Genomic DNA, 110,404 nt, shown 5'->3' on the forward strand with positions numbered 1-110,404 from the left:
GGGGAGGAAGGGGTGCTGGCCCTGTGCTCAGTGAACGCGCCCTGGGTCCCTGAACTGCGTCCCCAGAACCTGACCAGGACAGTGGGATCATCCGGCATCTTCAGTGCGCTGCGCAGGCCCAGGCGTGGCCACAGAAGCTGGGGGGCTCCCGCCAGGGCCCCAGACCTGCTCTCGTCAGGCCCTCTTCAGTGTCACCTCCACTGGGTAATGGTCGCTGATGGCTTGGGCCTATGGGGAAACCCGCAGTGAACCCTGGGATGTCCGCGTCCCTAGAGCTCCCAGGGCTGTGGACAAAGGGTTCCTTCAAGTCAACAAAAACAGCAATTGCTCTAAGTCCCGTGGGTCTGGCTGTCACTCCACCCCTGCGTCCTAGGCCCCCCTTAGAGCTACATTCTGTAAAGGGTGGTCACGTACAGTCTGGTTGCTGAGTCCATATGCAGCTTGGAAGTCAAAAGGAGCAGCTGAGGAGGGCACAACGGCACGTTGGAGCAGAGTTCCAGTAACCACAATCCTGCAGCACCAGACACGAGAGAGTCCTCCTTCAGCCCGCTGTCCGGCTCTGCACACGCAAGCCTCCGATCCCAGCCTGCCCCACCAGCTCACCCTCACAAGCTTTCCCCCGAGAAGCTGAGCTGAGGGACCTGAGCACCTCACTGAGCCCAAGTGTCTGGCATTCCCCACCACAGTTCCAAACGAGGGGGCTGCAGGGGCCAGCTCCCATCTGGCCTGCGTGGCCCTCGGGGTGACACTGCTCGGGGAGGGCCCCCTGCTCCACCCCCCCAGCCCGTGCCCCAGGCCAGGTCTAGCCTTGTGCCTGGCCAGACTCAGAGCTGGGTGTGCCCGAACTGAGCACCACCGTCTGACCTGTGCACGTGAGACCGCTCACAGGAGAAAACTAGCGTCATGATAGCCTCACATGTTCCACTTTGTAAGTGGCCAAAAGCTCAAGAGGGGTGAGTGTCTCCTCAAAGTTGGTGGGAACCATTTCTGAAGCTGGGCCTAGATAGAAGTCAGCTGCTCGTGGAGGTGGTGTCCCCATCCCTACCTGGGCCACGCAGACCCTGCTTACCTGTCGTAGGCACAGTGCGTGGGCGTGACTGTGGTGTCAGCAGTGTCAGGAATCAGCCATTGGAAGGTAGGGATTGTGCGCAGGCGGATGGATGCCCAGTGCGAAGGGGTCACGTAGCTGCAGCCCGCGTTGAAATCACCCATCAACATGACATCCTAGCAGGAGACGCCAGCGGGTTGGTCCATGGACAGAAGAGGGCCCTTAGGAGCCCAGTCCAGTATGGGGGTCTCACCTCCATGTCCCACTTCTGGCGGACATCCAGGTAGACATCGTAGAGAGCGTTGATCTCGGCCACTGCATCCAGCGGGGCCGCATGCAGGGGGATGATGGCAAACTCCTTGACCTCTAAGGAGAAGGTAGTTGTGCTAAGCAAGGAGTTGGCGGGGGGGAGTTGGGGCGCAGTCCTGGACCAAGGGTGCATTCTTCTGGCTCAGTCATGTGTCCAGGGCTGGGGTGGAGGGTGCAGGCGTGGGCATTTCTCCAAGTCACTCCCGTGTAAGACCAAAACACAGGTAGGGAGGGCAGCAAGCTCCCCGAAGGGGTGCGTGGCAGGTGTTTACTGTGACGGGGGTCTTCAGGGTGTTCTGGGAAGGGTCAGGCAGGGCCCCCGGCCAGGCTGGGCGGAGGCACCTCTGTGGCAGCAGCACGCACCGGTGAGTGGGGAGGAGAACTTGACAACTGCTGGCTCTCGGCTGAAGGTGTCGTTCCCGCAGGACTCACAGCCATCGTCGTACTGGTAGGAGTCGAGCACCGTCACCTGGTCAGGTCTGAGGAAGGCCGGGCCAGAGGGTGCTTACCCTGGGGCTGGGATCACTGCCTCGTCTCGCTAAACCCGCCTGTTGCAGTGGTCCGGGGCCCGGTCTAAGCTTGGATGTCACACAGACCCACCAGCCCGAAGCTCCTGGCCACCTGTATCCTCTTGTCCCTGCCCAGGTGGTGAGGCTTTGGGGCACGGCAAGCACTTGGGAGGGTGGGCAGCCCAACGTGGACCCTGTTCTGTGGCCTCCAGTTCCTTCCCCCACCCCAGAAAGAGGAATCTCGTGGGCTTTCTAGAACACCGTGCCCACACCCCCCTCCTGTCAGAAACCTCAGAGGTGGCAGCCTGCCTGTCGGTGCCTGTGCTTTACCTGAACAAGAAGAGGTAGCGCTCCTTATAGCTGTTGCGGCCCAGCGGCTCACTGACTACGTAGTGGTAGGTGTTGGGGTTGTCTCTAGATTGAGGAAACAGGTGTACCAGCCAAGGGACATGCAGGGCACACCCTGTTGCCTCCTGTGAGCAGGGCTCCTGCCCACACCAGTGTCCCTGGGGCCTACCCAAAGTGGCACTGTGCCCCAGAGGGATGGTCACTGTCCCCATGTGCTTCCCCAGACCCCGCCACCTTCACTCACTGATTGAGTCTGTCCAGCAGCTTCCCCACGGCCGTCAGGTGTAGGTCTCTGACCTCCTGGACCAGGACGATGTCATAGCGGCTCAGGATCTGGGGACGGGGCCACAGCAGTGCTGAGCAGGGACAGGCTGGGTGGAGACTGGCGTCTGAGCCCTGCCCGCTCCAAGTCCCTGCAAGAGCCCAGCTGCTACTGCCCAGGGCGCTTTCACAACCGTTTGGTCTGCAGCCTGTCAGCCACAGGAGTGACGAGGGCCCTGTCCCCGCAACTGACCGGAGGCTGAGAGCAGAGGCCTGAGAGTTTGGGATCTTCAGGACAGACCACTGGCCCAGTGTTCACAGGGCCTTTTCGAGCACGCTGCGCCTGCCCCAGGTTCCTTGGGCACAGGCTGGCTCGGACGCACCTGCACGATGTAGCTGGACAGGGTGGCATTGGACATCTTGGTCTCCCCGAAAGACTGGATGTTGAAGGCGGCTACTCTGAGGGGCAGGGCTGTGTGCAGCACGCCAGCGAGGGTGAGCAGCACCCCCGTCAGCCTGGCACCCTGCATCCTGGGGGAGAAGGGATTCGAGTATGGGTCTGGGTCAGCAGACAGTGCCCCATCTTCCCTCAGAGTCCGTCCGCATGGAGCTGGCGGGGCCCAAGGTTGAGTAGTGTCCTCACGGGCAGTGCTGCAGAGCCAGGGTGGACCTCAGCCCTCTCACCAGCATCCAGAAAGCCAGACTCCAGCACCAAGGAAAGGACCCCGGGGTCTTCTCACTCCTGCACCCACCAGAAGACAAGCCCCCGTGAGGTTCACCAACCTGAAGGGGTGCTCCAGTGGCCGGCTAGTGGTGAGACGCTGGCTCACTGCTACGCCTGCTCCAGGGACCCACCTGACCAGGAGTGGCCGGGGCTCTTCCCAGCGTGGCCATGGTCACGCAGAGGGACCCTGCTAGGCCTCCAGGCGTGGTGCCCACCCTCCGACCGGCCACAAGTCACACAGCCTTCGGGCACTAGACACTCACCTGCAAGGTGACTTCCACCAAAGATGAGAATTCTCCCAAGAACCAGGAGTTGATATTCTTTGATACCAATTTTCTCCTTTTGGTGCTTTAAGAAATGTAACTTACAAAGGTGAGTCTCCTGAGACGCGACGCTGACAGGCGTGCGAGCTGCTGCACTGCCGAACCGCACGCGGGGAGTGCTCGCTCCTCCTGGGGCTTTAAAGGTCCAGGCAGCTGCGACCTTTCCAGGGGCATCACCTCAAGGACACAGAACAGTGGTGCTGCCTGTGTGGCTTTCCCACTCAGGTAAATGGCTGGCATGTGTTTATTTTAACAGGCACAGTTTCTTGGTGCTATAAAAAGCACCTAGTGATATTTGCTCTTAGTGTTAGAAAGTCTAATAAAAGTCCAAAGGCGTGCGTGTCCTTCACATGTGCTGCTCTCCCAGCGATGGGGAGCAGGTGTGCTCTGGGGGGCGGGACTGCTACACCGGTTGGCAGGACTTGAGATGACCTTGGAGCCAGTCGTCAAGGCCAGATACCCCACGCCGCAGGCTGCAAGTGGAGCCCATGGTGGCTGCTCTGTGGCCCAGGAGCACACCAGGCCTCTTACCAGTAGTCCCTGCTCCTTAATCCCTCAGCCGTGAGGGCTGCAGGCAACGTGGCTAGAAGCTGGGGCTCTATGATGTACATGTGCGATGTAGCATTGGGAGCTGCAGGGCCTGGGTGTCAGGAATGGGTGGGGACTGCAGGGCCCACCTTGGTGGCCAGCAAGGCAGTGAAGAGCCTTCTCTGGGTAGGAAGAGAGCCTGTGCATTTTAGGCGCAGGTGACCTGGGCAGCAACCGAGGGCCCATGACAGGCCTGGGGTCCAGTCACTTCTTTTTGGAATCCTTGGTTTTCCCTTTTATATTCATTTCTTGTGGCTACTATAATACATTACCATAAACTTGGTGTTTAAAACAATAGAGCCCTGATTGGTGTGGCTCAATGGGCTGGGCATTGTCTCTCAAACCGAACGTCTGGGTTGCAGGCCAGGTACCCTGCTGGGGCTGTATGAGAGGCAACCAATTGATGGTTTTTTCCCTTTCTCTCACCCTTCCCCTTTTTCTAAAAATAAATAAAATCTTTAAAAAATAGAAAATTATTCTCTAACAGTTTCAGATGGCAGGGTCCAAAGCTCATTGCACTGAGCTGGGATCGAGGTGTGGAAGGGCTGCACTCCCTCCAGAGGCTCCACGGGGTCTTTCCTGCGTCTCCAGCTTCCGGCAGCTCCTGATGGTCCTGGTCTGTGGCCACTTCGCTCCAGCCCCCGCCCCCACCTTCACTCTGCCTCCTCTGTGTCAGTTCTCCCCGGGCCTCTCCTCTTGGCCCTCTCGGAGGGAGACGGGTGATTGAATTTAAGGTCCTCCCAGATATTCGAGGATCCTCTCCCCATCTCAAGATCCTTAATCACATCTGCAGTCATTTTTGGCCCCATAAAGTTTCAGATTCCAGGGTTCAGGTCACAGGCTCCAGGAATTAGGACATGGATACATTCTGGGGCACCATTATGCAGCCCGCCACCCATCCACATGGGGTGGGCCCGGTTCCTCCCTGGGACGGAAGGGAGGGGTCGCACTGTGTGAGGTGGTGCAGCGCTGCAGTGGGGGGGAGGGTCAGGAGGCACCAAGGTCACAATCACAGAAGTGCCCCAGACCAGGCCAGCTGGCCATGAAGCAGGAGGCCGCTGAGGGGATTAGTAACAGTTTATCAGGTAAATCAGCTTCACAAGACTGGAACCCCCCGAAGTAATGACGACGTGCTGACGGACAGCCCTGGCTGTCAGCATGAGTGCTAATCAGCTCGAGCGTCCTTGGGTAAGGCATCTGTGCGCTGGAGTCAGGTGGCCTGGTCCTCAAGCTTCCAGGAGCCCCACTGCAGCCTTTTGCAAAGGTCTGATCTCTGATTGTCCCATTTTTAACCCCTGAGCATAGCTTTAAGCATGTCAAAATCCAGATGCCAACCACCAAGCAAGACCACTGACCTAGATTCCTTTCTTCCAGGAGTTTCTTTCCTGGACACACCTGCCAGACCTTTTGAGGGCATGTGAGCAAACCTGGGGGGCAGTCCCTGGTCCAGTGTTTGGCTAGACACAGAACACTGACCACAGTCACGGCTCCCAGTACCTGGCCACCTCAGTTCTCAGTGCGTGGGACACGGGCACCTGTCTGTTGGCACCCTGCCCTCCTCGAAACCAGACGCTGCCCTTTCTCTCTGGAGCACTCCCAGCCAGGGTCCCTGCCCTCTCCCCAACACGCCAGAGGGTCCCGACCTTGGCCCCACTGGTAAGAGCCGAGCCCTGTGGCCATGTTGGCCACCCTCGGGACGGGGCCTGCACGAGAGGCAGCACAGCCTGGGGAAGAGCCTGGCCCGGGAGGCAGGGACTCTGGGGCCCAGAACAGGCTCATTCACTGCACCATCAGCCACTTTGCGCTTCAATGTCATCTATAAAAAGGGGATAAAACCATCACTGCTTCCCTCTTCGGTTTATCTTAAGTATTAATGGATATAACATTATTCCACTCATTATTCCAGAAGAATCATTTCACATCTCCTTGAAAATCCACCTATCCCTAAGACCCTATCACATGGTGTCTTTCCATCGCTCCTTTCCCTTTCCCTCATCGACCTCTTTTTTATCAGTCAACTGTTGCTATGTAACAAGCAATCCCAAAATTCAATGTGTACCACAATGTGCATTTTTTTTGTTGTTGTTGCTCATAGGTTCACAGATCACCTGAGAGGGTTCTGTTCCCTGGACCTCGCCTGGGGCCAGGCTGAGGGGCGTCGGCCACCCAGGGCCTGCCCATCTAACGTGGTGGAAGGTGAAACCTTCCCTGGGGGTAAACTAATACATGATGCTTCAGCTTGGAATTTGCACATTGCCGTTTTTTCCCCACTCTCTTGGTCTTAGCCAGCAACGGGGACAAGCCCAACACCAAGGACAGGAGTCAGGGACTCCTGCACTGGGCCCACACTGGAGGTGCAGAGGGGGTGTGAGGGAAGGAAAGGGGCTTCTGGCACTTTTCAAAACCACATCGGCAGGAAAATGGGCACCGACAGCAGACCACTGTCTTTGATCGGGGTGAGCTATTTTTACATTAACCCTGAGAGTCTGCCGGCCTCTTTGGCTAAACATGCTCCAGATACAGGGAGGGAAAACGGCACATCACAACGAAGTCAGAGTCATTCTCGAGCTCTGTGGCTAAAATCAAAGGATAAAGAAAAAATTCTCTGATGAGCACTGAGGCCAGGAGCAAACGGCTCCAAAGGAAACCTGACATGCAAGGCCGTAGGGCTTCAGTGAGGGCCAGAGACCCGTGGCCCATCCCCGGAGCTGTGGGCCGAGGTGACTAGTGGCACGCCGTGTGTGGCCCAGGGCACCGGGGTGTCCACAGACCCAGAGGGAAGGGGGCAGGGCTCAGAGCTCTGGTCCCCAAAGGTGTGAGGAGGCGCACAGCCCCGTGGTTAAGTCTGGCACCACAGGGCACTTTCCACTTGTGAGGGGAAGAGTGATTCTCAGCATTTTTGGACACCTCATCATTTCAGAATATCTTGCAACATCCTTTTCTGTGATTTCAAGTCTCTGCAAAGCTAGGTTTCTGGAAGTTATTAATAAAGCAAATACCGTACGGAATCAGTGCGTAAGATTTAACAAAAACCTGACAGGCACACGTGTTTTATTTGTAAGTAATTGTGGTTACTTATAAATGAAATGAAAAACATTTCTCTTTAAATTTCTATGTAGTACTCTTCCAAATGTCTACTGTAAATTGCTAGGACATAAATACTAATTTGTTTGGACTTATAAATGAAACTGTTAGGTATTTCTTTTGGCCTAATGGTCCCTTTAAAATGCTGAACCTTTAAGTAGAGGTGCTCTGAACCGGGACTGTTTGGGATTTAACGTGCTATGTATGCCTGCATTACTAGGCCATATACCTTACTATACTGATACACTTTCTTTCGTGGCCTTCATCATTTACAACATACTAAATATCTTGTCACAAAAATGTTCAAGCCTACAAACTGCTAAGGAGATGAATAATTTCAAGTCTACAAAGTTCAATAGATTAAACATGTTTAATTGCATGAGAGCTCACACTGATGTGAAAAACTCATCGGTCACCTTTGGGAGCTGAGTTGTTATTCTGCAACAGGCAAACAAAGAGAATTAAGAACCTCCCCTGTCTTTCCCATGTAAACCATACCACTGAGGTGAAACTGCGCTTTATGGAGGAGTCTTCCAGCTGAACAATGAGGAATAAATAACTGCTAGAATCTGAGACAATTTGCATCCCTAACCTGCGCACCGATCATCGATGGCTACAACGGGCCCCCAGGTCAGAGAACACAGTGGCCTTTCAGAAGAAGCTTGCCAAGACCGCCTTGAATCTGATCAAACCTCTATAGACAGAGGCTTGTGGTCACCAACATTACGGGGACGCAACACAATCCAGACCATAGGAAACTATAGGACTAAGAATGGTCTCACCAATAAATTTTAGGGGGAAAAATAACAGTGAGAAGAGAGGAGGAATTAACAGATTGAAAAGAAACTTGAGATACATCACTAAATGCAATATTTGATCCCTGTCAGGATCCTATTAAACATTAAATTCTTTAAACATTTGAAAAACCCACTGCCTCCCTGGTTGGTGTGGCTCAGTGGATTGAGTGCCAGCCTGTGAACCAAAGGACCGCCAGTTCAATTCCCAGTCAGGGCACATGCCTGGGTTGCGGGCCAGGTCCCCAGTAGGGGGTGCAAGAGAGGCAACCACACATTGATGTTCCTCTCCCTCTCTTTCCCTCTCTCTAAAAATAAATAAAATCTTTTAAAAAATAAAAATAAAATAAACCACTGCTTAGTAAATCATTTAAGATGCAATCAGAGAAATTCAAACACTGATCTGGTAAATGGAAGTGTTAGATTCTTAGGTTTCATAATGCCATCATAGTTACACTTTCAACGGTCCATAGATTCCAGGGCCACACTGAAGTACCTCAGGATGAAATAATACGATGTCTGGGATTTACTTCAAAATGGTGGCCCTGGATCTGGGTAGTGGGTACATGAAGTTTCATTATACTAGTCTCTACTTTTGAATGTTAAAATTTTTAATTTAAAAAAATTCTACAAATCAAAAACTTTACAAACCACACAACTGAATATAATGTAGTATCCAAAAATGAGGTAACAAAAAGTATTAAAAATGAAATTATTACTCACCCCGGCTGGGTGGCTTGGTTGGAGTGTTGCCCCATGCACCAAAAAGTTGTGGGTTCAATCCCCAGTCAGGGAAAAAACCCAGGTTGCAGGTTCAATCTCCAGTTGGGGCATGTTTCTCCCCCTCCCTTCCTTTCTCTCTAAAATCAATAAATATATCCTTGAGTGATATTTAAAAAAAGTACTTAAAGATGAACTCAGTCACTGAAAATGCTCTGAATGCCCAGTTTTGCACGTTAGAAAGAACCTCTGGCCACAGTGAGGGCTGGGCTTAGAGCGGGGGAAGGCAAGGAGTTCAGCTTAGGGTGAGGGACGAGGGTGGCCAGAGCAGAAAGGATGGCAAGGTGGGGGGAGAGCTGCAGGCTTGAGACAGGAATTGGCGGCAAGATGTGGAGCATAAGAGAAGATTTCAAATTGTCAGTAATTGTGGGTGGACAGACAGTGACCAGCTGTCCCAGGGCCAGCAGTGTTCTACCTGCTCAGGAAGTATCTCCTCTGAGATGAGGCCTCCTCCCTGAATCCAGCTGCAGGTGGGTCATCTCCACTCAACTCCAGCAGGCTGCATAAACGTGCCACAGCAGAACAGACTTTGGACTGAGTCCCTGGTTGCGCCCCCACCGTGGCCGGCCTCCGCCCAGACCCTCAGGTGCCCAGTGGTGGTCTGGTCCCTGCTTTCCCGCAGCCCTGCTGAGTCTGCCCCCCTCCGGGGTCCGCGGCCATCACACTGGTCCTTCCCTGCAAAGCCTCCCAGCGGTCACCCAGCACGGCATGTGGACATTTAGTCAGATCATGTCTTTCCCCTGCTTGACACCCGTCATCGGTTTCTCATTGTCCTGAAGATGAAGGCCGGTGCCTACCAAGAGGGCTGAGCAGTTCTGGCTCGGGGCCTCCACCCTCCCTGGAAGGCCAGGGCCACCTTGTCATTCCTGTTTCAGCTCAAGTATCATTTCTGCAGGGAGGTTGTCCTCTCCCTATCCACATGCTCCTAGTATCAGTTTTCATCACGACAATCATTTGTTTTCTTTGTTTTAATGTGCTTGCTCTAACTTGTTTATACTCATTTAAGGCCGACCTCCAGACTGCAGCACAAGCCCCACAGGAGTGGGGACCGTGTCCGTCTCGTCTGTGAGACTGCCCCATGCCTGGAAACGGCGCCTGAAACGCAGGAGGTGCTCCTCGGACAAAAGCTGAAGACAGTGGGGTTACGCGCCCACCTTCTGCCCCCCCACCTGCCTGGCAGCACTCCTGGCCACGTTGAGAGGATGTCCCCTCCTCATGGACCCTGGCCCAGCCGCCTGTCCTGAAGCATGAGGGACACTGCAGGGCCTCTGGCTCAGCTGAGGGCCGTGTGGCCCCGCGAGCATGCCTTCCTTCAGCCCGGCTCCCCCCAGGAGTCCTTCTTTCCCATCAGGAGTTGTGTTCGCTAACCCCGTGGACAGCATTTTGGAGGGCAAAGGAGCTTCTGCCCTTTACTTCGGATGAAAGAGTGATGTCTTTGCTGTGACACTGCTTTAATCCACGTCAGTCAACCTGTTCGGGTCAGCAGTCATCTCCCAACTCAGCACACTGGCCTTGGCCCGTGACCCAGCCACAAGTCACCAGCCCTCGTGAATTTATTTCCGTCCATTATAAAGAAACCATTAACCAGGATGGAAAATTTCTCAGAACAGATGTCTGAACTGCTGCAGTCCCAAACAGCTGCACCGTCACACTCCGCAGCAGCACCTGCCTCCTCACCCCCGGCCACACCTGTGCCTGGCACGTCAGCGGGACAGGCAGCGCTCAGTTCCTCAGTAAACGAGGCCTGGACACGGCGTGTGTGCCCCGTTGCAAGCCACAGACAAGCCTCTCTTAGTTCCCCAGTCATTCTGCCCCTCGATGCCCCTGGTTTGCACTTTGCACTCAGGAGAGAAGCAAAGCACGTTCTAGGGTGTATGTCGGAGAGGTTAGCACACCTTTATCTTTCAGCCCGTGAGTACAAACACACTTGTGTTCGTGATAACAAGCCCGAGGCCCTTGAAGTTTCGTCAGTCACAGAAAATGACTCCCAGTGTGCTGGGGACGTTTCTGACAAGGCCACAATGCAAAACATTCTCCAAATTTCCAACACCCCCAGTGTCTCCCAAGCACAGAAAGCCTTCACACCAACACCCACTCTCCACCCGAGATTCTACAGAGGGGTGAGCAGGACCCTGAGGGTCCAGGATGAGGAAGCTCCCTGCACGGAGCCAGCCAGTCACTCTGAGGTTTACAGGGATGTTTACTATCGCTCTGCCTTCCAGTTACGAATCCCCTCTTCCGCCGTCTAACTGCTGTTAAACCTGCCTACTGAATTTTATCTGTCTATTTTTTGATCTATAAACTGATTTTTATTTTGTACGTAAAAGATGTTCTAAAAAGCATGTACAATTAAAAGGACAATGATGTTTTACTTATTTCATGATTACAGTAGTCCCCTTTTGGGGGTGAAGTGAAACATCTTTTCTTCTTTTTATGGGAAACTTACCTGTTTCCCGTAATTGGTCCATATTTTAAACCAAAATCCTATGCAAGCTCTCACCCAAAGATTTCAGCCAAAATCCTGAGAGGTCTGGCCCCCAACTTCTCCGGCCCTTCTGCCCGGCGCTCTGGCAGCACTGCAGCAGCATCTGAGGACACCGCACGTGCCGTCAGCCCGCACCAGAGCTGCTGAGACTGACTCCGTTCACGGTGATTACGGCCTCTTGAGTCAAAAAATTTTCTTCTGGGTCCTGAGGATGTGGTTTATACATCAGTCTCTCATCTACTGAAACCATATTTGTAAATGAAATACTAGTGGATTTAAGTTCCATTGTTTTCACTACAGGATCAACTACAGAATGTTCTTGCCACGCCAATAAGAGACTTCGCACTGGAAGGCAGTCCACACTCTGTGTTGAGAAGTTTATGTCTGTGCAACTTTCCAGAAGGATCTATATGTATGTCCAGCACATCAACACTAACCATGCCTGGGTTCATATAGGGGTTGGGTATGTCTGCATTGCAGCTGTTGTACCAGTTTCCCAGAATTGGTCAAAGACGCGCTCCAAAGTCCAGGTCCGCCAGTGCTGGTGGCCTGTGTGGTGTCTGGGCAGTGCAAAAAGTCAGACAGGCCACACCTTTTATTTTATTACTTTTAAAAGATTTTATTTATTTTTAGAGAGAGAGGGAAGGGAGGGAGAAAGAGAGGAAAAGAAACATTAATGTGTCATTGCCTCTCACGCTCCCCCTCAACTGGGGACCTGGCCCATAACCCAGGCATGTGCCCTGACTGGGAATCAAGCCAGCGACCCTTTGGTTTGCAGGCCAGTGCTCAATCCACTGAGCCACATCAGCCAGGGCAATTTTTTTTTAATGTAAGCATTTTACTCATTCAACCAACACGATGAGCTTTGGTTTCCTTATCAGCAAAATGAAGATACCTACCTTCAGTGACTTACTATGAAGATGTACTAATAGATATTCAATAAATGACAACTTTCTCACAAGTTCCCTGATGGCTGCACACTGGGCCGCACCCTGGAGGAATTACAAACACAAACACGTCCCTGCTCTCAAGAAGCTGGGTCTCGAAGACCACCTACCATCAGATGATTCTTGCTATGGTTCACTGCTGTTTTCTACCCCCGGCTTCAAACAGGACAACGGGAAAGTTCAAGAGAAAACACCAACATCTTTTACAAAAGCTACAAGTTTGCTAACAATATATTCTAACATTTATCAAAGTTTCAAGGATGTCACTTTGAACCTTCCTTCAAGGAAAAATCACTGTATTCGATATTAATTAAAAACCAAAAAAAAAAAAAGGTACAAACACACTTGTGTTCCTGATAACAAGCCCGAGGCCCTTGAAGTTTCGTCGGTCACAGAAAATGACTCCCAGTGTGCTGGGCACGTTTCTGACAAGGCCACAATGCAAAACATTCTCCAAATTTCCAACACCCCCAGTGTCTCCCAAGCACAGAAAGCCTTCACACCAACACCCACTCTCCACCCAAGATTCTACAGAGGGGTGAGCAGGACCCCCAGTGGTGTAGTGGTGATTTATGGGGTTTTAGTCCAAAATGAAAATGCAGAAAACATTTACTTCGGTGGATCTGTGCTGATGCCGTATTTCTCCTTGAGAAGCTTCAACTGTTCTTCCTTCTTCGTTTCATCCGTGTGCTGAAATGCCCTGCTGGCACTGCAGCACAAACCACGAGGTGTCTGTTACAGACACGCGGTCCCGACAGGCGATCACATGCGTTCTTGGTGTCGGAGGCGTCTTCACAGACCACACGAGCTGTCCCTCCAGTTTCAGGAGTGACCCCCACTCTGACTCCATGAGTAAGTCCGTACTTCCCAAGTATTATCATGCATTTCTTCAGCTGTGATTTTATCAGGCACATTTCTTATACACAAAATCCAGTTTACTTCAGGTGGACGTCGTGCACTCGCCCTCTCTGCGGGCCGATCGGGTGACCGCAGCCAATGCCGGAATTCCTCCCACTCCTCCGCAACTCGCTCAGCTGAGCTCAGCACGGCGTCAGACCCAGGAAATCCCTACCTACTAAACTTTAACTTTCAGTTACTGTACTTTTGTTTTAGAATTTAAATTTTTTATGAATTTCAATTCGATGCTTTATTATGTTAATCAGTTATTTGATTAACATAATCCATAACATGAAGTCCATGTCTGATAGCTCCAAGACCTTAACCTCTGCTGGGCCTGTCACCGCCCCCCCCCCCCCGCCCCCCCACGCCCGGTCCTGCTTCTCAGAGCGCCTAGCAACTGTGCTGTCCGGCGCTGCGTGCGGCGGATCGGCGGAGAGCCAGGATGGCACCTCCCTCCAGGCGGGCAGCTGTGGGGCAGACCACCACGGCCAGTCTGGGGCTCAGCTGACACTGAGCTCATCTGCAGTCCTTGCAGATGTCCATTCTACCTGTGGCCCCTACTCCCAGGATGCTGCCCAGCCCCAGGAAATTGTGTAAGCTCCTCTCACTTCCATGCCTCTTAGTGGCCACTTGTGCCTGCCCGAGGGGAAAAGCCAGTGCAGGAAGGAGGTCTTACCTCTGGAGCTCCCCCTGAGTGGTGGCTGCTGCAGTGACTCTGTGGACCTTCAAGCTGGCGCCTTCTGAATTACGGCCAGTTCCTTGAGTCCTCCGGGGGCAGTGGTCCCCCGCAAGCTACCCCATGAGAAGCGGTCTGTTTTCATTACCTGGAATGATTCAGTGAAATGGAGAGTTGGAAAGGATGTGGGTTAATAACTAGGCAAGCTGGTCCAACTAGCAGAGGCCACGTGGGCCTCTCTGAGCCACAAATGTCCTGTGCAGAGGTATGCAGCCAACGAGAAAGCCGGGAGGGACACAGCCCATTCCCTTCTGCCCAACCAAGAGTCTCCAGGACTGAAAACCTCTGCGCACTCACCTGAATCCTGTGGTGTTTGTCCCCACCAGCCCAGTCCTAAAAGTGGAGACGGCACAGTGCCAAGGCCTGGCAACTCCACATGCAGGGAACTCACCCTACAACTCCTCCGAGAACGGGAGCATTTGTCCTCCGCTCAGGTCTGTAACCTCACTCCTGGACACGAAGCCTTGGGGCCTGCGGACTGCCAGCACCGGGGCTGCATCCCTTCTGGGGACTCTGCCCCCTTGGCCGAATGAGCAATACTAGTTTCTAACAAGAAACCCCTTCGGCAGCGCTGGCTGTACCCATTTAAGTGTGAGCATCTCACATGAGGGGAGCTGGCCCCGTCCTCTGTGATGGATGAGTAAGGGACAGGCTTCTGTCATTAGGCATCTCAGCCTCCACGTCCCAAATCCTGGTGGGACAGGGGCATGTAACCCAGGGAGATAAGGGAGCGCCGAAGTTACGGCTCCTAATGGGAGGAGAGGGAGGCTCCCCAGGGACTAAGGAACTGTCAGAGCAACACTCGAGTAGAGCCTGGCCAGAAGCGGAGCTCAGACCACTCTGCCCCGTCAAGGAGGCCCCGCACAGAAGGCTGAGGATCGCCAAAACGCAGACCCCAGAGTGGAGCTGGTGTGGGCTTATCTCCCTGGAGAGAAGGGGACCGCCCATTCCCAAGCACAGTAAGGACACTTATGTGGGCAGATGGCCCCAGGGTCCGACACCTGTGTGCAGGTGCCACCCCACAGCACAGCGGCCATCACAGCTCTCACCACAGAGCCCCGTGCCTGAGTCCCAAAGTGGGCATCCTTTCCAATTCTGCCCACTCCTTTCTGGATGGGCCAGGTGGGGAAGGCTGGTCCCACTGTCCTCCCCGCATACCCTGGTCATCATGTCCATGAGTTCCCACCCTCTGCTCACCTTCCATGCTCTGAGTATCGCTGCCCCGCAGCGTGTAGGACAGAGGCGATGTGGCCTGACCAGTGGGGAGGACACTACAATAGCCAAGCTCCCCTGGTGCTTCTCCCTGCGCCACCGTGGGAAGCCATGGGCTGCAACATTCCTGTAGCTGAACTCTTCACTTGGCGGCGGGAACATGCACAGAGAGAGCCTGTGGGAGGCTCAGCCTGTGTGAGGAGAAAGGTTCCCACTGAACCATCCCCCCAGTGCCTTAGTCTTCCCCCTAACTGTCCTCCAGAACAGTTGCCTTGTCCAGCCTGCCATCAGTGAAGGCTGCTGCACTAGTCCTGCCCCAGCGGAGGGGGCTTTCCAGAGGTCCTGCCTGTGCTGGGCCCGACTGTGACCAGACACAGGGCCCCGCCTCCATTCTCCGCCCAGAGGTCTGGGCGCTACCCCAGGGAGGGTCTGAGACTCACAGAGTCCCGCTGTGGAAACAAGAAGGTGCCCACACAAGACCAGCTGCAGTTGCAGACTTTGGCCTCCTGGGAAAATGCAGGTTCTCAGGTCCGGGGAGCAGCACTGGTTCTCATCCCACCTTCACGCTCCACTCACCCCACGAGGCTGACTTTCCAGACTCTCAACACCCTGCGTGGAGGCACAGCTGCCAGTCGGGGGTCAGTGCACCCCCGAGCGTGGAGATATAGCAGGGCAGCACGGGCTACCACCAGCTCCCTCGAGTCAGGTGCAGCTGCCGACAGAGCCCCGGGCCGAAGCAGCGATAGCCGCAGGCCAGGCCTGAATCCAGCCCAGCGCCCTCCAACTTGGTCCCAAGGCCAAGGCCAGAATGGCTAGAAGTAGGTGGCCTTGTGGGTCTGACTCCCCGTTGTCCAAAGACTGCTGGCGTCGTGGCGAGCCCGAGGGTGAGGGTGGCTCGGCCTTTCCGCCTGTGCCAGTTCCTGCGTGATCAGCTCCTTTCCCCACGTGGGCTTCTGTGAGGAGGCCCCGGCCCTGGTGGAGGCCAGTAAAACTCAAGCTTGCTGGGGGTAAACACCAGGCTGCCGCCACAGTCTGTGCCATTTTGCTGTTCCCATTCACACTGTGACTAGTTCACAGAATAAAAAAGGGAGTGTTAATCATGTCAGTCATCTTAGCCCGAACTCACCTCTTGTTCTGAACCATCATCAAACTCCAGACAGGCTCTTCCATTTTTTTGCCATTTGTTTATGAAATAATTTTAGAGTCAAAGGGGCCCCTGAACAATGAGAAAACTGGTCAAGAAGTGATGTGATGGTTTTCAGTCCCTGGGACACAGTGCAGGACAGCTATTCCCCAAGAGAAGAGAAACTGAGAGGGGAGCCCTGTGACTGTACCAGCTATGGCCGGGATGGTTGCCAGGCTACGGTGCAAGAAAATGAAATTCCGTCAGACCCAGCCATCTCCCTGAAGGAGGAGACGGAGCTAGGAGGTCAGGGAGGCCCCGGCAGCCAGAGCGTGCGGCACAGGGTGTGGGGGATGGGGCTGCACAGGCAGCGGGGCTGCGTGATGTGCGGAGGGTCCCTTGAGTCTATAGCCTAGAACAGGTCTGCACTTGTGTGAGAGAAACTAGGCAAGGAGGCTGGGGCAAGAATCCCTGGAAAGGAGCAGGGAGAATAATCCCCAGAGCTCACACAGGGATAAGAATATTATGTGTTCCCATAGCCATGTGGAAAGACCTTCTAATTCACAGGATACTGGGTAGAATTCTCAGAAGGCCATCGCCCTTCATGATGGGGCTAAATTAGCCATAGACCAATGGCAGCTTTGAACCCACACTAACGAAGCTCAGAAGCAAGCCTGTAAGAGGTCCTGCCTACGCTGGGCCCGACTGCAGGCAGACACAGGGCCCTGCTCCGTCCCCCACCGGGAGGTCTGGGCACTACCCCAGGGAGGGGCCTGAGACTCAGAGTCCTGTAAGGATCCTGAGACTCACAGAAGCCAGTAGGATCAACTGCTGCTGAGAAACTTAACCTAGTTGCCAGGCCAACGGTAACACTATTTGAAGGAAAGTTGCTGGAACAAAGCCCAGGAACCAAAAACAGATTCACATTGCCCAGTATCCCATAAGAAAATGGCCAGGTCTACCAGTCAGGGTCCAGCCAGGCCACAGGAACTACATGGAATTTTAAACAATGTAAGTTTAGTATAAATAATTATTAACTATTTATAGGGAATTAACTAAAAGGGAACAAAAGAAAATCCTACCGAACACCCCAGGGTGAAGAGAGGTACCCAAGGGAAGGATTCTGACCTGGGAGATGGGTGGTCACAGCCCACTGCTTGTGACGTTCAGTGGGCTCTCCATCTCCAGATCAAGCCCGGGAGCTGACAGTCGCCTGTGAGGATGCCAACAAAATTAGCCGGGGAGCTGCTGGCAGAGAGTGCGAGAATGCTGCTGGGTAGAGATGCTGCTGACCTTACTAGAAAGCTGCCAGGAGGCCAGTTGGGGCTCCTGTGGAACTTGCCGGGCAGTTCCTGCCCTCTTCCAAACATATAAAGAGCCAAACTCACTGCTGGCATCTGTGAGTGTTGCTGAACTTGCCAGCTAGGGAGCCGCCAGAAAAGGTGCCACAGGAACTCAATGGGGGTGAGTACCCCTATGGGTCCCACATGTCAACCCGTGTCACTAAACAGAAATAAGCGAAGCACACAGAGCATGGAAAAGGGGCCCTTTCTCTTCCAGCACCCTCCACTGACGAAAATTAGCACCAGGAGAGCTGGCAAGGGAGAAATGTTCCAGTGTCACAAGCAGGCAGTGAAGGGGTGGATTGATAACAACATATCAGACATGCACATGAGAGAAAATATGACCTATGACCATAAGAAAAATCAATGAACAGGAACTGACCTCAAAGTGGCAGAGATAAAGGAAGCAGCAGATAAGGACAATAAGACAGATTATTGCAAACACGCTTATATATTTAGGAAGGGGGAGGGGAGCCTGAGCTTGATGAGGAGATAAACAAAAGATATGAAAAGACCCAAATGGAACTTCTAGAAATGGTAAAACCAATATCTGAAATGAAAAAATATACAGTATTGAATTAATATAAGATGAACACTGAAAAAGATCAGAGTTCAAAGACAGAAAATAAAAGTATTCAAACAAAGCACAGAGAAAAAAACAAGCATCAGACATTATCAAGTAACCCAGTGTGCATAGAACTAGAGACCCAGAAAAAAAAGAGCAAGAAAGAGACAGAAACAACATCTGAAAAAAATAGCAAAAAATCTCCTACATATGATGGGAACTATACATTCACAGACCTAAGAGGATTAATAAAACTCAAGCAGAATAAACCTCAAGAGAACACCACCAAGGCACACCATAATTAAGTTGTTAACAACCAGTGTTATGAAAAAAAAAATCTTGCCCTGGCCAGGTGGCTCAGCTGGTTGGAGCACTGTCTGGTGTACCAGAGGGTTGTGGGTTCAAACCCGGGTCAGGGCACATACCTAGGCTGTGGGTTCCATCCCCAGTCAGGGCACACAGGAGGTAGCCAATCGACGTTTCTCTCTCACTGCAAAGTTTTCTCTCTCTCTTCCTCTCTGAAAATCAATAAAAGCACGTCCCCAGGTAAGAATTTACAAAAAAATCTTAATAGCACATTATGTACAGATAAATTAAGGTAAGACTGACAAGAGACTTCCACTTTAAACCAGAGGACAATGGAATGTCATCCTTTTTACATTTTGTATTAGGGCTGCGCCATACTTTAATTATTTAAAATTACTATTAACAGTATTTAAGTTGCTTTTGCTCTTTCACAGTCACACACAGTGTCCCCAGGAGCCCTGGTGGCAAAGGTCCTGCGCACCTGCGTGAGCTTGCCCCCAGGAGCAAGTCTTACAGAGGAGCCGCCTCGCTTTGTGATTCGGTCAAGTGTGCCCGGACTCCCTCAGAGCTTGTCACACTGACCGTCAGCGGAATGACACCTTTCGAGTACTGAAAGAAAAGGAAAAGGGTGTAAACTAGAATTCCTTTCATTCTATTTTTGGGTATTTACCTGAAGAAAATGAAAGCTCTGATTCAAAAATATATATGCACCCCTATGTTCACTGCAGCATTATTGACAATAGCCAAGATATGGAAGTAACCTAGTGTCCATCAGGAGATGAAATGGTTAAGGATGATGTGAGATTATATGTAAAATATAGAAATAATACATGTATTTATATGTTATATAAATAATTTTTATACAATATATATTTTATATAAAATATGTATATAATATATATATCATGGAATATATATTATATATATGATATATATATATATATCATATATATATATTATTCACCAACTAAAAAATAAAATCTTGCCATGAGCAGCAACATGGACAGACCGAGAGAGTATTACACTGTGTTAAATACATCAGACAAAGAAAGACAAATACCATATGATTTCACTTACCTGTAGAATCTAAAAAAATTAATGAACAAAATGAAGATAGAAACAGACCCACTGATACAGAGAACAAATTGAGGTTACCAGAGCGGGGAGAGCCGGGGAAGGTGAACATGAATAAGAGCTACAAACTTCCAGTTATAAAATTAATAAACCAAAGGGAAGTAATATACAGCACGGGGAATATGTCAACAATACTGAAATAACTTTATGCAGTAAGAGATGGTTAGTAGACTTATCACAGCAATCGCATAAGGTATATAAATGTTGAATCACTATGTTGCACACCTGAAGGTAATACTGTATGCCTTCCAATTGTATTTTAATAGGAAGGAAGGAAGGGAGGGAGGGAGGGAGAAAGGAAGGAAAAAAAAAGACAAGACTTCCATTTTCTAGTTTGGAATATAAAAAACTTGGAAGTTGTCACTACCAAGGCTGAACTAATTGGAAAACAACAAGTCTTTTTAGATCCATCAGAGAATTGAGGTCAAGGACAGAACACTACCCAAACAACTAGAGGAAAAAAAAAAAGACGGGCAGATACAGAGAGTCACAGTTTACTGGAGCAGACGCCCGGGGCAGAAACTGGGGCAGGAAAAATCAGAGTATAAGTGATGAATTGCTGGAGGCTCAGTGTGGACAAGTTTGAGAGTCAATAAAACTTCAGGAGGGCCCATTCTTAGGGAGACCCCCATACTTTTTTGAGTTTTACCTCAAGGAGCCCTACCAGGTTCTCACAGCGGAGGCCAGGGTGGGGGCTAAGGGGGGAGGAAACTTGCACAAGTTTCCTGGCACTGGGACAGGAAGAGTAGCCATTCTGAGATATACCCAGATTACTCTGTTCTTGTTAAGGCCTGTCCTCAAGGTAAACTGTTTAATCAGAGCTTAGCTTATTCGGGTTTTACCAGAACCTAACTGACTTGGGGAAAGGGACATGCCCAATTCTTGACCCCTCTGCCTTTCCATTTCTCTAAGGAGGAAAAACCCCACACAGAAAAGTGCTTGTGAAGGTCCCAGCCTGGAGGCGCAGGCTCACTGAACAACTAGGATCTATTGGGAGAGCTAATGAACACTTCACCACATCCACAGGCTGGTGTACGGTAACAGGCGATGAAACTGCACTTCTCAGGCCTTATTGAAGAAATCTCTAGGAAAACCCAAAGACAATGGAGGAGACGAAAACAAGAACACCAGAGGAAATTTTAGCTCTGACACCTATAGCTATAGCAAATAGCAAACAGCAAACAGAGCCTAACTCCTAGCCAGATAAACGTAAAATCTCACACCAAAGGCTTATTTGTCTCAGTTTCTTTTATCTAGTGCACCATGTCTAGCGTTAAGAAATTTCAAAGCATGCTAAAAGAAAAAACATAGACTTTGAAGAGATACAGCAAGCAACAGATCCAGCCAGACTCAGACATAGCAAATATGTTATAATTATCAAGCCAGGAATTTGAAGTATGATGAGTGTGCTAAGGGCTCTAATGCAAGAAGTTGGCAACATGCAAGATCTGGTGAGTAAATATAAGCAGAGAGATGAAACTTTAAGAATCAAAAGCAAATGCTAGAAACCAAAAAATTTGTAACAGAAACAGCTCTTTTGATGGGTTGGTCAACAGACTAGACACAGCCAAGGAAACAATCAATGAGCTTGAAGAAATGTCTGAAGATATTCTTGAAACAGAGTATCTAAGAACTGTGGGACAATTACAAATGGCTTAATATATGCATAGTGGAAATATCAGAAGGAGAGAGACAGGAACAGAAGTATTTGAGTCAATAATGACTGAGACTTTTCTAAAATTAATGGTAGATGCCAAACCACAGGTACAGGAAGCTCACAGTATACTAAGCAGGATAAATATAAAAAAATCTACATCAAGGTATATCATATTCAAACTTCAGAAAGATCAAAGACAGAGAAAAATCATGAAATAAATCAGAGGGTGGGGAAACTTACCTATAGGGGTACAAGAATAAGAATTACATTAGACTTCTCATCAGAAACCATTCAAGCAAGAAGAGACTGGAGGAAATATTTACAGCATTGAAAGAAAAAAGAACAACAATCTAGAATTGTAAAGAGAAGTAAAAACTTTCTTAGACAACAAAAATTAAGAGAATTTGTCACTGGTAGACTTGCCTTGCAAAAAACACAGGGTGCAAGCATAAGGTGCTTGCCCTAAAGTGGTATAGTATTAGTTAAAAGAGGACTTGAGAGTGGATTTTGGATAAGGATAAGAGAGAAAAAGGAACAAAGAAAAGCGAATGGAGCATAACAGATCTGTGGGACACCATTAAGGAAAGCAATGTGCAGCTTATGAAGTAAATGTATATTGCAAATTCAGGGGCAAATACTTTTTAAGAGATTTTTTAAAGTATAATGATATGTTAAAAGAGTGGAAAAATGTCATCATAGGACATGTTCAAATAAAGCCAGAAAAAGCAGAAAAAGAGTGGAGGACAAAACAAAAACAAAGAAAAAAGGCAATGGATAGAAAACTAGCAAACATGGTAGCTTTTAATCCAACAGTATCAGTAATCATTTTAAATGTCAATGGTCTAAATAAATACACCATTTTAAAGAGTGAATAAAAAAACAAGACCCAGTCCTGGCTGGTGTGGCTCAGTGGATTGAGTGCTGGCCTGCAAACCAGAGGGTCGCTGGTTCAATTCCTGGGCAGGGCACATGCCTGGGTTGTAGGCCAGGCCCCCAGTAGGGGATGCTCAAGGTGCAGCCACACATTGATGTTTCTCTCCCTCTCTTCCTCCCCCCTCCCCCTCTCTAAAATAAATAGAATATTAAAAAATAAAAAGACCCAACTATACAATGTCTCTGCTTTAAACTCTCACCAGTGTAGTTCAGTTGGTTCAAGCATTGTCTCCAAAACCGAAAGGTTGTGGATTTGATTCCCAGTTGGGGTACATGCCTGGGCTGTGAGTTTGATTCCCATGTGGGGCACACACAAGACGAGACCAGTCAAGTTTCTCTTTCACACTGATGTTTCTCTCCCTCCCTTTGCCTGTCTCTGAAATCAATAAACATGCCCTTGGATGAGGATAAAAAAAGAAAGGAAAAAAAGAAGCACACTTTAATATAGAAACACAGATAGATCAAAAGTCAGGGGATGGGTAATACATACCATGTTAATACTAATCAAATGAAAGCTGGAGTAGCTATATTAATTTCAGACAGCAGATTTCAGAGTAATTAAAATTATCAGAGCTAAAGGGGGATAATGATATAGTTGTACTCAATATCACCATCAATCAATAAAATATAACAGACTTCCACAGACTACTTCATCCAACAACAATAGAATATGCATTCTTCTCCAGCTCACATGGAACATTCACCAAATTAGATCACATTCCGGGCCATAAAAAACACCTTTACAAATCACACAATTTATGGCCTCAGTCCACAAAAGTATTAAGCCAGAAATTAATAACAAAAATATCTGGAAAATCCCAAAATACTTGAGGATTAGACAATACATTTCCAAATAATACATAGGTCAAAGAAACCTCAAGAGAAATTAAGAAATATTTTTAACTAATTAAAATGCAAATACAACTTATCAAAATTTGTGAGATGCAGCAAAAACAGTGCTTAGAGGAAAATTTATAGCATTAAATGCATGAAATTATAAGAGTAGAAAAGATCTGCCCTGGCTGTTGCATTCAGTTGCTTGGAGCATCGTCCTATAACCTAAAGGTTTCAGGTTCAATCCCCAAGTCAGGAGTGTACAATTGCTGGTCTGGATGTGTGTAGGAAGAAATCAATCAGTGTTTCTCTCTCATATCAATGTTTCATTTCCTTCCTCTCTCTCTAAAAGCAATGAAAAAAAAATGTCCTTGGGTGAGGATTAAAAAAAAAAGTTTGCCCTGGCTGGTGTGGCTTAGTGGATTGAGTGGCAGCCCATGAACCAAACGGTTGCCATTCAATTCCCAGTCAGGGCACATGCCTGGGTTGCAGGCCAGGTCCCCAGTAGGGGGCATGTGAGAGGCAACCACACATTGGTGTGTTTCTCCCTCTCTTCCCCCTAAAAATAAATAAATAAAATCCGTTTTTAAAAAAGATATAAAATCAATAATCTAAGCTTCCACTTCAGAAAACTAAAAAAAGAGACAACTCTAAAGCAAGCAGAAAAAAATAAAACAAAAATTAGAGGCAAAGTCAATGAAATTGAACACAGAAAATAAACTAAAAGTTAGTTCTTTGAAAAGATCAATAAGATATATAAACCACTAGCCAGCCTAAGACAGAAGGAGAGAGGACACACATTGCTACTATGCAAAATGAAAGAGGGGACATAACTACAAATCCTGTGGACATTAAAAGGGTAATAGAGGAATACTATGAGAAACTCTATGCCCACAAATTAGATAACTCAGAGAAAAGAGGCCAGTTCCTTGAAGGCACAATCTGCCAAAACTCACACAAGTAGAAACAGATAATCTGAGTAGTCCCATACCTATTAAAGTAACTGAATCAACAATAACCTCTCAAAACAGAAAGCGCCAGGCCCAGATGGGTTCACTGGTGTATTCTACTAAAAATTTTGTAGGATGTTGTATCAATTCTCTACACTCCTTTTCAGAAGACAGAAGCAGAGAGAATACTTCCTATCTCACTCTGGTCTGCATTAACTATGTACTCAAATCAAACAAAGTTATTACAAAAAAAGGAAAACAGACTATTATCTTTCATGACTATAAATACAAAAATCCTCAACAAAATATAAACAATTTGAATCCAAACAATGTATAAAAATCATGACCAAGTGGAATTTATTCTGGGCTTGTTCAAAATTCAATAATCAAAGCCATCACATTAATAGGCCAAAGAAGAAAAAATCATATATTAATAGATTGCAGAAAAACCACTTTAGAAAACTCAATACCCACATAATATTTTTTTTTGAAAACTGACTCAATATACTAGGAATAGGGAGGAACTTCCTCAACATGATAACATACCATCTACAGAAAACTTACAACTAAAGAGTGATATCAGCAAACTGGATGATTAGGAAGATCCAAGCCCTTGTTCCCAAGGAGAAAACAACAATAAAAAAAAAACAACCAAAACTGGCTGAACTAACCTTACAGAAGATCTGAAAAATAGTCAAATGTCTCTTGTAGCTAAGTGAATGCCCAATTAATGCCAACCCTACCTGGCATGGCAACATTTTGTTCTACAGGATGCAGTAGCCCAGTTCCCTCCCTCAAAACAGAGGGAGTAGAGCAGATCTTATCTGCAATGTTCTAACTCATCTTGGGCTGTCAGAAATACTGACCTCTGTCTCATCTAACTTGGATCTCAGCCAGAGAAAAGCAGCAGGCATTAATCATGAAAACCATAGGGAGAACAAAGACTTTCAGCCACCCCTATGTGGAACAAGAGCTGATAAGTGGAGACATATAATAGAAAATGTAAGACCACAAAGAGAACCTGGAGAATAGACTCTGTGGGGAATTGAGGCTTTCAAAAACAGCCATGTATATAAAGCAATTTAAAAAGCCACATATAGACCTAGGCAAAACATCTCCTCAGAAAAGTCCAGAGAAGACCTGAACCTTTCACCTGGGGCTAATTTGTAGGCACAGACCAAGTCAGAGAAAAACTTCCCAGGCACAGCACTAGTCTGCAAGAACATGGAGAGGTAACTGTTTTTTCAAATACCTAATTTTTGACAATAACAAAAGATACAAAAAAGAAACAAGAAAACATGACCTATCCAAAAGAACAATATAAATTGGCAAAAACCATCCTTGTGAAAGCACAATCATTAGACAAAAACTGATTACTAGATAAAGACTTTAAAATAACTGTCTTAAATATGCTCAAAGAGCTAAAAGAAACCATGGACAAAGAATGAATTCAGATCAGGACAATGAAATATAAACAAAATGAGAATACCAGCAAAGAGAGAGATTATAAAAAGGAACCAAACTAAACTCTGGAGCTAAAAAATACAATAACTGAATTAGGAAATTAACTAGAGAGGTTCAACAGTAGATTTGAACAGGCAAAAAAAAAGAATCAGATACTAGAAGGCACTTGGAATTACCAAGTCTAAGGATCAGAAAGAAAAAGGAACAAAGAAAAGTGAACAGAGCCTAGCAGATTTGTGAAGCACCATTAAGTAGACCAATGTACAGCTTATGTCAGTCACAAAAAAAGAGCACTAGAGAAGAGAGACTATTTGAAGAAATAATTGCTGAAAACCTTCCCAAATATTATGAAAGACATGAATCTACAAATCCAGGGAGCTCAATTAATCAGTAGGATAAACTAAAAGAGACCCGCACTAAGACACAGCATAATCAAATTATCGGAAGACAAAGACAGAACATCTTGGAAGCAACAAGAGAGAAGTGACTCACTGTGTACAAGGTATCTTCAATAAGATAATCAGCTTGTTGCTCAACAGAAACCTTTGAGGCCATAGCAGTGTGATGATACATTTAAAGTGCTGGAAGGAAAAAAACATGACAACTTAGAATTTTATATCTGGAAAAATTGTCTTTCAAAATGAGGGGGACATTAAGGTGGTCCCAAATAACAAAAGCTGATGTAGTCTGTTACACTAGACCCACCTGAAAAGAAATGCTAAAGGAAGTCCTTCAGGCTGAAAGGAAAGTATGCTAGACAATAACTTGCAGCTGTATAAAGATAGAAGATACACGGCAGCAGGAAAAAAGGAAGACCAAATATGAGATAGATTCACTCCATATAAGAAGCCATAGCCATAGTCTACAGGAGTTGGGCAGGGCTGCTGAGGAAAGGACATTGTGGACATCACTCATTCCTAGGTTGCCGGGAGTCAGAGCCAACTCAATGGTACATAACACACATATACAAAGATGTGGCTAAATGTAAAGGTAAATTACTGTAATATTGGTTTGTAGCTCCACTTATTATTTTCTTTTAAAAATATTTTATTTACTTATTATTATTAGAAAGAGGGGAAAGGAGGGAGAAAGAGAGGAAGAGAAATACCAATGTGTGGTTGCCTCTTGCACACCCCCTACTGGGGACCTGGACTACAACCCAAGCATGTGCCCTGACTGGGAATCAAACAGGCAACCCTTTGGTTCAAAGGCCACCACTCAAACCACTGAGCCACACCAGCCAGGGCTCCACTTCTTATTTTCTAAAGAATTTAATAGACAAATGCATAAAAATAATTAAGAATCTATGTTAGTGGGTACACAACATGTAAGTACATAATTTGCGACATTAATAACAAAGTGGGGAGGGGGACAGAGCTATAGAGAAGTAGATTTTGTGGGTGATTGAAGTTGAGTTGATATGGATACAATTTAGAATGTTATCTGTAATCTCTATAACCACAAGGAAAATATAGAGAATATACACAAAAAGAAGTGAGAAAGGAATCAGAATACCACCACCCAAAACCAACCAGACACAAAAGAAGGCAGTAATGAAGAAATTAAGAAATGAAAAAGCTATGACATCCAGAAAAAAACCCAAAATGTAAATGTAAGTCCTTACTGATAATTATGTTAAATGTAAGTAGATTAATTTCCCCAATCAAAAAGCACAGATTGGCAGAATGGATTAAAACCACATTCCAAGTATATGCTGTTGACAGGAAACACACTTTAGATCTAAAGTCACAAATAGGTTGAAAGTGAAATGATAGAAAAAGATATTCCATGCAAATAGTAACTAAAAGAGCACTGGAGTGGTTCATATACTAATATCTGATGGCTTTAAGTAAAAAATCGTTACAAGAGACAAAGAAGGACACACACACACACACAAATAAAAGGGTCACTTCATCAGGAAGATATAATAATATTATAAATATATAAGTACCAAACATTAGAGCTTCTAAATATATAAACCAACATTGAGAGAACTGAAAGAAAAAAACAGACAGCTCTAGAAAAAATAGTAGATTTCAATACCCTGCTTTTAATAATGGACAAAACAAACAGAAAGAAGCTCAATAAGGAAACAAAGTACTAGAATAATACTGTAAGTCAATCCGACTTAATAGGCATATACAGAACACTCCAACCAATGACAGTAGAATACACATTTTTCTCAAGTACACACGGAATAATCTCCAGGACAAACCATATATTAGGCCAGAGAAGTCTTAACAAACATAAAATGTCTGAAATATAGTCACATGCTGTTTAACAACATTTTGGTCAATAATGGTGGTGTCAGGATTATAATACAGCTGAAAAACTCCTATTTCCTAGTGGCTTCAAAGCCACCATAAGGTCGTAGCACAGCATTATTAGCCTGTTTCTGGTGATGCTGGTAATAAGCAAACTCACTACACCACCAGTTATATAAAAGAATAACACATATGATTATGGACACTATGTAATACTTCATAATAAGAGACTATGTTACTGGTTTATGTATCTAACACACTGTACTTTTAATAATTATTTAGCATCTACTCTTTCTACTTATTTTTTTTAAAGTGCTGTGCAACAACACACCATGTTATACCAGTAATGGCCTCACACATCTCAGGCTTACCATGTCTTTTTCTTGCATCATTTTCTCTTGTGCTTGATTTAATCTCATATTGTTCTGTACAGTAACATGCTAGGTCCGTAGCCCAGAAGGAATAGACTATACCACTAAATAGCCTAGGTGTGCAGTAGGCTATACCATCTAGGTTTGTGTAAGCACACTTGATGAGGTTCACACAATGATGAAATTGCCTAATGACATATTTCTCATAACATATCCCCATTGTTAAGTGACACATGACTGAAACACAAAGCATCTTTTCTGATGACAACAGGATGAAATTAGAAATCAAAGACAGACGAAAACTGGAAAATCCACAAATATATAAAGTTAAACAACATGCACTCAAACAACCAACAGGTCAAAGAAGAAATTGGTAAAGTTTGAAAATACTATGACGCAGATGAAAATGAAAACACAACTACTAAAGCTTTGGGATGCAGCAAAAGCAGTGCTGAAGGAAATTTATAGCTGTGAATGTTTCTGTTAAACAAGAATATCTCAAATTGGTAGCCTAACTTTACACTTTAAGGAAAAAAAGGAAGAAAAGCAAACAAAACTCAAAGCTAGCAGGAAGGAGGAAAAAATAAAGAGTACAGATAAATATAGAATAGAAGACAACAGAGGATCAGTTATATTTCTATAAATGAACAATGAACCCTAAAAGGAAATGGAAACAATTCCATTTACAATATCATCAAAAAGATTAAAATACTTGGGAATAAACTTAACCAAAGAGGCAAAAGACATACACTAAACAGTACAAATCACTGCTCAAAGGAATCAAAGAAGACATAAATAAATTGTAACACACCCATGTTCTAGAACTGGAAGACTTAATATTGTTAAAATGTCACTATTACCCAAAGCTATCTACAGATGCATGTAATTCCCACCAAAATCTCAACATTTCCACAGAAATAGAAAAATCTATCTTAAAATTCTTATGAAATACCAGAGACTTCTGGCCAAGACGGAGGCATAGGTGGATACACTGTGCCTCCTTGCACAACCAAAAGAAGGACAATGAATTTAAAAACAAAAACAGCCAGAACTGACAGAATATCAAACTGCATGGAAGTCTGAAAACCAAGGAATTAAAGAAGAAACATTCATCCAACCAGTAGGAGGGCCAGAGACAGACAGCCAGAGAGGACCATCCACAAGCCGGCAGCTGGTGGACCAGGCCAGGCGGCATCTGGCAGAGTGGGTGGTCCCACATTTACCTGCTGATAGACTGGGAGGAACAACTAGGGAGCCAGGTGGACCACACAACCACCCTGGTTTCCAGTACAGGAAATAGAGCCTCAAAGCCTCTGACTCAAAAAATCTGTGGGGGCTGAGGCAGTGGGACAACTGCTCAGCCTCACAGGAGAGTTTATTGGAGAGATCCACAGGGTCCTAGAACGTACACAAAGCAACTCACCCAGGAATCAGCACCAGAAGGGCCCAATTTACTTGTGGGTAGTGGTGGAGGGGACTGGAAGCTGGCAGAGAGCTGAGCAGGTCACATTGCTCCATCTCAGAAGCCTCCTTCATATACAGTGCCATATGCCAAGTGGGTTGCCCCACCCTGGCAAATACCTCAAGCACCACATAACAGTGCCCTGAGACCAAAAAAAAAAAAAAAAAAAAAAAAAAAAAAATTGGCCCAAGTGAAAGAACAGATCAAAGCTCCAGAAAAAAATATAACTAAGTGATAAGGAGATAGACAATCTATCATATGCAAAGTTCAAAACACTGGTAATCAGGATGCTTACAGAATTGGTTGAGTATGGTTGCAAAAAAAGAAGAAAAAGTGAAGGCTATGAAAGGTGAAGTAAAGGGAACCAACAGTGAAGGGAAGGAAATCGGGACTCAAATCAATGGTTTGGACCAGGAGGAAGAAATACACATTCAACCAGAACAGTATGAAGAAATAGGAATTCAAAAAAAATGAGGAGAGGCTTAGGAACCTCTGTGACAACTTTAAACCTTCCAACATCCAAATCATAGGGGTGCCAGAAGGAGAAGAGGAAGAGCAAGAAATGGAAAACTTATTTGAACAAATAATGAAGGAGAACTTCCCCAATCTGTCAAGGGAAATAGGCTTTCCAGAAGTCCAGGAAGCTCAGAGAGCTCTAAAGAAGTTGGACCTAAGGAAGAACACACCAAGGCACATCATAATTATATTGTCCAAGATTAAAGATAAGGAGAGAATCTTAAAAGTAGCAAGAGAAAAGGAGACAGTAACCTACAAAGGAGTTCCCATAAGACTATCATCTGATTTATGAAAAGAAACCTTACAGGCAAGATGGGTCTGGAAAGAAGTATTCCAAGTCATGAAAGGCAAGGACCTACGTCCAAGATTGCTCTATCCAGCAAAGCTTTCATTTAGAATGGAAGGGCAGATAAAGTGCCTCCCAGATAACATCTAGTTAAAGAAGTCCATCACCACCAAACCCTTATTATATGAAATGTTAAAGGGACTTATCTAAGAAAAAGAAGATAAAAAATATAAACAGTAAAATGACAACAAACTCACAACTATCAATGACAAAAACAAAAACAAACTAAGCAAACAACTAGAATAGGAACAGAATCACAGAAATGGAGATCACATGGGGGGTTATCAACAGAGAGGGAGAGAGGGGAGAATGGGGGAAAAGGTACAGGGAATAAGAAGCATAAGTGGTAAGTACAAAATAGACAGAGGGAAGTTAAGAACATATTAGGAAATGGAGAAGCCAAAGAACTTATATGTATGACTCATGGACATGAACTAAGGGAGTGGAATGCTGGTGGGAGGGGGGTACAGGGCAAAGGGGAATAAAGGGGAAAAATGGGACGACTATAATAGCATAATCAATAAAATATACTAAAAAACTGTAATGTAGTTTTGAAAACAAGCTTAAAAACATTAAGACTGTTATACAAGACATGAAAGAATACTATAACTCAGAATTTTAAAAATTCAGAAATTCAACAATTTAAGAATTAGAAATAAAAGAAAAAACTTCTGAAATAAACACTGAAGTAGAAAAATATGAGAGCAAATAAACACTTAACTACTCCTTTAAGATAACTAGCAGGTAAGAAGAGACTTTAATGAAAAAAAAAACATAAAAACAATCTAAGAGAAAGTTACAAATGTTAACGATTGGCAAGAAAAAAAATACAACTCTTGGATAATGGGGTTTCTGGAAAAGAAACCAAAGCTGTAATTAGAATAAATGCTAAAAACTAAAAATGAGCCCCGTCTGGGTTGCTCACTTGGTTGGAATGTTGTCCCATATACCAAAATGTTGCAGGTTCAATTCCCATTCAGGGCACATAACTAGGTTTTGGGTTTGATGCCCCGTCAGGGTGTGCACAGAAGACAACCAGTCAATGTTTCTGTCTCACACTGATGTTTCTCTCTCTCTTCTCTCTCCCTTTCTCTCACTCTAAAATCAATAAACATATCCTCAGGTGAGGATAAAAGAACATTAAAAATGAGTATGTGACTCAAAAGGAAAAGAAAGTTATAAACATATTTTAAGTAATTTTCATCAGAAAATTTTTGACAGTGACACTTGAGCCAGAAGAAAATGGGAGTCACAGATTTAAAACACTCAAGGAAAAAAGAAGTGGTATCCAAGAATTTTCTAGCCAGGAAAACCAATGACCTTCAAGTATATATGGCACCATCACTAACATGCAAGAACTCAGGGAATATTGTTTTCATGAGTGCTAAATGAAGAACATATTAGAGAACCACACAGAGTAAACAGAAGACATCAACATGAGGAACTGATGAGTTAAATATAGCTACTTACAAAACAAGAAAAATGAGGGTTAAAGGAGATAATATTATGTAATGCCTATATGATCTGACAATGCAGATATGCAGTACATTGTAAAAAAAAACAAAAGGAGACTGGAAATAGTATAAGTAAAACATTTTTTAAATGTTTCCAATAACTATAACCAGTTATGACAGCATTTTATACATAGACTGCTGTATGTGTAATATAGAATAAAACAAAAGAAGTATTTTCTTTTCTTTCTATTTTCCCCTGTGTCCTTGAAAATCAGGATTCTTAATATAGAAAAAATATATACATATGTCACATAGAAGTCATTAAGTAAAAACCCTGAACTCAAATAGAAACAGTATGAACCCACAATGTATTTTCTCTCTTACACACACACACACACACACACACACACACTTTCCTGGCTCTGATCACTGAAAAGGCCTAGAAGCAATGGCCAATAGGTACCAAAGAGCATTCCTAGCATCAAGATTTTGGTTTTGAATGACAATTTCCCACTAAAAGAAACCAAGGTTTCTTGGAGAAATACCCAAATCCAAGCCTGGAGATGGGAAATGAATGAATCCAAAACATCTTGACATACCAGTGAAGGAGTTCAGAACATGCTACTCCAAAATGAGCATGTTTGGCATATTGATTTCAGTTAAAGGGACTTGAAAACAGCAAATACAAAAATAACACAACACTCTGATTTTTCTTCTTTTTCTCAAAACAGGAGATTATATTCCTATATGAGAGATGTCCTCCCTATAGCAGAAGGAAAGTGACAGTCTCATCATCAGGGAGAAGTTGAGACAGAGAATTCTATTTTAAAAACCTTGTTAAAAATAATTCTTATCTTTATTAAGCCTTCCCCTACAGTTTAGTCACTTTCCACAGCCACCTCTCTCTGTTTAATATAATAGCAAGTACATTTTATAATTTCTTTGGGTCTTCATTATGAAGGTTCCTGTGTCACATAAAATTTGTATTAAGTATGTATACTTTTCTCCTGTTGATCTGTCTTACATCAATATAATTGTCAGACCCAGACAAAAAGAACCCTAAGAGGATATAGGTAAAAAGTGTGCCTCTCCTATTCCAGACTGCAGGGAAGCAATCAATGACTACCAGGACGGTGTCAAAGGGACTCAGGGGCCAAGTTAAAGAGGCTTCCCCACTGGCCAAAGGTAGGATCATTGGAGCTTCAATAAGGATAGTAACTTCAATGAATTGAAAATCATCAAATAATTTAAATCCATAAATGAATAATGGTTTTTTTGAAGGTATAAGAGAAAGTTACAGAGGTAGTAGAAGTGAGCCAGCTGCGGTGTGTAGGCTCAGGAAACAAGTTACGTACACAAAAGAGGGGCTGGTGGAGTTTAGGAGGAGAAAGGCAGAGGCAGAGCACCTGGGAGGAAGAAGAGGGGGAAGGGGAAGTTACAGGCGTGTTCCTGAGAGGGACAGAGTGCTCATAATGATGTTTAAAAAACTACTGATTACCTTCTGGAGATGACAAAACCAATTCATTACTTTGAAAACTGGACAAAGCAAAGAATCAAAGATTATCCTGCCTTTCCTATGTGAACTATACCACTGAGTAACTTAATAGTAGATATGGGGAAGGTTGGCCTTATACAATTATTCCAGCTAATATTTGAAAACAAAATTATATTTAGAATATCACTATCATACAATCTCCAGTGAAGTAACAGGTCTAGGGACCATGTATCAATGACTGCTATTATGAAAAACAAACCAAAAACCAGACATTATATGCATCCTGATAAATACACCACTACCTATAGTCATGCCAAAGGGATTAAATCGAGTCTGATCCAGCTGTAAATTTGCAGGAATTAGAGAGGGCAGAGGAACCCATCAAACTGTACTACAAATATGGTAATGAACAAAACCCAAACTGTGGAAAACCCTATGAATCAACCTGTCAATGTCTGTCAGCAGACGCATTATAAGGAAAAACAAAGGGATTGAGGAGAAGTATATAGATTAAGAGACTTAAAAAAGTATATTGATTTTTTTTTATTAATGGGTAAGACTAAACACAGGAGGCTAAGGTAGGGTACTGGTAAGAATATTACAGGCATGATGGCCCACAAGCTGTGTAAGAATGTGAAGAGAAGACTAAGGGGTCAATGGACTAGAAGTTCCTATTAAGGTTAAAAAAAATGTAGTAGTAGCCGACCCCCAAAATGTAAACCTCAGATTCCCTGGGATTTGGGGAAGGATAATTTGGTGAGGCGATCAATTTGTATTTAGACAGATCTGGGCTGAGTTTTGGATCTGCTTTGTTAGCTCTGTGACCTTGCCAAATTATTTACCTTAGGCCAACTTCCTCATTTATAAATAAGTACAATATTTATCTCATAGGGATTTTCAGAGGATTAAAGGAGATAATGGATGGAAAAAGACCAAAGAAAATACCTAGGACACAATTCAGAAATGTTCTTTTCTTCCTAGAAGTAAAATTCAGTATTTCTTTGGGGCCAGTTCAGGTTCAAAACTAAAAGGTTCCTATACTAACTATATGTAGCTTTTCAATTTCTAAAAAATATTTGTTACCCAATCATGTGAATGGGACTAAATATGGTAAATGATATGACTAAAGGAATGTGGCATATGTATGAAATGTGAACTTTTTTAAAGGAAATGCATACTCATGAATTTTCCTTATACCACTCAGCTAACCCAATGAAGTACTTAGTGAGGCAGTAAATAGAACCTGGCACACTTTTAAAAAGAAAAGGCTCATTAGTATAATCATTTAAAAAAAGCAAATATATATTGTAACATGTTTTCCACTGTATATACCATTTTGTTTATCCATTCATCCACTAAAGGCACTTGGGATGTTTCTTCCTTCTGTCTATTGTTGAGTAGGAGTACAAGTTTTTGTTTAAACATTTTTTTTTCAGTTCTTTTAGGCAAATACCTAGGAATAGAATTACTGGGTCGCATAGTAATTCTGTTTAACTTGTTGAAGAACCACCAAATTGTTTTCTACAGCATCTACACCATCACGAACCTCTAGACATACATGAGGGTTCCACTTTCTCCGCATCCTTGCCAACACTTATTTTCTGTTTTGGATTTGATGGGGTTTTTTTGAAACAGCTCTCCTAGTGGATGTGAAATGGTATCTCATTGTGGTTTTGACTTGCATTTCTCTAATGACTAATGATGTTGAGCATCTTTTGGGAGGGGGCTTGCTAGCCATTTGTGTGCCTTTTTCAGAGAAGCATCTTTTCAAGTATTTTGCCCATTTTCTAACTGGGTTGTCTGCCTTTTTGCAGTTGCATTGTAACAGTTCTTTGTATGTTGTGCATACTGGATCCCATTAGATATAGGATTTTCAGATATTTGCTCCCATCCTATGGACTGTCTTACCTTTTCTTGATAGTATCCTTTGATGCACAAAAGTTTTAAATTCTGATGAAGTCCAACTTATCTTTCTTTTGTTGCTTTCCTTTGCTTTTGGCGTCATATCTTGCATCCATTATCACATCCAAGGTCACCCCAGCACCATTCATTCAAAGGATTATTCTTTCCCCATTAAATGGTCTTGGCATTCTTGACCAAAATCAATTGTCTGTGAATGCATGGGTTCATTTCTGGACTTTCAGTTCTATTCCATATCTGTATGTCTAGTCTTATGTCAGTAACACAGTCTTGATTACTGTAGCTTTATAATAAGTTTTCAAATCAGAAGTATGCATATTTCAACTCTGTTCTTTCCAAGATTGTTTTGGCTACTTATCATTCCTTGAAATTCCATATGAACTTTAAAAATCAGTTTTTCCATTTGAGAAAAAAATGGCTATTGGAATTAAAAAGATTTTTAGAGAGGGGAAGGGAGAGAGAGAAACATCAATGCGTGGTCATCTCTCACGTGCCCCCTAATGGGGACCTGGCCCGCAACCCAGGCATGTGCCCTGACTGGGAATCGAACCGATGACCCTTGCGTTTGCAGGCTGGCACCCCAATCCACTGAGCCTCACCGGCCAGGGTAAGGCTATAGGAATTTTGACAGGGATTACATTTAACCTGTACATCACTTAGGGGAGGGGTGCCATCTTAACTGTATTAAGTGGAAGATGACTTAATTTTAACATTGAAATTATAAGTGCCATTATTAACTTTATTAGGGAAAATGCTGCTTTGTAGTTGAGGCCAGCAAATGGGAGATTTGGTTTCAGCAAATCTGCATGGAATCTCCCCTTTAACCCATCTAGCAAAATTAATAGAGCTGTATTACACAAAAGGTGGCAGGGGTAGACAAGAGAAAAATGTGGCATAATCTAGAATGGCTTCTGTCTACTTTGACCTGTAATAGTGATTTCCCCTCCTGAGTCCAACAATTTTGGCAGTGTAGGAAACAGGATCATACAAGAGTAAAAAGCACCAGGAAGGCAGACAACTCTCCCCTTGTTCAATCTGCCCTTTTTCCAACCCTTGCCAAGATAAATGAGAGGGAGCTGGGCAAATTTTGGTTTTGTGATTTATAACCAAACCACAGAACTGGAATAAGGGCCTTTCACGTCTTCCACAGAACTGTTTAAAACATTAACTCAATGGAAGATGCCAAAAGTTTTCAAGGGAAATATTCCAGGAGGGTAAGGAAGTGATAATCATAGCATATTCAACCCTTGCTTGTTTCCCCTGGACTCAGAAATTATCTACTGCTATGGGCCTGGAAAGAGCCCCTACTTGGAATACATTGTCTTCATTTTTTCACACATTTCTTTATGCCTTTTCTCTGATAAACCTGGGAGGTTTATCAGACATAAGGATAATACTAACCTTTTTAAAAAATGGTTTTATTTATTTATTTTCAGAGAAGGCAAGGGAGGAAGACAGGGAGAGAAACATTTATCAGTTGCCTCTCGTATGCACCCTTACCAGGGAGTGAGCCCGCAATCCAAGCATGTGCCAACTGGGAATTGAAACAGCGACCTTTTATTTCATGAAACAATGTTCAACTGAGCCACACCAGTCAGGGCAATCCTGACTTTTTAATATATTAAATGCTCCTTCATGTTACTGGCTTACATGTTTTGGCAGTGCAGCTCTGCCACAAATGCTGGCAGGAAATGTACTATTCCCAATGAAATAACATGGATCTAATAACATTGTTTCCAGACACTTCCTTCGGTTTAGTCACATTGAATGACTCCTGCCTAGTCCTAGTGGAAGAGTGTGAACCTCAGACTTCTGCTTAAGATAAATCACAATAAAGTCCAGGTCAAAGTGGCTCCCATGGTTGACCCTGGCCCAAAGAGAAAGCTGCCCCAGAACTTTGTTCCTTGAAGGGAAGAATCATATCTCATTCTAAATCCCAATTACCCATCACCCAGTTTTTTTTTCCTGAGGTTTAAGTGAACTTTTATTAGGAAGTTGTCAACTGAAACAGCAGCAAATGAAGAGTAAAGGAGGATACCCCCTGTTGCTACAGATATACAAGCCCTCCACTGTATGACACAGGAGGCATTTCAATTCATGACCCCTAGCCGAGAAATGCCAAATGCTTTTTCATTCAATCTAATACTTCTGGATTCCTACCCAAAAGAAAAAGTTGCCTACTGAAAGAAAGCCCCCAAAGAGCAAGGGAGAGAATGTAGAAATTAAGAAGTTATGTAAAACACTCTTTAAACTGTAATTAACTACCCTTTCATGTCTTCACAGTAATACAAAACAGTCATTTGCAGAATTGGTTCAGATTACTTTAATACCAGATACATTTTTAGTCCTCTATGTGTTTGGAAGTTACTTATGTTTATGTGAAATGAAGCTATTAATACTTTTGTACAGCAGTAACTGCACACCAGGAAGGCCAAGACAAACACAAACCAAGGAATGGGAGTTTTCCCAAAGTTGCAGTGTGGAAAGACTATTATAAACAGTTGATTCCATACACATGAATGGGTTTCTTTGCTCTGGCAAATCCAAATGGAACAAGGAATGGAGATGTGTACAAAGGTTTCTGGAGGGAAGAAGGACAACACCCTGTATGTAGTTAGTTTTCTGCCCATTCTGCCACATCCTATTCTTCTGCGGCACTGTCTGATATCCATAATGTGAGGGTGTCCCTAAGCAGCTGCATGATGAAGGTGCTGTTTTTGTATGGGTTTTCATTCAGTGTATGGAGTTCTGTAATGACCTCAACGAAAGCCATTTTAGCCAGTGTGCAGGCAAGCTCTGGGTTATTTGAGATCTTCATAGTAGAATACAGAGAAGATGTTACTCTCTGGATTAGTTGTGTTGGCTATTAAATACTTATCCAACAATTCTAGGACTTTGGTGCAGATGGATGGCAGCTCCGACTTCACTTTCTCCCCATAGTCCTCAATCAGCTGCAACTTCTTGTGTGAGGTCCTCCAGGTGGACCAGTGGCCCCCGACTACGTTTTTGTAGGCCACTGAGAGCAGGCTGCAGTGCCCTGCTCTGCTCGCTCAGCTCGGTGCCCTGCTCTGTCACAGCCTTCATGCAGGTGGCCATGTCATTACAGCACTCACTCAGCCTGCTCTGCCAGCTTCGCCTTCTGGATCAGATAGAGCAACGATGGTGAGTACCAAACGGATCAGAGGTGGCGGTGGAGCTCTGACTTCTCGTCTCCATGGCCACCAAATGAGTTCCACCACTTTGATCTGCTTTTCCTCACCCAGTTTTTGACATCTCTTTCATATTTAGTCTACAAGATTTGTCCAGCAGGTATTTGTTAAATGTAGTGAACAATTAGTATCTAATCTAGAGGTCATCAAAATCATCTGTAAAACAGGTTGGAAATTGCCCAAGATTTGTCAGTAGGTCTAAGGGTGGTGTCCAAGCATTTCCAGATTAAAATATTCCATAGGTAATTAAGTTGAGAATGTTAAGGCTTAAGGAACATTCCCTTCTCTACATTTCAGCTAACTCGTTTTGCTTAAAAAATACTCTATGGTTAGATTGTGGGAGAAGAGGAAGGTTTTCTTACACGCCTCTTAAGAGATTTAAATCCCAAATTAGACTCAGGCCCTTAATTTTCAATTTGGAGAAAAATAAGTGCCACCTTTGCAACTGTTCTTCACATCATCCCAGCCACACCCCTGTGCTTTCATCATGTTTAAATTTCTTTTTTCTGTATCTTATGATGTTTTGACATTGTAAAAATCTTGCTGGTGGGAAGACTGCCCTTTCCAGGGCTAGCTAATTCCTAAACATAGAATTCAACTTACTTGGGGGCAGCCTCTCATATGCAAAATAGTCAACTCCTTTAAGTCTCACAGACCAAGCAAATATCACCCCTGCCCTAAATCATCCCAGGACCAGGTACATGGCAACTAGAAACCATTCCTATTGCCCTAGACCTGCCAAAATTACTCAAACTAGCCAGTCCTAAAAGGTTTACCCTGCCCTGCTTTGCCTTTCTCACAGAACAAAGGGTCTGACCTAAGCTTTCCCCTAGCTCCTGCTTCTGCCTCCTGGCCAAAACCATCCTGTGGTGTGGCATGCCTCTTCTCTCTGGAAATGTAATACCTTCTTCTTTCAATGGCATTGGCCTCTCCATGTCGTCACACAGGCACCTCTATAAATTAAAATCCTGCCACTAAAAATGAGACACCTCACCCCACCTATTCCTCTGTGCTGCCTACAACTCTTGTGCTAACTGATTCAATCAATTGGAAGTTATATTACAAACTAACTTAGGTTTCCAAAACCAAGTAACACCTCCTAAACTCCTTCATAGAGAAAAAGCTCTTGGGCCCTGCCTGAGTAGCTCAGTTGTTTAGAATGCCATCCTGATACGCCAAAGTTGCTGGTTCCATCTTAGGTCAGGGCCCATACATACAAGAATTGCCAATGAATGGCATAAATAAGTAGAACCACAAACTGATGTCTCTCTCTCAAAAATCAATAAATAAAAAGAAAGAAAAGGTCTTGAAAGTTCTATTAGCATTTCATACTCAGCACTCAGAACCAAATGTAGTACGACCAGCAATCACTCTCCTAGGTGTATGTCCAAGTGAACTAAAAACACAAAACTTGTATATGAATGTTCACAGCTGCAGCATTTATAATAGCCAAGTATGGAAACAGCTCAAATGTCTATCAACTTACAATAAACAAAATGTGGTACAGCCATACAAGGAAATGTTATCCAGCCATTAAAAGAAATAAATCAATTCATGCTACAATATGGACCTTAAAATCAGTATGTTCAGTAAAAGCCACACAGAAAAGGCCACATATTGTGTGAATGAACCCATTTATATAAAATGTATACACTAGGCAAATCCACAGAAACAGGAAGTATATTAGTGATTGCTAGGGGATGGAGTTAAGGGAAATGGGGAAGGAATGCTAATGGTACTAAGATTTCCATTTGTACCATTACAAATGGGGTTATAAATGCTCTGGAATTAAGACAGTGATGACGGTTGCATAACCTTGTGAATGTCCTAAAAATCACTGGATCATACATTTTAAAAGGGTGAATTTTATGTGAACTGTATACATTTTAAAAACCTCTATGTATTCTTTTCCCTCCCAACTTACTTTTCCTGTATTCCATTATTCCAGTGCTTTGGACCACATTCTACTAAGGTACTCTGGCCAGAAACCTACAAATTCTAACACATAATTAGGTCATGGCATTTCAAATGCCTATTTCTCCTTCCAACTTCTAGTTCTTGACACCTTCATTTCTCGCCTAGATTATAACGGCGTCCTAATAAGGCTCCAGTCTTGCTACTCCAGATCCATTTTCACACTGCAAGTAAAACTCTCTAAAACAAAAATCTTCAATGTCTTCAAGTGACCCCAGGTTGAAGTACAAAACCTTAATGTGATTTGTAAACTACCTTAATGTGGTGGCCAGTGGCGAACCCCTCCAGCCAGACTGGAGACTATGGGCATCACCTCGGCCTCGCCACGCGCAAGAAGGTTCTCCAGCGTACACCTCCCAACCTCTAGGGCTCCACCTGTTCGCTACCATCTCCGGAAAGAAAGGTCTCCCTCCCTGTCAAGCCTCATTTGGTGCGCCTCCAAATCCTTCCTCCCTCCGTTTACTCGTTGATTCCTCAGGCAGGTGTGCTGGAAGGACCATCGCTGAATATGCAAACATTTCCTGTGTAAACCGTGGTGGACCCAAAATTCAGCTTAAAACTGCGGCGGTGTCCTAAACTCACCCCGACCTTTCCTCAATATTTAATACTTTCCTGGACGCAGCTGCAGCAACTGCAGCCACTGCAGCCACCGTTCAGGCCTGCGGCAACAGGGCTCTAAGACTTCGCACTCCACCGCACCCCGCGGCGCAATGCCTGGCTACGCCTTAGGCCCCCAGAAAACGCTCTCCTTCTCGCGCCTAGGCCGCGGAGGAAGATGGGAAGCAAGCCTCCCAGAACGCTCTGAGCCTGCGCCAACGCCTGCGCAGACGCAATTCTCTGCGGGAGGGGGGGTTGGGGAGCCGGGCGGCGCATGCGCAGGCTTGAGACTCTCCGTTGAGACGGTGCCGCGGCGGCGCCGGAGGTAGGAGGGGCTGGGCTTTGGGGCAAAGAGTATGCACCCGGGTGTTGGAGATCCAGCAATCTCCGGCCTTTCTCAACCCCTTCTAGCCGCGGTGTAGAGGCAGGAGCAGTGCTTGGGTGGAGGAGGCCTTGGCTGCCTGAAGGGAGGAGAGGAGGGGGGAATCCAGATACCCACGGAGTCACTGCTCGGGGGACAGTCTGGCGATCGGAATTAGTCATCAGTGTCTTTGGCAGCCCTTCCCCAGGCTGAGCCCCCTGCCCGTTTCCCGTGTGTTACCGGGTTGAGGGGAACGGAATGGTCTGTTCCTCACATTCCCATTCATTCTGCGTTCACTGGGAGCCTGGCGCAGCCGTAGGTACCAAAGCCAAGTAGGCAAAAGTCGCCGGCCCTCTGGAAACTTGGGGTCTCGTAGGACCTGCTACTTCGTTAGGCAAATGCTGATTGAGTACATACAGGAGATGGACTGTCTTAGCAACAGAGATGTGGAGACTGCAGTGTGAAGGGTGGAATTTGCCATAGCGCTCCACATCCAACAGGATAAAATTGTTTGGTTAGCTTAATGTTCCAAGCGCTAGGACACGGATCTCTGCCGAAGCCTTCTCTCCCACCCCCACTTTCTCTTCGCTGCTATTATACCAAACTCTTTGCAGTTAATTAATTTAACAAATAATTGACGAGGACTTTTTACAAGTCAGGTGCCTATCAGCCAAAGATAATATATAGTAAAATATATGAATCTGTGTGCCCTCTTTAAGTTTTGAGCTAGTAGGGGGCAGATAATAAGTAAATGAATAAGAGTTAATACCCTGAAACCATAATGCCTGGGTTTGATCCCTGCCCTGCTTTCAAAAGCTGTGTGATCTTGAGCCAGCTCCTCATTCTTATGCTTGATTCCTTACTGTAAAGAAGGGATGACAATAGATTGCAAGGATTAAATGAATTGGACTTGTAAAGCAGTTGCACTGGTGTCTGGCATATAGTAAGCATTCAGTAAATGTTATCTGTTACATATGATCATAACTTGTGATAAGTGCTATTGTGAAAACTGTGATGAAAGAAAATAATAGGGGTGGAGAGAGTGTACTTAGAGGATGAGGGGAAGCACCTCTAAGGAGGTGACATGGAAGATGTGAATGAGCCAGCCATGCTAAGTAGATTGTAGGACTGTGTCTGGCTAGCACAGGAAAACTAGATGATTAATTGGATTACTTGAACAGTGGAGACTACATTATTGAATTTGAAATGAACTTGCTGCCACTGAGTCATTCAGTTTTGATTTTGAACCCCACTAAACTGTGCTGATGTAAATAATCAGGCCCGTAAGGCCTAAGCCTTGCATTTGGACAGCATTCTAGTCACCTGGGTTTGGAGAGTTCTTGCTGCTGTAAGAGGATGGAGAAAGTGGCCTCTTTTGACTTGGAAAAATTGGTTGTGTCAATGAAGGATGAGCCTCCTGTGTTCTTACCTTTTATTTGTTCCTGAGTGTTCTAGAGCATATTCATTCTCATTCTCCCTCTCTCATTATGCTGCCTGCTGATAGAGCCTCTGATAGCTAGAGGCCTTGGACCAGCATAGACCTAAGAGAGAGTTTTTCTGGATTTGGGAATCATCATGTTTTTGTGGTGACTGCACTTCATGGGACTTATTCCCCAGATTTCAGTAAAAACAATACTCTCCCAAGATGCCCATGTTTTTCTGTCTGGGCTAGGACATGCTTTGATGGGTTTTTAGACAACCCCTGTGCCCACGTTGTGTTGTGATGTCCTATAGGATGATGGGTCTATGTTAACCAAGCTGTACCATTGTTACTCCCATACTCTGCATGCTCTTATGCCTTCTCAGAAGAAATGGCACAAAATGACAGTATCTGTCTAATTACACCTAGATGCTTTTGGTTTTCCACAGATGTGAAATTAAAAGAACCAAGTGTGCTTTATCACCATGGAGATCTTGGACAATGACCTGAGAATCAACTTCGTATGTGTTCTATCTCGGAGGCTTCTATTGGGCAACCAAACCTCTCAAATGTGAACTTGAACAGAGGGAATCTTTAAACATGCTGTTTAGCACAGGATCAAATTGAAGAAAAGTGTTTTAAATCATTATGGAGGGGAAAACAGTACTTTTTTTCTCAGTTGTGCAAACTCTCCAGGTATCTCAGTGAGATTTAAAGAACCCCTATGAAGCTGTGATTCTGAATGAGGCCCAGCTAGGCTCATTCTTGGCCCCCCAGATTGACCCTCAGTCCTCTGAAAACCACTTTGCAAGCGTTATAACTGTTCAGATGATGGATGAGTCAGATGATGATTTTAAGGAACTCTGTGCCAGCTTTTTCCAAAGGGTGAAAAAGAATGGCTCCAAGGAAGTGTCAGGGGAAAGGAAGACAAGAAAGGCCTCAGACAGCACTCAGACAACAAGCAGACCGCAAAGAGCCAAACCAACTGCTACCAAGAGTAAAACCCTTCAAGGCCCTAGGGAGAGGAAGACCCGAACTGGCAGCCGGGCTGTAAGGACGAAAAAACAAGGGGCACTCAAGCAGCAAGAGAGTGAACTAGCTCCCCCCGAGAATGGGGAAGGAAGTATGCCTGCTTCTTCTGAGCTCCGGGAGAGTGCATGGAGCTCCCAGACAGGTAACCCAGCCAGAAACACTGCCAGGACTTCCAGAGAGGAAGCCAGTGGTGATTTGTGGTATTTTAAACCAGGTGTTGGAAAATTTTCTGCAAAGTGCCAGGTAGGACGGTAAACTTTTTTGGCCTTGTGGGCCATATGGTCTCTGTCACAACTCCTCAATTCCCTAGACGGTGCGTGAATGAATTGTGTTCCAGCAAAATTTCATTCACAAAACAGGCAGCCAGCCCAAGGACCATGGTTTGCCTACTCCTGTTTTAAATAATAGTCATAAAAAATAGAACCCCTGTTTGAGTTTTCCACATGATTATGTTTGGGGCCCTCTTTCAGTTTCCTATTAATGTTTACACTATATAGTTGACTCACATTATATGAGTTACACGAACATGAAAATAATGCTACTTCTCCCATTTCCTCTAAATCATTCCATAGTGGGTGCCATATGAGCTTAAGTTCCAGGAGAATCTTTAAGTTCTTTCTTTCTTTTCCAAATACCTTTTTATTTCCCCTGCCATTTGGAGGGGGGGTTCATTTATTTAAAGCAACTTTCTTACTGTGCTGACCTTGATGTACCTAACCATATGCTTAGCGTATATTCTTCATGCAGAACTGAAAACCAGCCTTGCATATCTAATACAGAACAAGCAAGGTCTTTGGGCTCCAAACTTCTGTTTCTAAGTTTTTCTCACCTTCACTTCCTGATCTTACATAATATTTTGCTCCCAGGATGGTTGGCATGACCTCTGAATGGAGTGGTGGTAAAGGCTTAGCTCCCAGAGGCTGTTGTAAGGCTTCAGTAATGTTGCCAAAATGCTGTTGGTCCTTTATGCTCCTCACTGAGAGGAGTGTGGCTCTGAGTCTAGTGAAAGGTGTGTAAGATTCCCACAGAAAACTGCACCCCTACGCATATCTGCAAAGTTGACATACAACTTCAGGGGCTTCGTGGATCCCCACTGGGGGCCGTCCGCCAAGTTAAAGGAGAACTTCTGCTCTAGAAAGATATAAGTGTTTGTCATTAATATTTCTTTAATAACAGCTTAATAGAGATATTCATATTGTGTAAATTTCACTCTTTTGACATGTACAGTTCAATGGTTTTAGTATGTTCACAGTTGCGCTATCATCTCCACTACCTAATTTTAAAACATTTCATCACCCTCGAATAAACCCCATACTCGTTAGCGGTCACTCTCCATTCCTTCTCCTGTCATAGACCTTTGTGACAGGTACACTTCTCTTACCACAAACAGTGAGGTTGCCAAGAGATAATTAGTCCTATTCACACTTGAGGGTTAAACCTAAACTAGTTGGTAAAGGACCACTGTGAAACTTATGCCTAACCTGTATTTGGTGGTAGAATGTTTTGTTTCTCCACCTAGAGCGGACACATGTGAATATTTTTCTCCTCAGAGGCTGCTCCTAACAGCAACTCCCAGCCCTTACCTCCCTGTCTGACTTCGATGGTGCCAAGTCCCTCCAAACCCCGGGCAGCCGAGGTGGTCCTGCAGCGAATGCAGCAGTTCAAGAGAGCAGACCCCGAGCGGTTGAAACATGCTTCGGATGGGTGCTCCTTCCAGGCTGCGCTTGAAGAAAATGTCCCAGAGGGCCCTGCAGAGGCAATGATGGCGGGGAACGGTATGATGGGAGTTTTCTGTATTCCCAACAGGAATAAGTTCTAATTCTGGAGGAAGGGGAACAGGAAGGAACCAACCTTCACTGCATTTGTACTGAGGGTGGGCTCTGCCTGGCATTCTGCCTTTGCCATTTCGTGTCATCTAGCCTGAGACCAAAAGGTCCCTGGGTCACTACTCACTTAGTTTCTTTGACAAGGTACCTCTTTCTCTTGTTTTAGTTTTGACTTTTTCTTTTGATTTTTTTCCGTATAGAAAAGTCACAGAATATTTTACAACAAACCCTCTATGTCCTCAGCGGAAATTTAACAGTTCTTAACACTTTGCCATATATTTTTTTATGCCTCTATAAAGGTATGAGCTTGTTCCATACCATGTGAATGCAAGTGGTAGGCATCCTGGCGCTCCACCCCTGGGTTCTCCATAAGTACAGTAGCATTAGTGCACCTATTTCCCTAATGTTGCCTGGTGCCCAATTCATAGTCAAATTTCCCCAGCTGTCCCAAGAATGGCTTTGGTAGCTGGTGTCCGAGGGTTTGTCAGAACTATAAGTTTGTACATTCTCTGTGGCCGTAGCCAGTAGTCTCTTAAGGTCTAAAGCCTAGAACAGTCCCCTTGTCTTGTTTTTGTCTTTGGTGTAATGATACTTTTTGAAGAGTCCAGGTAATTGTCTTAAAATTTACCACTTTCTGGATTTGCTCGATTGTTTCTTCGTGATGCCATTTAACCCCTTCCTGCAGCCTCTGTGTTGCATCACACTGAGGAAATGCCAGGTCTCATTGGCTCCAGATTAAGCCATTGGGCATCAGCGGTTTGCAGGTGCTGTGCACCATCCCAAGAAGCACATAATGTCTGGTGGTTCCAGTCTTTTTATCCCCTAGACACTATGAATCCTTATTTTTGATGAAAATATATAAAAGGAAAAGGAATAGGAAGAAACTGTGCTGACAGGTGTATGGCTAATGAGCGTGTGGTCTCATGGGACTGCATTTGCATACTTCACCCTAGGAGAACGGATGATTCTCAGGCTGCCCCAACGGCTCACACAAGGTGACATCTGCTGTGGCATCAGTCCTTGAGCCCTTGAACTCCCAAGGGGTGCAGAGGAGTTGCTCAGCCAGTATGTGAGCCCAGCGCCTCTCCTACATGTGACTCAGTTGCTTCCATATATCTTCATGTCATACCCAATAATTCTCAGAAGAGAGAAACCACTGCTTCGCTAAAAAATAAAGGGGAGGGGACTCAAACCATGATGTTTTTCTGTCTTTGGTGGAAAGAATGACAGGCCATTAGTAATATTCAAGAATTGGGAATTTATGAAGTTTTCAGGGCATATCCATTGTGAATGCCAGGGGCCTGCTTCAGCAATATCAGACGTGACGGGGTGGCGCAGGTAGGCATGCTACCTTGGGAGCCACCTGAAAGCATTTCACTCTGACCTGGTTCTTCCAGGATGGGCAACAAAGGTCATAGAGGTCATAGCAGTAGGAAAGGTTGAACTTTGAAGAGAAAACTTGGATTTGTTGGAATAGAGCCTAATAAACCTGGCATGTCCGTGGCAGCTGACTTGCGCAGAAATGGGCATATTGCAAGTTCTCTAGGACTTGATACTCCAAGAGGGGCCTTGGACGTCCAGCATCAGCCTTACTTGGGGTTGTTAGAAATTCAGGAGCTCAGGCTCCACCTAGACCTTCATAATGTGAACCTTCATGTTAGCCAGGTCCCCAGGGATTTTTACACACAGCAAAGTTTGAGAAGTGCTGTTGAAGGAGCCCCATTTCCTGCCCCATTTCACTGGGTGGTACCTGCCACGAGGCAGAGCAGTACGGGGTCCAGTTTCTCCACGCAGCACCCGCTGTCCTTGCCCTGCGAGATCTGACAGATGCGCAGGGGTCTGAGGATGAGCTCATCCTCAAGGACCTTCGTGCCTCTCCGCAGGGTCTGGGCCCTGGCTCCCCGCCACAGAGAGCGATGGCGCAGTGGCCTTGGCCCTGCAGCAGGAGTTTCAGCAGGAACGAGCCTCCACACATGACGACGGCCTGGAGGAGAAGGGGTTGTTCTTCTGCCAGATCTGTCAGAAGGACCTCTCAGCTATGAACGTGACACGGAGGGAGCAGCACGTGAACTGGTAGGAGCAGCTCAGCTGTCACCTCTCCTGTGGGTATGGCCAGGGCCAGGGGCCCCTGTGGCTGTCGGGGTAATCTTGAGACTCCTTACAGTAGCACCTCAGAGTTGGTGTCAACCTGCCCTTGCTTTTTATTTTTTAACAGCTTTATTGAGATATAATTCACATACAATTAATACATTTAGAATGGTTAATTCAAGGAATTTCATTCAGTAATATTCACAGAGTTATGCAACCATCACCATGGTCAATTTAGAATATTTTCACCACCCCAAAAACAAAACTTGCACCCATTAGCACTCACTCCCATGTCCCCCTCCCCTAACCCCTGGCAATGACTAATGTGCTTTCTGTCTCTATCGATTTGCCTGTTCTGGGCATAAGTGGAATCACGCACTGTGTGGCCTTCGTGTGTCTGGCTCCCTTCACTCAGCATAGTGTTTTCAAGGTTCCCCCACGTTGTAGCATGTGTCCATGCTTTCTTTTTTCATGGCTGAGTAATATACCATTGTATGGATTGACTCCATCTTGTTTCTCTACTCATCCATTGATGGACTTTTCCATTGTTTACCACTTGCGTATTGTGAATAGAGCTGCTGTGAACATGCATTTCCTGTGTTGGCTTAAGTATCTCTTTTCAGGTCTTGCAGCTACACACATAGGGGTGGAACTGCTGGATTGTGTGGTGACTCTGTGATTGATTGTGTTTAATCTGTCCTTGCTTTCTTCAGTCATCTTTGCTAACAGATTCCTAAATTCCATATCTGGAGGCTGACCACGAGTTGTGTGGAGGAACTGGCTTGTGGGGGATAAGGTTTGGCCCACAGCATGTCCTTGTAGATGTGGACCCACCAGGGAAGGCGGTTCTCCGGTGTTTACTGTCTTCCTTCAGGTGCTTGGATGAGGCTGAAAAGGCACTGAGACCTACTGCACCTCAGGTCCCCGAATGCCCAATTTGTGGCAAGCCATTTCTCACCCCAAAGAGCAGAATCAGTCACGTGAAAAAGTGTGCGGTGAAGATGGAGGTTGGCCCCCGGCTGCTGCTCCAGGCCGTGCGACTGCAGACAGCTCAGCCCGAGGGGGCCTGCGGCACACTGGCACAGGCATCGAGGTGAGTCAAATGAAAAGGAAAAAAAGAAGTACTCTGATTTGTTTTTTAAAGGAAAAAATAAAACCTTATGTAGTGTTAGAGGACAATAGAGCCCTCTTTGATTCTGGAAACGAAGCATGAGGAGGAAATCAGTCACGGTCCCCACAGAGATGGAGGAGGGGACGAATTCTGCATCCTGCATGGCTTTGAAGTGGTCCATGTGGGCGTGGCTGTGTCTGTGGAAATGACCGATTGGACTGGTTTCCTTGAGATCCTTCTCTCTGAGAGTTTTCCATTCCCAAGGCCCTGCGGTCAGTGCTCTCCAGAGCAGCTAAGAATTTGGTAATTCCCTTTACCACATGTTTCATGTGTGGTACAGCCTCACTTGCATCTCAGTGTAGTCCAGTTTTCATACTGTTAATGTAAGATTACTCAGCACAGTTCAAAGAGTTGGTGAGACAGAACCATAGGCCTTTCCAAAATATTTGCATGAATTAAAAGCTTAAGTGTTAAAATAGGAGGCCCTGCTGATGACACAAGTCTTTAGCATGCAGACCACAGGCACACAAGTGGTGGAGGGTCGGCATTGTGCTGCACCATCCCTGCTGCTGTGGGCGCCAGAGTAGACCCCACTGTTATAGGGAGCACGGGCAGCTTCAGCCCTGGACTGCTGTAGGCTTGGGACTTCTTGGAAGCTGTCAAGAGTAAAGGGAATGCCAAGGGCGGTTTGTTTGTCCTGGCCACTGCCTTGCACACAGGTTCTGGGCACGTGAGCTGGGTCCGTGCTGAGATGGGAAGGGCAGAGGCTAAGTCTTTGCTGGTGAGTCTGTCTGCGTTTTATCATATCAGCACTAACTAGCATTGTAGACTTGGTAGCCTCAAGGCTGAGAATAGACGTTACCTACGCCATTACTTACCTTTTGCCAGGACCACGCTGAATCTAACTACTCAGATAAAATAAATCTGCTTTTTAAATACATCCAAGAAGTGAATCAAGATGTGTGAGGGTTCTTCTAGAAGGCTGTTAAGAAAATAGAAATCTACAAATGGATTCCCTCACTGAGCCTTTGCGCCTCCCCTGCCCTAAGGCCAAGCCTGCAGTGTTTGGAACTGCGGGATGGTCATGACTCCCTGGCCAGGGCACACATGCTGGTCAGAGCACCCAGCTCGCCACTACACCCCTCACCTGCCTTCATCAGGGCCCAGGCCCTGCCCGATGGGTCCAGAGGTGCAGCCTACATAATGGCAGGGCCCTGGGAGGTTGGGGTGGCTCCTTCCCCATTTGGAGGCTGTGGTTATTGGAAGTTAGAACTGAATTAGGGCTCCCGCAGATCTTCTGAGATGATAGCTGAGATTCTGGAGCCACCACTGGCCCAGTGGAGAGCATGAGGTTTTGTGACGGCCAGAGGTGTTTCCAGAATTCCCTACAGCTGCAGGGAAGGTGATCTTGGGATTGCTGTTGGTTTCTTTCTCATCTTTACCCTTCTGCTTCTTGCCCAGCCTGTTGGGAGTCAGCGGGCAGTCTAGGTTCTCTCCAGCCAGAAAATCTTTCAGTAAATCTCTGAGCCAAACGGGTCACTGTCCATTGGCCTCTGAGCCTGCTGACCAGTTTGGTGATCCACACTGAGAGACCCTTCCTTCAGGCCTTGGGCCAAGGCACTGCCCTGCAGCCCCTGTAGGAGGGAAGGAATCCTTTCATGTCCAATGTGTCCAGGACCCCCTAAGGGGCATCTAAAGTATGAATGGGCAGAAGTTGGGAGAATCCGGGGTGCTGTCACTGAGCCATGAAATGTTGACTCGACTGGAAGGGCCTGGCCACATCTAGGGTGTGCAGGTGCAACACTGCCACCCCAACCTGGCTGGGCAGAATCACACAGCAGGACCCAGACCCTTCCGTGCCTGGACTGAGCTGAACTTTTGGCCAAGGACTGTGTGAGCTTGTGTGAGGCAAGGAGGGAGCACAGCGAATTTGCAGAGCACTTAATGCCTCTGTCTGGAGGGTCCACACTGACCCGTTTTCTCTTCCCCTAACAGGAGAAGGGGTCCAGCCCCCTCTGGTCCAGTGGTGACCACCTCAGAATAGGATGTGCTCACAACTCTGGCTATCACTAACCTTTCTGTTTGGCGGCCTTTTAAGCTTTAGCAGTCATGTTGGAGGTCTGAAAAGGAAGGGAGCCCCCAAGAAGAAGGAGCCACAGAAGAGGCGGAAGGTCAATGAGCCTGAGGGGCTATCGGAGGACCTGCAGGTGGCCATGGCTCTGTCCCGGTCCGAGATGGAGCAGGCGGCTGTGCCTGCGGTGCTCACACCGGGAACTGCTGTTGCTGAGAGGAAAAGACTGACGACAGGTACGTGTGTCCACAAGCCTTACTGCCTCTGGCTGAGGGTTGCTGTCGGGCCTCAGGCTATATGGATGACTCTGTTATTAACTGTCACTTTTCTTTCTCTAGAGAAAAAGGGTCGCAAGAAGAAAGCACCCCTTTCCCCACCCCAGTTGTTAGTCCAGGACTCGGAGACCACAGGAAGACAGATTGAGGATCGTGTGGCCCAGCTCTTTGTGGAAGAGGAAGTAGAGTTGTCCAGTACACCACCGCTTCCTGCAAGCCGACTCTTAAAGGAAGAGCTGGAAAAGGCCAGCAGGTGTCTGCAACCACCTGAAGGGAAGCAGAACTTTCTGTGGGAGGGCAGCGCCCTGACTGGGGCCTGGGCCCCGGAATCCTTCTACACAGCAAGCCTGATGCCTCCTGTGGCACCCCAGCAGTCCACCAAGGTGTGCCCTCCCCTCCAGACACATGTGGCTGGGCTATGGGCGGTGTGGGGAGGGTTTGGCCGCTCTAGGATTGCAGCACTGGGAATCAGCAGCGGGGGGACAGAAAGTTTCTAGAAGGAGGGGAAGGAAAAGGAAGAAGCCTAAGGGTGTCAGCCATAGGGTGTTTCCTTTGGCAGTGACTAGATAGCTCTCCTGGTAAGAACAGGGAGGACCACTGGTTCCCAAACGTATTGTGTTCCTGCAGAGTTTGTTTAACATGCATGATCACAGGCCCCTTCCCAGAGGGCCGACACGGTCTGCCTGTCATGGGGCTCAGGAACCAGACAAGCCTGATGCAGGTGGTCCTAGAGTTGATATTTACTGGCTTGAGGCCACTTAGATGACATGAAGGAGACGGGTGCTCCCAGGAACGTTTCTGGAGATGTGGATGCATGGCCTCTGCCATGACAGAGTCCTGCTGACAGATGGTGATGAAGCAAAGCGTCCTGGGGCTCCTCTGGGGTGGCTGGCACCATCAGGGGCCATCTGGGTGGTGGGTGCTATGGCAGTCACACGGTCACTCTGGCTTCTGGCTTCTTTCAGGGTCTCATGGAGGAGCCCACACTGCCACCAGTGTCACCTGACCATCCACAGCCAGGTGTGCACATGCCACCTGCTCTCCACAGCACCTGTCCCAGAAACCCACCACCCTCTGCCAGCCAGAGGGAGTACCAGGCCCTGCAGGACCTCATGGACCTGGCAAGAGAGGGATTGAGCAGCAGCCAGTTGCCCAGCAGTGGGACCCTGGCTGACTCTGGGGGAACCACAGGTGAGACACAGGATGGAACACATGGGCCAACCCCACCCTCTGGGCCCCCGCCACCCTGTGACCAAGACCATGAGGCAGCTCAGATTTAAGGTTCCCTGGTGTGTTCCTGTATGATGGGGAGAAACGGTAGTCTCTCTAGGTACTTTCATTTTTTTTCCCTCAAAGGTGAATATGACACAGGTCAATATCACCATTTCCTTAAACTTTAACCAAGGATAGAGCCGTTTGTGCAGAGCGAGTGATCGGTAGCCTAGCTCTGTTTATTTTACTGCTTGTGTTTCTCTCTGTTGGAAGCGGGTGGTGATAAAAGTGGTTTGTGGGCATCACTTTCCCTGAAGAAGTCCCAGGCCCCTCTGGGGTCTGCTCAGCCCACAGTTGATGCTCTGGAGGTGGACGTTGCCAGGAGGTGGCGTTCTTTTAACCTGCGCATTCTCTCAGGGATGGATCTGCCCGGTGGCCTTCCACTGACTGGGTTTGTCCTGCCAGCTGAGGAGCAGCACTTGGAAACAGGCGGCCAGGCTTCGGTAAGGACCTCTCTGTGGGGCCTGGCCCTGCTCTGGCTCCATAGTCCTGGCTGCTGGTGCTCGTCATCGTTCAGGGCCGTCAGCTTACCACCGGCCTTCAGGCCCTTGCAGGAGTCTGCTGGCCCCCTAGACTGTGTTTGAGCCAAGTCAGGCAAGAGTCTAGAGCAACCTCCCGTCCCCTTGTTGGGATTCCACCATGAGGCTTTGTCCATCCTGTCACTAAACTGTGGGGGTAGCTCATTTACCAAGCCCTGGGAGCCCGCTCTGCCTGGGATCCCAGAGGGTCCACCATTACTCTGTGAGGTCACCTCATTCTGCCGAGTGCTCTGTGCACTCATTTCTTAGAATTTCGTTCATTCAAGATCCACTCTGCCCCTCCAACGTGCTGGTCTGGGCCGGCCTCCCCTTAATAATTCATGTTCTGCATTGGTGATGAATTGTATGAGAAGTTGGTGTCCTTTAGAGTGGTTGTCACACCATTAGTATGTCAGCATCACACCAAGTTCTCCTGATGACCACGGCACATAGGGGGCTCGGAGCTCCTCTCAACCGGGTCCCTGAACCATGTGGCCTGGGGTCCTCATCTGTTACACCAGGCTGGGAAGTTTCTCCGCGGGGCCATGCAACAATGTTGTGAAACACTAGGCCTGCCACACACGGTGCTCAGGAGCTACCACTGCTGCAGCTCCATCTTTTTAGAGCGCCCGTGCCTCTCCATCTGCTGGTCCCTCCCACTGTAGCCCAGAGAACTGAATGTGATCGAGTATTTGAGAAAGAAGTTAGTGTTTTGCCATTCTGTGTTGCTGAATGACTTAAGGTAACTTAAAGGTGGAATCCAATGTAGGAACCCTATTGAGAGGAGTGCAGGGGTCTGCCTGGCCACCCTAGGATCCTCCCAGTTGGGGAACTTGCACAGTTAGGCAAGTGACAGATGGAAGTGACAGCTCTCCTCCTGTTTCAGCTCTCCCTTGGTTTGCTGGTTGCTGACTTCAGTGCCATGGTCAATAACCCGCACCTGAGTGATGTTCAGTTTCAGATGGACAGCGGGGAGGTGCTGTATGCTCACAAGTTTGTGCTTTATGCCCGATGCCCACTTCTCATTCAGTATGTAAGTATGTGTTAAACAAGCTGTGTCTCTGTGCAGCCCCTCCATCCCCGCCTGAGCGTCTCTGTCCTTCCCACTCTGGCCCCTCTCCCTCTGCCCTTCTCGCCCCCTCCCTGCCTTTCTGCCTCTCTGTTCCTCATCACTCTTTGCTCAGGCTAGCTCTCTGTTTTCCTGTCCCCCTGGCTCCCCGCTCCTGAGCCACCTCACTTCCACCCCCCATGCTTTCACCCACCTCCCTCCCTGCTCTCCTCCCACTGCCCTAAACATTTCGTTTGTAGTTGCCATAGGTTACACTTCTGTGGAGAAGACATGTTTGAGGTTAGGACGTGGTATGAGGAAATGAGGCTGGGGAAATGTCAGATTTTCTTGTTCTTGGACCATTGAATAAAAATCCTCCTCCCCCACCCCGCCCCAGAATTTTCTTTTTTCTCTGTTTGCATAACTATGAAGACTTACAATTGACGTCTTTAAAGTTGAGCTTCTGATAGACATGTCTGTGTTGACGTGTGTTTGACTTGAATATTGTGTTATTGGAATCTGAGAAACCATGTTGGTCTCTCAGAAAGTTCTAGTGCCTTTGAAATGTCTTGTCAAGAGGGAATCATCTGGATTCTTGAACATCTATCCCTGATTTGATTTAGAAAACAGAGACGTTTTATGGCTTAAATTGCAGAATTTCTGTTCAACCAAATGGAGCAACACTGGCTAGTGCTTGTCCCTGGGCTGAGGCCATTTGTAGGATTAGAGACTCACAGGACCGCCCTCCCCAAGACCATCTGCTTCGTCCCACGTCATGCCTGTCCAGTCAGTAAACTGTACTTTATTTCACCCTCAGGTAAACAGTGAAGGATTCTTCGCTGTAGAAGATGGTGACCTAAGAACCCAGCGCGTCCTGCTAAGTGATGTGAGCACGGAGGCGACCCGTGTGTTCCTGCAGTATCTCTACACTGCGGACACCGGCCTGCCGCCCCAGCTGGCCCCTGAGCTGAGTTCCCTGGCCTGCAGGTCTGTGTTGTTCTTTCCATTTACTTCGTGGCTCTGACATTGACTGACAAGCGTTATCAGGTTGATGGCTCATGGGAGGATCAGGGCTGAGTCCTTTTGTGTTCCTTTTAGTACCAAGTTTATGCCCAGTCATGACCTTGAACAAGGCACATTGTTAGCAAATCTGGCCAGAAATGGACTCTTGCAAGAAGGCCGAGGCTGCTTGAAGAGTCCTCTGCTGAGTCATGTGGCTTTTAGCTCCCTGGGTGTGATGAGAGGGTGGCCCTCAGCCTCAGCTCCCCCCGAATACTGCTGCTGCTCCTCTGTTGTTCCAACACTGAGATTAAACAGTGGCAATTCTTCCCTGGTCCCAGAAAACAAAAGTGGATAGTGGGCTTAGTCCACCTCCCATGAATTTGCACCTACCCAGCGGGTCCGCACCAGTATCTCAGGAGAGGCGGCAGGTAACTCGGCAGAAAAATATGTTCTACCTCCTGACAAAGCATGAAGGCCTCTAGAATAAAAACCCTGTTTATCCAAGGTCATGTCATCCCTCAGATGCGTTTTTCTCTCTCTCTATTTTTTTAATCCTTACCCAAGGACATGCTTTCATTGATTTTAGAGGAAGGAAGGGAGAGAGAGAAAGGAAAAGAGAGAGAGATAAACATTGACATGAGAGAGAAACATCAATTGGTTGTCTCCGTACATATCCTGACAAGGGACTGAGCCTACAACCTAGGCATGTTCCCTGACTGGGGATCGAACCTATAGCCTTTTGGTGCATGGGAGGATGCTCCAGCTAACTGCACCACCTGGCCAGAACCCTCAGATGCATTCTTAGGAAAGCATTGGTTCAGCCTCTTTGGTTTCAAATGTGCTGATTAGACCACGGGGCCTGTAAGCAGGTAACAGACTGGCACACTCATTGGCCTGGGCTAACCTGTGACAGGTTTAGCAGGCTTTGGCTTGCATTGGTCACATTGCTTTGGATACCTTTCAGGGCAGCATGTGCCCCCCAGTTTTGCAGCACCACCGTTGCTGTTGTCTGCAGTTCAGCCTGATGTACCCCTTCCTGTTTGTGCAGTGGTGTTAGTGAGCCTTGCCTTAAAGTCCCGCCAGTCTCTATTTCTAGAACTGAGTGGCCTGGGGTGTTGCACATGCATCCCAGTTTCAGGAGAGCAGGGAGAAGGCCAGGTCTGAGTCACAGTTGTCTTCCCTGTGAGGACTTGCACTCTCATTCTTGCCTGAATTCTAATTCAGTTGCAGCCTCTGTGCAGGATGGTGATGATGCTTGGTGTTTCCTGGTGCAGGTTTGGCGTGAGTGAGCTTGCTCACCTGTTGCAAACAGGCATCTGTTGTGAAGGACTCGGAGGGCAGACAGTGGAAGGAGAAGGAAGACGAGGCTTGTGAAAGCAGAGCAGAGAACTTCCAAGAAACTCCTAAGGTCAATATGGGTAGGGGAAGAGGAGGAAGCAGAAGCCTTGTTGAAATCGGAGGGTCTTGAAGAAGATAAAGAAATAGTTAATGAAGCAGAAATGGAAGAAATTTATGAATTCGCAGCTACTCAGCGAAAGCTGCTCCAGGGGGAAAGAGCTCCAGAGATCGAGGAAGAAACTAACCAGCTTGGGGAAGATGGTCCACGTTCTGGGCAAATCCTAGCAAGCATCCTGTTGAACGAACAGTCAGAAAATGCAGAGCAGATGGAATCATCTAGGCAGGAAGGAGATGAGGCCCCCGGCAAAAGGAAAAATGTGGGACAGTCCGTGTTCCCGCCACTCAAGGGCCAGTGTTCAGACGGGGAGGAGGAAGCAGAGGTGCGAAAGGAAGTTCTGGATCGTACTAGCTCCTGTAGCCCGTCTCAGGGCCACTTGACAGAGAAAAAGGAAGGGTCCTTTTTGTACTCAGTTGATTTCAATGATTATAAACAGCCCTTTTTATCAACTCCAGTAGGATACCCTGAACCATCCCAATAATAAGGATTCACAAGAGAGGCAATGGCACTGTCAGAGAAAAGGGCGGGGGAGAGCTCCCATCCCCCCACTTGCCAGTGGGCACCTGCATCATATCCATGCTTCGTCCAGTCACAGCCTCCTCCAGGCAGGAGTCCCGCCAACCACACCCTCTCCCTCATCGCACAAGAGACTTGTCCCTGCCACTACCGCAGTCACAGGGCAGAGCTTCCAGGGCAGCCTCCCAGGACTCACCGTTGAAGCAGAAGAGGGGCCAGAGCCTTCTCATGCTACATAACCATCCAGGGTGCGAGAAGGGCAAAGAACATGGTCCCATGTTGGAATGCAGACATAAAGGAGTCTTGATCTCATCAGAAAAGTCTCCATCCATTGACCTAACTCAGGCAAAACCTGGCCATTGGAGCTCTAGATCTCAGAATTCTCCATCCAACATGAACAGGGAAGATGAGGTTATCCTTTTATTGGACTCAGATGAAGAGCCAGAGCTAGAACAAACCAAAATAAAATCAGTTTTTAATGGTTCCGTGGAAGAGGGGAATGTTCTAGAAGTTAGCCCCAAGTTCTCTGACCTGTTCTCCATCATCGATGTTGATGCAGATCAGGAACCTTTCCAAAGCACACCAAGGAGAGATGCCCCAGTACAGCAAGAGGAGGGGCGGCTATCAAGGAACCAGGGCTATGTGGGCGGCAGAGGGACGCCCCAGCTGTTCTGTAGCCCCAAGAGCAGCCCTGACAAGGACAGCACCACAGACACCTCATGGCTGGTGCCCGCCACCCCACTTGCCGGCAGAAGCCGCGACTACTCATTGCAGACCCAAACCTTGGGCCTCAGGTCCAGGATGTCAGGGTATGAAAAGGCTCAGCTCAAGCCCAGAGCCCCATTAGAAAACAGAGATGGACCCAGAGCCACTAGTAAGTTTTCAGTAATTGTGCCCCAGACACCGTCATCCTGCCCGGTCTCTGTCAATCCTAGAAGCCCTTCTAGTCCCTACCCCAGGAGCCACAAACACTTTTCTCTGCCGGCTCCTTCTCCAACCTCGGGAGCCCTCACTGATTTCAGTGGGCAGTTCCTGAAGCACTCGCTGCCTAGGCTGAGCCTGCTGAATCAGGCCACAGCAAATGAAGTGGTGGAGGTGGAAGACAGTGAAGATGAGCAGGAGGTGGCTTCCCATCAGGCGAGCAGCAGCCCCGTGCTGGACAGCGACCCCCCCATTCCAACTGTTGACTGCTGTTGGCATGCCGAGCCCCTCTCACCAATCCCAATTGACAGTTTGAACCTTGAGCGGACTGGCCCCCTGAGTACCAGTAGCCCAGGGAATAGGGCCGGGGAGGCCCTGGACAGTGGTGACTGCCACTCCCCTGCACTCCTGAGCACCACCCCCATTCGAGGAAGCGGCATTGGCCAAAGGAAATCTCAGAGAAATCTCCTCAGGCCAGTTCCCCTGGGAGCAGCAGGTTGAGCTTCTTGAATTCACGTCTGTGGGATGATTGGGATGGAGAAGAACAGAAGTCTCCAGAGGTTCTTTCTCTGGCCCAGACACCGAGAGCTGATGGAGGTCAGAAATCAGAAGGGTTAGAGAAGCCAAGTGAGTAGTGGAAAGAGTTGTTTATCTTTTACACTAAGGGCCCAGGTGGAAATTGGTAATGACAACGTGGGTGGCAACGCTGAAAGGCGTGCTGACCTGTGCCAAGCCCCTTCCTTGCCTTGCAGACCCCTCTCCACAGCTGAGGGAGAATAGGCTTGCTGTCAAACATATGCTTAGCCAGTACGTCAGAGCTCCCTAAGCATGCCTGGGCCCTACGGCTCACCAGGGCACTTATTAAAAGTCCCTGCCTGTGGACCCCACTCCAGAATACTGAACCAGCACCTATGAGAGGCCAAGGTACGCACTTCAGGTGTGTCTTGAGATTGGGCAAGTGCAGTTCCTTAAAAAGTTAAACACAGAATTGCCGTTATGACACAGCAGTTCTACTCCTACATATACATCCAAAATAATTAAAACCAGGACTCAAGAGATCCTTGTTCCCAAATGTTCACAGCAGCTGTATTCACAAGAGCTAAAAGATGGACCCAAATGTCCCTCAACTGAGTAGGTGTATAAACTATGGGCTATCCAAAGAGTGGAATATTACTCAGCCGTAAAAAGGAGTGAAGCACTGACACGTGATATAATGTGGACAAACCTTGAAAACACTACGTTAAGTGAAAGAAGTCAGTTACAAAAGAGCACATATTATATGATTCCATTTATGCAAAAGAGCCAGAACAGTCAAATCCATAGAGATAGAAAGCAGATTAGTGGTTGCCAGGGGCCTCAGGGAGAATGAGGTGCTTGCTAGCTACGAGATTTCCTCTGTGGGGGGTGAACACATTTTGCAGCTAGATAGAGGTAGTTGTTGCAAAACAATGTGAAGATACTAAGAGCCACTGAATTACTTTAAAATTTTATTATGTGAATTTTATCTCAATTTAAAAACAACAGATGGGGCTGAGAGAAAGCCCTGTTACGGGCCTCAGTTCACACTTGGTGAAGGATGCCACGTCCCATCCTATTTCAGTCGCAGGGGAGAATCAGAGCCCCTCGAGTAGGCCTTCGGGGTGCTGCCCCCTCCCCAGCGGGCAGAGCGGCACTGAGCTGTGACTAGTGATGGGGAAGCAAAGCCTATGGACAGAGCATCTGCCTGCGACCTGGTGTTTCACTTTCTTTTAAAATCCTACACCAATTGGGCATCATTGACCAGCACTTTCAGCCTCGAGTAGGCATCAGAATTGCCTGGAGAGCGTATTAAAACATGTGGCCAGGCCCCACCCCAGAGTTTCTGCTTCAGGAGGTCTGGGGTGCGACCAAGAATTTGCATTTCTAACTGGTTCCCAGCTGGTGCTGTGAGAACCACTGGGGAGACACTAGACCAGAGGCCTTAGTCTGAATCTGAGGCGGGCTTTATGGGGTGACAGACTGAAATTATATAAAGAATTGTGTGTGTTTTTCAGGAGACAGAGCTATTGTTTTCATAGAAGTCTCAAAGGGCTCCCCGCTCATAAAAAGGATAAGAACCAAAGTCATCTTTTCCTAATTGTCCTATTTATCTTTAAAATTACCCATTTATTTTTTTAAAGATTTTATTTATTTATTTTCAGACAGAGGGGAAGGGAGGGAGAAAGAGAGAGAGAAACATCAGTGTGTGGTTGCCTCTCACATGCCCCCGACTGGGGACCTGGCCTGCAACCCAGGCGTGTGCCCTGACTGGGAATCGAACCAGTGAGCCTTTGGTTCGCAGGCTGGTGCTCAATCTTCTGAGCCACACCAGTGAGGGCATAAAATTACCCATTTCCTTTTTTAAAATAACAGCTTTATCGAGACATTTTTTACAGACCATAAAATTCACCCTTTAAAATGTACCATTGAGTGGTTTTTAATATACTCATAATGTTTTGCATCCATCACCACTAATTCCAGAACATTTATATCACCCAAGAAATAAATCCTGTACTTATTGGCAGTCACTGCCATTGTCCCAGCACCCCAGCCTGTGGCAACCACTCATCTGCCCCTGCCCCATTCACACAGCATCAGCATTGCACAAGGCCGCCATGGTCCTCATTGTGTGTTGAGTGACGCTTTCTAACCGGAACACATGATGCCAGAGTCCGACGGGGAAGGGGTGGACATCACTGCTCTCATAGAGTAAATGGGACTGGGCTTCTTCAAGTGCATCCTTCTCTTGGTTACACCTACATTGGAAAAGGTAAAGCCAGGTCCCTCCTGCTGAACCATGTGTTTCTTTTGTTCTACCCAGAAGGTGCTAATCGGAGGAAGAACTTGCCCCCAAAAGTACCCATAACGCCAATGCCACGGTATTCCATCATGGAGACCCCGGTACTAAAGAAGGAGCTGGATAGGTTGGTGGTGGTCTTGAAAGCTTGCTTATTAGTGGTCCCTTCCCTCTTTCGAGTGACCAGGCGTATTGAGGCTGGGAGTTGTAGGACCTGCCACCAGACCCATCCTGGGCTGTGGTTGGGGGCCGCTGTAGGGAGAGAGCACGTGTCCCTGCCAGCTCTTCACACGCTGTTCCCCAAATTACCCAGGCCCCAGGAAGCTAAGAAATGAGACTCCTCCAGGTTACTCATCAGGTGGCAGGTCCCCGTATGTCACATGGGTGGAGATGGGACCCTGGCCTTACCAATCTGAGTAAGGAGACGTGATTTTTTTAAAGAGATCAAAACTCTCACATCCTAATGAATGCTACACTTCATGCTGGGCCCAAGAAAGTCATTGCCACCACCATTACTCAGAACATGGGGAACAGCCTTTCTGGAATATTCTTCAGAGTAAGCTCAACTGGCACTCAGGATGAACACTAATCTCTGAGTGGTCGTAGAAGGCAGGCATTTAGGATTTCAGTTACACAAAGCCATTAAGTTGTGGACAATTGTTTGCTCTTTGCTGAAGTTCACCTGTTTCCCCATTCAGGTTCGGGGTGCGTCCTCTGCCTAAACGCCAGATGGTCCTGAAACTGAAGGAAATATTCCAGTACACTCACCAGACACTGGAGTCAGACTCCGAGGATGAGAACCAGTTCTCACAGGTGCCTGTGGAGGCTTCTCACAGCCAGACCCACGCCACCAAAACCACCAAGGAATCAAAGGTGGCTGGCTGTGCCAGACTGGAGGCCCCTTCTGACCCTGTTCCCCAAAGGTCCAAGGGACCAGCTAAGACCAAGGGCACCCGACATCAAAAGCAGCAGCCCGGTGGAAGCATCCCTCGAATGTCACCAGCCAAAGTGTTGCCTCCAGGCCCTGATGATGATGCCCAGCTCCCAGCCTCCCAGGAATCCACGGCCACCTCTGTGGACAGCAGTGACAGTTCCTTAAGCTCACAGAGGTAACCAGATCAAAGGACAGGGCCTGTGGCTTCATAGGTCCTCTGATCAGTGGGTCTGAGAGTTGGCATAAGCAAAGCCCAATTGCTGATGTTCAGAAACCCCAGTTTTCTGGGTGTGAACTACGGGATATCCAGGTGGGGCTCAAGGGCAACCCCCTGTGGGCTCCTGAGCAGTCCTCCGGAGCTCCCACATCTGCAACCCCCAGGACGCTCCCTTGAGTGGGGCCGGCCCAGTAAGCTGCCTTGGTGGAGACAGGGCACTGTTGGTGGAAGGTTCTGCTTCCTGCTCAGACAAGATCCTGCTCAGGCCGGCAGCTAGTGTGCCAGGGACACAGCACTAGGGGGTCCGTGCCATACACAAGGTTTCTCAGGGGACAAAGAAACACTCTTCAAAGAAGCTCCTGGTCTTAGGTGGGCTGGAAGGAAGGAGTATCACAAAATATTAATATCTGGTTCTTTTCAGTTCTTCCAGTGAGTTTGGAGTGGCCTTTGAGTCTATAGGAGAAGATGAGGAGGGTGAGAAGGGGCTCAGCGCTTCGCAGGCAGTGGACGTGGAGGAGGCAGTGAGGTGCTACATCCGCTCCACACCAGCGCTCTACCGCAAGGTCCTGCTGTACCAGCCCTTTGAGCTGTCAGAGCTGCAGGCAGAGCTGAAGCAGCAGGGCATCCGCATGGCTACAGGGAAGCTACTGGATTTCCTGGACGCCAACTGCATCACCTTCACCACTGCTGCGGCCCGGAAGGAAAAGTTTGAGAGGAAGAAGCAGCAGCCCGTGGGCAAGAAGAGGAGGGGCAGACCACACCGACCAGCCCATTGCCCACTCCCCTCCCATGGCTATTAGCAGAGCCCGTGTGAGGGTGTGTGGTCCCTTCGGTAATCCAGGCGTCCACACACGTTCCTGGGTCTTGGGACTACATCTGCTCCCCCTGTGAAACTGATGATGGCACCGACATGGATCAACTTCCTTCCCACTCCGTTTCCTGGAGCAGGAATTGGAACATGCCACCCACTGGATTTAGGGCCCTTGGTTCCTCCCTCTATTGGTGCCGCCTCTTTGTCTCCTTTAACCCCATGTGTGTTTACTCCCTTTAACCCCGTTAGGCCTGTGTGTGTTTCAGAAGGACAGCGGGCCTCTGCCCGCTGGCCAGGTCAAGGCCTGACTTCGCACATCTTTCGCTTTGTACATCCGTCAGTTGCAGTCCGCCCATCCCTGAGATGGATGTCCTGTCTGCCCTGTCCGTCTTCCTTCTCAGCACTTACGCTATAACCCCAGTCTCCACCAGCAGACTAGGTGTCCAAAGGCCTCCTGTTCTGCCGTGCACCAGGTGCTCTGCCGGCCCAGCTGCCCTGCCCAGATGCCTGTCATTGTCACCAGCAGTCTCCAAACTGGACAGTGCAGAAAGACCCAGCACAGCTGTGAAGTCCCCAGAACAAGCACATTCTCTGTGACCTGGTTCGGTTGGTATGTGTTAAAGCTGCCGGCAGCCTCAGGAGCAGTGTGGGACATGGGCAAGGCCTGGAAGAGAAGAATTCAGGTCTCTGTACCTTGTGAATGTTTGTCTCTTTTAAATACAGTGTAGTTCATTTTATATGATGTGCAATAAAAACAAAAATGCTTTATGAAAACTTTCCAAATTTTGCACTCTAGAAAAACAATGAGGGAAACTGGCCATGAGCTTCACTCACAGCTCCCTGCTGTCCACAAAGTGTGTCTGCGGAAGGCCTTTGTGCCTGTTCTTTATCTTGAGGGCTAACCCAGGCCTGCCGGCTCCTTGTTTCACTTTGGTTCTTCCATAATAGATGTTCATTCATCCACGTTTGTCTGTCCATACAGCCACATGAAGACAGTCCTTACCAGGGGCTGAGCTCCAGCCCTTCGTGCTCAAAGGAGACCCAAGGCCCAGCAGCCTCCCCTGGACTTTGTCACAGATGCAGACTCAGACCGCCAGACCCACTGAATCAGAATCTGCATTTTAACAGGACGAGTGTGAGGCCTACTGTGGCCTGGGTGCAGGGCCCCAGGAGGGAGGGGAACAGGTTGGTGTTTCCATCCATCTAGTGGAACCTGTTCTTGTGCCCAGCACAAGGGCCAGTGCTCAGGTGGCCCAAAGGGATGGCTTTCTGGAGAGGGTTTTGGGAGCCAGGCTTCGGGCATGCAGCATTCAGGGAGGTGAAAATGGGGTTCCTTAAACACGCATGTCCTGGTCTGTGACCAGGTGGAGAACATCTGGACCCTGCACATACGGCGCAGGGGCAGACGACGAAGGCAGCGCCAGGTCTCAGGTCACAGAGCTACTGGCAGGTGCTTTGACCAGACTCAAGATGGAGTCTTGCCTGGTTTTGAAGGTACCATGAGTTTCTTACATGAAGGGCTTGATCTCGCTCCCCTAGTATGGACTGCTTAAGGGAAATGTGGAATTAGGAAAATAGGAAGCAATGGGGTCCTTACCCAGCTTCGCTGTCTCATGGTGGAGACCGTGGACCCAGATACAATGGAGACTGTGGACTTGGACATGGTGGAGACCATGGACCTGGACATGCAGTTTTGGGTGCGCTCCCCTCAGAGAGGCCTGGGAGCCCTTGCTCCTAGAAAGGCATCCCAGATTCTCAGAACATCACCAACTCCAGGCTGATGAGGAGATGTTGGGGGAGAGGTTAAAAGAAGTAAGAAGCTGAAGGCCAGGGAAGGCCAAGAAGGCAAAGTTTTGTGGCTGAACACCCTGACTGGTGGGGTTCGCATAGCATGCCCCCCAGAAGCCAGCAGGGGTCAGCAGTGGGCCTGGCTGGGGCTCCAGCTGGGAATTTGAACCTGTGTGCAAAGCAGGAAGTGGGGTGAAAAACCAGCCACTCAATATAGAAACTGCCACAACCAGAGAATCAGTGGTATCCAGGAAAATAACCTTGACCCTTCCATAGAAATTAGACCTGACTCAGAACCTGGGAAATTAGGGCGAACTGATTGGTTGAAAAGGAAAACAGTGGCAAAAGCTGCCCTCTCCCAGTGCCTACAGGACAGCTGAAGGAGCCAGACCAGCAATGGGCCTTGTGGTGGACAGTGGGTACAGGGCTTCCCTCCCAGAGGCTCTGCCCTGCCCTGAAGGGGGCTGAAATGAGAGGAAAACATGCTGAGCCTGGAGCAGTGGAACCTCCTCCACTCAGCAAAACTGCAACAACCACACTTTGCTGTGATGTGAGTATCTCCTGAGCCTGTCCCACTTCCGGTGGTCTCCCCATGGCCTGGGCATCGTCACTCAAGGCAATTAAAAGAACCACAGCCCAACTCTAGCAGGCAAGGGGGGGCCTAGGGCTCTTCACAACCCCAGCAAGGCCCCGCCCCTACAGACAGGAAGCCTCAAGCTGCTGCTGAGTTGGAAAGGGCCCAGGCTATTGCCTGCAGGCTGACCACAGCTCTGTGTGAACGGAAAGCCCCAGAGTGAGGACAACCAGGAGACACTGCCCTGAACATGCAAACCCCCTCAGGAGAGTCAGAAGAAAGTCCCCCAGCTTCTCTCTCACAGAGGACGGCAGAGGGAGTCCATGGACCAGCCTTGTCTGGTGGTGGGGCACAGCCTAGAGGTTGGGAGGAAAGGTTAGCTGGCAAGTGCTGACTCTGGGATGTTCCCTGAGATCCCGTCCGGGAGGCTGTCCCGTCTCATGCTCAGAATCTCACCACTCTGAGTTAAAGGAGGAGGAGAGGGGGCCTCTTGGCCTCTTTCAGGTGACAGATACCCCCAGGCCCCTGCGGTTTCCAACATCCTGTGGGCGGCTCATTTCAGCCGCCTTCACTGCACCTGAGGCTGAGGCTGGAGCAGTCAGTCTGTGCTCTGCCTGCCTACAGCCTCATCAGGCTTCCCAGGGCAGCCACTGTGCACAGCACCTAAGAGAGGTGCTAGGGCGCAGAAAGCACGGATGGAGGGGGCACAGGATGAGGACCAGGTAGGAGAGCCTCTAATGCTGCCTCGGGGTGCACCTTCCTTCCCCTCCCCTCCTACAACAAGCTAGGGAGAAAAGAGCCAAATACAAGACAGCACATCCCTTCCTCCCCTTATACACAGTTGCTGCAAGCACACAAACCCACAACTGTACTGCTCTACAATCATCACGGGTTCCCACTTGCTTGCTGAGGAAAATCGAAGCCCCTATTACTTGGCTCCCCCCTTGTCACCTGCTTCTCTGTGGCTTGCTCCCTGTTGCTGGAGAATGTCCTGTACTTTCCCTCTATTGTAACTTTTCTCACATTTGTCACATGGGGCCATGTCCTGCCTCACGTCTACCTACCCATACAGCCCACTGGCTGCGGTCCAGCTCTGGGGCCTGTGAACTGCCCTGAGCTGGAGTGAACTGCCACACTCTGCTGTTTCAGGGTGCAGGTGACCTGCCTTGACTCACAGGAAGACATTGTGGGGTATAGCTGGGTGGAAGGTGCCTCTTGGGAGCTAGAGAGAAGGACAGCAGGGGGGTTAGAAAGGGCGATGAGGGCCCAGGGTATCAGGGCATGCCAGTCTAGGGGAGGACACAGGTAAGCTCCGGAGAGATGAGCTCCCTCCGTGTGGCCTTGGGCAAGTCCCCGAATATCCTTACTGCTTCCCTACCACCTGCAAAGCAAAGAGCCACTGGCGGTGAGCCTGTTTTTCCTTTGTGGTTTTGATTAGACCACTGTCTGCTGAGCATCACGTCTGCAGGGGCACTGGTTCCTCAGATGAAGACCCTGGTGGCACTCCCTGCCTCTCTGACTTAGGGGGCAGTGATGAAGCCAAGAACCAGCAAAGCAGTCGTGGCTTATCGATTTGCCTGATAGACTGTTGGCTTTTGAAATCAGACAGGAAGGAGGGTTGAGGTGGAGCCAGCACAGGAAGAGGTGAAGAGCCCTAGCTGCTGTGACAACCAGTGGGCTCGGGGACAGCAGGAGCTAGTGGGCTGTGTCTCTGCTGTCCTGAGCAGGACTTTACTCCTGCCCTGGACGGATCCTGAGGACTCGGGGCCCAGCCGACTGGCCACAGAGAAACCCAGAACATCCCCACCACCGCTGGCTGTCCCTGTCCACCGGAGCAGGGCTGAGCCTGGGAGCACAGGGATGGGGCCTCCACCGACCCCCTAGTCTGGGCATCTCTGAGGCAATGAGGCCCAGGAGGTAAGTTGCGTTCAGACTGCCTCAGTAAAAGATGGGGGAAGAGGAGGAGATGGCTGGCAGGAAGGACCATGATTTGAGGCTGAGCTGTTCTAGAAAGAGGGGGCTGGGGTAGCTCCAAGGTGTCCCCCACGGTGCTAGGAGCTGCTGAGCAGGACTAGTTCATGGTGTAGAATAAACCAATGTGCCCAAGGATGGCAAAGAGGACAAAGAGCAGCTCCCTCGGTATCAGTGGTGGGACAGGAAGAGCAGGAAGTAGCCAGAAAGCGCTGCTGCAGGCAGGCAAGAGGGACGCTGAGCAGTCAGCCCACTAGTTAAATTGTGAATCAGTACACCTGAGCACCGCTCCTGCCCCCCTCCACCATGACATGGAGTTGCTGTACCAGACCCACCCCAGGGTCCTGAGGGCCCAGGGAGACGGTGCAGGTGGGGTGGGGTTTGGCACTCCGTGCCTGCTCCATAAATGCTGCCCTCCTGTTGGGTGAGCAGCGCCAGGGGCCTCTATCAGCCCCACCCTTGGATGGAAATGAGGTTCATCATGCTGGGAGGAAGAGTAACCACAGAGGCCTTCTTGGAAGAGGCACTGCTGAGCCAGGCTAGGGTGGCTGTTGGCCGTGGGGTCCTCCCCTATGGCTAGGCTCCTGGGGTCCTGGGGTTCTTCCTGGTCCCTTCAATGGAGGCACATGCTTTCCTTGAGCCCAGGGGCTCACTCTTGGCCATCACAGGCCACCCTGTGGCTAACTTCTAGGTGGGGGTATATAGATTGGGCATCCCTTCCTCTGTCCCAGGGCTGCTGGCTCCCAGCACTGAGCCTGTCCCCACCTTCCCACTGAGGCTCCAGGGCCCAGTGCAGCCAGGAGGGCCATGTCTGTGGCAAAGCACCACTCCTTCCTCTGGGAAAGGCTGTTTTGTCTCAGTCAGGAGAGAGGAGCATACAAGAAGCTGTGGCCTGTTGTACAGACAGCCCAGGCAGGAGGTCAGTACTGTGGACCTCCTACAGTCACCCAGTACAGGTGTGCAAGGCAGAGGCCACAGTTAACACACAGGCCAAGCGGATAGCTAGGTCTGAGGCCCTGGGAGGGAAATGTAGAACGAGACAAGACTCATTGGCCCTGGCTGCTGTAGCTCAATGGCTTGAGTGCGGGGTGTGAACCAAAGGGTTGCTGGTTTGATTCCCAGTCAGGACACATACCTGGGTGGTGGGCCAGGTCCCCAGTAGTGGGTGCGCGAGAGGCAACCACATATTGATGTTTCTATCCCTCTCTTTCTCATTCTCTTCCTGTCTCTCTAAAAATTAATAAATAAAATCTTTTAAAGAAAGATGAGACTCATTGGCAGACTTGATGAGTAAATTGGGACTTGGGTCTTCTCAGAGATGGGGCACAAGCCCAATTGTCCAGCCTTCGTGATGAGGTCTGAGCGACACCAACAACAGAGAGCACATGTCCTTAGCTGTGCCCCGCCCCAAGGATGAAGCTCTGGGGACACATGAGAATGGGGAAACCCAGCTCCATGGAAGTGGCAGTTGTCCCCCAATTGTCCATCTGGTCTTGCTCCACACCCTCCAGCTCAGACCCTCTGTAGAGTGAAGGCCTCCAGCCTTTAGATTCCCAGCAGTGACCTGAGGCCCCCGGCCTTCAGTCCTCCCCTCTTTAAACTGGGCTTGCAGGGCCTCCTGCTGCTCTCACTGGTGGCTGTCTGCACTGGACAGGGTCTACCTGACTGTCCCTGGTGGCCTGTGGTAGGTTCCACCCTGCAGGAGTGGCACCTGGGGCCAGGTAGCCACCCCATTGAGGGAGACTCCTCATCAGCCTGTGACGCTGGCCCCAGGAGATCATGGAGTGGGGTACTTCCTGGCTCACCTGCTAGAGTCTCCTCCTCTGTCCTTACTGAGATAAGGTGTCCAGAGGTAAAGGCCAGATGGGGAGAGGGGGTCTTCTCTGATTGGGGCCTGAGTAGGGGTGCCAGATAAAATATAGGACACCCTATTAAATTTGAATTTCAGATAAACCATGACATTTTTTTCATCCTTACTCAAGGACAGTTTTTCATTGCTTTTTGGAGAGAGAGGAAGGGAGAAAGAGAAACAACGTGAGAGAGAATTGATTGGTTGCCTCCCGTATGCACCTGGACCTGGGATTGCAGGCGGCCTGACCGAGGATCATACCTGACTGGACCAGGGATCATTAGCACCTGGACTGGGGACTGAACCCACAACCTAGGTATGTGCCCTGACCAGGAATTGAACCCGCAACCTTTCAGTCATGGGATGATGCTCCAACCAACTGAGTTACACCAGCCAGAGCAACAGTGAGATTTTTTAAAAAGTATAAGTGTGTCTGTCCAATTAAATAAAATATATAACGTTGGGGTCCAGGCCCAGACCAATTAAATCTCCAGGTGGTTGTACTGAGCAGTAGTGTTTTAAGAATAGCACTCCATTTTCAAGAAAAGAATGCTCATATGATCCAGCAATTCCACTTCTGAGTACATGTTCCCTAAAGAATTGAAAGCAAGGACTTGAGCAGGTATTTGTGCACCCATGTTCCTAGCTGCATTCATCACAAGAGCCAAAATGTTGAAACAACCAAAGCGTCCATTGACAGACGAATGAATAAACAAAATGTGGTCTTCCATAAAGTGGAATATTATTTAGCCTCAAAAAGGAGTGAAATTCTGATACACATCACAACATAGATGAACCTGAAAACGTGCTCAGTGAAAGAGGTCAGATGCAAAAGGACAAATGCCGTATGATTCCAATTATGTGTGGCCTCTAGAGTGGTCAGGTTCATAGAGAAAGTAGAACGGGGTGTACCAGGGGGATGAAGAGTTAGTGTTCAATGAGCACAGATTTCCATTTGAAAAGATGAAAAACTCCTAGAGGCACATGTTGGTGATGGCTGCACACCATTAGAGCTGTGCTTACCGCCACTAAATTGCACACTTAGAAAAGGTTAAAATGGTAACTTGCATTTATTTATTTTTTCACTTATGAGCATTTAATGAATTCCCCTCCATGTGGCTTCAAGCTACCAGCACACAGGCCCCACCAACACTCTTAATCTCCTCCTCAGCTCTTCTGCTGAAGAATTTGCCCTTCACAACAACAGGCTGCTTTGGGAGCGTTCCCTTCCCCAGAGCTCTGTAGTAGCCCAATCGCACCACATCAGTGATGGGAGCGGCTCCAGTCTTGTTTTTGGCAATGTCGACCCATGTCTGCTCGCTGACCATGGTCCACAGTTTATCCAGGTTGACAGTGTGGCAGTCTGGTTTGTCTCTAAGTAGTAGTGCCTCATACCGACTTTCCCAAAGTGACCTGAGTGGTATTTGTTGAAGTTGATCCTGTGATGATGCAAACCACCAGCATCACCTCAGCCTCCTGGGGGCTTCCTGTGCTTGCGATGTGGCCGTGGCCATGGCTCACATGGCCCCAAAGTTTCTGCATTTTCTTCAGTCTAGATGGCATGTTGGTGGCTGAGACACAGGAGCTACAATGGTAACTTCTATGTTATGCATATTTTACTACATTAAAAAATTAAATGAAAAATACAGTTCTCAGAAAATGTCCTGCCAACATTTGTCCTGCTTCTCAGCCAGAGCTGAGAAGCACTGGTTCTTCTTTAACATGGTCTCCTCTTACTCTTGGCCACCACCTTCCACCAAGGAACAGCAGCAGGTTTGTCACCTGGTGGGCACATGTGGCCATGGTCCACCACTGGGCCATCCCTTCCACCACCCAGCCCAAAAGCAGGACAGAGACCCTAACGCACTGAGAGGCTGCAATAGCATTGCTTTGTTTGGGTTTACATACATTTGAATTTTTAGATAGCAGCTAGCATAACTTTTTTTAAATTGAGGTATAACTTAGATTAAAGCAAGGTTAATAGATTTTATATGTTTATACACCTGTGTATCCAAGAGCAATATATAGAAGTTTCCAGGACCCTGGAAGGCTTCCCCATGCCCCTGTTCAATAGAACAGGGTAAACTGCCGCCAAGGGTAACCGATATTTTGACTTCTATCAGCTCCAATTAGATGGGCTGACTTTAAACGCCCCATAAATGAGATCAGAGTGTGTTCTCTTTGGTGTCAGACTTTCTTCACTCGACATGTCTGCAAGGGTCAGCCCTTGTTGGGGCATCATAGTATTTATTCTTTCTCATTATTATATAAAATTTGATTGTATGAACATACCAAAAGCATCTCATTTATTGTTTTTTTAAAGATTTTATTTATTCTTAGAGAGAGGGAATGGGAGGGAGACAAAGAGGGGGAGAAACATCGATATGAAAGAGAAATAGTGATTTCTTCTGCAACCCAAGCGTGTGCCCTGAGTGGGAATGGAACCAGTGACCTTTCAGTTTGCGGGATGATGCCCAACTAAATGAGCCACACCAGAGAGAGGCCATTTTATTGTTGATGGACTTTGTTGTTTCTGCTTTTTTGGGTATCATGAGTAAAGCTACTGTGAACATTCTGGTACTGTGTTTTGGTGGACATAAACACTCATTTCCATTCAGTGTATATCCAGAGAGGGAATCGCTGGGTCACAGAAATATGCATTTAGCCTTGTTACTACCAAACATTTTTCTAAAGTGATTTTAATTTGCATTTCTCTGATGATTAATGATATTCTCTTTTGTCTTCACATTTTTGGCTCACTTTTAAGTGGGTGGCCTGTTTCTTACTGACTGTATATGTGTGTGTTTGGGACATCCCCTAATCAGTGGTTTGCTTCTTCACCCTTCAGAGGCTGTCTCCCAATGACAGGTATTCCTAACTTTAATGAATACCAATATATCATTCTTTCCTTTCATGGTTATTGCTTTTTGCATTTCATTTAATTTTTACCTAGCCCAAGTTTATAGAGATATTCTCTTGTATTGAGCTTTATTGTGTTAGCATGCACATTTAGATCTATGATCCAGTTTGAATTAATTTTTATGTATGATATGAGGTAAGGGTCAAGGTTGACTTTTCCCATATTAACATCTCATTAGCCAGCACAGTTTAATGCAAAATCATCCTTTCCCCACCGGATGTCAGTGGAACTCTGTTGTAAAGCAGGTGACAGTATATGTGTGGGTCTGTTTCTGAACTCTTTGTTGTCCATTTGTCTGCCCTTGTGCCAATACCTATAGCTCTATATCAAGTCTTGACACTGTTTAGTGTAAATCCTCCAGCTTTGTTCTTTTTTAAATTTTGGTGATTTCAGGGTCTTTTGCATTTACCTATAGTGTTTTAGAATCAGCTTGCCAATTTACCCCCTCCCCATCCCTCAAAAACAGCCTGTTTGGATTTTTGTTGGGATATTATTCAATCTATAGATCAATTTGGGAAAAATTGACATCTTAATAATTTGGAGTCTTTCAATCCATAAACATGGTAAATCCTCCTTTAGGTCTTCTTTAAATCTCTTAGTATTGTTTTATAGTTTTCAGTGTAGAAATCTTGCAAACTTTTTGATAGATTTATTCCTAGATATTTGATTTTAAAATGGTACTTTAAATTTTTACTTTCAATTTGATTGTTGCTATTATGTAGAAATATACCTTACCTTTTTTGTATTGATCTTATGTCCAGAAACCTTGCTAAGTTCACATATTAGTTCCAAGAATTCAATTTATACATTGGATTTTCAATGTATACAATCATGTCAACTATGAACAGTGAGTTTTATTTTTTTCCTTTTCCAATCTTGATATCTTTTATTTCTTTCATTTGACCTATTGCACTAGCACCAAATATTTCTTTTTTATTTTTAAAGATTTTATTTGTTTACTTTTAGAGAGAGGGGAAGGGAGGCAGAGAGAGGGAGAGAAACATCAATGTGCAAGAGATACATGTATTGGTTGCCTCTTACACACCCCCAACTGGGGATCTGGCCTGCAACACAGGCACGTGCCCTGATTGAGAACTGAATGGGGTGACCTTTCAGTTCACAGACCAGCACTCAATCTACTGAGCCACACCAGCCAGGACAAAAATATTTTTAAACATCAAACAAACCATCAGCTATAAGAAGTCACCTCTGGAGAATGGAAGCAAGGTATATACTTACTTTTGTATTGTTTAAATGTTTTTAAGAAACAAGTATTACTTTTATAATTATGTGATCTATTTATTTATTTATTTACTATATGCTTTATTGATTATGCTATTACAGTTGTCCCACTTTTTTCCTCCCCTTTATTCCCCTTTGCCCTGTACCCACCCCCACCATTATTCCCCCTCCTTAGTTCATGTCCATGGGTCACACATATAAGTTCTTTGGCTTCTCCATTTCCCATTCTATTCCAAACCTCCCCTATCTATTCTTACCTACCATTTATGCTTCTTATTCCCTGTACCATTTCCCCTCCCTCCCCTCCCCACTGAAAACCCTCCATGTCATCTCCATTTCTGTGATTCTATTTCTGTTCTAGTTGTTTGCTTAGTTCTTCTTTGTGTTTTTTTTTTTTTAGGTTCAGTTATTGATAGTTGTGAGTTTGTTGTCATTTTACTGTTTGTATTTTTTATCTTTTTCTTCTTCTTAGATAAGTCTCTTTAACATTTCATAGAATAAAGGCTTGGTGATGATGAACTCCTTTATTTGGGAAGCACTTTATCTGCCCTTTCATTCTAAATGATAGCTTTGCTGGATAGAGTAATCTTGGATGTAGGTCCTTGCCTTTCATGACTTTGCATACTTCTCTCCAGCCCCTTCTTGCCTACAAGGTTTGTTTTGAGAAATCAGCTGATAGTCTGATGAGAATGCCTTTGTAGGTAACTATCTCCTTTTCTCATGCTGCTTTTAAGATTCTCTCCTTATGTTTAATTTGGGTAATGTAATTATGATGTGCTTGGTGTGTGCTTGCTTGGGTCCAACTTCTTTGGGACTCTCTGAGTTTCCTGGACTTCCTGGAAGTCTATTTCCTTCACCTGATTGGGGAAGATTTCCTTCATAACTTGTTCAAATAATTTTCAATTTCTTGTTTTCCTCTGGCAACCCTATGATTCAGACATTAGAATGTTTAAAGATGTCCTGGAGGTTCCTAAGCCTCTCCTCATTTTTTTGAATTCTTGTTTCTTCATTCTGTTCTGGTTGAATGTTTATTTCTTCCTTCTGCTCCAAACTGTTGATTTGAGTCCTGGTTCCTTCCCATCATTGTTGGTTCCCTGTACATTTTCCTTTATTTCACTTTTCATAGCCCTCACTTCTTCCTCTATTTTGTGACCATCCTCAACCATTTCTGTGAGAATCCTGATTAACAGTGTTTTGAACTCTGCATCTGATAGGTTGGCTATCTCTTCATTACTTAGTTGTTGTTTTTTTCTGGAGCTTTGGTGTTCTTTCATTTGGGCCATATATATATTTTTCTTGTCTCAGCATGCCTGTTACATAATAAGGGGTCAAGCCTTAGGTATTCCCAGGGTGGGGCGACCTACATAGCTGTGTTGTGGTGCTGTATGTGGGGGAGGGGTCCAAGAGGGGACAGTGCCGCTGTTTTGGAGGTAGGCAGAGTTGCAGGCACTTCCTCCACTACCCACAAGTCAATTGGGTCCTTCTGGTGCTGATTCCTGGGTGGGTGGGTTTGTGTGCATCTAGAATCCTGTGGATCTCTCCAACGAACTCTCCTGTGAGACTGGGGTTTCTCCCACTGCCGCCTCAACCCCCACAGGTTTTTTTCAGTCAGAGGTTTTTGAGGCTTTATTTCCCTGCACTGAAACCCTGGGTTGAGCAGTCTGTCTTGCTCCCCAGTTGTTCCTTCTGGTGTATCCATGTGCAAATTTAGGACCACTCTGTCCTCCAGCTGCCATCATGCTGCTCAGCCTCTCCACCCTGGCTGCTGGTCTCACCCCTCCTACCAGTGTGGTTGAATGTTTCTTCTTTAACTCCTTGGTTGTTGGACTTCCATATAGTTCGATTTTCTGGCGGTTCTGGTTATTTTTGTTTTTAAATTTGTTGTTGTCCTTCTTTTGGTTGTGCAAGGAGGCAAAGTGTATCTACCTATGCCTTCATCTTGACCAGAAGTCCTGATCAATCTATTTAAATGAGAAGGAAGGAATACATGTTTGCTAGAAAAATCTAAGCAACTGAAATTCACAAAATAAGAAACAACTCCTTAATCCTGCTGTCATATATTTCTAATTTTTCTATAGCCAAAGAAAAAATGATATCCTCTAAAGAAAGAAATTAGAAGTCATCATAATTCTCCTCTGTACTTTACTATTTTTCATATAAAATACATTATAAAACATCAAGGAAGCTCAACACATTCCACATAAGATTAACTCAGAGACCCACACTGAGACAAATTGTAATCAAACTTTCAAAAGACAAAGAGAGAATCTTGAAATTAGCAAGATAAAAGCAAATTGTCCACACACAAGGGGTCCTCAATAAGATTATCATCAGACTTCTCATCAGAAACTTTGGAGGCCAGAAAATAGTAGGCTTATATATTTAAAGTATTCAAAGAAAAAAACCCTGCCAACTAAGACTCCTATATCCAGTAAAAATGTCCTTTAAAAGTAAGGTAGAAATTAAGACATTCTCAGATAAGCAAAAGTGGAGGGAGTTCATAACCACTAGGCCTGCCCCATGGGGAATACTCATGGAAATTCTGCAGGGTGAAATAAAAAGACAATAGACACTAGTCCTATATTACTATAACTTTGGTGTGTGACTCAAAATTTTGTTTTCTACGACACTTAAGAATCTAATACATTTTTAAAAAATTACTAGTTTATGTTTTGGGGCACACAATGTATAAAGATGTAATATAGTGACGTCAACAACCAAAAGAGGTAGGGGCAGGGATGTAAAGGAGCAAAGTTTTGTATGTTATTGAAGTTAAGTTGATATAAATTCAGATTAGAGTGTTATAACTTTAGGATGGTAAATGTAATCTCATGGTAACCAGAAAAGGAAATGAAAAAGAAATGAAAATATTTCACTACAAAAGATCAACTAGAACAAAAGACTGTAGTTGTTTTGTTTCCCCCCTCAAAAAATGAGGGGGGAAAGCTATAAAGCCTAGAGAAAACAAGTAGTACAATAACAAAAATAAGTCTCTCCTTATCAGTAGTTACTTTAAATGTAAGTGGATTAAACTCTCCAATCCCAGAATGAATAAAAACACGTGATCCAACTGTATGGGTATACAAGAGACTCACTTGAGACCCAAAGACACAAATGGTTGAAAGTGAAAGGATGAGAGAAGGTATGCCATGAAAAGGGGAACCGAAAGAGATCAGGGCTGTGGCTATTCTGACATTAGACAAAACATACTTTAAATCAAAAGACTTTATAAGAGATAAGGAAGGACATTATTTATTAATAAAAGATTCAAACAGCAAGAAGATATAATAATTACAAAATTGTGTACCTTATGACAGACTATCAAAATGTATGAAGCAAAAATTGACATAACTGAAGGGAAAAATGGACAGTTCAACAATAATAGTTGGGGACTTCAATACCCCATTCACAATAATGGATAGAAGAGTCAGATAAAAGACATAAGGAAATAGAGAGTGTGGCAGAAAAAAAACACCTGCTTGAGTGCAGCTGGTAGGGCATAATATGGGTGCAATAATTTATAGTTTTAATTTGAATATCTCATCTAAAATGTCATATGGTGTGCTTGCACATGATATTGTTATATTACAGAATTAAATGCTTACACTTTTGTAATAAAAGAGTTTGTAATAAAAAGGGGGCATTATTTGTGCAAGATCCTGTAGAAGACAACACAATAAATCAACTAGACCTAACAGACACATGCAGATCACTCTGCCGACTACAGAATACACATTCTTCTCAATTTACCAGGATAGAACATATGTTAGGGCACAAATTGTCTTAACAAATTTTTAAAGATATATTATTCCAAGGGTCTTCTCCAATGTGAAGTTAGAAATCAATAACAAAAGGAAAACCAGGAAATTTACAGAATTGTGGAAGTTAAACAACATACTTTAAAATAAATAACTAATTAATTAAAGAAGAAATCACAATGGAAATTAGGAAATACTCAGAGATGAATGAAAATGAAAACACCATATCTCAAATTTATGGGACACAGTGAAATTGGTGCTAAGGGGGAAATTGATAGCTATAAACAATGTTTTAGGGTCATCTTTGTAGCCACATCTTTGTGTACTTGACTAATTGATTCTTTTTCTTTATAATTGAATTTAGAGAGAAAGAGGAAGGGAAAGAGAGTGAGAGGGAAATATCAATTTGTCCTCTCACTTATTTATGTATTCAATGGTTGATTTTTGTATGCACCCTGACTGGGGATTGAACTTGCAACCTTGGTGTATCAAGATTACACTCCAACCAACTGAACTACTCAGCCAGGGCTCCAATTATTTCTTTGGGATAATTACCAGAAGTGGGACTTTTGGGTCAGAGGATATTTAATGGTAATAGATAATGACAAAGTATGAGCCAGAACTGTACTAATTTACCTACTATACCCCACCTACCCCCCACCTACTATATATTAAGATTTCTATTACTCTCACATTATGAATGCAGCCTGTTATGTCATTATAATTTTTGCCAATTAGCAAATGAAAAATGATAGTTTATTGTTTTTTATCTTTAATGAGATTGAGAATATTTTCAATATCTTGGTTGTTTATGCTTCTTTGAATTATCTGTTTTCTCTTTTTCTATTTCTACTGTTTCTGTAATTATCTGCCTATGTCTGTAATACTATTTGTACTCATTTTATTCTTACTGATTTATAAAAGCTCCCTATATATTAAAGATATTAATGCTCTTTTATGTATGTTGCTAATGTTGACTCCTGGCTTAGGTTTTTGTCAATCTTATTCGGGACATTTATTATTATTTAGAAATATTAAATTAAGGCAAATCTCTTAGTATTCCTTTTATGACTCCTGGATTTTTTGTCTTGCTTAGAAAAGCCTTCCTGCTCTGGCCAAGTGGCACAGTTGGTTGCAGCATCATTCTGTACACCAAAAGCTGCAGGTTCGATTGCCAGTCAGAGCACATATGTGTGGCAACTGATCAATGTTTCTCTCTCATCTCTTTCTCCACTCTCTTCCCCTCCTCTAAAATCAATGAACATATCCTCAGGTGAGGATTCTTATATAAAGAGTATTTTAAAATATTCTCACCTACTTTCTTAGTGTGCTTTTATGGCTTTGTATTTATAGTTCAAATTCTTTAATCCAAATTGAAATTAAATTTGTGTTCAATGTGCATAAAGCTCAAAAAAAGTTTTTCATAAGCTAAATAACTGCCACAACAGCATTCCCACTGATTTGAAATGTTGTTTTTGTCACATTATCAAACTTCTTCATAGGTAAATAATATAAATATATATTTGTTCCTGGACTCTATACTATGTTCTGTTGACTTATGTTCTAGCCCTCCCTGCTTTATATAGCTTAATGTAAATGGAAGCTTGTATTCAACAGTGCAAGGTTGGTTCATTGTTAGAAAATCTGTTAGTACAGCTCACAGATTAAAGGAAAGATCTAATATATCAATTATGTCACTCCCTCCAGTGGCTTCCCACCACACTTAAAGTAAATAAATCTGAAACTCCTTACAATAGTGACCAGGTCTCAACCCCACTCTGACATTGTCTCCTAACCCTTTTTGCGAGCCCACTTGCTTATTCACTGTGCCCTGTGACTCAGGTCTTTTTCTGCTCCTCTAAGCACTTGCTGTTCCCCTAGCTCTTTTCATGATTAACTCTTTCTCACCCTTTAGACCTCCACTTACATGTAGCTTTCTAACAGAGGCCTTCCCTGGCCACTGTGACTAAAGCATCCCCTTCCCCTTATACCCCCATTTCCCCTGCATCACTCACATGGTTTATTTCCTTCACTAATCACCATCAGAATTGCCCTGCTTATTCACTTGTCTTCTTCATTATCATTTCCCCATCCCCACCACACTTACAGGGTAAGGACTTTGTCTAACTTGTTCATCTTCACATTCCCAGGGGCTGGAACTCACTGCTTCCCAGTTGTGGATCCTTAGGCAAGTTAGCTAACCTCTCTGAGCCTAGTGCCTTCACCTATAAAAATAGGAGAAATAATGGTAAGAAGAGTTGTCAGAAGAAGTAAATAAAGGATGAAAATACAGTGCTTAGCAGAGTGCCTCAGACAGAGTAAGCCTTCAGTAGTATTATATAATGTTATTTGAATGGTAATAGAAAATGAGGAGTTTAAGGGATCTTTTTCAAGAAGAGAAGAGAACTAACTAGAAATCTGTCACTAACACCAGGCCCAGCAGTTTGGGCCGGGACCACTCCCACTGGAGTCAGGAACGAGACAGGGATGCCTGCACCGACGGCTGCCATTCAGCCGTGCTTGAGGGGAAGCAGTGGGCCTGGCCAATGTAGAAATACTATTGTATTTCAAAAGGAGAGTTACATCTTTAAAAAAGAGATTAAATTATTTGTAGTGCAGAATGCAAAAGGCTGAAAAGAATTAACTGAAAAATAACTAATATGAATACTTAACATGTTAATGGGATATGAGATAAAATACACAAAAAGTGTCTTTTTGGATACCCCAAAAAATCAGAAAACAACACAAACTGTTTAAAATATCTAGACACAAATAAAAAATTGGCAAGACTTAGATTTTTAAAAATGTAGTTTTACTAAAGGATCTAAAGAAAGACTTCAACAATACCCACCCACGTTAAAGCGACTTCAAAACCTCATCTGTCTTTTTTCACCGTTAGTTTTTACATTTAGAAGAATAAAAGGGTGAGAACAGCCAGAAGAATTCTAAAGAAATATGAGTGGCCTTGCCCGGGACTATTTCTAATGTTCCCAGATTAGTTTATCTACCTCAGATTTGTTGTACTCAACTCCCCAACACCACTATGAATTAAATGGCTGGGAAATGCTATTTTACTTGTTATTGAACTTCTAGCATTTCCCAGGTAAAAAAGTTCATCCTGAGTTAAAATGTCCAGGAACCCCAATACAAATCCAAGGTTGACAGTGTGTTGAATCCTTGGGCTGTAGCCAGCAAACCCCCTTTTAAGTGAATAACATTGAGACCCAGAGAACACAGGGCTGGAAGGCATGGCTGAACCTAGTTCAATGAGCTGCTGCACCCAAAGCAGTAGGTTTGACTTCTGCCCAGTCCTAAGTCCAGTTTTCTCTTCTAGACCCCTGGAGGAGGGATGGCCAACCCCCAACCCTTGACTTCCTAAGGCCCTTCTGAAGGAGCTGTGGTGGGAGGACCTTGGGCCAGACATCCTGCCCACTGCAGGTGAGAAATGGATGAGGTGGGGGCAGGTTCAGAGTCCTCAACTGTCTACCTTGGTGGAGGGAGGGATGCACAGGGAGGCGGGATACACAGGGGTGTGGCTGGCCTTGGCAACAGGATCCACTCGTATCCCCAGAGAGGAAAAGTCACGTGAGCAGGTGGGACTCAGACATGGCCTTGCCTCTCAGTGCTTCAGCATCACTGTTCCCTGCAGAAAACAGTGCTGCCTGGGGTCAGGAGCCCCTGCTCTTCCAGGAGACCCCAGGAAAACAGAGAAGAAAAGTAGCTGTACTACTGCTCTGAGAACCAACTTGCCCCTCTCTCTCAACTTCTCCATTCTTTCTTTGTTTCTATTTAGAAGAAGAATCAATAAGTAGAAATCTTCTCCTCTCCTCCTCCTTCTTCTTTTTCTTCTTCTTTCTTCTTCTTCTTCTCTTCTTTTCTTCTTCTCCTTCTCCTTCCCTTCTCTCCTTCTCTTCTCCTTCTTCTTCTTCTTCTTCTTCCAGGGGGGAGGGAGGGAGAGAGAGAAGGAGATTTGCTCTTTTACTTATTTATGCATTTATTGCTTGATTCTTATATGTCCTGACCGGGGATTGAACCCATGACATGGCATATCAGGATGACACTCTAATCAACTAAGTTACTTGGCTAGGGCCATTCTTTTTTCTATTTTAATCACTTGACTTTAATTACTGCAGCTTTAGGTTTCCAGAAAAAATGAGAGAAAGGTAAGAAAAATTGAGTACAGAGATCTGCATATATCCTCTGCCCCCTGCATGCACCTCCCCCACTATGGACACTCCCACCAGAGTGGCACATTTGTTACAACTGATGAACCTAGTGACACATCATTATCACCCTGAGTCCACAGTCTGCATTAGTGTTCACTCTTGGTGTTGTACATTTTATGCACTTGGACAAATGTATAATGACATGAATCCACCACTGTAGTATATACCACCCGATGTAGTTTTACTACCCTAAAAATCCTCTGCGCTCTTCCAATTTATCCCTCTCTTCTCACCCCAACCCCTGGCAACCACTGATCTTTTTACAGTCTCTATAGTTTTGCCTTTCCAGAATGACATAGAGTTGAAATCATACAGTATATAGCCTTTCCAGGTTGGCTTCTTTCATTCTTCCCTTCTTGTGAGTGGACCTGCTCATAACTGCATTGCCATTTCCAGGTTACAAATGAGGACACAACGGCACATGAAGCTCAGGTGGCCTGCCCAGTGTCACACAACCAGTAAGTGGCAGAGCTCAGATTCGAGCTTGGGCCTGGGTTCTTACCAATTTGCTCCCCTGCATCTGAGCAATAGTTCCTGGTATCAGGGACTATTCTCTGCATCCATGAACAAACAGCCCTTGCAACTCCTCCCTGGAGGCCAGACAGTGGGCCACTAGCTAGGGGAGGAGAAAGGGTGGGTCCCCAAAGGGTAAGTCCCCACACCTGAGAAGGCTCCTTACTTCCCCCAGGCCACTGGGCAGGGAGATGGCAGGCAGCAGGTTCAGGCCCTTTCTTCACAGCTCCTGGCAGCAATCCTGGACTCCATGAGGAAGCAGGAGGTGCAGATGGGCGGGGAAGCTGGCCAGGGCCTTGGTGCTGGCTCCCCAGCTGAGCAGGTGAAAGCCCTTGTGGACCTGCTGGCCGGGAAGGGCTCCCAGGGCTCCCAGGCCCCACAGACCCCTGAGAGGACACCTGACCACACACAGGGAACTCATGGCAATGGTAGGCAGATGGGGGGGTATTCCCAGACCCACTCCTGGCCTTTGGCCCCCTCCCAGTTCTACCTCTTTCCCCTTCCTTTCACCTGCCCTCCCAGTCCCCCCCTCCCCTTCCTTTCACCCACCCTGCCCAGCCCTCCCCTCTGACCTCCATCCTGCAGACTCAAGGATACAGAGACACCGAGAGGCCCTTCTTAGCAGGGCAGGAGGCAGCCTGGAGCTGGGTGGACACTCACCCAGGCTGACCAACCTCCTGCTGGTGGAGGGCCTGATGGACTTGCAGCTGAGGGAACATGACTTCACCCAGGTGGAGGCCACGCGTGGGAGCTGGCGCTCCGCCAGGACCATCGCCCTGAACAGGCTCTTCCTGCCTCTGTCGCGGGTGTCCATCCCACCCCGCATCTCCATCACCATTGGGGTGGCTGGTGTGGGCAAGACCACCCTGGTAAGGGATTTTGTCTACCTCTGGGCCCGGGGACAGGTTGGAAAGGACTTCTCACTAGTGCTGCCTTTGACATTCCGGGATCTCAACACCCATGAAAAGCTGTCTGCAGACAGACTCATCCGCTCCTCCTTTCCACAAGTCGGGGATTCTGGCCTGGAAGTGGCAGCCCTGGCCAAAGTCCTCCTCATCCTGGACGGCCTGGATGAGTGTAAGACTCCTCTGGACTTCTCCAACACCTTGGCCTGCACTGACCCCAAGAAGGACATACAAGTAGACCACCTGATCACCAACATCATCCGGGGAAACCTCTTCCCAGAAGTTTCTGTCTGGGTCACCTCCCGTCCCAGCGCTGCTGGCCAGATCCCAGGGGGCCTGGTGGACCGGATGACTGAGATCCGGGGCTTTAACAAAGAGGAGATCAGAGTGTGTTTGGAGCAGATGTTCCCTGAGGACCAGGTCCTCTTGGACTGGGTCCTGAGCCAGGTGTGGGCCAACAGGGCCCTGTACCTGATGTGCACCGTTCCAGCCTTCTGCCGACTTGCAGGGTTAGTACTGGGCCACTTGTGCCGCCGTAGGCGGGGGCCCCAGGACACAGAACTGTGGCCTCCAAGAACGCTGTGTGAGCTCTACTCTTGGTACTTCAGGATGGCCCTCAACGGGGAGGGGCAGGAGAAGGGCAGGTGAGCCCTCGCATTGAGCAGCTGGCCCACAGCGGCCGTAAGATGGTGGGGACGCTGGGCCGGCTGGCCTTCCATGGGCTTGTCAAGAAGAAGTACGTGTTCTACGAGCCAGACCTGAAGGCATTTGGAGTGGACCTTGCTCTGCTGCAGAGCACTCTGTGCAGCTGCTTTCTGCAGCGGGAGGAGACCCTGGCCTCCTCAGCAGCCTACTGCTTCACCCACTTGTCCCTGCAGGAGTTTGTGGGGGCCGCGTATTACTACAGTGCATCCAAGAGGGCCATCTTCGACCTCTTTACCGAGGGTGGTGTGTCCTGGCCTCGGCTGGGGTTCCTCACACATTTCAGGAGTGCAGCCCAGCGGGCCATGCAGGCTGAGGATGGACGACTGGATGTGTTCCTTCGCTTCCTCTCCGGCCTCTTGTCTCCCAGAGTCAATGCCCTTTTGGCTGGCTCCCTGCTGGCCCCAGGCGAGCACCAGAGCTCCCGGTTGCAGGTGGCCCAGATTCTGCAGGACTGCCTACACCCCAACATGGTAGTCTGTGCCCAGGCAGTCAATGTCCTGCACTGCCTGCATGAGCTGCAGCACACAGAGCTGGCCCGCAGTGTGGAGGAGGCTATGGAGACCGGGAGCCTGGCCAGGCTGACTGGCCCCCAACACCGAGCCGCCCTGGCCTACCTTCTGCAGGTTTCAGATGCCTGCGCCCAGGAGGCCAACCTGTCCCTGTGCCTCAGCCAGGGTGTCCTCCAGAGCCTGTTGCCCCAGCTGCTCTACTGCCAGAGCCTGAGGTGGGCGCCAGGATTGGGTGTGCGGGTGTGTGTTGGCAGAAGAGAGAGTAGAGGTCCTGGAAAGTGCTTCTCCTCCACCATGACCCTCTGTATCACTGTCCTGGGGCTGTGTAACCAAGGACTGCAGACTGGGTGGCTTAAACAATAAGAAACATATTCTCTCCAATTCTGGAGGCAAGAGTCCAAAAATCAAGGTGTTGGCAGAGCTGTGCTCCCTCTGACACCTGTAGGAGAGGATCTTCCTGCCTCTCTGGCTTGTGGTGTTTGCTGGCAGTCTTGGCTTATAATTGCACCCAGTCCAATCTCTGCCTCCATGGTCACATGGCCACCTTCTGCATGTCTGTCTTCACACAGAACTTTGCTTTTAAGGACACCAGTCATATGGGATGACAGTCCCACCTTACTCCAGTGTGGACCTCATCTTATCTAATTAATCTGCAACCACCCCATTTTCCAAACCCAGCAGCACTACTGAGTCACTGGGAGGTTAGAACACCAACAATCTTTCTGGGAACACAATTCAATCCATAACACCATGTGGACCATTTCCAATGTGACAGAAGCCACACCACTCACTCTCAGCCTATCTTCTGTCCAACTGCTCTGATTTCGTAGGGGGTGAGGGGGAGGCACCAGGGCCATTCAGGACCTGAGAGCAGCTTCATGTCCTCAGAAGTAAAACTAGTAGCAAGTGTCCCACAGATGCACACAGTGTACGGGGCTGCTGGGAAGACAGCCCTCAGGATTAGGAACCCCAGGGTTTATTGCCACTGAGCATTCCAGTTCACCTTTGTAGGAAAACTCTGTGAGCATGGTGAGTGTGCTCTCCGAGATCTGGGCTACATAGTAGGAGCTACATCGGGATGGAGAGAAGAGAAAGGGAGAGGATCCCAGCCTGGGTGTCTGAGCTTAGTGCCCCCTCTTGCTGCCCTGATGCAGCCAGGGACCTCATTCACCCTGCCTGTGTCAGGGTTTTGGGGTGGGGGGAACACTCACTATTGCTGTTTGTCCTCGACCAGGCTGGACACCAACCAGTTCCAGGACCCTGTGATGGAGCTGCTGGGCAGCGTGTTGAGTGGAAATGACTGTCCGCATTCAGAAGATCAGGTAACACTGACCCAGGAGACTCCTCCCAGGGCACCCCCTGTCGCTCAGGTTCTGGGGGCTCCTTTTCCAGCCTCCTTCTGCTCAGCTGGCTAAGTGGTACTTCAAGGAGAGGTGTCTTTGAAACATATATCTCAGGATGCAAGCTGCTTGTTTCCACCAATTCCAGAAAGTTCCAGTAGGCTCAGGTACTCATCTGCAAGAAGAGAGAAAGGATATGGTGAGGATCAGAGGCTATTGTAGGCCAATGGAAGCATTTCCAGACACTGCATGTGCTGACGTGGTACCAGGCCCAATTTTCTTAAAGTTTGCCCTCAAATAGTATTCTAGGGACAGGACCATATCTTTAAAAAAAAATTACATTTTCTTTAAAAAGTTTAATGAAAAAATTTAAAATTTAAACATTGTGTCTGTATGTAATTAAGATTAATGTTTATATGCTGATCAGAAGAGATTATGAAATTTCTCTTGTAATAATTTTCAAGTTTGAGAAACACCCTTGTTCATAGTTGAAGTGATACCAAGACCTGGTGGGGCTGAGGGGCGGGGCAACTTTCAGAGAATTAGGGAAGTGAGCTTAGAGAACAGGGCCCAGAGAGTAATTTTTCATCCTCACACAAGGCTTTGGGTTCTGAAATAATCTTTATCTGAGAAAAAAAATGTGGATGAATCAGGAGCAAGCAATCATTGAGGACAGTGGTTTAGATTGGCAGGCTCCACATGACCTTGTATGGACACCTCTGTGCCTAAGGATGGTAAGAATGGGGTCACACAACGTTATTCACCTGTGAGTTCTGGGGTCCCCATGACCACCGTCAGGCTCAGTGATTCACTGGAAGGACTCAGAGGACTCAGAAGAGCTGTCATATCCACAGTTATGGTTCATTACCCAGAAAGGGTACAGACTAAAATCTGTGAAGGAAATGGTGAATGGGGCAGGGTCCCAGAGAGACCAAGCATGACCTTCCAGCTGTCCCCTCCCAGTGGAATCGTAGCAATGACTTGTGACAACACATATGAAGCATTCCAGTCAGGGAAGCTCATCCAAGCCTTGGTGCCCAGAGTTTTTATTGGGGTTGGTCATGAAGATACACCTGACCTCCCACATGCTGACCTTACTCTCCAGCTCTTCCAGAAGTCAAGCTGACACTACACGGCCCAAGATCCCCAACATAAATTGTGACACGAGCTATTCAACGAAACCTAAACCCCCAGAGATATTCTTATCAGGCAGGACATTCCAAGGGTTTAGAGGGGCCACCTCTCAGGAGAGGGGTTGGTCAAGGTTAATCCTTTGCAGACCATTGTCTCCTAGAGCCTCTGGGAAGCTCCAATGAGTTAATTGAGGAAAGTGCTTGGGACAGGGCAGGCACTGTATAAGGACCAGCTGTAGTAGCAGGACTGTCATCTTACCAACCAGAGGTAGGAATGCAATTTCTTTGAAAGAAACATGGTAATGACAACATCTCATTATTGTTTTTTCCTTCATGGCAGCCATCAGCAAAATAATGAACTTTCAGTGTTTGGCTTAAAGGAGTCTAGATAGTGCTCAGAAATTTTTCTGAATAAAACTTAACATTTCCTCTATGGCCACATGCTTTTCTTTACTTCTCTGTAGTTGGTCCTCAGTACCACATCCCTTTTTGAAGTGCCCAAGGGATCCTTTACAAAACACATTTAAGGCTCATGAAATATTACTCATAAAGTATTATAAAAATCTTGGGGTGAGGAAGGTGGACAGAGGTTCTCTAGAACCTGAGGACATTTACATAGAAGGTAATCTGGATAGTCTTCAAAAGTTTTTAAAGCAGCAGAATCCTTTTTTTTAAAGATTTTTTTAATTTATTTTTAGAGAGGGAAGGGAGGGAGAAAGAGAGAGAGAGAGAGAGAAACATCACTGTGTGGTTGCTGGGGGCCGTGGGCCTGCAACCCAGGCATGTGCCCTGACTGGGAATTGAACCTGCGACACTTTGGTTTGCAGCCCGTGCTCAATCCACTGAGCTACACAAGCCAGGAGAATCCTTTTTTTAAAAATGACATATCAAGCAGAATCCCAATAAGTCAAACAGACAAAAGAGGAAGAAGCTGGCGAAATTGAAAGAAGAGGAGATGAGGGCTCAGAGTCCAGCACTTGGCTCCCTCTCAGACTCCTGGTGGCTCCTGAAGCTTTTCTGTGGAACATTAGGGGCCCTTGAAACATGGCTTGAAAGCACCAGGGAGTCTAATTGTATCCTGTGGTGCTTCCCCACCATTTTAAATGTCTGAGAAACATTAAACTTCATCAGCTACCGTTTCCAAAATTGGGTACATGAAGCAACATTAGGTTGACCCATCAGCCAATTCTTGGAATTGCCCTTCAAGGCAAATACAGATGTGCTTTTTTATTTTAAAAAATATTTTATTTATTTATTTTTAGACAGAGGGGAAGGGAAGGAGAGAGAGAGGGAGAGAAACATCAGTGTGTGGTTGCCTCTCGTGCACCGCCCCACTGGGGACCTGGCCCACAACCCAGCCCTGTGCCCTGACTGGGAAGGGAAACTGTGACCCGTTTGGTCCATCTGACCAAAGGGAATCTGACCTTTTGGAAAACTGTGCTCAATCCATGAGCCACGCCAGCCAGGGTCAGATGTACTTTTTTAAAACTTTAAAGTTAGTTCTGTAATAACTCTACCATTTTCCTTTCTGCATTAGGGAAAGGGCTGGCACCTATGGTTTACTGGAACTATGAGTTTATGAGAGATGATTTTTAAAAAATTTTAATCTGTTGATTTAGAGTGAGAGGAAGGGAGGGAGACAGAGAGGGAAAGGGTGGAGTGGGGGGAGAGAGGTTGATTGTTGTTCCACTTATTTATGTATTCAGTGGTGATCCTTGTATGTGCTGACTGGGGATCAAACCCTTAACCTTGGCATATTGGGATGATGCTGTAACCAACTACGCTACCCGGCCAGGGCCTGAGGGCTGATTATTAAATTTTCAGGAAGTTTTGCAAGCTGTGAGTGCCTAAAACTGGCTATAGTGGAAGTATTTACACCGTAAAAATTGGCCAGTGCTACAAATCACGGTTTTTGTATTTTGGTTTTTCCTGAGAACTACTCTTCTGGCCCAGCACTGGCTGGGGTCCACTGGTAGATTTCTGTAACTGTCCACCCTCTTTCCTGTGATGTGTAGCAGCTGTTGTGCTGGATTCTGGCCAAACTTCCCTGGAACCCTTTGCCAGCATACAGGTTGGTCTGCCCGCTCTGGTCCTACCTGGCCCGGCTCAGAGGCTTCCCTGGGTCTGGCGTTCCATTCCAGGGTTCACATGATCTCCACCTGTGTCCAGGCCTTGATGATTCCTGGGAGGCTGAGGGGTCTGAATCATGAGCCTGGAGCAGAGGAAGAGACAATGAGATTTATAGACTTAAAATAACCACTCCTTCTCCTCCCCTTGGGCAGCTTGGCTGAGAACCAGATCAGTAACAAAGGGGCCAAAGCTCTGGCCAGATCCCTTCTCGTCAACAGAAGTCTGACTACTCTAGAGTAAGTACAACACCAGAGGCCAGTCTTTCACTGTCAGGACAGGGAGTGCTTGTGAGACATCCTGTAAAGTCCCCTTGACCACACTCTCCCCTGACTGGGTGGGAAGAGTAGCTGAGCAAACAAAGTATGGCTCCTGCTCAGCTATTCAGACTCGCCCAGGAAGCACCAGAATAGGAGCTCTGAACTGGGTGTTATCATTCCCCTTTCCATACTTGGCCCAAGCGCCCTGGTCCATCAGATTCTATTTTCTTCTCCCCACCACATGGGGCCACCCTCAGAAAGTCCATCCTTGTTTACCTACATAAAATCTCTGTCCCACTTCCACAAAATATGAAATCCCAAACCCTGATATATTCTGTTCGAGAAGCATAGATCAGTGTACATTCTGTCCCTCCCTTCCTCCCTGGAAACTAGATGAGAAAGAATGATTTTTTCTCTTCCTTCTTCCAGCCTCCGTAGTAACACCATTGGACCTCAAGGGGCCAAGGCACTGGCCGATGCTCTGAAGATTAACCGCACTCTGGTCTTTCTAAGGTATGTGTCAACTGCTTCCTCATGGAGAGGGGCCAGAAAACCTTCTCCTCAGGTGCCACCCATGCAGTGGGAGGTGATTCAAAATGTGGCCATGAGATACCAGCTCCCACTCAGTGGATACCACAGGATCGTGTATCCCAAGCAAGTGTCCAGGTTCCCGCTCCCCCCAGGTTACTATGCCTGTGTTTCCGGCCTGAGCAGGGGATAGAGGAGAAGGGGGTGAGTAGAGGTGTGTAGAGGTGGAGGGGCAAAACGATCTGAGGAATTCCCCAAGACCATAGTGTCAAAATGTTCCCCGGAGGTGTTTTTCGAAGACACTGAAAACCCGTCCTCCAGAAGATTCTCATGGTTTGGTGTCGTTTGCTGTGCTTCTTTCAGGGGCCAGTGGTCGTATCCATCCTTAGCTGAATGAATACCACCATTTTGTTTTGTATTGCTTTCCTTTGTTTATTTATATTGAGGTGAAATGCACACAAAATTCACCATTTTGAAGTGTGCAGTTTGATGGCATATAATACATTCACAATTGTGCAACTATCATCTCTATCTAGTTTCAAAATATTTTCAGCACCCTAAAAGGAGACCCTGTGCCCATCAGCAGTCACTTCCCATTCTCCCCTCCCTTCAGCAACCACCAATCTGCTTTCTGCTCAATGGATTTGCCTATTTTGAATATTTCATATAAATGAAAGCATACAATAAGACCTTTTGTGTCTTCTTTCACTAAATACATTTTAAAGGTTCATCCACATTTTTGCATGTATCAGTAGTTCATTCCATTTTATGGCTGAGTAGTATTCCATTCATCAGTTAATAGACATCTGGGTTATTTTCACTTTTTGGCAATGCGAATAATGTTGCTGTATGCATTTCTGTGCAGTATTTGAGTACCCATTTCTAATTCTAGAACATCTAGGAATGGAATTTGCTGGTCACGTGGTAACTCTGTGTTTGACCTTTTGAGGAACTACCAGTCTGTTTTCTACAGCAGCCACACCATTTTACATTCCCACCAGCAGTGTATGGGGGTTCCAATTTCTCTATATCCTCACCAACGCTTGAGTGCTGTGACTTTCAGTTGTAATTAGGATTATGGATGATGTAGCTTCTGTCATCCAGATATCATAAGCACCTTGTCCTCAGTCAACAGGCAAGTGCTTAGAGACCCAGAAGGAAACCTAAGGCAGAGAAGCAGAGGGAAGGGCCAGTTGTTCCCCGGTGGCTTTGTGGTGGGCATTGAGGGCCTATAGTGATCAATGCCCCCTCTCACTGGGGTCAGCTGCTGCTTCTCCTTGGGCATTGGTGACACTGCAGTGGTGGTTCAGGCCACCATTGGGTGCCCTCGTGTGCTCCATCGGGGTGTGCCTCTTCCTTGCCTCCACAGCCTTCAGAGCAACACGATCAAGGATGATGGTGCCAGGTCCATGGCTGAGGCCCTGGCAGCCAACAGGACCCTCTCCGTGATACAGTGAGTAGACATGCTGGCCATTAGAGAACCTCTTCTGTGTTTGCCATATCTTCCTCCAAAGGCCTCTCTGCCTGTGTTTTGCAAGGAGGATGGATGGGGCAAGGTCCGGAGGCTTTCTGACTTACCTGGATGGCCCTAGAGAACTTGATGTCTGTTGCTTTTCCAGAGGGCAGGTGTTGGGCAAACAATGAAAAACAAAGCCTCCTGCAAATCCAGAAAATCCTCTCCACAAATGTGAGAAAGAACAAAACAACTTTATTATTTGAATAAGCAGTCAGTGAGACTGTATGCACATCATAGGCAAGCCACTGAGGAGATGGCAAAGACAGAAAGAAATCACACCCTTTCCCATAGCAAGCACAACATACATGTTTCCAAGACAAACAACAACTTGTCCTCAAGTAAGAAGACTGGACAGCACTGTTTGTCACACAGAGTTCATCCTAAATTAGCTTGGTTCTTGGGGTAGCCATCGGTGTTTGTTAATGGCCTTTAGCCTTAACTTTTGAGGAAAGTTAAGACCTCGTATCTTCATGACAAGAAGGCACTTACAACCTGGAGCCTGTACTATCTTCTTTGATGTGTACTTTTCAAAGAGATGGCTCTAAGGCTCTTACAAAAGACATTCCAAGTCTGTAAACCTTGGCAAGAGGTTTTTATTTAGCTTTTAAAAATATTTATATACTTCTCAAAAGGGCGGGGAAAGGATTCACAACTGCAACGAGGAAGTACACTAAGAAAAGGGAGAAGAATGTCTTTCTCTTTTGGAACCAGGGAAAATCCCCTTTTGCTTAGATTGTGCTTATCCTCACACAGAAGAGGCCTGCCCTGCCTGCCCTTCTGGGATGAGCACAGGGTTCTCCTGTAGCATCCCCTCTTCCAGATTTAGTATAAAAGGAAGTAGCTTTTGGAGAAGAGGAACCTAAATAGAGGAGCGTCTGCCCTAGGGAAGACTGTAGGGCTGGGAGACATGCTGTGGGACGTGGAGGTAGACTGTTGAGTGTTGAGAAGGTTGGTCGGGTAAGGGGCCAGTGGTGCTTGTATGTGAAGCCCCCAGTCAGGAGGTTGCTAGATATTATCAGTGTCTATTGTCTCTGCTTTCCAGTTTCTGACAAGGGAGGGCCTGGCTGCCCTTGCCTCTTATTCTCCATATAATGTTGGTCTCTTGGCATCACTTCAGCAACAATTGGCAGAGCTTTCCCGGAGACCCCTCCCTCTATGCTGTGACACATGCAGATGGCTGGCACTCAGCACTCAGTAGTCTCTGACCTCTCACCTTGAATCGGAGTGTGCCTGGCCTGGGAACGGCTGTGACCAGCTTTGCTGAAGGACCCCTCTCCTCTCTCACAGCCTGCAGAAGAACACCATTGGGCCAGTGGGAGCCCAGAAGATGGCAGATGCTTTGAAGCAGAACAGGAGTCTGAAGGAGCTCATGTGAGAAATGCAGAAGGGCCAAATGTGTATCCTCAGTGACTGATACAATGCCCGGCCCATCGTAAATATTTGTGAGCATGTGAATGGATGGCTGGATGGATGCATAGACTAGTAGATGAGTGGATAGATGGGTGGACAGTTGAATGGATGAGTATGTGAGTAGATGGATGGATGAATGTATTGGTGCAGGATACCTGGCTTTGAACTCCAAAGCACTGGATCGGGAGAATGGAGACCCAGATTCCCAGGACTGGGTGAGCTACAACTGTCTCAGGCTCACATTTGCTGCTTTCTCAGCTGGTGGAAGAAAATGGCATTTCCTAGCCACCTTCACATAAAGTATCACAAATATCTCCCATTAAATGGTTGATCCTGCCCCCTGACCCCTACTGCTTGCCAGGGAGCCAAGAAGGACTCGGCTAACTTGACCTCTTACAGGAGGCAGGAGGTTATTTACAGAGGCCTCTGGCCAACCAGCTCAAGTAGGAGAAACTGGGTACTGGCACCCTTGGGCCAACAGAGACGGCCCTCCCCTAGACCCCGATTTCCAGGCCTTACCCTGTCCAGCTGCCGCAGAAGGCTGGCTTACCAGTGTGTGCCCTGTCTCTTATAGGTTCTCCAGTAACGGCATTGGTAATAAAGGTGCCAAGGCCCTGGCTGAAGCCCTGAAGGTGAACCAGGTCCTGGAGAGCCTGGAGTGAGTCTGCCTGACCACCCCCCAGGGGTGGCCGTGGGCGGGGGTGACTCCCCCTGTCCTACTCAGGTTCCCCATCCAGTAGGTGGGTGGGTCCCAGAGGAGGGCTGTCAGTCAAGGCTACTTCCCTGCAAGAACTCAACCAACCCTCAACTCTGGGCGTACTATGATCTACCCTGCCTATTCCATCCCACCACACCAGCTCCGTTTCCCTCCCTGGACTGTAGGGGTTGGTGTTGGCTCTGGAGTTTTGAGAATGACAACAACCACTGAGAGCCCTTTAGAAGCTGGTGCAAGTAGCTAAAAAGAGGGCCAGCTACGGTGGCCTTGGTGTGGTGTTGGGGAGCTCGGCACTGCCCCATACTGGGGAGACTCAACTGTGCTACTTTCTCTGTGGGCTGCAGACACAGCACATGCTCCCTCTCAGGGGCCATTTGCAGCCACCCAAACCAAGGCAGAGTCTAAACTCTGGTGCTAGGCCCACCTGCCCTGACCTAGCAGGGGCTGGAATGTGGGGGATGGGAGAGGAGAGAGGGCTGATAAAAAGAGCAATGTGGAGTGGCACCTGCCTCAGGGATCCCCCAACTCCCTGTTGAACTCAGTGCTTCAGCTGGACCGATGGCTCCCTCTGGGTCCTGAGACAGCCACACCAAACGTGCCTTCTCTTCTGTATGCAGCCTGCAGAGCAATTCCATCAGTGACGCAGGAGTGGCAGCGCTGATGGGGGCCCTCTGCACCAACCAAACCCTCCTCAGCCTCAAGTAAGTCCCAGCCTCCCTCTCCAACCAGGTATTCCTCTGGCTGGGGGTCTGAAGGAATTCTGGGACTTGGAAGAAAGGGCTAGCACTTGGAAGCCCACACCTACTCCTGTGGGCTGGTTTTGGTGAGGACCTATGGTTAGGCAGCTTGATTCTAGAGCTGACATCCTGCCCTCATCCTGTTTGGGGGAGGGTAGAGGCAGCTGTGGCCTTCTGCTGCTCCCTGCCCATATACAAGTTCTTAAGTGCCCAAGCATGCATGATTGCCCCTCACAGCTCTGAGGTCCCATTGTCTTATCCTCTTTCAACTGTTGACAGTCCTAAAGGGGAGACACTTGGCTGCCTAGCCACCAGGACCTGGGCTTGCTGGAGGCACACACTACCCCCAGGTGCTCAGGAAGGCCAGGTTCCACCTGAGGTTTCTCTGGTTCTAAAAGCCAGAACACCTGGGCTTGTCTCCCCCAGAGGCCTCAGCTGCCTGGTCAGCAGCTCAGGGTCTTCTTTTTCCTCAGCCTGCGAGAAAACTCCATCAGCCCAAAGGGAGCCCAGGATCTGGCTCAAGCACTCTGCACCAACAGCACCCTGAAGAACCTGGAGTACGTGAGTTGGGGGGCAGGTCATTTTTCTTAAGGCACCTTTATGCCAGGGCCTTAACCACACAGAGCACAGGGACTGATGGGCCAGGCCTGCGTCACCGTTGCCACTGTGAAAGGCTTGAAGAAGGACCTGGCGGAGAGAAGGCAGCCAGGAGGCTTGGCCCCTGGTGGCAACCCTGACACAAGTCTCCCAGTCTCACGTCATAAATTACATGAGGGTGAGGTTAGTGGTGACTCTCTGCCCACCCTCCTTGTCCCGTGGTGATGGACGAGCATGTGGAAGTGGCACCATCATGAGGGGCAGTACAATACAAGGATCGGGAGTGAGTCCCTGGTGCCTCTGCCATTGCCTGGTGGGTGATGTGTCATGGAGCCTCACTGAGCCAAGCCTGGGCCCACTCCCCATGGGGTTGTCAGAATTTGTCACGACAGTCCAGGGCATGTGCCTGGCACATGCAAGTGCTCCATAAGCATGAGCTAGGCTATCCAGGGGAGCCAATGCAGCCCGTGGGTTGGAGGAGAGTGGTGTAGATCCCCTGGAGAGCGAGGACAGGGGACATCATGGCCAGCTTTTGCTCACTTGCCCTCATTCTCCCCGCCCCCCCCAGCCTGACAGCCAACCTCCTTCACGACGAGGGTGCCCAGGCCATCGCAGTGGCAGTGAAAGAAAACCACACCCTCATGTCCCTTCAGTGAGTCCTCGGTGCCCGCACCCACCCCACCCCCTGCATAGAGCTGAAGGGCTACACCCAGACCTGCTGATGCAGGGGGCCAAGTCCAGCTCTGGGCACCCCCACGTGGTCTCTGGGGCCTCCAGCAGGTCACTTGCAGAGGCCACCAGCCCTGAACCCTGATCTGTTTCCTGAGGTTGATCCATGGAGAGGCCAATGGTGGGAGGTGGGTACTCATGGCTATGCCTCTGTGTCACATGCTTTATGCAGGGGCCACCGGGAGTCTTTATTCGAGCCTGTCCCTGTGCTCGCCACTAACCAGAGAGTAAACACGGACTCCTTGGGCCTAAGGCTGAGGAGGGTCACAGGAGCTCTGCCCATCAGTGGTCCCCATAGAACCCAGCCTGCAAGGACTCCATCCTCTGGTGTCAGACTCTCCTGGGAGCAGATCCCTCTTTCTGGAGCCCCAGGACCTCCTGGGCTGCCTTGGGCCACCTAATCATGTGGTCCGTGTCTGCTTAGCCTGCAGTGGAACTTCATCCAGGCCAGCGCCGCCAAGGCCCTGGGACAAGCACTACAGTTCAACAGGAGCCTGATCAGCCTTGAGTAAGTGGAGCCTCCATGGCGGCCACGGGAGCAGGGGAATCTGAAACCGCAGTGCCTGCCGGGCGCAGGGCGGGGGCGCTCAGCACACAGCCTCCTCTGCCCTAAGGCCAGCAGGCCTGTTTCCAACATTATCTGCTTAAAAAAAATAACAGCTTTATTGAGAAACAATCTATCCATTTAAGGTATATAATTCACTGGTTTCTAGTATATTCACAGTTATGTGACCACCACTACAGTCAAATGCAGAACATTTCTGTCACCCGCTGAGAAAGCCCGTATCTGCTAGCAGTCACTCCCTGTCCTCCCCTGTCCCAGGCAACCACAGTTTACTGTCTCTATGGATTCACCTTCCTTGGCATTTCATATAAGTGAAATCATACAATATGTGGTCTTTTGTGACTGGCAACTTTCATTTAGTATGTTTTCAAGGTTCATCCACATTGTAGCATGTGGTGGTACTTCATCCCTTTTTATGACTGAGTAACACCACTATATGGATAAGACCACATTCAGTTTATCCTTCATCTGTTGTCGGACCTTTGGGTTGTTTCCACTCTTCGGTTATTATGAATAATGCTGCTATGAACGTCTGTGTATAAACTTCTGTGCTTTCAGTCCTGAGAACTGAACCTATGCTTTCAGTTCTCTTGTGTACACAGCTGGGAATGGAATTGCCAATTCAAATGGTAACTCTGTTTAACCTTTTTGAGCCTCATCTGCTTTTGCTGCTGACTACTTCTCTCTCAGCTTTCAAGATATCCTGTCTCTAATTCTATTTGATTCTGAAATACTGGTGCTCCTTGGGGTCCTGTCCCAGGCCATCTTCCCTTGAATGGCATCTCTTCCAGAAGCTCTCACAGGCTTTAAGGTCCTGATGGCCCCATATCCATATCCCAGACCTCTCTCCTGAGCTCCAGACCCATGCGCCCACTGCCCAGTCCATACCTCCCTTGGGAGCCTCACCGGTACTTCAGATTGCCCGAATGATCTCCCCCACAAGCCTGTTCTTGGTTCCCCATTATATGAACAGGCTAACCACCTGTGAAAAGTAGAAACATCATCTTCACTCTTCATTCCCAAGTCCTGTTGCTTCTCCTCCCAATGTCTCACCCTCAGCCACTGTCCAGGCCACCAGCATCACCCACCTGCATCACTGCAGCAGCCTCCACATCCAGCCCATCCTCTGCTGGCCAAGATCTCTCCAAACACAAACCCGTCCCCATGCTGGTGAGAGGTTTCAGTGGTTGCCCGGTGTCTACCAAGTGAAGTCCGACCTTCAGCATGGCTTCTAGGGGCCCCAAACATCTGCATCCTTTATGCCTCCTCAGCCTCCTGTCACACTCCAGAGACTGGACTCAATTTCTTCAGGTTCCTTAGATGTGCCATTCTCTCTCCCCCATCTCCTATTCTCCAGGTTTTGGTTTAGACCCATTTCCCAGGGCGGCTTCTGGGACCACACTGAAACCGTCACTTGGCCCTATTAGTGACAGCTCATTTAATTGTGTCTCCCCACCTGAGTTCCATGAAGGCAGAACTGGCCTTCCTAGTACACAATACACACTCAGATGTCTGTTAAATCATCAGTGCCACTAGTTAGAATAGCTCAGGGTCAGAGGGCTTTTAGTTTTCTAGTTGTCTTTGAAAAGCATACCCTTTTTTGTCCCACACCCTCGTTGATAGTACTTCCATGTGTTCCTTTTTCTGTTTTGCCTCTGTTGTCCTGACCTTTGCAGATCCCAGACCCCTCTGCATGTTAATTAGGAGGCCATGGGGCTGCAGTGGCCACACAGGGCCGCCTGGTGTGTACAGACTATGGTGTGTGTGGTCTGAATTAAATGGAGGGTCCAAGCGCAGCACGTCATGTTAGAGAGCTGGCCCTGTGCCCGGTGTGCCCAGGGGTCACTCTGTGTGTTCAGTTTACAGGAGAATGCCATTGGGGATGAAGGCGCCTGCGCAGTGGCCGGTGCACTGAAGGCAAACACGACCCTCACTGCTCTCTAGTAAGTCCTGATGTGTGTGGCAGCCCAGGGAGCTGGCCCTTCACCATCCTTTCATACGGAAAATCCATTATTGTTTCCCAGTCAAGGAAAGTGTGTTTGATTTTCCTAATAGTAGCAACCAGGCAGAAAAAGGGATGTCCAGATCATCCCTGCTCCTGCAGTTTTAACAAGTAAGGTGTAAATATACAAGAAGTGTTCCCTTCAAACTCTCCAGGAGACTACCTATATCTGCAGTATCTAGATATGTCCTAGACAGCAGACAGCGTAGGTAGAATATGCAGCATCCTTTGCCCAAATCACAGGCCGACAATTTTCAGTGCTATTTCATCATTTTCAGCCCTAAGTCAAGGGTGATGAAGGGCAACTATGAATGGAAGCTGGGCCCAGGGCAGGTATGAGGGTGGGAGAGGCCTGGCCTGTCTGGCCTGTGGGCGTTGACAGCATTTCCTCTTACAGTCTCCAGGTGGCTTCCATTGGTGCGCTGGGGGCCCAGGCACTGGGGGAGGCCCTAGCTGTGAACAGAACCTTGGAGATTCTTGAGTAAGTATTGCAGCCTCCAGCCATAGTTCCTTGCCCAAAGAAGCCACGCTGTTGATTCAAGATGAATAGATATGGAGGGAAAAAAAGGTCAATTTACACGAAACTCACAAATCATTTAAATACCTTTGCTTAGATCGAGCATGCCCCAGCTTCCCCATTCCTACTTCACCCCTTTTCCCTGGGAATCACTATTGTTGGCCTTCCTTTCTTTGAGTACCTGCTCTTCTTGGTCTTGTCCAGGTTGAACTTGTCCCAAAGCCCTGTTTAAGGGCTCCTTAAGGTGGCCTGTGACCACTGATCTCAGTCTTCAAGATCCGGAAGTTTGGGGCCCCAAGCTCTGTGGGGCTTTCAGGCATGTCCACGTCATCCCTGCTCCTGCATTTCTGGGATGCTGAGCACACGGGGCTGCTGGATGGAGCGTTGCCGCTCCTGTCTCAGCCCACTTCTGTCTTAGGGTTGGAAAAAGGAGAATGAAGTCTCCAACAAACTACCCAGGTTGGGCCGGCCCACCCCCACCTGTGTGTCCTGTGGCTCCCCAGAGCCGGACTCCATTCAGTACCTGGGAGTAAGGAAGGAGCAACCTAATCCCCCATGGTTGCTGAGTCCATGCTGCCTCTAACCAGTAACCCACATTCATCTGAAAAGGTGCCATCTCAAAAGGCTCTCAGCTGTCACTGTGCCTTACATTTCCTGTCTTTTCTTACAGCTTAAGAGGAAATGCCATTGGGGTGGCTGGAGCTAAAGCCCTGGCAAATGCTCTGAAGGTCAACTCAAGCCTCCGAAGACTCAAGTGAGTGGTTGTGGAGCCCTATCGGTACCCCAGGGCAGACGACTTTTCTGCTGGAACCTTTCCCATGGGATAAGATGCTTTTGACTTTCTCCATAGCTGCTTCCTTCTGAAGAGATTGAGACTGTTCTGGTCACTGTAGTCTATACTGTGGATGGGTTTGTTCATTCTTAGTTTAAGTCAAAGGTAAATCACTTAACATCTGCATTTGTCTTATATCCTCCAAGGCACCTGGATGGGAAAACTGGCTCCTTATAGACACTGGTCACAGGTTAAATGCCACCTTGATGTTGGCATGGACAAATCAGCTCCAGAACGGACCCCCAAGAAATGCAGTGCTGCTTCCTGGGGTGTGTTCCTTTGTCCTGAATAGCTCACTGTGGTGTCTCCATTTTTTCTTTGCCTAGTCTTCAAGAGAATTCTTTGGGGATGGACGGGGCGATATGCATTGCCACCGCACTGTCAGGAAACCACGGGATCCAGCACATCAAGTGAGTGGGGCCTGGCAGTTTCTGACCTTTCAGGCCATTCTTGCTCACCCTTAGAATCATAGGTCAGACCCTACCGTCTGTCTGATTCTCAAAGCCAGCTGACTCCCAGGCCCCTCAGCAACTCTGGGGTAAAACTCAGTGTAAGAGAAAGCCATTCAGAGCCTTGTCCATGGGAGGGATCCTGGAAGCACAAAGGTGTTCACTCAGAGGTCTGCATTTTATGTAGTGAACATCTGCTCGTTACTACTCCTTTAGTCAGTTTTTCAATTTTTCCTAACCCTTCTCGTCTAGTCTCCAGGGCAATCGCATTGGGGAATCCGGTGCCAGGATGATCTCAGAGACTATCAAGACAAATGCTCCCTTGTGCACTGTTGAAATGTGAGCACAGCAAATTCCTGGTGGACCGGGCAGGATGGGCAGACACAGCTGGAAGCCTTCAAACAAAATGACCACTTTCCAGGGTGATTTCCTGTGATCTGGGAATGACACTGACCCACATGCAAGCTGGTATCCTACAAAGAGGCAGGAAAGATGCTGCCAAAGGAGGTCACAAGCACTGACCTCTCCTGGTCCAGGGTCAGTCTAGGCAGGAGTGCAATGGACACTGGCATGGCACACAGAGGAAAGGGTCTTCCCCCAAGGGACCCAGGACTTACACCTTAAAGCTCAGCAGGTAAGAAGCTGGTCTGAGCTTATTCATACCTTGAGATCTTCATATGGCCCCAACTTTTTAATTATTACTGCCTTTTCCCACTCACCTGATTAAAATCATCCCCCTCCCTCTGAAATGAGTTGCCATATTCCTGCCCATTGGCACTGGTAACAGAGAGGACCTCTCTTTTCTGAAGAACATTCTAGGACTATGATCCTCAGAGATATATGGAAAAATATAGGAATATTTTGAAGAGAAATAAAAGCTTTAATCATAGAATTCTGGAGACAGAGACAGAGACAAAAAAAAAAACTTTCTCAAGGATTTTGCCATTTTTTACCCATTACAAAATCTCTCACAGGCATGGAGTCTGGCACACTGGTTATCAATAGCATGCTAAATGTTGATGCCTTAATAGTGTTATTCTGCATTGGGCTTCCAAACCACTACTCTGCTCCAGCTTCACTCTGAAGGCAAGCTGAACTTCCATGTGGCATAAATTCTCTCAGATGTCTGTGTTGAAAAGGGAAAGATCCCAAATGGAAACTACAGTTCTCATCAACTTAAAAAAAAAGGAAAAATGCTTATAAAATTTATAAAGTAACTATCATTTTAAAATTTCAACAGAATGCACTGTTGTTCCAAATGTTTCTTTAAAAATGAGTATTTGAGGCAAAAATCAACAATGGATACTAAAATTATGGTTGAAAGTCAATTGAGGAAGAAGATATATCTGCATAGTGTCAAAATATCACTCCACAGTGGGTATTTAAAAGACACCATACAGAAATTTTACAATTGGAGCTTTAACAAAGTAATTAAACTTAATGCCACCAAAATTGGCATAAATGGACATTAGGGGCCCTGATGTGATGCAGTTAGAAGGACATATTGCTGATGTAGTATTCTTGCCAAAAAGGTTTACCGGAATCTAATCATGAAAAAGTCTCTGACAAAATCAGAATTGAGGGCCATTCTGAAAAAAAACAAAAACAACAAAAAAACACACACAAAAAAATGAAAACAAAACCCCAAAAACCTAGCCTGATCTTCAAAAATGTCAATGTCATCCAAAATAAAAAGGGTGGGGATTGTTAAATGGAAAGAGATTAAAGGGACATAAGAATTTAATGTAAGCTCTTTGATTGAATTCTAGACTGGAAGAGAAAAATCAACCATAAAGAACTTTTTTTTTTTTAATTGGGGGCATATGAACATGAGGCATGTGTAGTATTTATTGTATTACCATTTTTAAAAGGTATTTTTTGCTGGGTATTGACAGTTTCTTCTTTCAGTGCTTTCAAAATATTGCTATATACTGTCTTCTGGTTTGCACTGTTTGTAGCTGAATTGAGGACTCAACAAAACAAGAGGTGCAGTAGCCAAATGTTGGAAACCTCAGGGGCCAAAGGAGTGGAGAAAAAGTGTGCTCTTCGGGGACTTTGAGAGCAAGCCACACTAGAATTGGAAGGAAAGTCCCTACTTTCTCCAAGGTCTCTCAAGCACCCTCTACTGACAAGGCTTAATTAACATCTTGCTAGCTGACAAAGGAGAGATATTACAAAATAACACCTCTAAAAAATAGGCTGAAAGGTGAATTTGGAGCTGAGGAAATAAATTGATAAACCAGCACAGTGGGATTTGTCTTGTTTTTTCTTTTTCTAAATTATATTTTATTATGGTATTACAGTTGTCACAATTTCCCCCCCTTTCGAACCCTCCACCCAGCACCCACTACTCCCTCAGGCAATCCCCACACCATTGTTCGCGTCCATGAGTCATGCATATAAGTCCTTTGGTTACTCCATTTCCTATACTGTACTTTACATCCCCATGGCTATTCTGTGACTACCTATTTGCACATCTTAATCCCCTGATCTCTTCACCCATTCCCCCACATCTCCTCATCTGGCAACCATTAAAACACTCTCTGTATCCATGATTCTCTGTTCTACTCGTTTGCTTAGTGTGTGTTTCAGATTCAATTGTTGATAGATTCGTATTTATTGCCATTTAATTGTTCAGAGTTTCGATCTTCTTTTTCTTAAATTATTCCCTTTAACATTTCATACAATAATGGGTTTGGTGATGATGAACTCCTTTAGTTTTTTCTCATCTGGGAAGATCTTCATTTGACCTTTGATTCTAAATGATATCTTTACTGGGTAGAGCAATCTTGGCTGTAGGTCCCTGCTTTTCATGGCTTTGAATATTTCTTGCACCCACTACTCCCCTTCCAGCCTGCTCAAAAAGTTTCTTTTGAGAAATTAACTGACAGTTTTATGGGAATTTCCCTGTAGGTAACTGCTTTTCTCAGACTGGCTGTTTTTAAGATTCTCTATCTTTAACCTTTAGCAGGTGTCTTGATTATGCTAATGGCTTGATGTGTCTTGGAGGGGGCCTTTTTGCATCTATCTTGTTTGGGACTCTCTGTACTTCCTTGATTTGCATGTCTATTTCCTTCACCAAATTAGGGAAGTTTTCTTTTATAATTTTTCAATTAAGAGTTCCAATTTCTTGTTCTTTCTCTTCTTCTGGCACCCCTATGATGCAAATGTTGGAACGCTTGATTGTCCCAGAGGCTGCTTACACTATCCACATTTTTTGGATTCTTTTTTTTTTTTTTTAAGATTTTATTTATTTATTTTTAGAGAGGGAAGGGAGGGAGATAGAGAGAGAGAGAGAGAGAGAGAGAGAGAGAGATCAATGTGTGGTTGCTGGGGGCCATGCCCTGCAACCCAGGAATGTACCCTGGCTGGGAATCGAACCTGGGACACTTTGGTTCCCAGCCCACGCTCAATCCACTGAGCTACGCCAGCCAGGGCTGGATTCTTTTTTCTTCTTGTTGTTCTGAGTGGTTGTTTTTTGCTTCCTAATGTTCCAAATCATTGATTTGATTCTCGGCTTCAGCCACTCTACTGTTGTTTCCCTGTAAATTGTTCTTTATTTCAATCAGTGTATCCTTCATTTCTGACTGGACTTTTTTATGTTGTTGAGGTCCGCACTAAGTTCCTTCAGCATCCTTATAACCAGTGTTCTGAACTCCACATCTGATAGATTGCTTATCTTCACTTTGTTTAGTTCTTTTTCTGGAGTTTTGACCTGTTCCTTCATTTGGGCCATGTTTCTTCATCTCCTCTTTCTGGCAGCCTCCTTGTATTTATTTCTATGTATTAGGGGAGCTGCTATGACTTCCTGTCTTGGTAGTGTGGCCTAATGTAGTAGGTGTCCTATAGGGTCTGGTGGCACAGTGTTCCCTATCACCCAAGCTGGGTACTTGAGGTGTGTCCTTCTTGCGAGCTGAGTATACCCTCCTCTTGTAGCTGAAGCTTGGTTACTGTGGGCAGATCAATGGGAGGGATTTACCCAGGACAGTCAGCTGCAAGGACTGGTTGTGACCACTGACCACCAACCTTTACCCTCCATCAAGGATCTGCTGTGCAGGGGAAGGGTTGTGGTGCTCTTATGGGGTCTGTAGTTGTCCACTGGGTGTGCAGGCTCTTGGGTTCCCCAGGTGGTACAGGCCAAGGTCAGACCCCACCTGTGTTTTTTCCTGGGGCCACCCTGCCTGAGCTATAAAGCAATCTAAGATGTCTGCTACTTGTACTGGGCTTGGAGATTCCCAGAAGCAGCCAAGCTGTGAATCTAGGCTGGTTGCTGCTACTGCCAGGCCTATGGCCCCTTAACAATAGGTATGTAGGCTGGGAGCTCACTGAGGCTGGCTTTGCTTGTTTCACAGGATTTAGGAAGTTGTGAAGCATGATCCCAGACAGGCCATTCATATGGAAAAGCAGTTTGGGTGGGCCCAAAAGTCAGGTGGGACGGAATTCCTAGGGAATCTACAGGGCAGGGATCAACAGTATAAGCCAGGTTGGAGTCTCAGATATGGCACCAGCCTGCTAGCTCTGTGACTCTATAGGGGGGAGGGTTCAGAGAAGAGACAATGGCCCACCTTTCTGTCTGGGAGAAGGCTGTCTAGCAACTCTTCTCTTGATTGCAGACACTTCACTTTCTGCCTGTAGCCACTGGTGTCTTTCAAGCTGCTACTCTGGTGCTGAAGCTCAGAGAGAGTCTGATTAAGATTGTGTGTGGGTTCTTTAATAGCAACTGCTTGAGACTCCAGAAGTTGCTTCCACTGACTCAGTCCCTGCTGGTTTTGCAGCCAGAAGCCAGATAGGGGCTTATCTGCCTGGCACCAGAGTCCTGGGCTGGGGGTCCTGGTGTGCGGCTGGGACTCCTCAGTTCTGAGATATCCCTCCTGAGTTTTCATCTGCCACACGCGGATGTGGGACCAGCCTGTTCCACATCTCTGCCCCTTCTACCAGTCTGGATGGATGTGTTTTAATTCCGTAGTTGTCAGACTTCCATTCAATTCTATTTCTGAAGGCTCTGAGTCATGGTTGTTCTATAGTTTAGTCATAATTTTGATGTGGCTGTGTGAGGAGGCGAGCCCTGTTTACCTGTGCTGCCATCATGACCGGAAGTGTCTCATTTTTTGTTTTAGACAGTTTATATTGCTGTGTCTTCAGGACCAGTAATGTATTCTTCTGCAGTGTCTGATATGCTCTTAATCCATTTGTATGCTTTGATGTCATATTTTTACTCTCTAGAAGTTTTGTTTGAGGCTTTCTTTATATCTTATATATCTCTCCTTAATGTGCTCGTGCTTTTGTCTACCATCTAACTATACAGAATATAGTTATAACTGTTTAGAAATGTCCTTTTCTACTAATTCAAACTATCATTATTGGGTTATTTCTTGGCCTGTATATTGATTTTTCTCATTATGCCTGGTAATATTTTTTATAGTGAAATATTTTTATATTTAGGATTAGCCAGCTGGACTCTATTTAGATTATTTCCATTTTGTTGGCAATATCCAAAGCAACATAGTTGGGAGCTGGTCTAATATATACTTTCTCTCTATGAGACCCAATCAGGTGTTGACCTTGGCCACATCAATGTCATAGGGCTTCTTCACAGCTTCTTTGATCTGATGCTTGTTGGCCTTATGTCCACAACAAACACTTGTCTATTGCTGTCTTCTATCTTCTCCATGGCTGACTCAAATAGTGGTCAAGCTTGTTTCTCCTCGGAGTGCTCTTCTGAGGATATTTGGGCTACCTTTTGAGCTGAAGTGTCTTTGTGCCTGGCAATTTTTTATTGGACACCACACATTGGGTATTTTATCTTTCTGGATGCTATTTTTAAAAATATTTTATTTATTTATGTTTAGAGAGAGGGGAAGGGATGAAGAAAGAGAAGAGAAACATCAATATGTGAGAGAAACATCAATCTCTTGCCTCTCGTGTGCCTCCATCCAGGGGCCTGGCCCACAACCCAGGCGTGTGCCCTGACCAGAATCAAACCAGTGACCTCTTGCTTCACAGGATGACCCCCAACCCACTGAGCCACACCAGTAAGGGCTGGATACTATTTTATATTCCCTAAAATACTTGAGCTTATTCTGGGACACAATTACTAGAAACATGTGGATCCTTTCAAAACTTGCCTTTAAGTTTTGTTAGCCAGGATAATCCATCCTTCATTCTAGGGTTACTTTGGCCATCTTCTGAGGAAATGCCTCAGTGTTCTGGGTCTACCTCAAGCCCAAATCAAGAAAGCTGTTTTGGGCCCACCAACAATAAACACTAAAGATCTAGGTGTAAAAAATTGTGAAATCAACCTTTTCCTTCTTACCTCAAATAGTAGCTTCTATCCAACTGGCTATCTGGTATGTATGTTTTCAATATAAAGTATGAATTTGAGCAGAATGGCTCCTAATGCAGACTTTGTTTCATCAATCTCTCTGATTCAACCACCTCCTATCCCACGAGCTGGTTCCTCTCAGCTAAAAAATATGTTTCCCTCACATACACACATAAAATAAAAAGCCCTCTGGTCCTCCGAAATGTTATTTGAACATGCTTTTCTCCACCAGCTCTGTCCTCTTTTTTTATCCTCACCCGAGGACATTTTTTCCCATTGTTTTTAGAGAGAGGAAGGAAGAGAAGAGACAGAGAAATATCAATGCAAGAGAGAAGCATGGATTGGCCATCTCCCATATGCACCCTGATTGGGGATCAGTGCTTGGACGAGGGGTCACAGGTGTCCAGACAGAGTGTCTCATGCTTCTGCATCCAGACTGGGGATCAAACCTGCAACCCAGGCATGTGCCCTAAACAGAACTCAAACTGCAAGCCCCTGGAGCTACAGGACAATGCTCCAGCCAATCGAGCCATATTGGCCAGGGCCAGCTCTGTCTTCTCTTTTTACTTGTGACCATCCCCTTTCTGAACAGTCATCAATACTCACCATTTTGGCTTCAAACTCCAACCTCTCTTCAACTCATCACTTGCTGTCTCACTTTTCCTGGCTAAAGTCCCTGATACCCTAAACGCCAACATCCATGGTTTCTCTGACTCAACCTTATTTATAAGGATCTAGCACTTGTTCACTTTTCCTTTGGAAATTCTCCCTTGCTTTGGTGTCTGTAACATTACAACCTTCCAATCCTACCTTCTCCTTGCCACTCTTCTTCAACACTCTTTGAGAAATTAAACACATTTTTTCCTAATTATTGAAGTAAAATATAGTCACTTTAGAAAATACTTCCCCAGGTTCTTTTTCTGGCTCCTTGTGGATGTCTCCCTCCCCTTAGACACACACATTTCTCTGACGTCCACCCTTAGCTCTCCACTCATCCCACATCTTCTCCCCTGAGGAATCTTACATGCAGATGATTCTCAAACCTAAAATTCCAGCCCTTACCCTTTCCCTGTCTGTATATTTATCTTTATAGAAGTTCATTTCCATCAAAGTAATAGACATAATACTATACAGTGTAAAAAGCCAAAGAATATTACTAGGCTTAATAATGGAACACAGTAGTTTTCTGTCCTTCCTGTTCCTCCTCTTTCTGAATACCACTACTCCCAGAACTAAGTACCCTACATACACTATTTATTTATTTTTTTTATTTTAGAGAGCATCTATTGACTTTCTATTTGAAAAACATTATGAGAAATAAATGGCACTTGTGTGTGACTGTGTGTCACTTTATGTCCCCACTTTTTGTGTCTTCCTCCCTCCAACATAGTTACAGTATGATTTTGGGTTGAATCATTATTTAGTGTTTATCTTACGACTTTATGAGTATGGATCACTTTCTCCCTATATAATTCTTCTTTCTAGAATTAACAGTTGTGGCCCTGACCGGGTAGCTCAGTTGGTTGGAACACCATCCCAGTTCACCAAGGTTGTGGGTTTGATCCCCAGTCAGGGCACATATAAGAATCAACCAATGAATGCATAAATAAGTGGAACCACAAATTGATGTTTCTCTGTCTCTCCCTCTCTGAAATCAATAATTTAAAAAAAATTAACAGTTGTATTATTTTAAAAATTTACTTAATTTTCTATGTCACTATGCTTCTTTTCCAAACTGTCCAAAAGAAGTGTAAAATCTGAATACTATCTCTCATAGACACATTGGTTATTCCATCAGTTCCATTTTTCTCTAATGATACACCTCCAGTCACATCTTTATTGGAAGGACTTCTGCTCTGAGTAGGCAGTAGAACCTTTTAGTTCCCTTCCGGTTCAACCAGTCCTGCATTCTGGAACCCAAGAGTTCCCTGAACCAATCTAACAGCTGTGATATTTATGTAGTATATTGCTAACCTAAAGGGATACATCTTCTCTTAAGACGGGTATCAAACTCACTTTCACTGGGGGCCATATCAGCCTTGCAAAGGGCTGAATGTAACTTTAGGACTGTATAAATGTAAGTACTCCTTACCTAGGGGCAAGGAGCTTGGCGCTGCCACTGGGTAGAAACAAGGTGCTGGGCCAGATGAAACAAGGTGGAGGGCCGGATTCAGCCCACGGGCCTTGTGTTTGCCACCTGTGCCTTAAGACGTTTGATATTGATACTATAGTTTAAAATGCTAATGAAAGACATTTTACATTTATTCCTCCTTCCTGTTCTAGCTGAAAGGGAAACAGTTCTTCAGACTTCCTATTGGAAGTTTGTGGACTTTGTTCTTCATGGCTACCACCAATAAAAATTGAGGACTTAAAAATTTATATTTTCTGTCAATACACATATTTTGAAGCATTTTAAGAGATCCTTTAATTACACAGTAAAAACAATAAACAAACAAAAAACCTCAGCAATGACCTAAACTCTAGTTTTCTATGGACCTAATCACTCAGTCTTCTTTGGAGCCTGAGTCTGTGCTCTGCTGTTTGGCTAAAACCAAATGACACCTGGTCATAAATATTTGACTCCTGGATCCATTACAGTTACAAAAATACATTAGTAACTATGATCGAGTACTTGCAGCTCCTTGTTGACAAAAGCGACTGAGGTAAGGAAGTGCCACACCATGATGAGACCACACAAAGTCAATTAACTAAGGCACCAAAGACAACCAAGAAGCAGGTACAAGAATAAATCACCCATTAGAGCTGTTGCCTCTATCTCCATACATTTTACCTGTAGCTTGGGTTAGGACTCCCATGCTATGCCCATTAGAAGAAAGCATCACATAAGGAAAACAGAAACACATTTAGTTTAGTTTTGTTTTTTTAAGATTTTATTTATTTATTTTTAGAGAGGGAAGGGAGGAAGAAAGAGAGAGAGAAACATCAATGTGCGGTTGCTGGGGGCCGTGGCCTGTAACCCAGGCATGTGCCCTGACTGGGAAGCAAACCTGCGATGCTTTGGTTTGCAGCCTGCGCTCAATCCACTGAGCTATGCCAGCCAGGGCTAAGTTTTTTTTTGTTTTGTTTTTTTTTAAGTAAGTCAGGTTAGACTCAGGTGAACCAAAGCTACTAACATCGAAGAACATTCAGTGACTCTTGCACTTTATTTTGTGATGTGATATATTTCCTTAAAAATATTTTTATTGATTATATATTATTACATTTGCCCTGATTTTTCCTTTTGCCCCACTACCCAGTACCCCCATTCCCTCTAGCAAACCCCACCTTAGTTCATATCCATGAGTGGTGCACATAAGTTCTTTGGCTTCTCTATTTCCTATTCTATTCTTATCATTTCCATTCTATTCTTCTTGCTGTTGTAGTTGAATGCTTATTTCTTCCCGATGTTCCATATAATTTATCTGAATCCCATCTTCACTCCCTCAACTGTTGGTTCCCTGTAGATTTTTCTTTATTTCACTTAGTGTAACCTTCATTTTTTCCTGGGTCTTTTTTATTTTGTTGCTGTACTCAATGAGTTCTTTAAGCATCCTCATTACCAGTGTTTTGAACTCTGCATCTAATAGACTGGTTATCTCTGTTTCATTTAATTCTTTTCTGTTTTTTTTTTTCCTGTTCTTTCATTTGGGCCATATTTCTTTGTCACAATTTGGCAGCTTCCCTGTTTGTTTCTGTGTATTAGGTAGAGCTGCTTTGACTCCCTGTCGCAGTAGTGTGGTCTGCTGTAGAAAAGGCACCTGTAAACTGTGTGGGGCAAAGCGTCAGGTAATCACCAGGGCAGGGAACTTACTGCATCACTTTGTAGCTTGGTGTGAGGGGAAGCCTCAGAGAGGGAGCAATGCCACTTCCTGGCTTTGGGAGGTTTGCCCAGCACTTGCCCTGCTTCCAGTCACTTCACTTCCCCCATGCGACTGCTGCCTTTCCAGCTGTTGCCCTGGTGCTGAATCCCAGAGGGGGTGGGTCTGTGTATGTTCTAAGTCTGTGCAGGCCCTCTAAGCAGTCTCCTGAAAATCTGGCAGTTTCTTCTGCCACCCAACCCCCCACTGGTTTTTACAGCCAGAAGTTATGGGGATTATCTTCCTAGCGCTGGAACCCTGGGCTGTGCAGTCTGGCCTGTGACTGGGATCTCTTCTTCCCAAGGTATCCCCCACCAATTTTAATCCATCACATGTGAATGTGAGACTGCCCCTTCTACCACTGCTGCCTCTCCATGCCACACTGTGTCTCCATGTCTCTGCCCCTCTTACCCATCTGGGTGAATGTGACTTCTTTAAATCTTTGGTTGTCGGACTTCTATACAGCTCAATTTTCCGATGGTTCTGGGTGTTATTTGTTTTGAGGTTTAATTGTAATTCTTTCTGTGGTTGTACAAGTAGGCGAGCACGTTTACCTACGCCTCCATGTTGATCGGAAGTCCTCCCGTCTTTTGCACTTTAGGAAGCCATGGCTTTTGAGATGATTATCATGGCTCCCAACACATCTATTTCCCCATTTAGCTTACTGTTTCAAAAATGGCATATTCCAAATTACTGAGGGATTAACTGTTGCGCGTGGGTCACCAGCCAGCAGTGACCACGGAACGCTGTGGATGGCTCGCCGAAAAACACGCGAGAAAAAACACATGCACAGAGACAAGACTAGTTTCTGTGGGGAAGTAGGGACAGAAATGGCCACCCCCCCCCCCAGTGGGGAGGGCCCTGATTTACCGTCCTTACCTGCTTTTATTGGGCTCATTTTGCATAATAATTCAGGTAAAGTACAGTACTCATTAGGGGGAAGTAAGGAACCATAGAAAACAAGGAACTCTGCTGGTCTATTTTGAGTCAGGGTCAAAGAGCTGTAAGACTGAGGAACAAACTTCCTCCTTGGACCCCTCTCATTCAACTGAGAGCATTCTAAACAAAGAAGGTTTCACAGTAATTTACATGTTCTTTCTTAGGCCTGATTACCTGGGAAATCTGCTCTTTTCAGCACAGAGCTGCACC

The 110,404-nt window shown here is 46.6% G+C and overlaps 3 protein-coding genes, 2 long non-coding RNA genes and 3 pseudogenes across 5 annotated transcripts in view; 2 read left to right on the forward strand and 6 right to left on the reverse strand.

Annotated features, from left to right (window-relative positions):
• DNASE1 (deoxyribonuclease 1) overlaps nt 1-4,451 on the reverse strand; it is a 4,647-nt gene extending 196 nt beyond the window's left edge. The window contains exons 1-9 of the mRNA XM_028510828.2: nt 3,463-4,451; nt 2,859-3,006; nt 2,459-2,547; nt 2,197-2,280; nt 1,721-1,836; nt 1,302-1,414; nt 1,070-1,224; nt 415-511; nt 1-228 (exon numbers count right to left, since the gene is read on the reverse strand). The exon at nt 1-228 is cut by the window's left edge and continues 196 nt beyond it. Of these exons, the coding sequence (XP_028366629.1) occupies nt 175-228; nt 415-511; nt 1,070-1,224; nt 1,302-1,414; nt 1,721-1,836; nt 2,197-2,280; nt 2,459-2,547; nt 2,859-3,005 (855 nt within the window). The 5' untranslated portion in view covers nt 3,006; nt 3,463-4,451 and the 3' untranslated portion in view covers nt 1-174. The remainder of the gene's footprint in view (nt 229-414; nt 512-1,069; nt 1,225-1,301; nt 1,415-1,720; nt 1,837-2,196; nt 2,281-2,458; nt 2,548-2,858; nt 3,007-3,462) is intronic.
• Nucleotides 4,452-12,759: 8,308 nt separating this feature from the next.
• Nucleotides 12,760-13,268, reverse strand: LOC114509740 (annotated as a pseudogene).
• Nucleotides 13,269-13,530: 262 nt separating this feature from the next.
• Nucleotides 13,531-17,020, reverse strand: LOC118496657. Its single transcript, XR_004901806.1, has 3 exons — nt 15,489-17,020; nt 15,034-15,239; nt 13,531-13,924 (listed from the first exon to the last, which is right to left on the reverse strand). It is a non-coding gene; the product is annotated as an uncharacterized LOC118496657 (long non-coding RNA).
• A 1,543-nt stretch (nt 17,021-18,563) lies between these two features.
• LOC118499281 lies at nt 18,564-21,604 on the reverse strand. The gene is made up of 3 exons (XR_004901808.1): nt 20,018-21,604; nt 18,867-18,994; nt 18,564-18,597 (listed from the first exon to the last, which is right to left on the reverse strand). It is a non-coding gene; the product is annotated as an uncharacterized LOC118499281 (long non-coding RNA).
• A 15,889-nt stretch (nt 21,605-37,493) lies between these two features.
• On the reverse strand, nt 37,494-38,351 carry LOC114509662 (annotated as a pseudogene).
• Nucleotides 38,352-41,210: 2,859 nt separating this feature from the next.
• Nucleotides 41,211-63,438, forward strand: SLX4 (SLX4 structure-specific endonuclease subunit). Its single transcript, XM_036019927.1, is given in 19 exon segments — nt 41,211-41,290; nt 43,196-43,920; nt 45,329-45,553; nt 47,488-47,677; nt 48,567-48,785; nt 50,902-51,110; nt 51,213-51,532; nt 52,115-52,340; nt 52,779-52,864; nt 53,826-53,972; nt 54,805-54,974; nt 56,264-56,291; nt 56,293-56,388; nt 56,390-57,062; nt 57,065-58,333; nt 58,336-58,509; nt 60,722-60,824; nt 61,396-61,806; nt 62,270-63,438. Coding segments are annotated over 18 exon segments (5,271 nt in total). The 5' UTR covers nt 41,211-41,290; nt 43,196-43,574; the 3' UTR covers nt 62,649-63,438.
• A 5,560-nt stretch (nt 63,439-68,998) lies between these two features.
• On the forward strand, nt 68,999-100,263 carry NLRC3 (NLR family CARD domain containing 3). The gene is given in 22 exon segments (XM_028510231.2): nt 68,999-69,157; nt 80,096-80,199; nt 81,384-81,445; nt 81,727-81,928; nt 82,086-83,048; nt 83,051-83,834; nt 84,854-84,923; nt 84,925-84,941; nt 88,375-88,458; nt 88,909-88,992; nt 90,377-90,460; nt 91,811-91,894; nt 92,508-92,591; nt 93,266-93,349; nt 93,859-93,942; nt 94,551-94,634; nt 95,136-95,219; nt 97,136-97,219; nt 97,676-97,759; nt 98,466-98,549; nt 98,954-99,037; nt 99,329-100,263. Coding segments are annotated over 19 exon segments (3,195 nt in total). The 5' UTR covers nt 68,999-69,157; nt 80,096-80,199; nt 81,384-81,445; nt 81,727-81,750; the 3' UTR covers nt 99,420-100,263.
• Nucleotides 69,919-70,419, reverse strand: LOC114495601 (annotated as a pseudogene).
• Nucleotides 100,264-110,404: the final 10,141 nt, after the last annotated feature.

This window comes from Phyllostomus discolor, chromosome 3, assembly GCF_004126475.2.
Source record: "Phyllostomus discolor isolate MPI-MPIP mPhyDis1 chromosome 3, mPhyDis1.pri.v3, whole genome shotgun sequence".
NCBI lineage: Eukaryota > Metazoa > Chordata > Mammalia > Chiroptera > Phyllostomidae > Phyllostomus > Phyllostomus discolor.